Source organism: Suncus etruscus, chromosome 14 (genome assembly GCF_024139225.1).
Source record: "Suncus etruscus isolate mSunEtr1 chromosome 14, mSunEtr1.pri.cur, whole genome shotgun sequence".
Lineage (NCBI taxonomy): Eukaryota > Metazoa > Chordata > Mammalia > Eulipotyphla > Soricidae > Suncus > Suncus etruscus.
Genome location: NC_064861.1, coordinates 40,558,707 through 40,702,885, shown reverse-complemented (window position 1 = coordinate 40,702,885; position 144,179 = coordinate 40,558,707). Strand labels below are relative to the sequence as shown.

General features: G+C 37.8%; 2 protein-coding genes, 1 non-coding gene and 1 pseudogene across 5 annotated transcripts in view; all 4 read left to right on the top strand.

Annotated features, from left to right (window-relative positions):
• ITFG1 (integrin alpha FG-GAP repeat containing 1) overlaps positions 1-17,252 on the top strand; it is a 231,289-nt gene extending 214,037 nt beyond the window's left edge. Inside the window, exons 15-18 of the mRNA XM_049786249.1 lie at positions 6,026-6,150; positions 7,645-7,727; positions 10,769-10,886; positions 16,856-17,252. Coding sequence (XP_049642206.1) covers positions 6,026-6,150; positions 7,645-7,727; positions 10,769-10,886; positions 16,856-16,915 — 386 coding nt within the window. The 3' untranslated portion in view covers positions 16,916-17,252. The remainder of the gene's footprint in view (positions 1-6,025; positions 6,151-7,644; positions 7,728-10,768; positions 10,887-16,855) is intronic.
• Positions 17,253-19,767: 2,515 nt separating this feature from the next.
• On the top strand, positions 19,768-20,406 carry LOC126028398 (protein archease-like; annotated as a pseudogene).
• A 21,419-nt stretch (positions 20,407-41,825) lies between these two features.
• On the top strand, positions 41,826-41,932 carry LOC126029082 (U6 spliceosomal RNA). Its single transcript, XR_007502738.1, has one exon. It is a non-coding gene; the product is annotated as a U6 spliceosomal RNA (small nuclear RNA).
• A 5,621-nt stretch (positions 41,933-47,553) lies between these two features.
• NETO2 (neuropilin and tolloid like 2) lies at positions 47,554-121,048 on the top strand. 3 transcript variants are annotated; one of them, XM_049786251.1, is made up of 9 exons: positions 47,554-47,687; positions 55,582-55,638; positions 59,961-60,104; positions 61,116-61,364; positions 65,026-65,049; positions 65,154-65,281; positions 89,032-89,260; positions 117,359-117,472; positions 118,928-121,048. In XM_049786251.1, the coding sequence occupies exons 1-9, from the start codon at positions 47,654-47,656 to the stop codon at positions 119,506-119,508; spliced, it is 1,560 nt and encodes a 519-aa protein (XP_049642208.1). In that variant the 5' UTR covers positions 47,554-47,653; the 3' UTR covers positions 119,509-121,048. The 3 variants fall into 3 exon arrangements, with proteins under 3 accessions (XP_049642208.1, XP_049642207.1, XP_049642209.1); XM_049786250.1 differs by having other exon boundaries at positions 65,026-65,070; XM_049786252.1 differs by lacking the exons at positions 47,554-47,687; positions 55,582-55,638 and adding an exon at positions 58,837-58,864 and having other exon boundaries at positions 65,026-65,070.
• The last annotated feature ends 23,131 nt before the right edge of the window (positions 121,049-144,179 follow it).

Genomic DNA, 144,179 nt, shown 5'->3' with positions numbered 1-144,179 from the left:
GAATTTATGTGTAGTCTTTTTATTGAATTTAGGGTAGTAAATTGTAATATAACCTATTGTATAATTACATTAATCAGTTGCATGGTATAATTATCTCTTAGAAAATAAGAACAGACCAATATTTTAAATTACTACTATTTATTAAACTGTGTGAACTGTTTTGGAACACAATTGTGATGCAACAATGACAAAATAACATAGAGGCATTTGAATCTGGTAGCTAGGATATCTTATTGTTTTCACAATGACCTTTATTATAACTTCTTAAAAATTATTACTTATAACTGATACTTTAATTGAAATTAAATCATTATATTTATGTAATATAAATTAATATCACTGGAGGAGGGATAAATTTAGGGCTTAGCATTGTTTAGGGCTTAGTTTTGGTTGGGTGCCAGTGCTCAGGAGACCATATATGGTGCTAGGAATTGAACTGGGGTTTGCTGCACTCAAGGCAAACACTTTAAACCCAATAACTCTCTGTTCTTTTTTTTTTTTTTTTTTGGTTTTTGGGTCACACCTGGCAGTGCTCAGGGGTTATTCCTGGCTCCAGGCTCAGAAATTGCTCCTGGCAGGCACAGGGGACCATATGGGGCGCCGGGATTCGAACCGATGACCTCCTGCATGAAAGGCAAACGCCTTACCTCCATGCTATCTCTCCGGCCCCTAACTCTCTGTTCTTAATGTCTTTTTCTGTTTGTTTTTGACAGTACTCAGAGAGTCACATAGGGTATTCCTAATTCTGTGCTTAGGGATAACTCCTGGCAGGGTTCAGGGGATTATATGGGATTCCAGAAATCAAATACAGGCATGGCTGCATGCAAGATAAGTGCCTTAACTGCTGTACTATTTCTCTGGTCCCTGATTGCATTTTTGTTATTTGGGGGGCACACCTGGCAATTCTCATGGTTTGCTCCTGGCTCTGCACTCAGGGATCTTTCCTGACAGGCTTGGGCCAGGGATCAAAACTGATTTGGCTACATGCAAGGCAAATTCTCTACCCACAGTACTCTCTCTTGAGTCCCTTAATGTCATATTTTTAATTAAGATGAATCTCGTGTCTGACACATTTGGAAGGCAATTAAATCCATTAAGTTAAGTTCTTAATAGGATTTGTTCTCGGCCAGAAAAATGCAGAAGTTAATAGAAATAGTCCAACATCTCAGGCTTCATATATATATTATAGTCTAGCAGGATACTGAGACAATAAATATAATCAGTAAATTACTTAATAATGTGTAGGTGAGAAGTACTGTGGTATTGGAAGATATAAAGAAGATAAGGGTATGGGAGTTTTTAATATAGCGTCCAGAGTGGATCTCTGACAGTGTAATTTGAACAAAGATTTGGAGAAGATAAAGGTTTAGAAATATTGTTTTCTTATGAAATATATACCAGTCAAGAAGATAGTGAAGTAGCAAGTTTCTTGGAGAAAGAATGAAATTGGGAAGTTAAAAAGTAGAAGATAAAACCTGACTTAAATAAAGAATAAAGAGTATAAGCTTGGTAGAATAAGTTTGTGTGTGTGTGTGTGTGTGTGTGTGTGTAAGTTAACCAGTAATTATAGAAAAACAATAGTTAAATGGAGAAAAATAATGAAATATGTTTTATTTAATTTAGGGAAGAGATGATAGTGATATGGGACTGGATATATAGAACAGGCATTAAGGCACTTGCTTTGTATTCTGCTGGGCCCAGTTTTATCCTCGCACCCTTATGGTTCCCCTGAGCATTTACAATAACAGAGTGATCTCTGAATACAGCGGAATAGCTCCTGAGCACTGCTGATGTTGACCCAGATAATCTACCCACCCCAACAAAGATGATAGTAGCACTGGAAGCAAAATAAATGTGTGTTGTGATACTTGATTTCTTAGGGACTGATAAACAAGGAAATACTGTTAATTACCCTAAGAAAATAGAAAATGGATTTGCCATTATCTTGGAGCAGTGCAAGAAGGAAAAGTAGAGCTATGTCTGAATGTATTTTATTTGTAACAACTTTAAGTGTGTAAGTAGAGATGATGAACATAGAGCTGGAATTAAGAGCCTAGATTGAGATTTCAGAGCTGGATTTAAGAATCTAGATTTCAGGGATTATCTCTCTAAACCAGAACTCTGAATTTGGGCAAGTTTATATTTTAGGACTATCCCATGTGAACTTGATTATATTTAATTTTTAGATTCATTTGGAGCTAATTATAAACATCAAGAAGAAAATCTCAAAGCAATTTTTGTGCAAATTTCCATTAATGACATATATTTTATTTCTATGTTTCTATGTACTACAGTATATAATGATTCTTTTGAGGCAAATGGGACTTTATATTGGTGAAATTATAAAATAATTTAAAATGCATTTAATCAGATAAGACCTTAGGGATCAGCAAAGATAACTAATTGTAATTTCTACAAAGAAATTTAAACACTCAGGTTCACATCTTTAGGAACTTGAATAAACAGAGCAAACTATACTCAAAAATTGAAGAGATGGGGAAATAATGAAGATTGCAGGGGCCAGAGAGATAGCACAGCAGTAAGGTGTTTGCCTTGCATGCAGAAGGACGGTGGTTTGAATCCCGGCATCCCATATTGTCCCCCGAGCCTGCCTGGGGCGATTTCTGAGCACTGCTGGGTATGAACCAAAAAACAAAAATGAAGATTGCAGGAGTAATGAATAGAGGAGTAAAACAGTAATCACACAAAACCAACAGTTGGTCCTTTGATGAGATCAAGAGAATTTTGCCACTCCTCTAGTTAAACGGAACAAGAAATTTTTAAAATTAAGATGAACATGTTGGGGCCGGGCGGTGGCGCTAGAGATAAGGTGCCTGCCTTGCCCACGCTAGCCTAGGACGGACTGCGGTTCGATCCCCCGGCGTCCCATATGGTCCCCCAAGCCAGGAGCGACTTCTGAGTGCATAGCCAGGAGTAACCCCTGAGCGTCACTGTGTGTGGCCCAAAAACCAAAAAAAAAAAAAAAAAAAAAAAAAGAAGATGAACATGTTTAAACCAGTCCAGTTCCACAGACTCACTCTTTTCTCAAATGAGATATAAAGCAAGCTGTGAAAAATTATGGGTATACCAGACACACAACATATAGTTGGCCATCTTGGGAGGAGAGAGCAGGCCAAGTCCCCACCCTTCCAAAGCCACGCCTACTTCATCCATAACCAGATTCACCATTTTACCAATGGCTCTATCTCATTATCCCTCCATGATTCCAGTCAGGGACACCAATCTGATCAAACTTAGGTACACCATTTTGGGGGAGCTCAACAGAGCTTTTTGGAGCAAGTGCAAGCACTCTATCCTTGTATCTTCCTTATTCCAAGAAGCCTAGCAACTGTAACCACAACCCTAAAAGCCTCAGTATTAGTAATAGTGCTTTGAATTTCTGGACAACTTCATTTGTTTGATGCTGTCGTCCCTATAGGAACACACCAGTTTAGCAGAATGAACTAACAAGAACTTACTAAACCTTCTGCTATTGTATTAATGACTTCATTGAAGATAACAAACATTTTCACAAATGTGCTTGCTTACTGTACTTTTTTTTCTTTCTATTATTTTTTAATAACTTTACTCTTTTTTTTTGTTTTGTTTTGTTTTTGAGCCACACCCGGCGGTGCTCAGGGGTTACTCCTGGCTGTCTGCTCAGAAATAGCTCCAGGCAGGCACGGGGGACCATATGGGACACCGGGATTCGAACCAACCACCTTAGGTCCTGGATCCGCTGCTTGCAAGGCAAACGCCGCTGTGCTATCTCTCCGGGCCCTTTAATAACTTTACTCTTATCTGGAAACAAATGTGATGCATTTTCTTTAAACAAAATAAAAATATCTTGAAACAAAAAAGTTTTAAATAGTCATTATATATGAAAATAAGTGTTAGACATAATATTGATACATTATTCCCAATCTTAAAGATTTTAATTTGGGGGGGGGGCCACACCCAGTGATGCTCAGGGGTTACTTTTGGCTATGTGCTCAGAAATCGTTCCTGGCTTGGGCGACTAAATGGGGTGCCCAGGGATTGAACCGCAGTCCATCCTACGTTAGCGCATAGCAAGGCAAATGCCCTGCCACTTGACCACTACTCTGGTCCCAATCTTAAAGATTTTAAGAGAATATTATAAATAATTACATAAAGTATTTCATATGAATTTTTTTAATTCTGAATACACATAAAAATACCAAAATTTACTATAAAATATTATATAAATAACTACAAACCTCCCAACAAAGAAAAGTTAAGAACAGAACCAAAAGATAGTTTCATAAAGATTAACAAAACAGAGTCTGAAGTACGGTGGGTAAAGCACTTGTCTTGTACATGGCCAACCTGGTTTGACGACCAGCATTACATATGGTCTCCCTGAGCCTGCCAAGCAGAATTTGGAGTAATTCTGCTACAATCCAGGGAATATCTAGGTCTACCAGAAGTTAAAAGAAAAAAGACTCCAGGAAACAAGATGCCTTTCATAACTCTAATGAGCAGTAAAACCAAGCATCAAATCCACAGCTGAGCATCTTGAAAAGTCTTTCAACCACAATGCTTTTCCAGGAAAGATGCAGACACTGGAAGGCTGTTCATATTTAAATATAGCTGCTGTCTGGAAAGCAGAAACCAGGAAGGCAGGAGCTCTAGAGCTAGCTCAAAAGGGCCTCCATCCTAAAGAGCTCCTAAGGTGAAGTGATGGCTCAAAACACTATTAGCCCAGTCCCTTCTTGAAACTCCCTTACTTACTAAAGCCAGCTCAGCCAACAACTCTTAGGAACCTTGAAGATAGTTCTGCCTTGTTACTCCTCCCTCGCCACCATTCATGTTTCTCTGCATCAGCTTTTCAGGGAGAACATTGACTCGAGGCCCTTAAATATCTAAGCTCTAAAGATGAGAAAAAATGACTTAATTTTTTTCAAGGTTGCCTATCTTTTCATAGATAAAGTGACAAGCAAATGTGATCTATCAATCAAGTCAGCTTTCTAGGCAATATAAAACCAAATAGACTGATTTGTATAACAGAAGATTAAAATTTTGAGCCAAACAGGGAAGAAACTTTTTAAAAATTAGGAACCTGAGAGAGTACAATGAAGAGGATGCTTACCTTGCATCTGGCTGAGCCAACAGTCCCATACCTGAGCCCAAAAGGCATGATGATCCCTGAGTACAGTCAGGAGTAAACCCAGATCACACCAGCTGTGGCACAAAACAGAAACAGAATTTTATGAAATGTTTAAGTCTTAATCTCACTCAACCAACATCAAAAGTAAATTCTTAATTTTAGTAAAATTACTAAAATCCAGAATAAAAGATAATATCAATTACCAAGATGAAAAGAAAGCTATGCAAATTGCAAGGTAGCACAAGATAAAAGAATCTTTCTTTGGCTATTAAGAAAATGTAGGGGAAGGGGAAAAAAAAAAAGAAAGTGTAAATAGGGGCCAGAGTGATAGCACAGTTGGTAGAACGATTACCTTGCTTGCAGCCAACCCGGTTTCGATTCCTGAGCATCCCATATGGTCCCCGAGGCTTGCCAGTCCCTTAATTATTAATTAAGCACAGAGCCAAGAGTAACCCCTGAGCCCTGCTGGATGTCCCTCCCAAAAAAATGCAAATAAAATTTGCAGTCAGATAACACTTTACAGCCTTTCAAAAGGCTATGAAGCAAAGAGAAAACAATCAATAAAATGTATTAGGTGTGGAAAAATTGCAGCCCTCTTACAATGAAGGAATGCTGATTTCAATTTATCTACAGAGTAGACATAGCAGTAAGAAAAAATGACTAGTATTTCCTTTTACCTGGAAGGGGAGGGTTAAAAACAGGAGTATGTGTAAATGAATATGGACTTTAATTAGAATTGTATTATGGTAAGGCATAACAACTTTTAATATTAATTTAGTGAACGTTTAGCCTCATATTTATACCTTTGAGAAATTTTTGCATTCATCATTTTAATATTTAATAAAAACAATGTTTTTAAAACTGTCTTTCTCTCTTCTTTTTTTAAACTAAATTTAGCTGGACAACTCAGCCAGTCAGCACATTTAGCTCTCCAGCTACCATACAATGTACTTGGTTTAGGTCGAAGTGCAAATTTTCTTGATCATCTTTATGTTGGCATTCCCCGTCCATCTGGAGAGAAGGTGAGTAAAAATTTATTTTGTTAATGCCAGTGCAATAGTATAGCAGGTATTGCATTTGCTTTGCATACAGTTGACCCGGGCTTAATCCTCAGCATCCCATATGATCCCCAGAGCAATGCCAGGATAATTCCTAAATTAAGATTCAAGAGTAATCCCTGAGTCTGCTGGGTATGGCCCTAAATATTTTTTTGTTTATGATTATTTTAATATGTATTGGTCATTCATTTGAATTTTAATTTAAGAAGTTCAGACATTTCTATTTCCTTTAAGGGATTAAAATAAATGAATTGGGGCCGGAGAGATAGCATGGAGGTAAGGTGTTTGCCTTTCATGCAGGAGATCATCGGTTCAAATCCCGGCATCCCATATGGTCCCCCGTGCCTGCCAAGAGCAATTTCTGAGCCTGGAGCCAGGAATAACCCCAGAGCACTGCCGGGTGTGAACCAAAAACCACACACAAAATAAATAAATAAATAAATAAATAAATAAATAAATAAATAAATAAATAAATAAATAAATAAATAAATGGATTGAGCTGTCTTTGCCTGATGCAAACCACACCACTATAGGAAGATAAATTTTTTTTTTTTTTTTTTTTTGGTTTTTGGGCCACACCCTGTGACGCTCAGGGGTTACTCCTGGCTATGCACTCAGAAGTTGCTCCTGGCTTCTTGGGGGACCATATGGGACGCCGGGGGATCGAACCGAGGTCCGTCCTAGCTAGCGCAGGCAAGGCAGACACCTTACCTCCAGCGCCACCGCCCGGCCCCAGGAAGATAAATTTTTACCATCTTTGCCATAAACTTCACAATTTTTATTCCTCTTCCCTACTTCTCTTCCTGATCATTTTTATCAACTAAAGTTTAAGGCCATTGTCCCTCTAAAAATTCAAGTTAAACTTGAATTTTAGTTCCAAGTAGCATTTGAACATTATTGCTTTGGACAGTTCCTGCCATAAAAGAATATTCAATAAGAGTGGTGGAGCAGTAGATGAGACATTTGCATTGTATGTGGCCAACCTGGATTCAATCCCTTGTACTTAAGCATAAAGCCAGAAGTAAACCCTAATCACGGTTGGATATGATCCAAAAGCAAAACAAAACAAAAAGAATACTCAGTAACTACTTGTTGAGTTAATGAATACGAGACAGTAAAAAATAGTTATTACCTGAATAAAATCTTTAAAATGTTCAAGTAAGACACAAGAAGTTATTTGGGATTTATATATATTGCTTATTTCATATCTGGGATTTTAAAGAGTACGTGAGAATTTTCCTTATTTCTTTAGGATAGCAATGTTTTAATGTGGGAGATAAACAGATAGTTCAAATGTAAAAAGCACATGCCTTCTGCAAGGTACTTAGTTCTTTAAGTTAATATGAACCACATGTGTGGTACTAAGATTAACTGGAAGTAACCACAGTTCCTTCTGATCATTACTGGAAGTAGACCCTTCTCAAAAATAATGTTAAATTTTCTGCTTTCTTTTTTTAGTCTATACGAAAACAAGAATGGACAGCAATCATTCCCAATTCCCAGCTAATTGTCATTCCATATCCTCATAGTGTTCCTCGAAGGTAATGTACTTGCTTTAATTTATTTTGATAAAATCATATACTGTTACATCTATTTAAAACTCTTATTCCTGCAATTTTCATATGTACACAAATTCCTGAGTTTTTTTCCATGAGAAGTAAATTCTGCTAGGAAATCAACAGATTGAGTAATTAGGGATTTATACATATTCTGCTTAAATAAACTTGTTACCAGTGAGGATGAAACATATCAAAAATACTGGGAATAATCTGTGTTGGAGGAGATGTGGTAAGAAAGGAACTCTCATCCACTGCTGGTAGGAACGCTGCCTACAGGAAACAGTATAGAGGGTTTTTAGTAAACTCAAAATTGAGCTGCCATACAACCCAGCAATTCCTCTTTTGGATATCTATCCCAAGGACAATAAAATATTCATCCAAAAGGAGGTATGCACACTGCTATTAATTGCAGCACTCAGTACAATAGCTAACAGTCAACTTAGACATCCAAAAACAGAAGAGTGCATCATAAAGATATGGTACATAAACACAATTGAATACTACATAGCTGTAAAGAATGGTGCAGTCATACAATTTGCTGCAACATGATGGAACTGGAAGGTTAATTACTACATTAAGTAAAGTCAGCCAGAAGAAGATAAATACAAAATGATATCACTTATATGCGGTATTTAGAATAACTTCCTGAAGAAATGAGCATTGTCTCAAACACCCTTACCCCAGAGTATAGTTAGGAGAAGGAAAGAAACTGAGTGGAGGAGAAATAAAAATATGAAAGGATGGGGGTGCCAAGTGGTCTCAGGTGTGTTGTTAGAGTTAAAAAAAGACAAAACTTGGGGCCAGATTGGTGGCGCAAACACTAGGGCATTTGCCTTGCATGTGCTAACCTAAGACTGACCGCAGTTCTACCCCCCTGGCGTCCCATATGGTCCCCCAAGCCAGGAGTGATATCTGAGCGCATAGCCAGGAGCATCACCAGGTGTAGCCTAAAAGCAATAAGGGGGGGGGGGGCGCAAAACTAAATTTTCAAGCCAAAGTCAGTAGTAATGGAATCAAGAAACCCAAACTTTAAATCTAAACTTAAAATGGGCCTGTTATACTGGCAGGGTGGGCATGCACTCTTGGAACATTGATGAAGGGAGTTGAACACTGGTGGGTGGCATTGGCCCTGATTCATTATATGTCTGAACCCCAAATATGAAGGACTTTATACATCACAATGGGTTCAATAAAATAAAATTTTTTAAAAATTCTGAAGTTTCGAGATATCTAATTCTAACTAAGCATTGATATTTTTGATAAATACTTAAAAAAAGTCCCACAGTTCCTAGGTACAAATTTTAGAGTCAAATAGACCAAGCCTAGAAACTCAAATCAGTTGCTGAAATATAATCTTAAACATTTCATCTCTGCAATACTTACATAATATGATGAGAATGAAAAATGTTCAACATTATGCCTAGTACACTAGTATACAGTAAGCTGTAGATATTTTCAACTTTATTGAATATATATTTCTTTCAAAATATGATTTTAGCCCTAAATTCATCATTGTTCATTTTTTCATAAACTACTAGATTCTTTTTCCAAAAGTCAACAATAAAGATATTCACTGACATTTAAATTTCATTGGAAAGAACTAACTTGTTCTTGTGGCTTGTCTGATTTCAATATAAAAATAATCACTGGAAAATTATATAATGTACCTGGAAATATTAGCATGGTCCTGATTGATACATTTTTTCCTCAAAATATAAGCTGTTTCTTTATTAAATTTTAGATGAATATATTCATTTGTTTATAGGAACCAGCTCATTTAACCTCATGAATTTATTTTATGCATCTTTTTTTAACTCTGCAACTAAGTTATATTAGAAGTTATATTAATTTTTATTTTATTATTTTATTAGTATATAATTTATTATATATTTTACTTATATTCTAAGTTTTGTTAGAATTCATCATATTGGGAATATTAATACCATTAATAAATACCATAGGCATTGGCAAGTACCATTAGTTAGGATTTTTTTGCCCTTTAGAATCAGTGACCAGCACACCACTAAATACAGTTTAAAGTAAATTTATGGGCTTTGGGACCAAACTACTTAATAGAGAAAACTTGATCAAGTGCATAAAATAAAGTAATTTCAGACATATAATTAATATTGTTCTTTCTACATGGAAACTAACTTAGAAACGTACCACAGGTAGGAAAGTATATAAATTATGGCATTTCTATGGTACAATACAATAGTATAGAACAATCTCTCCAAGTAAGCTGGTAAGCAAATATAAAATATCATACATTATACATAATCTAATGAGAAAAGGTGATATGGTAACTGAATTCTTTTGTTGAAAATATTTCCATCATTTTATTAATGAATTGACTGAACACTTATAGGTCCATTCAATCAACACTTAATGAAGTGGCCTATGCTGTTTCTAGTCAATGCATTGGAGTATGCATTAGAATAGATATAGTAAGTGATTACTTCTTTAAAAGTTATCTGTATATTTGTTTATTAATATAAAGAATTTCTCAGGAAGGCTATGTAAGAAATTAATAGCAATAGATAACTGCTTCTGAGTAAGATTCTTTGTAAAGCCATTGCAGCCAGTAATTTTGCTAAACTTCGAAATTATTGGGTTTGTTTTTTTGAGTTGGTTTTTTGTTTTGTTTTGGGGGAGGTTTCTTGCAGGGGATTGGTTTCTGGATCTCACCTGACAGCACTTGGGTGACTCCTGGCTCTGCACTCAATAATTACACAGAGTCAGCTTAGCCCGCAAATCAACAGGTGTGACCCTACCAAAGAAATAAAAATATATCTAGATATCTCTCAGAGGATCAAAGATAAACATGAAATTTTCTTATTTAAGTTCTATAATTAAATCTGAACTCCATAAAATCATCAATATTCTTAGCCCTATAAAGTTAATCATTTTGTTTTATTTATAATTAATAAATAGATGAGTAAATAAATTATTGTGTTTATTGGTCTCAGTAGAATTTTGTAAGTTAAAATAAGTAATTTTCATTCTCCTGTTTTTATTTACAGCTGGAGTGCCAAACTTTATCTTACACCAAGTAACATTGTTCTGCTTACGGCTATCGCTCTCATCGGTGTCTGTGTTTTCATCTTGGCAATAATTGGCATTTTACATTGGCAGGAAAAGGTTTGTTAATTTCAAAGAAACATTAAATTTTATTAATTTATAGTAGTATAATTGCTCTTAGAAGTACTATATTTTAAGTTTTTTATATGACTGAAATTTATTAAGTTCTATTTATTAGTTAGAAAGAATACACGGCCACAAAGCCAAGTGGAGCAGCTGCTCTTCTGGGGTCTCTAGGAGACAGTTTTTTGGGGGCCTTCCTGGCCCTCTCAGGAGAGCTTCAGGAGACAAGTGAAGAGGAACACAAAAAGCCAATAGGTACCCTCAGTTTCTCCCAGTCGCCAATTTCAGAGCAGGGCCAACCCCTTCTGCCTGCATTCACAGACAAGGAGTCACCTCTCTGCCTGGTGCCCTTAGTAGCCGGTTTTCACTCACTCACTCACTCACTCAGTCTTTCTTTGCTTTATGGCCTGAGCGGTTCCAGGAGACAGCTTTTGGGGCCCTTTCTGGCTCTCTCAGGAGAGTTTCAAGAGACAAGAGAAGAGAAAGACACAAACCGACAGGTCCCCTCAGTTTCTCCCAGTCTCCAATCTCACAGCAGGGCCAACCCCTTCCACCTACATTCACAGACAAAGGAGTCACCTCTCTCTTAAGTTCTATTCATAATGTTGTATAATTAATGATAGTTTTTTACAATCATCTCTCAACAAATTATAGAAAGATTTTTTTATCTCAAAATCACCAGAAAAATACGTAGAAAAATTTAATTAGAAAATTTTATAACATTCTGAAAAGTAATCATTTTATAAATGTCCCGTTTTCCTTACTACTTTACTACTGATAGAGCTGCGGACACTTTTCTAGGAATAACAGCTATCTCTTTATTTAAAAAAAAATAGCACAGAAAAGTTAGCTGATTTTTTTTTTTTGGCCAGTGTTCAAATGGAAGTAAGAGCTTTAATCTTTTGTACATACTGAATATTTTTTGCACTAAACTGCACTAATATCTCTTTGATATGATGCCCTAACCAAAAAAAAAAAAATACAAAAGCATAGCTTTTTATGTCTGAAAAGAAAAAAAGTGAATGTCACATAAACTTACTAATTTAGACATAAGCTTAAAAAGAAATTTTATACACACAACCCAAAGCATAACTAGCTAGTTCCCCAAAGGCCTACTGTTTGTGTCACAGAAGTATTTTCTTTCTTTACACTTATTCTCTTTAGAATTTTGATGCCTATAATTACCCTTTTTTTTTTTAAACTAAAATTTACTTTGCCTTCTCTCTTTCCAGATTAGGGAGGTCAAAAGTATGACTACTGTGTGGGCGGTGGCAGCCACATTGTGGGCAGAGGCCCATTTTTGGCTCTAGAAAGATCAGTCTCCACTACCAATACCAGAAACCCAACAGCCAGCTTTTCAGTTGGGCCCCACTAGAGGATGATGCTAAAATTTAAACTGTGTGTTCATAGTGGCTGAAACTCTGTCCCTGCTTTCTCTGCAGACTATCTCCTGGTTTTACACAGTGTAAAGCTGTGTAGTGGATTAGTCCCTGATGCAATGAGAATCCTCCTAAGGGGAAGACATAGAGTAAAATGGCTTATTTGACCTGGCCTACATATCAAAGGGCAGGGCTAAGAATTAGGGAAACTAAAGGTGGAATGAACCTTTAAAATCAAGCCTGCCTCTTTGGCCATTAGGGGAGATATCATAATTTTTACCACTATATCATAAAGTTTACCACCACCCCAACTACTCCAGAACTCTTCTACAGAGTGGAAGGGAAAACTGGTTGGCAGAAGAATAAACTTCCGTGCAGTGGAAGAAACCAGAAATCTTGAGAGTGAGTAAACTCACAGAGCAGCTCAGGGCGCCTGCCCTCTTAACCCCTTCACCTCCAAGAGCCAAACAATTCTCCAGGTTACAGGAATAGAGGGAAACTGCCTTCATTCCACGACTTGCCTCTGGAAAAAGTTGTCAGGTATTGCCTAGGGTTATGAGTAAACCATCCTATCATTACTACTTTTTGCAATGTACATCTTTCCCCTTCTAAATATATTCAGAATGGTTTGATCCCAAAGTAGTGATCACAAAATAAATGTACCAGGATTAGTTACCAAGCTGGTGCCACCAGCACAAGATGATGCTCCACACACTACTGAGAGTTGAAAGCCTTGCTGGAATGAGATATCTACTCATTACCCACTACTTAGTTTCTAACCACATAAGGCAGAAAAGTCCCAGTCCTAACTGTCCTTATTTTTCTTTTAATGACAGCAAAAAACTGCGCAAGTCTCTCATCTGTTACTTCAATGTATTTACTCCCTTCTTTGTTCTAGAAGTAGCAAGTTTGGCTATTAGGTAGAGAACTATGCTTAAGAGCATGAAGTACAGAAGCATAAACATTTTCCCAGTCTCCCAAACTACTAGAAGTGAGGTTAAAACCCTTCCCAAACTGTCTGAGCCCCTAGAGCTATCCCAGTATTATGGTAGTGTCAAGATGTTGAAAGGAGCTGGTATAATCATGCGATAGTCATATAATTAGTTGCAGATATAATCTGCAGTTGCAGAGCCTTGTCCCTTTTCTGGGTAGCTATAAGAATACAGAAACGAAACTCAAAACCTGTTGGTTAATGTTTCTAGTAACTTTCCCAAAAACATGTTTAAGTAGACTGCCAAACTATCCCCTATCTTAATTAAAAATTAAATCTCTCATGCATTTTTGTCATAAATCAAATATGTATATGAATGAACAAAAATAGGAAGATAAAAGGATATTTGACTATCATTTAAGTAAAATCACTATTAAATTCACAATATTACAATAAAAGAAAACGTTAATTTTTGATAAATTCTCGTAATTCTGAAAAAAATCACCTTGACATATCAAAAAATAGAATTATGCAATATTAATGATGCAACTTAAGAGATAAGGTTAAAGGTGGTGATACATACTTTTATGAGGAGTATAAAAAACAATCTAGAGGCCAGAGAGATAGTATGGTGTAATACCTGAACTTAGTCCAGGGGGTTGATAGCCCCATACCACCTTATAAACACAAAAACACGTAATCTCTCTCTTATGAAGGAAGAGAAATTAGTTTTGTTAATTTCTCAGAATAGCTGAGTAGAATATAAACACCATAAACGTAGCATGTGAATAAAAAAGAACTAGTGATTGACGTTTTAAATAAAAATATTTATTTGAGTATGTGTATTTTCTTGCCCTGTGGCACAATGTTTCTCCTACATCTTTGAACACATGATCTGCCCTCGGTAACTTCCTTTCTGTAACAATGAGACATGCCCAGTTCTCATCTATATCTTCCTCACATTAAGCTATTTTCCTCACATTTCAGCTTTTGCCATAATATCTCTATGTAAATCACTTTTCCATGTCTCTTTTGATTTTCGGCACTTTTGTGGCAGGTATGGTTTATTTATAAAGCATAAATATCAATACTATTGAAAATATCCTACTACCTAAATTATTTTTTACTTTATTTAAAGACCATATGTTACATATAGTTTCTCATTTATTCCAAGACCAATCCTACCACCAATGTAAAATTTCCTCCACCACTGTACCTTGATTCCCACCCATTCTTAAGCCTGCTTCGTTGGCTTAACTTAAATAATATGTCTTATATTGCGTGTTTATAGGTAAGTAGAAATGAAATCATTTTTTAAGATAGTAATAAGAAAATTTGTGAAAATAAAGTATCTTTCGACGAGGTCATTAAGTCATTGCCAGAAGAAATTTGTTGTTACTTGATTTTCTGTTGTTTTGTTTTTAATCATTATGTGGTTTAAATCCTCCTTGTCTAAATTGGAGTGTTTCTATTGAGATGACAGTAAAAAAAAAAATGTAAATATCATGTGGGCACCTGGTCTAGGAACTCCAAGCCCTGTGGCTGATTTTTAAACTTTTGTGGATCATGGTGTTGGCTGCCTGGACTTCCAGAAGTCTGAGATCTCTGGAGAGCTTCATGTTTGAGTTGTGTAGCTGAGCCCTTAGCAAAGTGGCAGTGAGTGCAGCTAGCATGGCTTCAGCAAGATGAGACTTGGCTCACCCTCTCCTCCTGAGAATGCTGTGTACCCACTATTTTTCAAGGCTTAGTATACATCTCTTTTGAGATGTGAGTGAATTTGTAGAGCTAGCCAAATGCAGACATGGCAACTACATTTGTGGGACAAGGTTTTGGCTTTCAAGACTTCTGGAAGTAAGAGAAGGCAGGATAGGGTGAGGGAGGGTACCCACATTCAGTCTTTAAAAAGTCTTGAAGATATCAGCCCAAATACCAGACTGTTGGCTTGGCATCTCTGCAGAGCTCCAGAGTTGAGTAGTGAATCTGGGCAATTAGCAAAGTGGTGGGTGGTTGGTACAGTTGGCATGGCTTTGGCATTGGAGGGAGTTGGCTCACCCTCTCCTCCCAAGATTGCCAATTTCAGCTGCACAACTGGTGTATCCCATGGTTTTGTCTCCGCTTTTTTTTTAAACCCAAACCAATTTTTATTTCTTTTTAAAGCTTTGTTTCTTTTTAACTCAGTAGATTTAATCAATTGCACTCTTGATTCTGTCTTCACACAAATCTGCTGTGTAAATCTGATGCCTTAATTTAAAAAAAAAAAGTGCTGCTGTATTCATTTCTGCCAGTTAAATTAATTTAGTTCAGCCCCTGTTATATCCTGCCTGATTTCCTTCTTTCATTCTTCAGTCCTTTGCACTCCATATTTACATTACTGCCAGATTACTCAGTAAATTTAGCCTTAATCAGGTCACTTCTTTGTTCTAAATTTTCTAGTAACTGCCCACTTCCTAAAATGAATACTCTTTGGCCTAGATGTGATAGTACAGTTTCATGTCACGCCATGATGTACCTTTCAAACTTTGTTTCTTACCAGTGGCTTTCACATATTTTTAGACCAGACTTTGTAATTATAATTTTTCCTACTAGACTTTTTTGTAATTTTGTCCTTTATATCCACAGCTTTCGATGAATTTCCCTTATCTGACTTTCTCTAAAGTCTCTTTTCAAGTCTTTTCCCTTTTTTTCACAGCAGTGCAAAAGTAACTCTCTTAAAATACCGGCAATGTTCTTTACCTTTTATTCTGGAGTTTTTGAGGATTTCGCTTTTTCTTCCTAAACATTGTTCCATGAAAACAATATGCAAATCTGAGGGTTTTATTAATATCAAAATTTGGGGGTCAAAAAACAAAAGAACCTAAGTTCTGGTCTACAGAACTTATCTTAACATGGTGGAGGAGTAAGGAAAAGGGAAGATTTGGGTCATTCTGATGGAGGGTGTAACTTAGAAAATTATATTCATGACACCTATCATTTACAGTATTATAAATATGGTCCCTAAAGTAAAAGGAAAGGAGAGAGGGAGGGGAAGGGGGGAGAGAGGGAGGAAGTGAAGGAGAGAGGGAGGGAGGGAAGGAGGGAGGGAGGGAGGAATAGACAAAAAGAGACAAAAATTGGTAGATTGTAAATTGGGAGATAATACAATAATTAAGGTACTTGCCTTTTATGCATCCTGGTTTGAATTCTGGCGTGGCATTTGGTCCCTAGAGCACAAAGCAAGGATTAAGTTCTGAGCATCACTAGATGTGGCCCAGAAACCAACAAAAAAATAATTTAAGTATAGCACTTTGCTTAGAGTAGGAGGGTCAATAAATATGTGTTAAATCAATATACTGATTCAAAAATCATTTTTAAATATAATTCATATAGGTTTGTTTATCAGTGTTGAGTCAGAAAAATGCAATATAGATTCCATTACTGTAGAATCTAGTATTGACTTCTATTTTCAAATAAATGATTATAAAATAAGTACTTAAGGAATATTTATTTCAATTAAATTAATAAATTATTAACTGTAAACTATAAATATAAAGTACTTAATGGCTTTAACTAAGATCTACCTGCTGAGAGCTTTTTAAAACTACTGATTTGTATTTCAAAAATGAGTATTTCCTGAATTTTCTTACATTTATAAACTAATATCTAAAATTCTTTTTCAGAAAGCAGATGATAGAGAAAAACGACAAGAAGCCCACCGATTTCATTTTGATGCTATGTGACTTGCCTTTAAAATTATATAATGGAACAGTGTCTTCACTTGATTAACTGAAATACTAAATTTTGGCTTAAAAGAAAATAGGGATAATGAATATTATTTATAAATGATGCATCCCTGGAAAATAATTATTGGAAGTATTGAAATAAATATGGTCTGAATATGTCACAAGGTCTTTTTTTAAGTACTTTGTATATAATAATTTGATTTCTTTATTCAGTTACGCTGTGCTTCTTTTTTTCCATAAAGTGGAATGTGTTGCATGTACTTTGGTGTTTACGTATTTAATAGCTTACAAGAATAATGCTGAGAAATCATGTAAATAAAAATATTTAAATGAAGAGACTTCTCTGTGTTTCACTTGAATTAGTCTTGCTATTTATGCTAATGATACAAATTAAACTTTTTAATATGTCATAGATAAAGTTAACCATTTATCATCCAAGCAAGGTCAGACATCTCACTAATGGTTTACAATACAGTAATTGGGTAATCTGGCTTCAAATTTCATCAGACAGACTTGCCTTATACTCCTGTTCTAGCACTTACAAGCTGCTTGAACTGGCTAATTGCATAACTTCCATAAACTTAATTTTCATGTTTACATATAGGGGACTTATAATACTATTTGAGTTAACCAGTAAATAGGATAATATATATAAAATATTTAACTTGGTGCCTAGAACAGAGTATTGAATAAATGATGACTATCATTACTATTCTTAGGTAGTTTTTACATGATTCTACACTAGTTATCAAAATTTATGTATTCTATAGAATTGTGTTCATATACTTTTATGATATGAACATATTTTTTCATATCCTTTTAAGATTTTTAAGGGAAAATCTAAACATAAACTAAATTTGTGGTGGTTCATACCCTTTTTTTATGTTTTTATTATTTTTTTTTGGTTTTTAGTTTTTAGTTTTTGGATCACACCCAGCAGCGCTCGGGTTACTCCTGGCCCTACGCTCAGAAATCGCTCCTGGCAGACTCGGGACCATATGGGATGCCGGGATTTGAAGCACTGACCTTCTGCATGCAAGGCAAACACCTTACCTCCATGTTATCTCTCTGGCCCTATTACATGCTATTTTAACTAAAAATTAAAATATCTGTGACCAGAGCCATAGTACAATAGGTAGGGCATTTGTCTTCCACATGGTTTATCCAGATTTAATTCCCAGCATCCCATATGTTTTTCCCAAGTTTGCTGGGTATAATTCCTAAGTGCAGAACCAGGAGTAACCACTGAGCACCAAAATATGTGCCCTCCAAAAAATTACAATATCTAAGAATTAATGTGCCCTAAAAGTTTCCATTCAAATGATTTGATCCTTATCATATAGTCATGAACAGCATTTAATTTCTTGAAAAGAAACTCACTGAATATGCATCTAGAAATGCAAATCTTTAATCAAATTTTTATTCTCAAACATTATAGGAGTCTCCATTACATTCAGACTTCAGTGCAAATATCTGTGAACTTCTGCTCACCAAAAAGTTCTAATCCCAGCATCCCATATGGTCCCCTGTGCCTGCCAGCGGCGATTTCTGAGCATAGAGCCAGGAGTAACACCTGAGCGTTGCCGGATGTGACCCCCCAAAAATAGCTCCTGGCTTGGGGGACCATATGGGTCACCGGGGGATTGAACTGTGGTCTGTCCTAGGTCAGCCGCGCACAAGGCAAACACCCCATCACTGCACCACCACTCCAGCCCCAACAGTGGAAGTATTTTTAAATAGTCAAGATGGTGCGATAGGGATAATTCAAAGGGCTACAGTAAATCATTCAGGTGCCTGAGATCAATCTCTAGCACTGTGGTTTCCCCCTGAGACGTGTTGAGAGGGATGCAGAGCAACACAGTAGGTGTAGCCTCTGTGGTCTCTAACCCCCACCCAAAAATCAAATGAAATGAAATAAAATGAAATATAAATAGCACTGGGAACTTCACTAAAAAAAAAGCAACTAAATTCATGAAAGACTATTCAACATTGTAAGTCTTAATAGAAAAAGATATTTTAAAATTGTGTTTCTATTTCTCAATTTCCTGGAAGAGCTTGAAAAAAATTGCCAGTTCAATTACCTTAAAGGTTTGAAAGTATTCACTAGTTATCCATCTGAGCCTGGGCTTTTGTTTTTGGGAAGCCTTTCGATTACCATTTCAAATCTCCTCAATCATAATAGGTATTTTCAGATGTTCCAGATCAACTTGGTTCAAGTTTGGGAGGCAATAGGACTCCCAAAATAGATTCATTCCTTCCAGGTTCTCTTGCTTGTGTCATAAAGCTTCTCAAAATAATCTTTGATTACCCTTTGAATTTCTGTATTGTCTGTAGTGACATCTCCTTTTTCATCTATGATTATGTGTATTAATTTTCTCCCTTTTTTCTGAGTATTATTAATGATTTATTGATCTTGTTTATTTTTTTCAAAGAATCAACTATTGCTTTTATTGATATTTTGATTTGGGGAGAGTCAAGCTCATTAATTTTTGAGATTTAAGATTTTAAGATTTATTATTTCCTTCCTATTTTTGGCTAATTTTGTGGATCATTTTCCAATTTTTTTAAGCTGTGCCATAAAACAACTCAATTTAGTCAAAGCCATTTATCACAAATTTATGGCAAATATTAAAAATACTCAAGGGGGATAAACCAAAAACCATTTCTCTAAAATCTGGTACAAGACAAGGTTGCCACTTCTATTCAATATAGTACAGGCAGTGCTTGCCTGCCATTGAAATAAGGCAAGAAAAATATAACAAAGCCATCCAAATAAAAAAGAAGTCAATCTCTCATTGTTTGTAGATAACATGATACTGTAATTAGAAAATCCTGGTGTTCCTTAGTGCAATCATGGCACAGGAAGTGGACTATGTTCGAGATTATAATTTGAATGAAGAGCAAAAGGCGATTAAGGCCAAGAATCCTCCAGTCAATCGGAAATATGAATATTTGGATCATACAGCAGATGTCCAGTTACATGCCTGGAGAGACACCTTGGAGAAAGCATCTGAGTAGTGTGCAATGGCCATGTTTGGGTACATGACAGATACTGGGGCTGTGGATCCTCTCCAGACAGTAGAACTTGAAACCGAAGGAGATGACTTACAACCTCTTCTCTTTCACTTTTTGAATGAATGGGTTTATAATTTCAGTGCTGATAAATTCTTCATACCCCGGGAAGTGAAAGTGGTTCATATCGATCAAAAAATTTCAAATTGCCATCAATCGGGTAGGGAGAAGAATTTTCATTATTGAAGCATCCTCAGGGAACTAAAGTAAAGGTAATAACATACTCAACAATGCAGGTCTACAATGAAGAAAAACCAAAAGATTTCATCATCATTGACATTTTGATGCCAAAGAAGAAAACATCAAATAGACTCGATGAAGATTACTTTGTCTCCTTAATAGAAGATACTATAATATCAATCCTACTGTATCAGCTGATATGTGGAAATTTTCTAAATGGACATTTTTATATTTAAAGCATGACTCTTAGAAGTGAAAAAAAAGAACAGTTTGTGTTATTCAAATATTCAAATGTTTAAAAATTCTTTACATGGAGGGGCCAGAGAGAAAGCATGGAGGTAAGGTGTTTGCCTTGCATGCAGAAGTCGGTGGTTGGCATCCTGTATGGTCCCCTGAGCCTGCCAGGAGCGATTTCTGAGCATAGAGCCAGAAGTAACCCCTGAGCACTGCTGTGTGTGACCCTCCCAAAAAATATCTTTACATGGCAAGTATGATTCTGCATGTGCTAATTCTCAGATGTGGCAACATTTCACCTTTTCAGTGGAATTCAAGCCCCACAACCTGCTCTCCAGAGGGATCCCACCTAAGAGGAGTCCAGGAAGCTGCATAGCCTTTGAGTTCACCTTACCTACAATTTGAAAGAAAAAGAATAGTTTGAGAAATTGTACACCCAGGACTTCACTTTTTTTACACAATGGTACATGTTTTTTAGATTTGTTTTTGGTTTTGTTTTTTGTTTACTCCTGGCTCTGCACTCAGAAATTGCTCTTGGCAGGCTGGGGAGACCATATGGGATGCCAGGAATTGAGTCCCGGTCCTTCCCAGGTTGGCAGCTTGCAACGCAAACACCTTACTGCTGTGCTATCACTCTGGCACCAATACATATGTTTTTAATAGGGACATAAAAAATAGGTTGTGTATTGTATTCTATGTGTAGTGCTGGGTATCAAACTCAAGGCTTCACGTGTGCATGGCAGTGTTCTGCCACTGAACAATATCCCAAACCCCAACTTGTGCTTAAATTGTGTAGGACAGGGTTACAAAAGGCACTATATTCCAGTTAATTTTTTGTTGTTCTTTCTTGTGGGGCACACCTGGGGTTTCTCAGGAGTTACTCCTTTCTCTGTGCTCAGAAACCACTCCTGGCAGACTCAGCGGACCATATGGGATGCTGTGAATTGAACCCGAGTCTATCCCAGGTTGGCTGAGTACAAGGCAAATGCCCTACTGCTGTTTTATCACTCCAACCCCTCCACTTAATTTTCTTAGAAGAAATAATTGTGTTTAAACAACTGAAGATTTTTCTAGGAAAAATATCCTGAGTTTTGCCATCTCACTGAGAACAGTCTGTTTTTCCATAAATTTAGTAATTTTACAAATGGGCCCTTTCAGGGCCAGATAGTATATGGGTAAAGTACTTGCCTTACACAGGGCCAACCCAGGTTTCAGTACCTAATACCTCAGACCTTTACCTTGCCAGGAGCACAACTGAGTGTGGGCCAAAAGCAAAAAAGGAAAGTAAAGAAAAAAACTGTTTCCTCTTCCCTTGCCTTTTGCTGCCCACTGGCCACATTTTGTATACACTTAATTGCCATGCGGTCAGGGTATGACATTTTCTGCTGGTTGTGGTGTGCTAGAGATCATGAACATGTCCTATGGATCACAAACAGCAGTGCCACCTGGGATGATCTGGGGTCAAACTCAATTGACCTCAACCTGCTGAGCATCCCAGACCTGTGATTTTAATTATTTTCATTAATCAATACCATAAACACTGACACTATTGTAACTGTGCTACCTGAACTAAGATAAATAATAAAATTTCTTTCCATTGATCAAAAAAAAAAGAAAGAAAATTCTGTCTACAACAAAGCTTCTAGAAACAATAGACTTGTGTAGTAAAGTGGTAATGAAAACCAGTTACTCAAAAAGCAAGCTACAAAATTAATATGCAAAAATTTGGCTTTTCTATATGCAAATAATTAAAAAGAAGATAACTATATTAAAAATTCCATTTACAGGGGCTGGAGAGATAGCAAAACAGTTAGGCGTTTGCCTTGCATGTGGAAGGTCACTGGTTCGAATCCCAGCATCCCATGTGGTCCCCAGAGCCTACCTGAGATGATTTCTGAGTGTAGAGCCAGGAATAACCTGAGGATTGCCGGGTGTGACCCAAAAAAAATTCCATTTACAATTTTTCTTCATTAAATCAAGTACCTTGTAGACAATTTAACTAGAGGTGAAAGATCTATGCCCAAAAACTTACAAAACAGAGCTTCAAGAAAGAAAAGAGGACACTAGGAAGTAGAAACATATACCCTCCTCATGGATCAGGAGGATTAACATAATGAAAATGTCAATACTTCCCAAAGCACTGTACAAATTTAATGCAATCCCATAATAATACTGGATAAAACACTCTTGAAATTCATTTGTAACAACAAAATCCACAAATAGCTAAAGCAAACAAATGAAAAATTATGGATAGAATCACTTTTCCCAACTTTAAACTGTACTATAAATCAGTAGTCATTAAAACAGCATGGTATTGAATAAAGATAGACCCTCATATCAATGGAAGAGAGTTGAATATTGAGAGCTGGATACAAAGGTTTACAACCAATTAATCTATAATAAAGGAGCAAAAAATACAACGTGTAACATGGAAAGCCTGTTCAGTGATGAAAATTGGTCAACTGCATGCAAAACAAGTGAACGGACATCATCCAGAATCATCATTTCCCTGACGAGCCTGCCTCATTGATCCTAGACAATTCTGTTCAGGGACACCAATATGACCACACTTCAAGTATATGAGCTTTTGGGTTGATTTCACTGGGCTTTTTGGCTCAAGCGTGGACACCCTCACCCCATATTTTCCTTTCTATAGGAAACCTGGCAGCTATAACTATGCCCACAAACTCTGTCACCATGTTTAAACCAAATCAGCTTTATAAGACTCACTCTTTTCTCAAGCAATATGTAAACCTAGCTGTGAAAGATTATTGTTACAATGGCCAAAAAAGCAGAAAACTGACCATCTTGGAAGGAGAGAGTGGGCCAAGCCACCACCCTGCTGAAATCATGCCTGCTGCCTCTATCAGCCACAATCACCATTTCCAAGATGGCCCTGCCTCATAACTGACTCTGTACGATTTCCTTTGGGAACAGTAATCTGACTACACTTCAAGGACTCTGGTTTGGGGATGATATTACAAGGGATTCTTGGTGTGAGTATGCCCCCTCTTTATCCTACTTCCAGGAGGCCAGGCAGATGAGTGTGTGTCCCTAAAAGTTACAGAATCAATAATAGTGTGTAGAATTTTTAAACAACTTCATTAGTTTTATGCTGTTATTCCTAAAGGAACACCCTAATTTAATAGGATAGATAGCTAACAAAAAGAGTTTACTAAACTTTCTGCAATTGTATTAATGACTTCATTGTAGATACAATAATTTTCCCAAATATACTTGCTACTGTATTTTTTCTTTATTCTTTCCATTTTTCTTCTCTTCCATTTTATTTTTTTCTTTCTATTTTTTGATAACTTTGATATCACTTATCTGGAAACAAATGTATTACAATCAACTATGTCATTTATTTGATGCATTTTTAAAATAAATTGAAAAAAGAAAAAGTAAACTCAGACCTCTATTTAATGCCATGCACAAAATGAATAAAGACCTTGATATAAGACCTGAAACCATAGGTACAGAGATCAAAATGTAGACAGAACACTCCATGACATTGAAGCTAAAAGCATCTTCAATGATGAAACATCACTGGCCAAGCAAGTGGAAGCAGAAATAAACAAATGGGACTAAATTAAAATGAGAAGCTTCTGCACCTCTTTGGAAAAAGTGACTAAGATATATTGATTGCCCACTAAAAGGGAGAATCTATTCATCCAACACTGGTCAGATAAGGGGTTAATATCTAAGACATACAAGGCACTAATAGAACTTAACAAGAAAAAAAATCTAACCACATCATCTGGAAATGTGGAGAAGAAATAAACAGATATTTCCTCAAAGAAGAAATACAGATGGCCAAAATGCATATAAAAATGCTCCACATCACTAATCATCAGGAGATGCGAAACAAAACAGAAAAATATCTTCTCACACCAGAGACTAACATACATCACAAGAAACAAGAATAACCAATGCTGGCATGTGGATGTGGGGAGAAAGGGACTCTCATTCACTGCTGGTGGAAATGTAGATTGATTCAACCTTTTTGAAAAATTATATGATATTTCTCCATATTGAGGTTCCATATGATTCAGCAATACCACTCCTAGAGATATACCTTAGGAGCCCAAAAATACCATGCAAAATACCTCTGCACTTGTATGTTCATTACAACAATACTTACAATAGCCAGAATCTAGAAACAACCTAAGTGCCTGAGAATAGATGAGTGGCTAAAGAAACTGTGATACATCTACACATTGGCATCCTATGCAGCTGGTAAGAGAAATGAAATCAAGAGATTTTCTTATACATGAATTATACATTCATATTTATTATTATTGAGATTATTGAGTGAAATGAGTCAGAGAGAGAGAAACAGGCATAGAATAATCTCACTTTATTGTGGTATATAAGAATAATAAAAGTTAATATGGTAATAGTATCCAAAAACAACAGAGATGAGGGTCAGAACAATTCCATGGTAGGAAGCTTACCACAAATAGTGGATCAGTGTATTTAGACTAGAGAAGGGACCACAATGACATTAAAAGTTGGAACTGTTCACGCTAGACAAAAATGAGATGCTTAAAGGGGATAAAGTGATATGCATGATACATACCATTTCATTAACAGTAAGGAAAACCACAGTGCCAAAATGGGGACTAAAGGGGAGGGAGGGAGGGAGGGAGGGAGGGAGGGAGGGAGGGAGGGAGGGAAGGAGGGAGAGACTGATAGACAGACAGACAGACAGACAGACAGACAGACAGACAGACAGACAGACGAGAGAGAGTTAAAATATCTGCCAAGAGACAGCAAGGGAAGACTTGGAGTAAAACTGAGACATTTGGGGTCAGAGAGATAGCATGGAGGTAAGGCATTTGCCTTGCATGCAGAAGGACGATAGTTCAAATCTCGGCATCCCATATGGTCCCCCGAGTATGCCAGGAGCGATTTCTGAGCATAGAACCAGGAGTAACCCCTGAGCACTGCCAGGTGTGACCCAAAAACCAAACCAAAACAAAACAAAAACAAAAACAAAAAAAAAACTGAGGCATTGGTGCCAGGAAACACGCACTGGTGAATAGTGGTATACATTATATAATTGAAACTCAATTATGAAAAGTATTATAACCATAGTACTTTAATGAATTAGTTATTTAAAAAGATATAGATACTTAAAACCCTAAAAAGGAACAGAGAGATAGCAAAAAATAAAATATGATTAGAAGCTTGCTGTGCAGGTAGCCAACCCAAGATTGATCTCTGACACTAAGTATGGTCCAAGAATACCTCAAAGAAGTCAAACATGAAAACAGTGAGATATAGCTCAAAATCTGCATACTCAAAATACTGGAGTGATATGCTACATAAATATTACAGTAGCAGAAACAAACAGAAAAAAAACTTGAATATTTTTGTATATAACAAGAATGAGGAATAACAAGAATTCTTTTATGGGGGCCTGGAAGGTGGCGCTATAGGTAAGGTGTCTGCCTTGCAAGCGCTAGCGTAGGACAGACCGCAGTTCGATCCCCCGGTGTCCCATATGGTCCCCCCAAGCCAGGGGCGATTTCTGAGTGCATAGCCAGGAGTAACCCCTGAGCGTCAAACGGGTGTGGCCCAAAAACCAAAAAATAAATAAATAAGAATTCTTTTATGGAAATGGGAAGCTATTTAACCATACTTAGAGTGAACAGAGGCTATTCTTTAAATAACATAATCAGTGATGTGTGCCAATCTCTATGGTGTGAGGTGGTACCTCATAGTTGTTTTGATTTGCATCTCCCTGATGATTAGTGATGTGCTTTTTGCCATTTGTATTTCTTCTTTATCAAAGTGTCTGTCCTTCCTTCTCCCCATTTTTTGATGGGATTAGATGTTTTTTCTTGTAAAGTTCTATCAGTGCCTTGTATATTTTGGATATTAGCCCCTTATCCGATGGGTATTGGGTGCATAGTTTCTCCCACTCAGTGGGTGGCTCTTGTATCCTGGGCACTATGTCCTTTGAAGTGCAGAAGCTTCTCAGCTTAATATATTCCCATCTATTAATCTCTGTTTGGAGCAGTGTTGGCAGGGATATGGAGAGAAAGAAATTCTTATCCACTGCTGGTGGGAGCGCCATCTAGTCCAACCTTTATGGAAAGCGATATGGAGATTCCTCCAAAAACTGGAAATTGAGCTCCCATACGATCCAGCTATACCACTCCTAGGAATACACCCTAGGAACACAAAAATACAATACAAAAATCCCCTCCTTACACCTATATTCATTGCAGCACTATTTACTATAGCAAGTCTCTGGAAACAACCAAGATGCCCTTCAACAGATGAACAGCTAAAGAAACTGTGGTACATGACTGAAACCCAAACACAATCATGTATGTAATCAAGGTGTTTAAATAAAATAAATAAACTGTGGTACGTATACACAATGGAATATTATGCAGCCGTCAGGAGAGATGAAGTCATGAAATTGTCCTATACATTGATGTAGATGTAATCTATTATGCTGAATGAAATAAGTCAGAGAGAGAAAGATGCAGAATGGTCTCACTCATCTATGAGTTTTAAGAAAAATGAAAGACATTCTTGCAATAATTTTCAGAGACAAAAGAGAGGAGGGTTGGAAGTTCCAGCTCACCTCATGAAGCTTACCACAAAGAGTGATGAGTTTAGTTAGAGAAATAATTACATTGAGAACTATCCTAACAATGAGAATGTATGAGGGAAATTAAAAGCCTGTCTAGAGTACAGGCAGGGGTGGGTGGGGAGGAGGGAGATTTGGGACATTGTTGATGGGGGGGGTGTTCTTTACATGACTGAAACCTGACCACAATCATGTTTGTAATCAAGGTGTTTAAATAAAATATTTTTTTAAAAAAAGGCTCAAAGCTGAGGTCTCTCCAAGAGCACAGTCCAGGAGTTCAGGGAAGATTCTAATAAAGAATTCCCTGTAGGAGAGAAAAAAGAAAAGAAAAGAAAGAAAATGTATTACTAAACAGAAAACATTGCATCTAATGATCTGAATGTCTATAAATTAATATAGCACAAATCATGCCACATCTTTGTGCAAGTCATGCCACATCTTAATGAGAAACATTAAAGAATCTACCACAAAAATGAATACTATGTCTGTGTACAGGACAACTAAATATTGTAAAGATCAAATCTTCCTAATTCCATTCAAAATTCCAGTGGTCTTTGTTACTGCTGCTAAACTTGATAAACTATTTCTAAAATGTATAGAAATACAATGGTTAAATACAATCAAGACTTTGGAAAAACCAAGTATTCTATCAGATATTTAAATATAAATACAATAATGAAGTTAAGGATATAATTTCTGCAGTATCTGTAGTAATATTCCACTTTTTATTACTAGTTCAGTTTCTTAAGGTTCTCTCCTTTTCTTGTGAGTTTTGCTAGTAGTTTGTCAATCTTGTTTATTTTTCCAAAGAAATAACTCTTGCTTTCATTAATATTTTGATTATTTTTTGGATTTCCAATTCGTTAATTTCTGTTCTAAGTTTATTTTTTCTCTACCTATTTTTGGTTCATTTTGTTGAAAACTTTCTAATTTCATAAGCTGTGCAGTTAAGTTCTTTATGTAGATCCATTTTTCCTTCAAGATAAGCTTTCAAAGCTAAAAATTTTCCTCAGTACAACTTTGCTGTGTCCCACAAAATCTGTTAATTTGTGTCTGTTCTAATTTATTTTCCAGAAATCTTTTTATTTCATCTAAGACCCACTGGTTGTTCAGTAATGAATTATTTAATTTCCAGGTGTTAAAGTTTTTTCTTTGTGCTTGTTTGATATTAACTTCTAATTTCAGTGCATTATGATTTGAGAAGGTACTGCATATAATTTCTAGCATCTTTATTTTATGAAGATATGTTGTATGGGCTAGCATGTGGTCTATTCTGTAGAATGACTCATGTGCATTAGAAAAGAATGTGTATCCAGTTATCTGGAATGGGAAACCTTAAATATATCTACTAAACTACTCTCTTCCATTTCCCCCTTCAGACACAGTACATTCTTGTTGGGTTTCAGCCTTGTTGACCTATCAAATGACAGGGCAGTGTTGAGGTCTCCCACTACTATTAGGTTGCTATTGATATCTTCTTTCAGATTTGTCACAATTGTTTTAAATATTTTCCTAGTTCCTTATTGGGTGTATTATGTTTAGGAACATGATTTCTTCCTATTGTACATATCCCTTGATTATTATGAAATGTACATCTTTGTCTCTTATAACTTTTTAAATCTAAAGTATGTGTCACCTGATATGACACAATATGACCATTCAGCTTTTTAAGGGAGTTGTTTGATTGGATAATTGTCCTCCAACCTTTGATTTTGAGTCTATGTTTTGACTATTCCAATGTGTTTCTTCTAGACAGCAGAATGATGGATTCAGGGTTTTGATCCTTTTTGCCATTCTGTGTCTCATAACTGGTGCATTTAGTTCATTAACATTGAAAGAGATACCTGTCATCAGATTTAGTGACATCTTTCTGTAGAACTTTGGTGTATTTGTTGGTTTTTCTTGTCTTAAAATAGATCTTTCAGTTCATGTTTCGAGGCTGTTTTTGAGTCTGTAAAGTTTCTGCGCTGTTGTTTATCTGTGAAGCTGTGTATCCTTTCTTCAAAGCTAAATGTGGGGCCGAGAGATAGCACAGTGGTAAGGCATTTGCCTTAGACACAGAAGGATGGTGGTTCGAATCCCGGCATCCCATATGGTCCCCTGAGCCTGCCAGGAGCGATTTCTGAGCATAGAGCCAGGAGTAACCCCTGAGTGCTGCCGGGTGTGAACCAAAAACCAAAACAAAACAAAACAAAAAGCTAAATGTAAGTCTGGCAAGGTGAAGTACTCCTAGTGAAGCACTCACTGCATTTAGTTTTGTCACTATATTCCACCACTGCCTTCATGCCTAGAGTGTTTCTTTTGACAGATCTGCTGTAGGATTGTGAATAGGATGTGTGTTGGGTGATTTTCTTAGCATCTCTTTTAGCTGGTACTCTTCAGGCATGCAGGATTTTGTTGCATGCATTCTTTAGCTCTGAGTTCTTGTGCACTGATGTCTGTAACTGTAGATACTTCATGAAGATTTTCTTCCTGGTTCTCTGGGACTCTAGTGATCCTAATGTTGTTTCTGTTGTGTTTATCATAGACCTCTATTTTCATCCCTTCACATTCTTTGGGGATTTTTTTCCATTGTCTGATCATTTGTTTTAAGGCTCTTTTCCAATCTTTTCTGCTATATGGAGTTGTTATGTATCTCATCTTTCAGTTCATTGAATCTGTCCTCAACAGCTGTTACTGTTGGAGAGGCTTTCCAGTGAGGTTTTTATTTCACCTACCAAGTTTTTTAGTCCTTTTATTTTAGTTTGGAGTTTTCTCATTTATACTTTCATATCTTGATTCTGATTTATGGTTTATTCAGTTCGTCCCATGCTTTCTTTGAGTTCTTTGACCATCCTCCATATTAGTTCTCTAAAATCCTTGACTGAGAGCTAAATAATTTGTTGGTACTTTTAAGGTCATCAGAAATGCCATCTACATTATCTCAGCTTGGTAGAGGCCTGCATTGTTTCCCGACTGTCATGCTTGTAGTATGGTGTTTTCTATGGGTTGTGCTGAAGTTGATTAATTAGAGGAAGTGTTCCAGCCTTAGAGCAGAGCAGTTGCACTCCTCTGGCTCCATCCTTTGGGGTAGGGTCTGTTAATCTGAGCTGACTTGCTTCTCTTTTCTGGAAAGGAAGGGGGCTATGCTTTTTAAATTGAAGGTCAACTGGGTGCCTGAGTGCCCAGAGAAAGCTGGTGGTTTGTGGAAGGGTCCACTCACCAGCTTTCATGTGCATGTTGCTCTCAGAGAGCAGACTCAGCTGAAGGGCAGAATCAGTTTTCCTGTATTGTCAGTATCTTGCATATCTTATTTATTAGCCCCTTATATTATGGTATTGTGGGAATAGTTTCTCCCATTCTGTGGGTGACCTTTCTACTTTAGTCACTATTTCCTTTAAAGTTCAGAAGCTTCTCAGTCTAATGTAATCCTGTTTATTTCTCTCTGCTTCCAGAGACAGGACAGTGGTGTTTCCTCCTTGAAGATGCCTTCAATTTTAATGTCATGGAATGTTTTGCCTATATTTATTCTGTATACCTTATAGTTTTGGGTCTGATAACAAGATCTTTAATTCAGTTGGAGTTGACATATCTGGTGTTAGATAGAGGTCTGTGCTTGCTTCTTTGCATGTGGCTAACCAGTTGTCCATACAATTGTTGAAGAGGCTTTTCTTGCTCTATCTTGCACATTTCTCCTTTTATCAAAGATTAATTGATTGTATTTCTGATGGTTATTCTCTGAATATTCAAGTTCACTTCATTGATCTAAGGGTCTGTTTTTATTCCAGTAATATGCTGTTTTAGTGACTATTGCTTTTAGTACGATTTAAAATTGGGGAAAGTAATGCTTCTCATCTTCTTTTTTCTGGGGTTTAATTTAGTGATTCTTGGATATTTATTGGTCTAGATAAATTTTAGAAGTGTTTGATCAAATTTTTTTAAGAATGTCATGGGTATACTTAGAGGGATTATATTAAATCTGTACAATACATTGGGGAGTATTGCCATTTTAATTATGTTAATCCTCCCAATCCATGACCATGGTATATGTCTCCATTTTTCTTGTGTCCTTTTATTTCTTGAAGCAATGTTTTATAGTTTTCTTTGTATAGGCCCTTTACTTCTTTAGTTAAGCCTCCAAGATATTTAAATTTCTGTGGTGCTAGTGTGAATGGGATCATTTATTAATGTCAATATTTTTCTCTGTCATTATTTGTGTATTAAAAAACCAATGATTTTTTCGCATTAATTTTGTAGCCTGCCACTTTGCTCTCTTAATCTATTCTTTTTATGAAGTTTTTGGTAGAGTCTTTACTTATTTTATAAGTATAGTATCATGTCACCTGCAGTGAGAGTTTGACTTCTTTCTTTTCTATCTTGATACCCTTGATATATTTTTCTTGCCTAATTGCTATTGCAAGTACTTCCAGTACTATATTTAATGGGAATGACTAGAGGGTAACAGGCATGGATTTGGCCAAATCTTAGGGAAAGACTTTCATTTTTTTCTTATTGAGCATAGTATTTACCATGGACTTGTGATGAATGGCCTAGACTATATTGAGAAAAGTTCTTTCCATTCCCATCTTGTTGAGAGTTTTTCTCATAAATGACAGTTGGAACTTAACTAATGTTTTCTCAGCATCTATTGATATAATTATATGGCTTTTAATTTTCCTTTTGCTGATGTGATGCATTACATTGATTGACTTGAGTTAAACATCAACCAACCTTGCATCTCCAAATGAAACCTACTTGGTCATGGTGTATGACTTTCTTGATGAGATGTAGGATCCCATTTGCTAGGATTTTCTTGAGGATCTTTGCATCTTTGTTCATCAGGGATATTGGTCAATAGTTTGTGTGTGTGTGTGTGTGTGTGTGTGTGTGTGTGTGTGTTCTTTCTCATTTTGGTATCAGGGTGACATTAGTTTCATAAACACTGTTTGGGAGGGTTTTAGTTTCTTCACTGTCTAAAAGAGCCTAAAAATTATAGGCAGAATGTCCTTTGGAAGGTTTGAAAGCATTCATTAGAAAATTCATCTGGGCCTGGGCTTTTGTTTTTGGGAATACTTTTGATTAACATTTTAATTTTATAATAATGATGGGTCTGTTCAGGTATGCTAGATTTTGGCTTAACTCATAAAGTTATATGAGTCCAAAAATCTATCCATTTCTTTTAGGTTCTCCTATTTTGTGGCACATAGTTTCTCAAAGTAGTCTCTGAATTTTACCCTTTGAATTTTTATAGTATCTGTAATAATCTACATGTTTTCATTTCTGATTCAGTTTATTAAGTTTCTCTTTGTTTTGTTGTGAGTTAACTAGTGGTTATAGATCTTGTGTTTCTTCCCCAAGAATCAACTCTTGTTTCACTGATCTTTTTGATTGTTTTTTGGATTTCCTATTCATTGATTTTTGCTTTAAATTTATTGTTTTCTTCTCTCTTCTTATTTTTGGTGTTCATTATATTGAACACTTTCCAGTTTTGTAAGCTGTGACAATAAGCTATTTATGTAAGCCCATATTCCTTCCTGATAGATGCTTGCAAAGCTATAATATTTTTCTTAGTATAGCTTTTTCTGTGTCCCACACATTCTGATAATTTGTGTCCCACAGATTCTGGTAATTTCTTGATGGATGCTTGCAAAGCTATAAATTTACCTCTTAGTACAGCATGTGCTGTGTCCCACATATTGTGATAATTTGTGTCTTCATTGTCGTTTTTCCCAGGAATATTTTTATTTCCTCTTTTATTTCATCTCTGACTCACTGTTTGGTAGTGAGCTGTTTAATTTCCACGTGTTAAATTTTATTCCTCCATGTGCCTATTATTCACTTCTAATTTCAGTGCATCATGATCTGAGAAGGTAGTATGTACAAATTCTGTCATCTTTATGTTATGTAGCTATGTTTGTGGACTAGAATGTTTTTCTATTTTTGAGAATGACACGTGTTTTGGAAAAGAATGTGTGTCCAGTTTTCAGAGGTTGAGAGCCCGTTATATATAATATATAATAATAATATACATTAGGCCACTTTCTTCCATTGCTCTTTCCCAGTGCTAGTATATTATTGTTATCTTTCAGTCTGGTTGACCTATCAAATGATCAGATGGCAGTGTTGAAGTCTCCCACTATTATCGTGTTGTTATTGATATCTTCCGTCAAGTTTGTCAGCGGTAGTTTTAAATATTTTTCTGGTCCCTCATTAGTTGAATATATGTTTAGGAATGTTAACTTTACCTGTTGTACATGTTCCTTAATTATTACGAAATGTCCACCCTTGTCCTAAAGTCTTTGTTATCTGAAATTAGTATGGCCACTCAAGCCTTTTTAAGGGAGTTTTTTGTTTGGATAATTGTCCTTCAATCTTTAAGTTTGAGTCTGTGTTTGTTCTGGCTATTCAGATGTATTTCTTGTAGGCAGCATAACATTGGATTCATATTTTTGATCCATTTTGACACTCTGTGTCACCTAACTGGTGCATATAGTCCATTAATGTTGATAGTGATAACTGTCATCAGATTTAGTGTCATCTTTATGTAAGACTTTGATGTCTCTGTTGGTCTCTCTTGCCTGAAAGTAGATGTTTCAATTCATTTTTAAGGTTGAATGTAATTTTCCTTTTTAATATTGCTGCTTTCAGTATTTCATCCCTATCTATGGAGTTCATCACTGTGAATAGGAGTTGCCTTGGTGTGCTTTTCTTTTGATCTCTCTTGCTGGTATTCTTTGGACATATAGAATTTGGTTATACACTCTTTAGATCTGAGAATTTCTCTGCAATGATGTTCTTGATTGTTGATACTTCAGGGTTCTTTTTAATGTGTCTCTGGGACTCCAAATGTTGTTTATGTTATGTTTTTCAAAAACTTTGATTTTTATTTCTTCACATTTTTTGAGGATTTTTTATGGATGGAACTAGAAAGGTTTTATGTTAAATGAAGTAAGTCAGATGGATAAATACAGAACTTATATGTGGTATTTAGAATAACAGGAAAAATAAACACAATGGTCTAAACGGTAGTTTTCTTGAACACCTCTAGCCCCCAAATATAGCAATGAGAAGGGAAGTAACTGAATGAAAGTAGAGAAACACAAAATCTTATATTCTCCTCTAAACTTCAAAAAGACCTGTAGCAGGGAACCTCTGGTCAGGCAGGCATCAAGACCAACCTCCTACCCCAACGAACCAGTACCCAGCACCCAAGTGAAGAGACACCCACCCAAACCCACACCTCATTCCCAGCAAGAAGATACAACCAACACTCCTACTGACTCATGTTATATGGCTCTCCTTATAATCTCTCCCTAACGTGGACTGTGGCTTGATACCGGACTTAGGTCCAAAAGGATTCCCACTGCAAGAACTCTACCCAAGACTTCCCTGCAGCAGATCTTTGCTAAATGTCAAGAAGCCCAGAGTGTAAGATGAAAAGACGCCCGGGAACTCACACCCCGCAAGAATATCTCAAAAGACAATGGGGAAGCCTATACTTTCATTAAAAGTATAAAACCTATATAACACTACCTCTTAACCTGTCTTTCCCAAAACACAAGGTAATCTTCTGCATCACTTTGCTCCTTTAATTACTTCTTTTACTTAATTTTTTTTAAATCTTTTTTCTTTATATATATATAAACATATATATTTTTGTCCTATTTCTGTTTTCTTTTCTTTCCACCCCCAAATGCACCAGCAATATAATGTAGCACCACTTCTTCCTGCAAAGGCATACTAAAAAAGGGGGGAAATTTCATGTATATAAACAAGCTCTTATCCACTAGGGATAGGAACTCTTTTTTATAACACAGGGGCATCTCTCACCTTGATCACATGTCATGTGGACCCAACATAGACCCCAGGGAATTAGACACCGACCGTCCAACCTTGACACCTAGATCCCAGACATAGAAACGACACAGTTCTCCACAACAGCTTCAGAAACCAAATCCCTTCCGGGGCACCCTTAAGACTGCTCTGACACCAACATGTGCCAGTTCTAAAATGATATCCTGAGAACAATAAAATGGGAACAACTTGATCTAAGAGCAGGTTGTCCTATCTCACCAGCCAACAATAAGAGAAAATCAGAAGACTTGTCACCCCTGATCTGTGCAAAAGCCAAGATCGCTATCTACAGATGACTGGTCATTACAACCATGACTGGACAGTACGAATCCTGGAACCAACAACAAAGCTCTAGCCGACGTTTTGGTCTACGATCTGTATAACAAACAAGATCTCTAATGCCAGAGATCTGACTGAGACGATCGCAACTGAACGGGTCTTCTGGAAACATAATGAAAGACTATATCCCTGGCTCCATCCCAGAAGCAGTGCAATGACCATGACCACCAAATACAGAAGACGGATTAAAACGACATGGAAGGAACAGAACTCCTAGAACCACAAAGAAAGGCTTCATCATCACCACTCCTTAACCTGTGCAGCTACCAAGATCTCTAGATACAGAGGTCTGATTTTATCACCCATGACGAAACAGAAGTCTTTCATACACCACAAAAGCACCAAGGGGAGAGTAAATGAACAGACAAGGAGTCTACAGTCAATCCCATGACACTATATTTCAAGGGTGGAGAGACCCTGTACCTCCTAGGCCAAGGGAATTCCCTCTCTAATGCCCCCAATATTTTCTATGCCTATGCAGGAAAAAAACAGGGGGGGACACAAAATAATATTTTTATCTATTTATTTATTTTTCATCTTTGTTTTTATCTTTTTTGACATATTTGTTTTGGTGCAAATATTGAAGTTGATGTCCCCAATCTTATTTTATGTTATTTTCTCTTTCTCTTTCTTTTTTGCGCTCTGGCATGGCTTTATTTCAGGACCAAGACTATTAAGTGGAGCTTGCCTTAGTGCTGTAGTGCTCACTGGATATTTTATTAGATAATTCTTTTTGTATTGTTGTGGTATTTCAATTCCTTTTTCCTGTCCTCTCTCAAATGAGGTTGAGAGCCTCTAGAAGGACTACACCCATTTTTGGCTTATTTGATTTTTACCCCACTTTATTTTTTTTCTTTCTTCAAACAAAACCACATAACTTGAACTATCTAGTTCCACCTCTCAAACAGAGGGGGAAATTAGGGAGGGTACCGGACCAACCAGATATATGATCACTAAGTAGTAAGCTAGACACAGAGAGGACCACTTATTCTAGCAGCCCGGGGGGTAAAGGTGGGGGATATGGGATGCAGGATGGGAACAGGGGGTGGAGGGAGGACAATTTTTGTGATGGGAATTCCCCTGATTCAATGTTAATATGTACCTAAAATACTACTGTGCAAGATATGTAAGCCAATATGGTCAAAATATTTTTACTTCCATAAGCACCAGTAGTATCATGTGACATTGTTCCTTTTTGCATAGGCACATTAAAATGAAGAAACATTATGTACAGAAAGTTCTTATTACAGATAGAAACTCAAAAATTTTATATTTCAGGGGAGCCTTTCACCCTGAACATTTGTCCTAGTGGCTTGATTTAGGCATCAGTAGATTGGATTTTGGCTGTTTACCCCTGAACATTAGCTCCCCTCTTTGGAAGTGGCACCGTTTTCCACACCAGCACCAGAAATCAAACTTCTACCGGAAAAGGCCCTAATGCTGCCTAGTTAACGACTTGTTCCAGAGTGGATTTATATGACACTCTGATGACTTGGAAACAGCAACAGGGCAGGTTTCGCTGCATTGTCACCTAATGGTAAGATAAAACCAGAAGATGCTCCATTACTCCCTGACTTTGATATAGGATCTGTGCAAAAATTACAGAAACATGACTCAAGATTGAGGAGAACTTTTACTGGGACCATGAAGAAAGACTTTGGGGATACAAGTTAGTATTTCCAGGTCCTTATTTGGTCTTATGGCAGGATGCTTCATGGGTAGTGTCTCCCTCTCTTTAGATTAAAGTTGTTTTTTTTTTGTTTGTTTTGTTTTGGTTTTTTGTTTTTGTTTTTGGGCCACACCCAGTGCTGCTCAGGGGTTACTCCTGGCTGTCTGCTCAGAAATACCTCCTGGCAGGCACGGGGGACCATATGGGACACCGGGATTCGAACCAACCACCTTTGGTCCTGGATTGGCTGCTTGCAAGGCAAACACCGCTATGCTATCTCTCCGGGCCCCAGACTAAAGTTTTTTTTTTCTATTTTTACTAACTTTTGCTATGCTTATGCAAAAAACTGCCACATCCATTTTTCCTTTTTTTTTAAATAGATGTTCCTGCCTTTTTTCATAGAATCTTGGGATACAGGTAAATCTTTGTTTTACCTCACATTTCTCCTTTTTTAAAAATAAAATTAAGAAAAAAAAAAAAAGAAAAATGAGGGTTGGGGCCAAGTAGTCTTGGGTCCATTGGTGGAGAAAAAAAAAAAAAAACAGAACTAAGTATTCAAGCCAAAGTCAACAACAATAGAATAAGGAGATCTAAACTTTAATAATATAAAATGAAATATGCCTGTTATGTTGGATGCCATGGGGCAAAGGGTGGTAGTATAGGTGTACTCTGGGAACATTGGTAGATACAGGTCAAAACTGGTGATGGGACTAATATTGATTCACTGTATAACTGAAATTCAACTATAAAGGACTTTGTAGATCACAATGGTTTAATAAAATAAAACAACTAAATATATTGTATTTGCTACAAAAAAGATTTTTATTCTTTAATGTTTTTCAAATTGTACCAACAAATCAGCATTCATTTTAACTCAATACAAATGTGTATTATCTAAAAACCTATGGTTTTAACTTTAAAAGAACACATATCAGTTAGGGCATACAGGGGTCTCCCATTCAATCTTCAACACTGTATATGGTCCTCTGAGTACTACTGGTAGTGAGCCTTAGCACAGTGCCAGTCCAAAATTATCTCTCAAAGAAATAAAAAGATACCATATGCTTAGCTATATTCAGAGAAATTTTATTTCAGACATTTCTTAGCTTTAATAATCAAACAAAAAATTTAATGACTAGGGGCTGGGATGATAGCACAACAGGTAAGGTTGCACATGGCCGACCCTTGTTTGATCTGCAGGATTCCATATGAGCCCAAAGCCTACCATGAGTAGTTTCTTAGAGCAGAGCCAGGAGTAACCCCTGAGCGTGCCAGCTATAGACTAAAAAGAAAGCAAAACAAAAATAATTGAATGACCAGAAATTTTCCTGGAATCTAATTATTATAGACAATATTTCTTAATAGCTTCCTGATTTGGAACTAGGCCAAGTGAAACAAAACAAAAAGGAGACAAGTTAGGTTGCTGAAAGAGCATCTTTTCTTCAACAACATTAACACAGTAATAATTTTGGCTTATGTGTTTATCTAGTACCAATAATTTCGAATATGATTATTGCACTTCTGAACGGGGTTACAGTTTCCAGGCTTTCCTAGAAGATGGGAAATATAGGGAAGGGTGCCCATACTTGCTAAAAAAAAATATTACGAAGCTTCAGCAGGCAACACGGAGATGACATGGCTCCATGTGGTAGGCTTTTTGGTCAAGCTTAGGGGAAAATGAAACCTAGCTGCCCCCCACAGCCTTCTGTCTCCTTCCTCCCAGTCTCCAAGATTACCCCTGGCTGCCTGCTCAGGGTCCCAGCAAGTGGGTTCCAGCGAGGAGCCCCCAGACTTCCCTGTTCCTGTAGGGGTGGGGAGGAGACTTGCAAACTTCCGGCTTCCAGCAATTGGGAAGCAAACGCTTCTTGGGTAGCCGGAAGCTTCAGCAGGCAACACAGGGATGACATGACTCCATGTGGTAGGCTTTTTAGCTAAGTTTAGGGAAAGATGTAGCCTCAGCTGCCCCCCACAGCCTTTTCTCAAACCGCGTGGGGGCTTTTGCCCCCACACAAAAAAATTATATAAATTTGTAAGATATATCATTTAATCCACTTTTATTATACAGTACAGATAGTTAAATAGGATATCATAGGGGTTCATCTATGTTTAATATATACAGAATGTCTATGTTGTATTATTTCCTCCCCCCATTGGCTTGCCACCCTACAGGCTCATTTCTAGTCCTTTACTCTCAACCTCACTGTCTGTCACCCCATATGTAACCAATTTTACCCTCAGCTCTTCGCTCTTTATGAAGCAGATTATTACCCTCTCTCAAGCTAACTGCCAGCCAGCTCCCAAAATGAAAAAACGGACTCTCTACCTGAGAAGAAACCAAAACTCTGTTCCTATCAATCTATTATCAATGGACTCCTATCTTCCAACTCCTTTCACTGGGTAACTATACTTGCTACCATAACCAGTTTCTAAGACGCACCCAGTGAAAGGCATTTCCTGATATTAGGTGCTGTGAATTGTTTATAGACTCTAGATGGCCAAATCACAGGCCAAAGTGGTGTCCCAGAAACAACACCCTCCTCCTTGACTTTTTCTAAAACATAAAATGGACACGTGTATCTCCTTTAACATCTATAACTCTTTTCTGAATATCCTCTTATATAGTGACAATTTTGCCCACTGATTTTTTTATTTGTTTGTTTGCTTTTTTCCCATTGAGATCTGTTTTATAAGCAATGCTGTTAGAAGAGTACCTCTGTATAAAATTCATGTTTGAACCAAGATACGGGGAATTTTGGACTTGATCCGTCTGCCCCCAGATGCACCAACAATATCTTGTGGCATTGTTTATCTTTCACATAGGCACATTAAAATGGTAAAATAATTCATATGCAAACAAAATATTATCTAATAGAGATGGAAACACAAATTTGGTAATGCAGTTAGGTCTTATAACTGGAACATTGACATAATAATTTAGCTTAGGCCTCAGAAGAATGGGCATTGCCAATACACCCCTGAACAATGGATACCATCTATAGAATTAACTACAATTGTCTAACATTACCAGGATGCGAACCACTACCAGGGAAGACTTACCACTGCTCTAGCATTGACTTACTCCAAAGTGTGCTCTCAACACCCAGATGACTCAGCAACAACCTGCTTGCAGGGCAGATCGCTCTGAATCTAATGGTGTGCTGAAACTAGAAGATGCTCCACATCAGCCTGACTTCGATGAAAGAAATACATAGAATCCAGAATCTTTAAATATAGGAACTTGATACTAACAACAGCTAAAGTGTGAAAAAGTTTTCACCAGGAACACAGAGAATGACTTGGGTTGAACAGACTGGTATGCCTGGAGCCCAGAGTCTGTTTTATGTCAATAAACTTCTGGGGTGAGGCTTTCTTTTTTTGCAGGGGGGGGGGTGTCACACCTGGCAGCGCTCAAAGGTTACTCCTGGCTCCATGCTCAGAAATCGCTCCTGGCAGGTTCGGGAGACCATATGGGATGCCGGGATTCAAACCACCGTCCTTCTGCAGGTAAGGCAAATGCCTTGCCTCCATGCTATCTCTCCAGCCCCTAGACCTTCTTGTAATCAGGCCAAGGATTTTTTTCCCGTTTTCCCCATATTTTTCTGGACCTATGCAAACAATGGTGATTGCCACTGTCACACCTTTACTATTGTATTTTTTTCTTTAACACTTATCCTTTAAGAAAGAACAAACAGTTTACTGAACTTAAAAACAAGTAACTAGTAGAATGTCTATCTCGAATACAGGCAGGAGATGGGAAGAGGGGAATAGGGTGTTGGGAGGGGAGAATGTTACTCTGGTGAAGGGGGATGTTCTGTTTGTGACTGTAAACCAAATATAAACATGTTTGTAATCATGGTGTTTAAATAAATAAAAAAATACAGTTTGATTTAAAAAAGAATATCAGCCCAACAACCAGTGTACCTGAAGTGGTCAGATCAGCATCCTTGCAGGGAATCATATAGGGTCAGTGTTAAGGCAGGCCATCGGGGAAAAGGTGATTTGGGGTGATGGAGTTGGCAAGTGTGGCTTCAGCAGGAGGATGGATGGGGCATCCATTCAGTTGGCAGGATGGAGCTTGGCTACCCTCTCCTTCTGAGATGGCGAGCTTTATGCGACATGGGCCAGAGTAGCCATAATCTTTTATGGCTTGGTTTACATCTCATTCAAGAAGAGTGAGTCTATGAAACTTGTCTGGTTCAAACTTGGCAACTACGTTTATGGGCATGGTTACAGTTGCCAGGCTTTCCTGGAAGAAGGAAGATACAATGAAGGGTGCTTATATTTGCTCCAAAAACAGCGCTGGTGATATCAGCCCAACAACTTTGTGGCTAAAGTGTAATCAGATCAGCATCCCCATAGGAAATCGTAGAAGGTCAGTAATGAGGCAAGCCATTGTAGAAATGGTGATTCTTGGTGATGTAGGCAGCAATTGGTAAGGTGTGGGCTTGGCCCACTCTCTCCTCTTGACATGGCCAGTTTTGTGTTGCATGGGCTGGGACACCCATCATTTTTCACAGCTCAGTTTACATGTTGTTGGAGAAAAGAGCCAGTCAATGGGTCTGGCCTAGTTTTGTGAGAATCAAAACCCCCTGGGCCCAAGACTAAGATGACCCCAAACCACAGTAAAGTAGTTCTTCTTGAGACAGGTTAAAAGTTAAGGTACTTTTCCACTCTGAGCTAAGGAAGAGGGAGTTAACTCAGAAATAAAACCATAGAATGTACCCTCTAAAGGAATGCAGGAATGTCAAGACCTTCCCTCTTTTGCTAAGATAGAGGAACTAGGTGGGTCCCGAATGCTCCACCTAATAAGGTCCCCTGGACAACCAAAGTTGAGTAGAGATCAGTTGAAATATCAATGCTAAGAAATGATGTCACTTATGCACAAATGGAAATGGGTCAATCACGTATGCTGTGAAAATTGAACTGCATTAACCAATGAAAAGCTTTTGCTGTTAAAGCTTGTGAATTCTGTGCTTGCTACAGCAGCACATATACTAAAATTGGAACGATACAGAAAAGATTAGCATGGCCCCTGCGCAAGGATGACATGCAAATTCGTGAAACATTCCATATTAAAAAAAAATAAAGACAAAAAAAATAAAAGCTTGTGAATTCTATGTAAATTGCTTGAAGATTTGTATTGGGGTCCTTATCAAGACTCCACTGGTTGGATGAAACTTGGATCTTGACTAGTCAAATAAACTCCTATTTGCACCTTGCATTATTGGAGGTGGTCTTTGACTCTCAGTGCTAATTCGGGTGTCAACCCTTCAGTTTTTGAACACGGCAATCATGTTTGTGGATATCACCAGAGATATCTTGATCTTGGAACTATAGCCTCCAGAACTCTGAGAAAATATATTTCTGTTGTTTAAGCTACCTAGTCTGTGGTAAACTCCCAAAACAAATGCCCAAATGGACTGAACAAAATGCATTAAAAATAATCTTGAAAGTTTATCTTTTCTTCCCTAAAACTCTCAGCTGCTTAACACTGAAGTTTTCATACACTGAGATCTTATGATTTCTTCACTAAATTTTACCAGCATTGTAACCATATCTGTGCATTCTAAGAAAAATAGGGTGAGTCCCAATTTTCTATCTCCTATAAATATATATTATGTACATCAGATTGGTTATATATAAATTCTTCTGGTCCTTTAGATTTAACTCAGTATTCATCTGCTTGACAAATACCACAGATTTTCTCATAGTTCCCTGGCGGTTGGAAGTCTCAAATCAAGACTCAGCCAATATGGCTGTGGTGAGATTCTTTCGGTTATAGCAGAATTCTGCCTTCTAGTTATTTTCTCATATGGCATTTCCATCATGCTTTGCTCTCCTAAAAGATAGGACTCTACTGTTGACTTTAACTTTAGAGGCTATAATTCCATTGGATAGATTAAGACTTCAAAATATGAATTTCCAGAGAAGCAAACAATTAGTTCTTAAGAAGTGTTTATACCTTGCCATCCTTATTAGATGATTTAATAAAAGGTTAGCACTTCTAAACACTGGTAAGGGAAACAACAAAAAACCTGTTTGTGAAACAAACATTTGTGAGATAACATGCTACATATAAAAAAATAATTCATTCTGAGATTAAGTCAATGGCACATATCAAATACTTTAGATGACAATCAGAGAAAGCCATGCTTATGCTATAGGAATGTTCTGTGAGGTTTGGAAAAGCTATTCCTATGTGGAGAACATTAAGCAGGATACAATGAAAGGGGAGTCCTCAGTCACTTGGGAACTGAGCAGTAAACCAGGAACACACTAGGTACTACTGTGTTACTTTAATTATTTAAATACAGATTTCCTCAAATACACAAACTGCTTTATTTTCTATTTAAGCATATGGCCACATAATGATCTCAGTTATGATTTGTGCTTGACCAAAATCCTTGAAAAATAAAGTGAAAATTACAGTGTAAACAGTATTACTGTTTCTTTTAGAAAAAGGCACAACTGGTTAGCCACTTGCAAAAAAGTGAACTCAGACCCCCATCTAACACCATGCACAATGATCAAATCCAAATGAATTAAAGACCTTGATATCAGGCCTGACGCCATAAGGTATATAGAACAACACATAGGTAAAACACTTCATGACATTGAGATTAAAGGCATCTTCAGGTAGGAAACAGTACTCTCCAAACAAGTAGAAACAGAAGGGAATATATTAAGCTGAGAAGCTTCTACACCTCAAAGGAAATAGTGCCCAGGATACAAGAGCCACCAACTGAATGGGAAAAACTATTTACCCAAAACCCATCAGATAAGGGTCTAATATCCAAAATATACAAGGCACTGACAGAACTTTACAAGGAATAAACATCTAACCCCATCAAAAATTGGGGAGAAGAAATGGGCACTTTGTCAAAAAAGAAATACAAATGGCCAAAAGGCACTGAGCAGACAGCCAGGAGTAATCCCTGAGCACCGCCGGGTGTGGCCCCCAAAAAAAAAAAATGCTCCACATCACTAATCATCAGGGAGATGCAAATCAAAACAACTATGAGGTACCATCTCATGCCACAGAGATTGGTGCACATCACAAAGAATGAGAACAAGCAGCGCTGATGGGGATGTGGGGAGAAAGGAACTCTTAATCACTGCTGGTAGGAATGCCGTCTAGTCCAGCCTTTATGGAAAACAATATGGAGATTCCTCAAAAACTGGAAATTGATCTCCTATTATGATCCAGCTATACCACTTCTAGGGATATACCCAAGGAACACAAAAATACAGTTCAAAAATCCCTTCCTCACACCTATATTCATTGCAGTGCTATTTACAGTAGCCAGACCCTGGAAACAACCAAGATGCCTTTCAACAGATGAATGGATAAAAAAAAAAAACTGTGGTACATATATACAATGGAATATTATGCAGCCATCAGGAGAGCTGAAGTCATGAAATTTTCCTATACATAGATGTACATGGAATCTATTATGCTGAGCAAAATAAGTCAGAGAGAAAGATGCAGAATGGTCTCACTCATCTGTGGGTTTTAAGAAAAATGAAAGAAACTCTTGTAATTATTATCAGAGACAAAAGAGAGGAGGGCTGGAAGTTCCAGCTCATGACATGAAGCTCACCACAAAGAGTGATGAGTTTAGTTAGAAAAATAACTACACTGAGAACTATCATAACAAAGTGAATGAATGAGGGAAGTAGGAAGCCTATCTAGAGTACAGGCGGGGGTGGAGTGGGGAGGAGGGATATTTGGGACATTGATGATGGGATATTGCACTGGTGATGGGGGTGTTCTTTACATGACTGAAATCCAACCACAATCATGTTTATAATCAAGGTGTTTAAATAAAATATTATTTAAAAAAACATTCCCATTCTATTCCATGAAAATCTCTTTAGCCACATTGATTTGGGGGGGGTTGGTTTTTGGGCCACACCTGGTGACACTCAGGGGTTATTCCTGGCTCTGTGCTCAGAAATTGCTCCTGGCTGGCTCAGGGGACCATATAGGATACAGGAATTAAACTGGGGTCGGTCCCAGGTTGGCCACTTACAAGGCAAATGCCCTACCTCTGTGCTATCTCCTGCCCCTCTTTAGCCACATTGTATGGAGAAAGGACAGTTTAAGTTTCATTAAAATGATACAAGCGGTAAGATTTGGTACGTTAAAAAAGAAAAGTTTTGGGCTTGGATGGATAGCACAGCGGTGTTTGCCTTGCAAGCAGCCGATCCAGGACCAAAGGTGGTTGGTTCGAATCCCGGTGTCCCGTGCCTGCCAGGAGCTATTTCTGAGCAGACAGCCAGGAGTAACCCCTGAGCACGGCCGGGTGTGGCCCAAACACCAAAAAAAAAAAAAAAGTTTGGGGCCGGAGCAGTGGCACAAGCAGTAGGGCATTACTTTGCACACGGCTAACTTAGGGCAGATTGTGGTTCCATCCCCGGTGTCCCATATTTTCCCCAAGCCAGGAGCAACTTCTGAGCACATAACCAAGAGTAACCCCTGAGAGTCACCGGGTGTGGCCCCCAAAAAGTTTTATATACATACGCATATATAAATACATGTATGTGTACAAATATATATTAATGAGTATGACCTCATATCTTCAACCAATTGCAAACTTCTTAGAACTCTGTTACTACACCATTAAAAATGGTGCCTCTGGTCTTGAATTAAACACAAACTTCTCTGGCTAGAACTCAAGCAAGAACCTCCATTAACTAATTCATGCTTACCATATTCATATTCAAAACACACTTGCTTCAAACACAATTCTCACCCTGCTTCTGGCTTGATGTAAAACTTCTTTCGCGTGAACAGTGGCAAGTCCTCAGCCTTTCCTTGTATATTGTCTTCCTCAAGCATTCCCTAATAATATCTATGCCTTATGAACTTACTATGTTCCAAAAGCTGAGGACACCTTTTCTTCCATCCTCCGACCAATTACTGTCTGTGGTTTAGATTTAATACTGCAATACTTCCAAAATGACATTTCATTATATATTTAATGTTTTAATTTTATTTCAGACAGTGTGGTTTATAATACTAACTAGGGTTTCTTGCATAAATCATTGGCCTTTATTAATTTATGAGAAACTCTTAATTTGTTGCTTACTAGTTGATTTTTAGATGTAATTTCGATCTAACTGTGCACGATTTGTCTTTAGAAACCCCAAAAGACACATTATTTAGACCTCCTATACAACCCACTGTAAGGGACTTAAATGCTTTAATAGTAATTGGTTTTCGGTGCTTTCGGTTGTAAACCGTGTAAAAGGTTTGTGCCTTTCTTGAATGGGACAGAGGAGAGCTTTCTATTTCCTGGAAGGTTTTTCTCTGTTGCTTATCACTGCGTGTTACGACTTAAGAGAAGAAATTGTAAAGTTCCACTACGTGCCAAATCCAAGCATAAATATTCTGTCATGGCAGGACCTCAGTCACGGATGGTTTGCTAGCAACAATCACTGTTTCTTGCACCGTCAACACCCATCTATTCATTCATAAAATTTAGTCCTGCCCTCGAGCAGAGTCTATTTTAAGGGGGGGGGGCGTGGAGACGGAGAGAAAGGGCAAGGGAAAAGGGAGACGACTAAATAAGCAACTGAGCAAAGTCATTTCAGAAGGTGAAGAATTATCGTGGAGAAAACCCAAAGGAGGCAATTAGTACCTAGATGCCACAATAGTTTTTTTTTTTTTTTTTTTTTTTTTTTTAATATTCGGAGATGTTTGCCAGAGGAGTCTGGCACCGGCATTTGAATGATACAGCGGCTGAGAGGGAAGCCCGGGGCTTTCCTGGCTTCGGTGAAAAGCTTGCTTCTCAAGCTTGTGTGCCCCTGGCCCAAAAACATTCAACTTTCCGGCGTCGTTTTCTCCACTCGCCACCAGCAAGCATCTCCAGCAGGACCGGTGGTGGGTGGGTGCCCGAGGATGCTCTTAGATGCCTGGCTGAATGAAGTGTGTGGTCCGGCTCAGTGCTCATTACTGAGGTTTTTAGTAAGGAGCCGGTGAGGTGAAGAAAAAGACCCTGGACCTCAAGGCAGCCTGCCCGCGCGGGGCAGGTGATTGGGCGGGCTTCCTTCAGGTGGGCCGGAATTTTGACCTTGACTCGAGGTCCTAAGAGTCCGGAGCGGGGCGGAGGCTGGGGCTGGGCTTCGCCGGAGAGGACGGCGGAAACCCGGCGCGAGCTGCGGACCAGCCGGGGCTGGGCGAGCGGACCCCGCGGAGGCCTCGAGAGAGCGGCTGGACAGTCCGGCCGTGCATCCGGGTGTCCTGGGCAGGGGCCGGATTCGGCTGGTTCTGGGCGCCTGAGAGACCAACGGCCGCTGGCCGAGGGCGCCGCCCTCCCCAGGGGCGAGCGGCGGGGCGGGTGCGAGGGGCAGCGGGCGGCGGCGATGGCAGTGGTGCGGGGGGCGGGCACATGCGCGCAGGCGGCGCGGCCGGCACGCGGCGCTCTCGCGCTCCCCGCTTAAATGAGCCGAGGCTCCCCGCGCCCGCCACTCGCGTGGGGCCGGCGCCGCCGAGTCGCTCGCTCCTGGAGCCTTGAGCCTTGAGCGCGCCGCCGCCGCTCCGGGGTGGTCGATGGACACGGAGCGCCGCGGGGCTGGAGTCGGCGCACGTCGGGGGGCGCGGGAGGCGCGGGAGCCCGCCGGGGGGCCTCGGCATGGCGGGCCGCGGGATCGGAGGAGCCCTGCCCCGCCCGTGATGGGGGCGACGCGGGGCTGCTGCCGCGCCGGGCCGTGAGCATCGCCCGCCCGCCCGCCTGCCTCGCCGCCGCCGCCGCCGCCGCCTTGGCCGCTACGGAGCGCCGGGCCTCCCGGGAACATGGCCCTGGAGCAGCTGTGCTCGGCTCTCAAAGGTAAGCGCTTGCCCGCGGCCGCGGACGGCGCCCCCTGCGGGCCGAGGCCGGCGTGTCCTGGTCTTTGCGACGCCGCGCGCCCGTCGCGCCTTTGTCTGCTGCTGCTGCTGGGTTGAGTGCGGAGCTCGATCGCGCGCGCCCCGGGCCAGCTAGAGGCTCTTCTCTCGCACCCCGGCCGCTTCTCCTCGGACCCTCCGTGTGTGCAGCTTTCTCGGGGAGCAGAGGAGGGGACCCCCCCGGAAGGCCTTCGGCGGCCCGCTCAACCCCTTGAGCCTTGCTGGCTCGCCCCGGCGCTTCTCCCGGCAGTTCTTGGCGTCCTTTGGCAAAGTTGTGGCATTTCTTTAAGTGGCGCCCAGGCCGGTCTCGCCTAGCAAACTCATTCCTCGACCAAGTCGTTCCGTGCCAAACCCTAAAAGCCTCCGGCCGAGGCCTCGAGGGAAGGTTTCGAAAAGCCAGAGCTGGCAAGAACGGCCTGCCCCCCGGCCCAGCCGGGTCCCACCTGCTGCCGTCGTCGCCGGGAGGCTGCGGCACCACTGCGGGCACCCGGGCTCCGAGACCCGGTTCGGCCCGGGCACTATCGCTGGACCTTAGAATGACCCGCAGCCGGTGGCTGGCTCTTTCTGATTTATGGTGCTGGCATAAGAGCATGCTGCTTCTCTTCTCTACTGTACAAAGCTCTGACACGCTATAGCTATTTTGCATTGCCCAGATGCTATTTCAGATAAAAAATACTTTTTTTTCTGGACAGAGGTGATTATTTGTATTGTGATGCAAAGTTGTTTCTGAAACTCGGACTAGAATAAACAGCCCCACCAATTCGTAAAGAGGGTTTCTTTTGACTGCTACTGATTGGAAGTGAAAATTGAGTGGCAGTCTATTTTTCATTTGATGAAATGCTCTTTTTCATAGTGGAGGATGATCCATGACATCTTTTCGTAGCTTGCTTTCCGTACAGGGACAACAAAAGATGTTTTTCCCCCACTCTATTTGAACACTTTTGTTTTCTAGAAAAGTCAGCCTACTTTTGGTTTTAATTGGATACTACCCTCCAGTTCTTTCTTAATTCAAAATTGAGATTTCGAAATAAGGTCTTAAAATATTTAACTTGTCAACTGTATTACATGTCATTTGTAGGAGTGGTAGCTGGTGAATATTTCTGTCATCCCTTAAATTCTTAATGATTCCCTCATTGTATTGAAATCTAAAACTCAGATTAATTTTGTGGGGTTTTTTTTTTTCCGGTCTGTAGTTCCTGATTTAGATATCCATTCCTTTGAAAATAAGGTTCTTTCCAAATCAACCCTATGCATGTGAGATTTCCAATATTACCCTATACCCGAATTTTCTTCCTTTTCTAATTCTTAGGACTATCTACACAATCATTGACAGTCAGTCAATGCAAGTAACCTTTACTGGAGAGAATTCACACAGATCTGTTGTATAGCTTTTCCTACAGAACTTGGGGAAATTGAGCTGAATAGAACAGAATTTCAGTGCCTCTCTAATGGTGAAGGAATTTGCAGCTTCTCTCTTCTCCTTTGATAGGTACATACTGCCCTCTTTGGCCGTTGTGGTGAAGTATTCTATATTACACCTTTCGGGGAAGATTTCTGTGATGATGGCAGAACTACAATGAAAACAATGTAGTATTTGGCTTTTTTTTCCTTCTTAATGTTACCCACCCTACAATATATATACATGGGAGTACTCTTGAAGTTCAAGCTAAAATAAAATTGGAGCATTTCTAAGAGAGGAAGCACTTAGTAGCTGTTTTAAGTCTTGAAATTTTTGTGTATGTGTTTGTAAATAAGGGGAATTGGTCTGGAAAGGATTTAACAAAAGCTGAAAAGGAAATCTGGGAACTAGGCAAAAGTAAAGAAAGGGAGACTTTTCATAGCACAGCCCTCCATATAGCTCTCTTTTTTTTTGTAACCAAATGCTTGAAAGAAGAGATTTTTTTGTAAATTTTAGTTATCTTTTTAAAGTGGCCTTAAAGAATGAACAGTGTCCTGTAAGTATCCTATAAGATGAATTGCTTTAAATTATGGGAGGTGTTTTTTTTATTGCGAGCAGTTATTTAATATTAGCATGATTGTAGATAGGTATACCAAAAGCCTTCTTGTAGTATTATGGTCAGTTTTTCTACTAAAACAAATCTGCCATAATGAGTGTGATTTGTATAAGATGTGATTTTGTTCGACTTTAAGCAGTCAGAACAAAAAGATACTCTACGAGGCATTTAAGACCTTTAATATGTTGTTGAAACTGAATGACAATTGTAAATTATTATTCAGGTTCTGTGAGATCTGATTTAAACAGTCCCAGGAAAATACTACATGATGGACTGGAGAAATAGTCTAGAGTTAAGGAAATTACCTTGCAAATACCACGTAAACCCTAGTAGCACAAGCAGCTCTCTGACCTCCACCAGAAGTGATCCCTGAACACAGAGTCAGCTGTATGCCCTGGTCATCTCCAGGTATGGCCCAATACACCCCCAGGATTATAAGCTTATTTTTTTAGTCTCTTTGGGGGGCAGGGGCTGGGCCACTGTCAGCTATGTTCATGAATCACTCCTGGTTTTATTGTGGATATCCATGTATTGTGGGGAGGGATATATGTAGTGCCCAGCACTTGTGATTTAACCTTGGTTAGCCATGTGCAAAGCAAGCACTTTTTTCCCCATTTTTATTCTTTTTTTTTTTTTTTTTTTTTTTTTTTTTGGTTTTTTTGGGCCACACCCGGTGACGCTCAGGGGTTACTCCTGGCTATGCGCTCAGAAGTCGCTCCTGGCTTGGGGGACCATATGGGACGCCGGGGGATCGAACCGCGGTCCGTCTCCTAGGCTAGCGCAGGTAAGGCTTACCTTACCTCCAGCGCCACCGCCCGGCCCCCATTTTTATTCTTTATGCACAATTTTCTCAAGCGAATCCTGTTCTACTTATAGATGTATAAATCATAACTAAATTGATGGTATAACTGTATAAATATCCCTGAATGCCTGTATCTTAAAAAGCTAGGGCCAGGGAGATAATGTACAGCAGATAAGGCACTTACCTGCATGCAATCAGTCTGGTGCTATGCTACCACTTCTGTGTCATCTGCTCCTCCCCCGTGTCCTCACCCAGCCTGCCAAGAGTGATTCCTGAGCATAGAAAGTCAACTATCAAAATATCATTAAAAATGTAGCACTGAGAAAAAGTATACCTTTCATATAGTATAGTTTTAAAGCACAGTCTTGTTAAAAATTAACTTTTTGACCTTTTTCTTTCAAGAGTTGCAAAAGGAAAAATAAAGGAAAGATTTAAATAATGATAGTTGAAAAGTTTTGTTAAATAATACTGTTATTACCACAGATGCTCAAATAGTATACAGTTTATGTACATTTTAAAATAAAACTCAGCCAAACAGGGTTTTCTCCTCTCTACTGCCCCTTTCCCCATAATTTCTTTTCTTGTGTGGATTGGTATCTCCTCTGGTTTTTCCCTCCTCTTCTCTCTCTCCTTTCCCCTACTTCCCTACTTTCTTCTTCCCCCCTCACTTCATCAGTCTCTTCCTATCTTTCCTTAAATAAAACCATTACCACACACACACATACCCAAACTTTTTTTTTACTGCATACATATGCATGACAAAATAAGTTCAAGTCTAAGTCACTTTCAGTCCAATTTTTGTCCATATTATTTTTTAAACCAGGTTCTGCCCTGAGTTATTACCATTGAGCATCACCTCCTTTCACTTTCAAACTTTTGCTCCTGCAGCATAATTATTGAAGTATTTTTAAAATGTGACCCTGAGGCACTTTGGATTTCTTTTTTTAGAAGAGTACTCCTCAGAGGCATTCTAATTTTGTCATATCTAAACTTTCCTTACAGCAGAACTCCCTCAGAGGAATCCTTATGAGGGAATATTTAAAAACAGAATAGAGGGGGTTCTGAGAGATAGTAATGCAGGTAAGCTACTGGCTTTTATACAGGATCAGGGAAGAGTTTGATCCCTGGTACCCCATATGGAACTCTGAGCACCTCTAGTGTAGCCCAAAAAACAAACTAAAATAAAAAACAGACATAAATAAAAGAAAAATGTTGCTTTGACTAGTGTGGTGGGAGGCCAGGAGACAAGTAGGAATGGGAGCTAACCGTGTCACTCACTCAACAGTGGTGCCTGAAAAACTGTCACTCAGTAGCATGCTTACTATCTTGCTTTGCAGAATTATAGGGTGCTGTAAAGGGAAAGCTCAAATGTTTTCAACAAAATGACATTAGTACATGTTAGTTTAAATATTTCTGGTGTGCAATATTTAGAAATTAGAGCATCCGTGTGTAAGAAGATATCATATATTCTAAAAATGTCCCTCCCCTCATCATATTGAAATGTGTTGGTCATTGCTAAGTGAAGAAGACTCCTGAATCATTATAGCATACAAAACAGCCATCTCAGGAGCATTTGACTAATAAGAATTGAACTCCCATTCTGTAGAAAGAGAAAACATTTCTTACACATTTACTCTTGTAAAAGGGATCTAAGCAGTATAATTAGCATATGTAGGAAGTAGTGATCCAAAAGTTAATAAGACTCTTACCTTTCTGAATCGAAGAAAAGAATTGAATTTGATTAAATTTATTGGTTCCTTTAGAACAGCATTCATCAAAAACAAGGTACTGCAACTACTACCTCATAGTATGTTTAATCTGATGGCACTTCATTCTTTCTTTCACTATAGAAAACCAGTAAGGAGCATGGAGACCAGTTAGGTGATTGTAACATTCTGGCACTTCAGTCTATGAAGGTAAATTGAGCCAGCTTGAGAAAAAGATTGTGGCTGGGTATCTGAAACAAAAACAAAAACCAGTAAATTCACTTTTTGCCTTCACTTGATTTACAGGCAAATAATAAATAATAAATAAATAAATAAATAAAAGTTGCCTTATATGTGTGGCTACTATTAATAAGTATGTGTACTCTGTGTTGTAGCTGTAAAGAACCTTTACTCAAGATCAGGTTTAGTCACTTGAGTGCTTTTGTGTACCTCGAAATCTCGGTAATAACTGAGTGAATTAGACAAGTCTTCTCTTTTCAGAGAGAGCTTAAGAGATAATAAGCAAGAAAGTACTGAGTAATACATTAAATACTATTTATATGATCAAATGGGATGAAGGAGAAAAAGGCTGCATTTCTTTAAAATTTGGGAGACCTCACTAAGACTTGAACAGCTAGAGGAACTAGTAGGCTGCGAGTAGTCCCTAAGATAAGAATGAGCTTAGTCAGATTTTGTTGAAATAATGAGAAAGCAACCTGGGGAGCAGTAGATTTTATGGGAAGGTCAAATCAAGTGCCAGAAAAATAGAATTAACTTAAATCAATCAAGAACATGGATTTATTCTGAATTCAGTGGCATTCTATTGGAGGCTTTTTATAAAAGACTATAATGTAATCTGATTTCCGTTTTAAAAGGATCACTAGGTGCTGTGTACAGAATACACTATAGATACAATATAGGATACTCTGACAAAAATAACTAATTTTTTCCAAATATCCATTTTACCCTTTGGCAATTCTCTGAATTAAACTCACGACCACACAAAATGAATATTAGATTTCTCAGTGTGTACAACTTTGGGGAAATGGGATTGTTTTTTTTATTAAAATCTTCATTTTGAGATCATTGTAGATTCTAGGCAAGTATTTTTAAAAGCAAGAGGATGCCCTGCATTATTTCTTCCTTCTTGTATGCTTTGATGAAGGCACAGTAGCTATAACAGGAATAATAATTTTCCAAGTAATTCTCCCCTGACATGGATAAGTTTTAATTTTAAGGTGAAATTTAAATTGTTAATATCCCTTTAAAGTAGAAAATCTCTTATAACTTTATTTTCAATATGATCCAAATTTCATAGATAATTCATAAAGCTGAATATATATGGGCAATTGTAAATTCTTCCCAGCATAGTTGCCATTGTTTTATTGTTTCTCTGGTTTAACATATTTTCTTATTTACCTGTCTGCCTGACTTACTCACTAATGAAGGAAGATACATGGATCACAAAACTTGACCATTTGTTTATAATGTATATTTATGTTGTAGGAGATAATTTTTATAACAATGTAGTAGTTAAAAATGAATATTATTTTCTGGATTGTCAGATATCTATTATTATCATAGGTTTTATTTTAGATAAGTCTTCTTTTACCTTATTATTTCTAATTTGGTCCCTATTCCACTCCACATGCTAACTATGCTTTATTAATCAGAATTCACTAACAACTCTTATAGAGAGGACTCATGCTTCCTTGGTGTTTTTGTTTGTTTTGTCTAAGATATTTTTCCCCTCTGATTCCTAGACTGATAATATAACTAGATTATCCAAAATCAGTCTAGGATCCAATTAGATCCAATTTTTTCTGAACTTTCCTTCATTCCTCTAACCTGCAGCAGAATAAATGATTTCATTATTTATTATATATTAAACTCCTTTTTTACACAAACAATCATAGATTGTCTTTGACCATAGACCAACTGCTTGAAGACACCAGTTTGTTTTAGTATCTATTGTTTATTTAGCAGGGGACTGGCACATAAAAAGTGGTAAGGCCATAGAGATAGTATAATGGGAAAGGTACATACCTTGCAGGTGGCTGGCCTAAATTCAATTCTTGGCTCACCATATATTCCCTAAGCCTGCCAGGAATGACCACTGAGCATTGAGACAGAAGCAAGGAATAAGTCCTGAGCACAGTTAGGTGTGGCCCAGCAACAACAACAACAACAACAAAAAGTGCTTGTGTGATTTATCTCATTTAATCTTCACAACAATCTTATGTTGTTGATGGTATTAATATGACAGTCCCTTTTTACAGATAAGTAAAGCAGTTGAAAAAGCCCAGAGATGGTACCTGACAAGCACGGAACCCCAATGCATTTAGGTGCATTTTACTCCTAAAATCAATGCCTAACTGTTTTGCTTGATTCCCCCCCCCCCCCCCGACATCACTATCCTTTTGCGAGCTCCCTGGGGATATTCTGTAAGTAAATGTGGACCAAATAAATAATAGAAGTCCTACTTTATTTAGGAGTTTGTGGTAGTTTGGTTTAATTTCCATTAAGAGAAGAAAGACAAGATCTAACACATTATCTAAAAATTCAATGCTGGTCGAACATTGGATCTTAGAAGTGTTCAATGTGCAAATAAATTAATTTTTAAAAATATACTAGTTTTTGTAATATAGGACATACAACATAGTACTACACAACTATAAAATGCAATGTATTAATGTCTAGGAGACTGCTGGCCTCTTCTCTCTTTATTATGAATTTTTCAGAAGTCAGATAGTGTCCACTATTATAACATGTGTAAACCTTTTTAGATAGAGTATAGTATATACAGAAATAAGAATAGAATAAGCAAAGTTGGATAAAGGTGGTTTTTTTATGTCTTCGTAAGTTGAAAAGTGTAAGTGCCATATACTTGTATAAGTGCTTATATAATTGTGTGCAATATAATTAGGCCATTTCTTGGATTGTTTTAACTTTCAAATAGTAAATGACACCATAACATTTAATCAGTGAACATGTTGAGAGTGAATATAAGAAGTAGTGATTTAGTTTATCTATTTTTTTTTTTTTTTGGTTTTTGGGCCACACCCGTTTGACGCTCAGGGGTTACTCCTGGCTATGCGCTCAGAAATCGCCCCTGGCTTGGGGGGACCATATGGGACGCCGGGGGATCGAACCGTGGTCCTTCCTTGGCTAGCGCTTGCAAGGCAGACACCTTACCTCCAGCGCCACCTACCCGGCCCCTAGTTTATCTATTTTTGTCAAATGATTTTGCCTATAGATAGTAAAATATAATATAGATTCCATTTAACCTCTTTTTTCTATTCTTTCTTTCTCTAGTGTTGTTAATAACAATACTTGTAGTGGAAGGGATTGCTGTGGCCCAAAAGACCCAAGGTAAAGTATTTAAAATCAGTATTTACTACATGTTCAAAATAGTAGAATGACGATTTTGCAAAATTTTCAACTTTGAAGTACTGTTTTCATAGGCTCTGAGTGTTCAATGATCTAAAACTTTCTATCAGTCCCCAATTTAATTAAATTCAACTGCATTTGCCAGCATAAAATTTTTTCCTGATAATATCTAAAAATTGACATCACTAGTTCCTAATAAACTATAAATTATATCCCAGAATCAGTGAGTTTCTGTTTTATTATTAAAGGGGGAAAAAAATCACCTCTTTCAATGTGGTAAAATGAAAATCCTTTTTCATGTCCTATGAACCTTTATTGATGATCCTTTATGAAAGATTTTTAGTTTTCTAATTTCAAAAAATTAGTTTTGAACCAAATTTCCTTTTTTGGGGGGTGTCTTGGGCCACACCCGGAAGCACTCAGGGGTTATTTCTGGCACTGTGTTCAGAAATTGTTTCTCGCAGGCTCAGGGGATCATATAGGATGCTAGGAATTAGAACCCAAGTTTGTACAGAATCAGCCACGTGCAAGGCAAATGCTCTACCACTGTGCTATCCACTCTGGCCCCTGAACCAAATTTTCATATGAGAGTTAACCCAATTTTTCATAGAATCTTTATTTATTTTTTGTTTTCATCCATTTATACATTCAAGTTACAAAAATCAAAACATTCTGTTTTATACTTTTTTTTTTTTTTTTGGTTTTTGGTTTTTGGGTCACACCCAGTGGTGCACAGGGGCCACTCCTGGCTTTGCACTCAGAAATTACTCCTGGCAGGCTCAGGGGACTTTATGGGATGCCTGGATTCAAACTGCCATTCGATCTGAATCGGCTGCATGCAAGGCAAACGCCCTACCACTGTACTATCTCTCGGGCCCCAAAACATTCTTTTATAAAAGAAAGTTATAGGGGAAGGAGTAATAGGACAGCAGGACGGCATTTGACTTGTATGTGATGACCTGAGACAGACTCAGATTCAATTTCACGGGGCCAGAGAGATAGCATGTAAGTAAGGTGTTTGCCTTGCATGTAGAAGGACGGTGGTTCGAATCCCGGCATCCCATATGGTCCCCCGAACCTGCCAGGAGTTATTTCTGAGCATAGAGCCAGGAGTAACCCCTGAGCGCTGCTGGGTGTGACCCAAAAGCCAATAATAATAATAAATAATAAAAAGACATTGAAGTAATTCCCAGAGATGAGAGCTGGAAGGACCAACTCAAGATATAAAGCTCACCACAAAGAGTGGTGAGTGCAGTTAGAGGAATAACTATGCTGAGAACTGTCATAACAAAGTCAGTGAATGAGGGATGTAAAAAGCCTGTCTCGAATACAGGCAGGGGTTAGGGGAGGGAGGTGATGGGGGCATTGGTGATGGGAAGGTTAAACTGGTGAAGGGGGTGTTCTTTTTATGATTGAAATCCAACTACAATCATGTTTTTAATCGCGATGTTTCAAAATAAAGATATTAAAAAATAAAAGAAATTTTAAAAAAAGTTGCATTTCAGTCATATATTGTTCTAATATCCATCCCTTCGTCAGTGTTCATTTTTCTCCACTAATTCAAAACATTCTTAAGAGTAGGTAAATTCAGCCTATCATAGTTTTATTACATTAGTATTCAGGATTACATTAAGTCATTCAACTTTTTTCTTCTTCATTTAATGTTTTTTAATTCTCTTTTCTCTTCTGTTTGAGGTTTTTGAGGTTGTTTATTTTGGGACCACACCTGGCAGTGCTCAGGATTCTTGGCTATGCATTTAAGGATAACTCCTTTAGGCACTCAGGATGCTAGGGATCAAACCCGAGTCAGGAGCATGCAAGGCCAGCACCCTACCTACTTACTGTACTCTTACTGGCCTGTATTTTGTTTTTAAGGAACTGCCTTTTTTTTTTTTTTTGCTATTTTGTTTTCTTTTTTGGGGCACACTTGGCGATACTCAGATGTTAATCCTAACTCTGCACTCAAGAATTACTCCAGGTGGTACTCAGGCAACCATATGGGATACTAAGATTTAACTGGAGTGACCAACTGCAAGGCAAGTGCACTCCAGCTCCTGTCTTAAGGAATTTCTAATTTTTTTCTCCTTATTCCTATTAGGAATTAGAAAACTTTCTTAGAACTGGGAGTGGGGTTTTACTGTCTATGTTCAAGAGCCAGGAGCACAGGGGAAAGGAGTGCTTCCAATGATACTCAGCCTGGCAATGCAGGCCAGTCCACTTAGTACTGCAGCCCACAGAGATGGGGTTGGCTGTACAGACCCTATGATGCCTGGCAGTGTTCATGGGCCACCAAATCTTGGGGAGCCATGTAGTGTAGTGCTGAAGGTCAAACCTAGGCAAGACTGGAACTCTAACCCATTTCCTTTTCTCTAATTAGGAAGACCTCTTAGGTAAAGCACTAAACAGTTACTTTGTAAGCTTTACAATCTCTGAGTAGCTACTGCTTTAATTGTTAAAATATGAAAGCCGCAATAGACAGCATACACTTGAATAAGTATATTACATTCTTGTAAAGATATAGTTGTAGAAGTTCAGAGGTTTCAGATCGTGGTGCTAACTTTTCTACTCTAATTTTTCTATTGATTTTAGGGGCTCTTTTCCCCCCTGATTATTCTTTTAACTATCTTTGGGCAGGTGTATGGGTTTTGTGCTAAACCTGGTAGTGCTTATGAGTTACTGCTATCAGTAACTTAGTATTTATCCTAGCAGAGCAGAGAATACCATACTCAGTGCCAAAGATGGAACTACGGTCAGCCCCATGCAAGATCCCCATATTATTGCTCCTGCTTCGAAAGTTTCTTTGTTCTTATTTTATAGGTATACTCTTTTTTGAGGGGGAGCTACATTCAGCTGTGTTCATGGCTTACTCCTGACTCTAATCAGAAATCACTCCGGGTGGGATTTGGGGGCCATATTCAGTGCTGGAATCGAACCCAGGTTGACTGCATGCAAGGCAAACACCTCACTCAGTGTCCTATGTTGCCAGCCTTGAGATTATGATTTTTTTTCAGAGACTATTAAATACATTATGTTTGGTAGTAACACTTTTTAAAAATATTCTCCTTGCGTAATAATTTTCTCAGTTTATTTTTGTTTTTTTGTTCTGTTTTTCCATAACAGGTTTCCTCAAATGTCTGGTGATCCTTAATTGTCTACTCATATTTTTGAAAGAAGCACTAATATCTGATCACTAACTGCACTAGTATAGGTATATCTTGTTTACTGTAATCCTCACTGTTTAGTGGTCCAGCATTGGGGGACCTATGAGTTACATAATTAGGTGTTTTTTCTTTGGATTAATTAGATTCTTCAGAGAAGACTTGCATCTCCAGTTTAAATGCTCTTCATCTTGGGGCTGGAGTGACAGTACTTTGTCTTGCACAAATGCTTGGGATTGATTCTTAGCATTTCATATGATACCCTGAATCATCTACCAGAAGTGATCCTGAGTCAAAAGCCATGAGTAATCCTTGAGTGCTTCCAGATATGGCCCAAAAACCAAAAATAAATAAATAATGAAAAACAAAAGCTCTACATCTGACCAAGAATCCTTTATCTTGAGCAGTTTAATGGGAAAAAGAATGGAATTATCAGCATTACTCAATTCTCTGTTTTATGGCTGGTTATTTTAACCTCAGCTCTGCCTAATGATGCTTTATCCAATAACTTTGTTTAATCATGTCTACAAAAATTTTTTTTTTTAGTTTTCTGATGGGGTAAGAAAGAAGCAACTACATAGATTTGTAGAATAGAGGAAGGACTTGGTATCCAACTGATTCTAATTTTAACCAGCCTTCATGTTTTTGAAAGGCCCTGTTTCTCCACCACCACCATCACTTTCATTCCCACTTACAGAGATTCTTAGTACTATTGTTTGTCACTAATATATCTACCTCTTTATTTTATAAATGTATGCCCTAAAATAAATCTACTGATGTTAAATGAAATTTAAGGGGAGAGCATCAGAGTTAAGTCAATTAAATTAACTAAAATCCCTTTATAGTCTTGATTATAAACTGTCTTGATTTTTTTAGTTAAACTTTTTAAAATTTGATGGCCACATCCAGCCCTGTTCCAGACTCATTGTAACCCAGTATTATAAACTTAACCTTTTGCATCAAAGTCTTCCAGCAAGTACCGCAAGTAATGTTTTTATTTTAACTTAAACTTGTGCTCTATTTGAAAATGATTCTCACAAAATTACCTATGGGTCACATGGGGGGAGGAGGGTAGAGAATGTTGTAGAAAAGAGAATACCATTCTGATTGCCATAATTTATTTTTAAAATGTTATGTGTCTCTAAGATGGACAGAATTTTGGAATGAAGCACAGTTCTCCATCTGATTGTGGTGGCATCTGGGTTCGAACTAGCAACGGAGGTCATTTTGCTTCACCAAATTATCCTGACTCATATCCACCAAACAAGGAGTGTATTTATACTTTGGAAGGTATTTGACTAATTTTTGTCTTTTATTAAATGAGTTTTTATTTTATTATAAAACTAAGAATACTGGTAAATGCTATGTTTGAACAACATTTAAATATGTATTTTAATTATGTTCCAATGATATATATACATATTTCTGAATAGTTAACAAAAAATAAATTAAAATTTTATAGGAATTTTTTATCTAAAATATAATTCAGCTAGTTTAACTAAAATATAATTCACTTTTCTAGTAATAACTTAAACACTTTGACCTCTCTTATACTCTTTCTGTAGATTTGTGCACATAGTTGCTTTATATATTTTTGCTTTTAAAAATTAATGGTATATGATGTCTATTTAATGGGCTTCTCAACACTGGTTTTTTGGAGGCCATGCCTGCAGTGCTCAGGGCTTACTCCTGACTTTGTACTCAGGGATCATTCCCTGATCCCTGGGTGGGGAAAGATATGGGGTGTTTGGAATTGAACTTGAGCCAGCTGCATGTAAGGCATATTCTCTACCTGCTGTACTATTGTTCTGCCCCCTCAACTCTTTATATGTGATCAAGTTAGAAACATTTTGCAGGAAGTGGGGCCTTCCAGGCTGCATATAGGAAGGAGCCCCACCCATGATCCTTGGCTTATCCAACTAACTGTCTGTTTCGTCCAAGATCCCAAAGATGTGATGCTGCCCATCATCATATCTTGGGAATACCCAGGTCACACTGAGGTTCTCTAAGGACCACATGCTGCTGGAAAACGAACCTATGCTAGACTTGTACCCTAACTACTATCTTCTGACCCCCAGTTAAGAATATTTGACTAACTACTGAATACCATATGCTAAAAAGGTTACAATATTCCTCTAGAATAGCATTTTTAACTTTTATATGTAGCAATTCTAATTTATATGTACAACTTAATTATAACAATTATAAAGTATTAGAGTATTTGCTTTTCTTTTATCCTTTAACATCAGTACATTAATTTTTTTTTCTCATTTATGTTGCCCTGATGTGTTTTACTCCTAGCCGCTCCACGTCAAAGAATAGAGTTGACCTTTGATGACCATTATTATATAGAACCATCGTTTGAATGTCGGTTTGATCACTTGGAAGTTAGAGATGGACCATTTGGTTTCTCTCCACTTATAAATCGCTATTGTGGTGTGAAAAGCCCTCCATTAATTAGATCAACAGGGAGATTCATGTGGATAAAGTTTAGTTCTGATGAAGAACTGGAAGGACTGGGTTTTCGAGCAAAATACTCATTTATTCCAGGTAAGATATTAACTTTACAGTAGTTAGGTCTCACTATTGTCTTAGAATCTTAAGAGTAGAAAAGGTATTTTAAGTTAGCAAGAAAACATCATATTTAAAGAAAACCAATCCATGAACAAATTAAAACATAAAACTAGGAAATAAAATAACCTGTAAATTTTACAGCAGCAAGTCAGATAGTATTTCTCTCTCTCTCTCTCTCTCTCTCTCTCTCTCTCTCTCTCTCTCTCTCTCTCTCTCTCTCTCTCTCTCCTCTCTCTCGGTTTTTTTTTTCTGTTGTTTGCTTTGTCTTGTTTTGGAGCCACATCTGGCAGGAGCTACTCGCAGCACATCAGCACATTGTTTTAGGGTTGCCAGAGATCAAATCCAGGCCACCCATAACCAGGAAATTTAATATACTAAGCATTACTTAGTTGTGGCCCTGTTGGCATGCAGTATAGCTAGGCCTGGTAAACATCTGCAATCAGAACCTGAGTAATGAGAAAACTTCAACAGTCCTGCTCAGCCACACCAAGTGATCCCCTGACTCAGTAAACCATGGTTGGGGGTACCACCACTTATAAAAATTCAACAAACTATTATTTTTTAATCCTTATCAATATAATTTGGATTTTTTTGTCTCATTGGGCACATCAACTACTCATTGAACTAAATAGACTCTAGAAAAAAATTTTGAGCAATTGAAAGAGTACTACTTTGCACTAGGAGGCAACCTATTGCCTCCTTCTTTTGCCACCTATTAATTAGCTTAACTGGCTATTAAAATAGTAGAATGTGACTGAGAGTTACTGTTGGTGAAAAGGGAATACCTTCTGCATTGAAGGTTCTTCTGTTTCATGCCATGATTTGATAACTTACTTCTTTTTGTGCTGAATATTTCATTGTAATGACAATCCACTGTTTATTCACTCTATTGATTACCTGTTGATAATCAAACAGTTGTTTTCAGGTTATTTCAGTTATAAATAATCTGCTGTAAACCTGAAAACAAAATTTTAATGTGAAATAAAAAATTTGTTTTTGGTTTTTGGGTCACACCCGGCAGTGCTCAGGGGTTACTCCTGGCTTTATGCTCAGAAATTGCCCCTGGCAGGCATAGGGGACCATATGGGATGCTGGGATTTGAACCGCCATCCTTCTGCATGAGAGGCAAACACCTTACCTCCATGCTATCTCTCTGGCCCTGTGAAATAAAAATTTAACTCACTAGGGTAAATACCAAGGTGCACTTGATGAATCATATTAAAAACATTCTTGAATTTTTTGCTTGAATAGTGGTGATGCTTTTTCTATATTGCCAATGTTCTTCATGCCACTGTATTGTCTGCAGCAAATGCTGAGTGTATAAGACAACTCAAGCTCAGATCTGGAAAACGAAGCACCACTGGTTTAACCCAATTTTCCCCAAATAACTAATGATAAATATTAAGTTATGCATATTTTCCTAAAGATCAAAACATAATAAGAAGGTATCTACAAGAATGCGTTAAGTTGCAAAAAAAAAAAAAGTGATAAAACAAATTGAAAGTTCACATCAGGTACATTTTAAATGCCAAACTGTGAGCAAAGAGTAATTGCAGGTTTAGCCATAGAATCTTTTTTTTTTTTTTTTTTGGTTTTTGGGCCACACCCGTTTGACGCTCAGGGGTTACTCCTGGCTATGCGCTCAGAAGTCGCTCCTGGCTTGGGGGACCATATGGGACACCGGGGGATCGAACCGCGGTCCGTCCAAGGCTAGCGCAGGCAAGGCAGACACCTTACCTTTAGCGCCACTGCCCGGCCCCGCCATAGAATCTTTAGTACTCATTTCAGCGGCAGATATACTAAAATAGCCTTAGAATCTTTAATTATCCTGAATAATTTTTTCTTAGTTAATAATTAATAATTATTTCATTCAGTTTATTTATTTACATCAAGTTTTATTAAAATTATGGTCTTTAACTCCAAAATGGTCTTCAAATTACATATTAAAAAATTGGGGAGAGTTTGATAATACATTTTAGCGACTAAATAAATATTTTAACTAAAATCTAACCTTGCTAAAAGGAAGCAGTTCTTTTGCAAAGAAATGTCAGATAAACTTAAATATTAAATAAATAGTCTTGGAATAAAAATCTATGGGAATTCTGACAAATTAGAATTTCTAAATATGTAGTTAAGAATATTACCATTATTGCATTAATAGTCCACATTATTTCAGTTATTTCCAGGAAATGGCAAGCAGTCAGTTGTGAAAGTCTCTACATGGGTCTAGCACCATGAATACTATTCTATTTATGGGTAACGCACATCCTTGCTTGCAGCTTACCCTGGGTCCAACTTCAGGCAGCCCATGTGGCCCCTGAATATAGAGCCAGAAATAAGCCCTAAGTGCCAATTTGTATGGTCCAACACAAACACACACACACACACACACACACACACACACACACACACACACACACCATAAGCATAAAAGAGCTTCTATCTCAATCTCAACAAATGCTCCAGCACAGAAAACTTTACTTTAAAAATACTAATTTTCTCCAAGACCCAAAAAGAGCGATCCCTGAGCATATCACAGGTGACTCAAAAACAAAAATTAACTTATCATTTTTTAGAATAGATTCTTTTAGATTTATCAACTCTTAGATAAAATATCTTTTAATAACAAGACTTTAACTAGAAATGATTGATATATCATATATATTCTATATATATATATATATATATAGAGAGAGAGAGAGAGAGAGAGAGAGAGAGAAAGACAAATGACAGCATAATAAAAATTATCTACAGTTGCAGTTAGCTCTGATTTTTCATTATGGGACCATTTCATCTTAAAAAGGAGTATTACATTATTCTCCTGACATAACTATCATGAGCATAATATGAAACTATGTAGGAAGTCTAGTATAAAAAAAGTCAGGAATTTATTAAATCTTTAACAACTCACTAAAATTTATATTTTAGCTATGTCATATAATGTTTTCATGATACATAATAGAATAAATACTATTTTGTGGATGAATGAATCTTTATAATAAGGTTGCCTAATTTGTTTTTATATTAATACTCAAATCATTAACATTCATCTATTTGCTTTCAAGTAATACAAACTTATTTGTGGAGATCCAATTCATGTAAAAAGATTTTAGCTGGGAATGTAGCCAGTATTAGAGCATTTATCATGCATATATGAGGTTCTGGATGCACACACACAGAAAAGATTTTGTAAAATAGTGATATATCTTTGAAACTCATATATTCTATCAGGTTTTTATTTTAAAAAAGTTAAGTACGTGTTGAACTTATTTTAAGATAAATTTTTTCTAATTCTCTGTTAGTTAGCTATTAAGCAGATATCCTTTATAAAATGTTCATTGTTCCAGGCATGGTAGGAAAATACAGTATACGTCAGCAGAGTAGCATAAGGCTAACTTAAAAAGTTAAAATTTTTAAAAACTTGGGCCAGAGAGATAGCATGGAGGTAGGGCGCTTGTCTTGCATTCAGAAGGACAGTGATTCGAATCCCAGCATCCCATATGGTCCCCCGAGCCTGCCAGGAGCGATTTCTGAGCCATGAGGAACCCCTGAGTGCTGCCGGGTGTGACCCAAAAACAAAACAAACAAACAAAATTTGAAAACTTTATCTAAAATACTTTTTTTTTCTTTGTTTCAGATCCAGACTTTACTTATCTAGGAGGTATTTTAAATCCCATCCCAGGTTTAGTATATTACCTCTTTTTCCTTATGGTATTTTGGATCAGTCTTATTTTCCTTTGAACTTCATCCATTTATTCTTTCTAGATTGCCAGTTTGAACTCTCAGGAGCTGATGGAATAGTGCGTTCTAGTCAGGTGGAACAAGAAGAAAAAACCAAACCAGGTCAAGCAGTTGATTGCATATGGACAATTAAAGCTACTCCAAAAGCTAAGGTATCATCTATTGAGTTGTTACATTGAAGAACACAATTGTTTGATTGTGTACATATTTTTATGTATAATGTTGGTTTGTACATGTATTTATAAATTATTCACACAAAATTGAAACTTTTAAAAATGATTTTATTCCAGTCACATTTGTGGGAATTTTTTATTTTAGTCACAATGAGATATCAGCATTGTTACAGTTTAAAAGGTAATTTAATAAATTTCAGGAATTTTGTATATTAAGGGTTTAATTTTAAGAATTTTTAAGGTCTTGGGGCCAGAGCAATAGTATAGCAGGTAGGACATTTACCTTGCATGCTATGTCCTGGATTTGATCCCTAGTGTTGTCTTACTAGGGGAGGGAATACCCACACCTAGCACACAAATGGTCCTCCAAGCCTGCCCTAAGAGCCACTGACTATGGCTCAAAAGCAAAAAAGATTTGTTAAAGTTCATGCTTTCTAATTGGAGAGAGCAAATATTTATCAATCTGATCTTAGATATATAGACACCATCTTTTCTGTCCCTACCTGCTTTTTTTTGGTTTAATTTTGATGGCAAAGCTCCTAAGTTGTGGGACCCACGTGGCATTTTAGTATTACTTTGCTATCAAGGGCAGAAATTCAGTGCTAGGACCCAAAATGTGGAGCTACATGGGCCCTATCATGACCTGAGCCATACAAAACAGTTCTGGGAGGAAGGTAGTTCTAGGGCTACTCCAGTAATGCTCAGAAAAGCATGTGGTACCAGGGATCAAAACAAGGTTGGGAACATTAAGGGAAGTGCCTTAACCTTTATTTACTATTTCTCCAGCCCAGGATATTTTTAAATGACTCTGAGCAATTGAGAATGATTTGTAATTGCTTTTGCTTTAAATGTTCACTTCTATAAATATCAGGAATTAATAGGTTACTTAATGTGTATGAATTAATAGGGTAGAGAAGTGAGGGGGGAGAGTAAAAGAAAAAAGCATTTAATGAATTATGAAGATAAAATTCTCAAGTATGGTAATATAATTTAGTTACTTTTTTAAAAATTTTGTTTGTTTGGAGTCACACCTGGTGATATTCAGGGGTTTCTCCTGGTTGAGATCAGAGATCACGCCTGGAATTTTTCAGGGGACTGTATAATATACCGAGGATCCAACCCTTGTCAGCTGCATGCAAGGCAAGTATTCTATCCACTGTACTCTCTCTGGCTCATAATTGACAGTTTAGATTAAAACTTCTTATATTTTTTCTCTCTAAACCCCTTTCATCCAAGGACTTTTTACATGATCCCGTATATTAAAATATTAAAAAAATAATAAATTTAATATTAAAATATTAAAAATAGGTATACAAATTAAGCATTTACTGATAATAAATTGTTAGTTCCGAACTCGATCCAACCCCCAAAGACAGGTGAGGCGAGCCAGTAATGCAAAAACAAGGGAGCTTATTCAGTTACCAGCATGTTGGACCACACCTCTCATAGATGGCGAACCCCAGATGGGACCTTACAAGCCCTATTATATAGCTGCTGGGCTTCAAGCTAGGGCTGAAACTATTGGTTCTTAATACATATTGGGTCAGCCAGGTTTAAACTGGTTGGCTGAAGTAATAGAGGAGGGGATAAGGCACCCACTAGGTGCCCATGACCTTGGCAGGCAGTTACATAAGGTTTATTGTCCACAGGCCCCTGACTATTGCTAGTCTATCTAACTGTCCAGGTACATGCCCTCGAAGTTCCTGGAACTGGCTGTTCTGGCCTAGTCCCTTCTGCCACATATTTGAGGCCTGTCATGGCAGTCTTCATGTCTAAAGCAAAGCATGGTTACAGAAGTGAAACAGTAGCAGTTAATTCTAAACTTACATTCCCTTCTAACATTCCCCCCTTTTTCTTGTACTTGTGGTTAATCCTGACCATACTTAAATGGTTGTTTCACCTAGAGGCTGGTACTACTGCCTTAAGACCAGCAGTTGTACTATATTGATTCTGTCTTTAACAAAATCACTAACTTGTTCATTATGCAGGGTCTCACTGTCAGGATCAGAACAAGCATGATGGGGGTATAGCTATCAGAACAAGCATGAGCAGGGGTCCCAAAAGGGAGGAGAGGAGGGTAGTTAACCATGGGGAAGCATTGAACCATGACCTGAACCATGACTCCTGCTGTTCATGCTCTCACTTTCTCTTAGCTAGCCCTTCCCTAACCATTGCTAATGACTCCTTGACTACTCCCAAAGGATATACATAGAAAGAGCATTCCTTGCCTAAAGAGGCACAGAGCCCTTCCTGCTGCAGAAAAACAAGGTCTCCCTTCCTGTTATGCACGACCACCTCTGTTAAGGAGTCCAGAGAGTGCTCTGGACATATACACAGTCAACAATCTTGGGCCGTTCCCGGGGAAGTCTGATCCTAGGCTCTCTTCTACTTAGTGCTTGATAGTGGGGCTTACACTGGCACGTTAAGGCAATGTTCAATTGCTGACTATCTAGCTCCTTCTCATTTGCCTTAACTGATGCTTCCATAGTAGGAAGTAAGTCTGGACACATTCTTTTAAAGATCCTATTTGGGCCAAGACAATTCTGCTTAACAGCAATTGAAAAACTGTATGTGACCTTCATCAGGGTATGGCTCCCTCTGTAATTTGATCTTCCGGCTTGTGTGCTGCCAGCTTGCTTTCCTGACACATTCCCATACCCTGCAGAGAAAGCTCACCTCTCCTCCACATTTCCGGGGGTTCCCTCTGGACAAGTATAAAATGAGAATACTCTCAGGACAACTTTGCTATCCCAGTACCCGCATCCATGGGGTGGTACCCATTTTATTTTTCTTAACACTTACACCTTAGTAGCAGGAGATCTTGTGGAGCATAATCAGAAACCCAAACAAATCACATAAGTCAAAGTTTAGGGGAGGGATCCCCAGGGTGACAATTAAACCAACAAACCCTCAATCCACAGTCTGGATAAGAGTCCCAAGGATAGTCCACAAGCAAATTGGTTGTTCATTCTTGCTGGTCATTCCATAGTTACAGCCATCTGCAGGAGCTGTTCAGAATTATCGGCATTTGGGGCTGGAGCAATAGCACAGCCATAAGGCATTTGCCTTGCACATGGCCAACTAGGAGAGACCCCTGTTCGAATCCTGGCATCCCATATGGTCCCTGAGCCTGCCAGGAGTGACTTCTGAGCATAGAGCCAGGAGTAACCCCTGAGTGCCACCGGGTGTGACCCAAAAATTAAAAAAAAAAATTATCTGCATTGGGTCATGGTCTTAGGAGCTCAGTCATCTGAATCTTCGCAGGTACTATTGACTCTCCACTATGAGGATAAAGGAGGTTCCTGCATCCTCTTTAATCTTGCAATTTAAATAGCTATTGGTGTAGAAATAACAACATAGGGCCCTAGAGTTCAGTGGCCCAGAGAGATGGGCTGTGAATGTAGGTCATTGCCTTTCCTGCTCTGGGTCTCAGAATATGCTTCTCACACCTGGTGCTACCTGGTGAAGCCAAAGTCTTTCCCAACCTCTTGGGTTAGACAGATAGTATACTTTCCAATTGATGTCAAAGGTCTTAGGTAGTTAAGTTTCCATGGCTCTTCTTGCCCTTATCCTTTGGAAGCTTTAACATTTTTGCTAGGGATTCCACCACCTTAGAAGTCATTAAAGGGGAGTGTGGGTCCATCTTCTGTAACTTTTTCAAGCTGGCAAAGGACTAAAGGCTGTATGTATAAGAAGGCGAAATCTCATGCTACTTTAGTTCTTAATGAGGCAATTGACTGGTTTGGTTCTGCAGTTATCAACATCTGAAAAAGATCAGATTAATTAGACAGGAGACTATTACCTGAATAAAACCCAATCAGACCCTGGAGCAGTAAACAGTTCTCTTCTCTGTCCTTGGAAGGACAGAGCTTCCTTTGGAATGATAACACAGAAGTTAAACAACAGAAATAAAGCATCATAGAATTATACTTGTTTCCTGAGCCTTTAGGTATCTGTGTTAGGTCAGTCTTCCTCAGGATTACAGTGTTACAGTGTTGACTGGAGAGAAAGCCCAGGACTCCCACTGGGTTTAGTGACTGTAAATAAAATACAACTCTGAGTTACTTTTCCTACTGTACTCTTTAGCCAGACTAGTGATCGCATGTACAACTTTCAATTCCTTATAACCAGTCTATTACAATCAGTATGTACACTTTCATGTATGTTACCTAAGAGAAGCAGGCTTTAAGTTAATCCCACTAGAAAGTATTTAATTCAATCTGCCACAGAAAAATCAATTTTTCTTTCCACCTTCACACTGAACCTTGCCAGATGGTTGAATAAACTTGACTTGTTTCTTTACATAAACCCAACAAGACTAAAGAAATCTCCATTTGGGGCACTCTATTTACAGAAAATTTCTGGTGATTGGTCAAGGACAGAGCAGGTAGTTTACCAATAAAGGAATTAATACTTTACCTGTCACTTCAGAGTTACTCAGGCTTGGCCGATGTAAAGATGTGAAGGTCAAGTTTAACACGATAAGCTGGAAGGTAGCCTTGGGTTTCTCATCTTCTGTAGGAGTATCCTGGTAGGAGGGGGGTCTGACCCATCCCTCTTCAGGGATACGGGCAGTCAGTGCAGATTCAGACATTCCTAGATGATTTCCAGTTTCCCTAGGCCAATCTCCCTCTATGGTCTCCTTGAGATCGAAGAGTATTTGTAACAGTACTGATCATGCTTGTTACTTAATCTCAACCCCTTTCGATTCTGTTTCCCTGAAAGAGGACTCTGGAGGGGGGGGGGTCCCCTAACTTACTTTTAAGATTTCCTGTCTGGATGAGGAGTGATTCCCACTATAGAGAGGAAAACTTCCTGCCTGTATTTATGCAAACCAACATAATGCCATGAAACAACAAAAATACTGAAGGTGGGCCAAAGTGATAGCACAGCAGTATGGAGTTTTGCAACTGACCCAGGATAGATGTGGGTTAGATCCCTGGCCTCCCATATGTTCCCCTGAGTCAGGAGTGATTTCTGAGCACAGAGCCAGGAGTAACCCCTGAGTGCTGCTGAGGATGGCCAAAACAAAACAAAACAAAACAAACAAACAAAAAAAAGGGCTAGGAAAAGAGAAAAGGCAATGTTACAGAACACAATTTACAAAACACACAGAACAACAATTGCATACAATTCCATTTGGAAAACTTTGGTTTCCTATCATTTCTATAGGCCTAATATTCTAAGAGCACTTTAACATCTATGCTCCTTTTCCATAGAATTCTCTGTACAAAAACATCACTTCTAATTTAGAGACATACTAATAACTCAATTTGACCATGTAAATATTTTTCTTTAATATACATACCTCAAACATCCTGAACATTTCTTTTTTTTGATTTGTTTTGTTTTTTTGTTTGTTTTTGGGCCACACCCTGTGAAGCTCAGGGGTTACTCCTGGCTATGCGCTCAGAAGTTGCTCCTGGCTTGGGGGATCATATGGGACACCAGGGGATCGAACCACGGTCCATCCTAGGCTAGTGCTGGCAAGGCAGACAGACACCTTACCTCTAGCACCACCATGCCGGCCCCTTCTGCACATTTCTTTACATTCATTCTATCATTCCAATTTGTAACCAACTGGTCACACTTTCACAGAATTCACTCTCTTTGCCCCAACATCCATAAATTTATTATCTTTCTGCATAAAACACAGACCTATGCTTCTTTTCATAATCTTTTTTCATCCTCCAACTGGGTGGTCCAGCCACTCTGGCTGCCACTGGCAACCAGCTGGAAGCACCAGACAGGGCCTTTTAGGCTCTATGCTCCAGCCTCTTTCTGTGCCTTTTTCTATATCCTCCTAAACCAGGGCAGGCCAGCTTCCCAGTTAGCAAGCTAGAAATCAGCAATGCAGCTCTAGGAGGGAAACTTGAAAATGCCCTGTGTCAATTTCTAACCTTTAAATCAGTTCTATAGATTTTCCCCATCTTTCAGATATTGATAATAAAGTACCATTACATTTAGAAAGAAGCCTTTACTAAATTTACCATGAACTATTGAGATTTTCACACTTAAAGCTACTGAGTTATCTTAACAATATCATGCAACCACAAAATTAACAATATTGTTTAACCACAATAATTTGTAACATTTTCTACCCAATTCTTCATTTTCAGAAACCTCTAAAGTTAGAGGAAGTTCTTCCAGTTGAAATTTTAGCATATAGATAATAAACTCCCTAGGTTATATAGGGGAAAGGGGCAAGCAAATTACTTAATCACTGATAGGGTCAATTTCTCTAGCTCACTTGGTTTGGGTTTTCAAATAGCCATTTTTGTCTTTTCTGATAGTCTGTAACAAAGACTCAATAAATGTCCAAAGCAGAGGAAATTCCTGAGGTGTGAGTGATAAAACAGAAAGTATAACATTAGGCTCACTTAGCCTCTTCTCTGGAGGATTTTAACTCCTTCAGACCTGAGTTTCCAAAGTCTCAATGTCCAATGTCTTTTTTTGTTGTTGCTGTTATTTGGTTTTGGGGGTTGTTTTTTTTTTTTGGGGGGGGGGTCACACTCGGCAGCACTCAGGGGTTACTCCTGGCTCTACGCTCAGAAATTGCTCCTGGCAGGCTCAGGGGACCATATAGGATGCCAGGATTTAAACCACTGTCCTCCTGCTTGCAAGGCAAATGCCCTATCTCCATGCTGTCTCTTCAGCCCCATCAATGTCCAATGTCTTAATACTTTCTACCACTCATAGCACCCCTTCTATTGTTTCATCAGCAAAATTGGTCTTCTCTGCCATCTCCCAAACTTGGAAGGTTCTAGGCTGGCCCCTCCACCCTTGGCCCTTGTCAGCTGCCTGTTCCATCCAGCCCAGACAGCCTGCTTTCACGCAGGCCCTCTCACTGCCTGTGTTCCCATGGAAAGATTCACAGACATGCAGTGTGTATAGAAAGAGGAGAAGTTGTGAAGACTCATACTTTGATCTTGGTGTGTGTGTAGTGGCAGTAGAAGTGGTGCCTGTGCTTGGCAGCTCTTCTGCCTGTACCCTGGGCTCGCTCAGCACTTCAACTCACACCCACCTTCTACTTGCCATACACATATAGATAATCTCTATTGATCTTCCTCTACCCATGCCATCTAAGAATGACAGGAAAGCAGCTTAAGATTGGTCAAAAAGACCAGACTTTCTCCAGGACAAATTTAAGTCCTGATGACCACTTGAGAATTGTCTGGTGTTCACACCCCTCCCCATTGTTCCCTAGCCTATGTCTAGGAGAGCAATTAATACCAGATCTGTAAATCAAACTATATAAGGACACACACTAGGCACATAACAAAACGCACATTTTTCTGAACTCAAATCAAATTCCACCAATCCCAGGGGTAGTATTCTCTAAAATTTCTCTAAGAAAGTGGTAGAAAGAAAACACAGCATGTCTGACACAAAGACAGACACAGAGTGTGCTCCGACAAAAAGACACGTGTACAGAAGAAGATAGATACAGATCAGCTGAGAAAACTAACCTCTCCTGGATTCCAAGCTGGGCCTCTGGGTCCTATACTATGATAGTTCTCAACCAACAAGGTATCTTGGACTACCAGATGGACCCCAACTACAAAGAATTGGGATGTCTCTCAAATTCTGGCTGGTGACCTCCAGCACATCTGCAGGGTTTTTTCCCAGCATTTTACAAGGCCTTTAAAATTACACTGCCATTGGGACAGTGGATAGGGTGTTTCTCTTGCATGCAGCTGACCCAGGTTTGATCCCTGGCATCCCATATGGTCCCCTGAGCTTTCCAAGAGTAATTTCTGATCTTAGAGCCAGGAGTAACCTTAGAGTGCCACTATGTGTGGCCCAACTCCCAAAATAAATAAAATTACATTATCATGATCATCATGGCTTTTTACCAAAATTTGCTGGAGTTTTTCTCCCTATTGTCCTCCCAGATGAGCTCCCAAATGTTAACTTTGGACTCTAGATCTGACCAACAAAGATTGGGCGAGATGAGTCAGTAAAGCAAAAGCAAGGGAGTTTATTCAGTTACCAGCATGCTGGGGCCACACCTCTCCCAGGTGGTGACCCCCAGATGGGACTTGCAATCCCTTTTATCAGGCTGCTGGGACTTCAAGCAAGGGATAAAACTATTGGTTCTTAGTACATATTGGGTCAGCCAGGTTTAAACTGGTTGGCTGATGTAGAGGGGGGCTCAGGCACCCACTGGGTGCCTACAACCTTGGCATGTAGTTACATAAGAGTTTTCACTTGCAGGTCCCGGGTATTGCTAGTTTATCTATCTGCCCTGGTACATGCTCTCAAAGTTCTTAGAACTGGCTGTTCTGGCCTAGTTCCTTCTGCCACATATCTGAAGCCTGTCTTGGTAGTCATTATGGTTACAGAAGCAAAACAACAGCAATTCTGAACTTATATTTCTTTCTAACAAAACCATAAATTTATTTCAAAACAAAATGTTCACAAAGTCCATATCCAGTTATACAACCTTACATGGAATCTCAACCCACAGTTTAAAATCACCTTTTCTCAGCTGAGGGCCACATTGAGGGCCACCTATGGGCCTAGGAAATTCTAAAGGTAAAAATAGTGTAAGTAAACATGAGAGCAAGTCACAAGACTAGAGCTAAGCTGTAGTACTAGGGTGGTGGCCACAGAAACAAGGTTGGTATTGAGCCATGGTTGAAAAACAATGGTTTGAAATATCTGAAAACCTGTTACAAAATGCCTAGAATTACTGAATAAAGTGTAAAATCATCAAAATAGTACAACTAAGTGCTAAAGAGAAAATGAGGCAGTCTTTTCTAAAATATATCACTTAAAATATAATTAGGAACCAGCAACCAAAAGATAACTTTAGAAACCATATGTTTATAAATGTAATGATAGGTAGAGGCTGGATAGATTGTACAGCAGATACAACACTTATACATGGCCAGCCCAGGTTTGATTCAGGTACCCCATTTCATCCAAATTCCACCAGGGTGATCCTTGAATGAAGAGCAGGGAGTAAGCTTAAACTATGGGGATTGGGTAAACATGTGGGGGGGGGGGGTGGGATGGAGGAGGTATGTATATAAAATTGGTTATAAAAATTTGTCAACTCGGGGCTGGCAAGGTGGCGCTAGAGGTAAGGTGTCTGCCTTGCAAGCGCTAGCCAAGGAAGGACCGCGGTTCAATCCCCTGGTGTCCCATATGGTCCCCCCAAGCCAGGGGCAATTTCTTTTTCTTTTTTTTTTTTTTTATTGTGACTGAAGTTCATTTACACAGAATTATTTATGATACATAGTGACAATGAATGAAGGGCATTCCCACCACCAATGTTATCCTTCCTCCACTCTTGTTCCCAGCATGTCTCCCACATCTCCCTCCTTTACCCCCCAGATTCCTACTGCTAATGGTCGCCACCTTACAGCTTGTTATAGGTTGGGTATCTATTCTGTTTGGTGTTCCAGTCTGGTCATTTTTTTTTTTATTTACACTACATGTTCATATGACTGGTCCTGGTATCATTCTTTTCCCCCCTCAATTTATGAGGCTGAATGATTCAAATTATGCTATTCTGTTGGAGGTAAAAAGGTTAAGGAAAAGAGGAGAAAAATTTGGTATCAACTACTAAAAAAAAAAAAAATCACCGAATAATATCCACAAAAGTGGAAAAGAAAGAAAAAAGTGGAAGAAAAAGATGAAGGAAAATAATATAAAAAAAATAACAAACAAAAAATAAAACAAAACACCAGAAAAAGTGCTGCAGTGGCAGGGTTTGTATTACCCCACCTTTTTTTGTTTTTGTTTTTGTTTTTTGTTTTTTGTATAGGCACAGCAAGTATTGGGGAAGGAAGGAAATTCCCGTGGCCTAAGAGATTCAGGGTTTCTCCATTCTTGAAGCATATTGTCATGGGAACAACCACTGGCTCCATATCTTCTCATTGCCTTATCCCAGGGTTTTTTGGTTTTTTTTTTTTTTTTGTATGTGTGTGTGTGTGGTGTCAGGAACCTTTCTTCTCTGTTGTGGATGAGAAAATAAGGCCACTATAGCAAGCAATCTTGGTATTTGCGCAGGGCCTAGGACAGGGCATAGGATAGAGTCTTTAAGGTTCTAGAGGTACTATTCCACCATTGTTGGTGTGTTCAGTTTTCTGTATCATGTGCTCCATGTTTTTGCTCATTCCCTAAGCTGAAGTCTAGGAAATTATGGTTCCAATGGTTCTGCTAAGTCTCTGTTGTCAGAATTGGGCCACTGTACTAAGAAGTCTTGATTTTTGTAAAAGACCTGGGCTATAGCCTAGGGTAGGGTTTTCCTTAATGGTCTCAAGGTATGTTCTGTTCAGTCACAGTTGTCAAAGTCAGTTTTCTGTAGTAGTGCTCTTATTTTTCATAGCTCAAAAAACGATACTTCTTCTGATTTCCACTTAGTGTTAGGTGATGTGATAGGACCTCCTAGTCTTAGGTCAAGTTTTCATTTCCTTGCTGTCCTCGTTATTAACACTGGCACAAGTATATCTCCCAATGCAGCTTAGTTCCTGGTGTTGTTGCAAGGGTTTGTTTCAGTTCTACGTCTGGGATCTGTGATTTGAGAATGAACTAACACTGTCCAATCTCGTGGAGACTGAGTTGTATCCACATGAGATAAATCCAGGATGGGAGGCCCCTTGTATAAAAAGTGTGAGTTCTTATCCTAGAAGATAAGATCTATGTCTGAGTCCATGATCTTCCCTTATTTACTGTGCCTATACAAAAACGTATGATGTCCTTTTGTATTGCTGGTGCTATTCCAGGTAAGGATGACAGACCACACGTACAGTATCTGTGGTGTGGTCTGTGCTTTTATCCCAGGCAAGACATTTTCTTGGTTTTTGACGAAGCAGCACCAAAACTGGTGAGGGTAGAGATAATATGTATATATAAAAAATAGATTATATAGATAAAATTGAGATATATAAAAAAAAGGAAATTGAGAAAAAAGGGAGAAAAGATATTTGAAAGAAGAAAGTGATTGGGGAGGCTATGTGTATGTTTAGGAATACATATCTTAAGATACATTTTTAAAAAGGTATTAAGCTGATGTAGGCAATATAGGCCTCCCAATTAGATCTTCTGACATATTCTTGTGGGGAACGAAAGCCAAGGTACTTTTTCGTATCACAGACTTTGGTCTCTAGAGTTTAATATATGATTTGTGGCATTTCAGAGTCCTATAGTGTCCTTAAGCTAGGGGTTTTGCTGCAGCTGAATCCGGTATTATGCAACCGTCCATGATTTGAAGAGGGTGAGAGGGGGGTCACAAGCTTGAGTCAGGAGGCTTATTGGTTGTGGTTTCTTGCTGAGACACAAGATGAGGGATCAAGAGGGTGTCTTTCATTGAGGAGCTGGATGGTGGTCTGTTGGGAAGGAGGTCGGTCTTGGTGCCTAACGAGTTAAAAACTGAGGGTAAATAGGGTTAAATAAAGGGGGAGATAACAAATTCGCGTTGGGATATGGGGGGGGAGGGTAGAAAGGGTGTGGAAAGGCAATATAGAAGAAGGGCTCTATACATTGTATAGATAAAATGTTTAAGGCTAAGGTTCTGTAGTCAGATAGGACAACTGTATAGAAAGCAACATTTACTTAGACACTGACATCATAGATCTATTTGAGTGCTATCCTCCATACATAGTATATTCCATTTCCTTAAATACAAATAGTTAAGATGCGCCCGCGCGCTTTTGAAAAAGGTTGAGATAAATCTGCTTTGGCTAGCTGTCCGGGGGTTCTTTGGCTAGCTGTCCAGCCCAGTGCCCACCACATGCCAGTGCAAGGGACCAAACTCCTGGCATGCAGCTTCTCCAGGCCCAGCTCTCTTAAAGAATCCCCGGACTGCCAGTCAGTCCTGGGGCCCAGACTCCCCCACGCCAGAGGGTCTTCATGGTTTGATCTGGTAACCTGGGCCTTGGGGGATGTGATGGGGTGGAGCAAAACTCCGCCCCTATCCATTCATTCCCAAGCCAGGGGCAATTTCTGAGCACTTAGCCAGGAGTAACCCTTGAGCATCAAACGGGTGTGGCCCGAAAAACCAAAAAAAAAAATTTGTCAACTCATATGCTGTGTTTCTTCTGGAAATTCTGGTTTTTCAGGCATAAACAGGTAACAATTATTAAAAAAAAAAGTCAAGAAACTCTTGCTTATGGGTCCAGAAAGATACCTCATTGTGCAGGAGTGCTCAATGTGCATACAGGAGCTCAGTATTAGATACCTACCACCACATTATACCTCATGAACAAAACCAGAGTAATTTCTGAGCACTGCCCAGGTGTATCCTAAAAAGATCGGAGGATGAAACTTTGACTTAGAGTACCAACTTTGCAAGTGAAGACAACAGAGTTTGATTTCTTGGTGTCATTGCATGCAAGGAAAGCAGTTTTTATCATTCTTTTATTTGTGCCTGACAGCTCCCTGGTCTGGGATGCTCAGCACCACAAGCAATTTCTTTTTGTACCACAACTAGATAGATGTGTAAGCAACACAACTAGGAAGTACAGCTCCAAGTGAGCACTTGAGTAAACACAGCCAGAGTGTGTGTGTACACCATGATGAAAAAGCATTGCAACTGCTGGGAAACAGAAACTGTTCCAAAGAAGTTATGTGACCTTTATAATCTGATGTACAAACAACTCCCTGTGAGCACGACTAAATGTAAGAACCACAGCTAAATGTATGAGCACCTCTCTAGGCAGTATATAATCTCCTGGCCATTGTAGTAACTGTAGTCGAACAAAGAGGGGAAGGAAAAAGTATAAGAAAGGAGAAAATAAATGTTTTAAAGAAGGCAAATAGAAATTAGCATTAAAAAATGATAGCACAAAGGCCTGAAGTATATGCTTGGAATTGCATGGTCCCGCAGCAGATGTAACTGAAGTCCCTAACAATGCTGACCTACTAATAAGTATATAATTAATTTATATGGATAATTTTTAAAATATGTCTGTTTATATAGTTGTATATATAATTTCCATAATTTAGAAAACCTGAGTATATTAAATATTTTGGGGGAGGAAACTTTAGGCCATACTCATTGATGCTCAGAGGTTTGTCAGAGATTACTCCTGGCTCTGTTCTCAGGAATTATTCCTGTCAGTGTTGGGGGACCATATTATATACTGGAAATTGAATCTTGGTCTTTTGTGTGTGACCAAACGTTCTACCTGTAGTTCTTGTTTTTTTTTCCAGCCTCTGTATATTCTTGACTTATGCTTATGCTATTAACAGAATAGCAATTAAATATGTAAAGCAGATATTTAGTAGACCTAAGGAAAGAAATTGACAGCAATAAAAGTTAGAGGCCTTTAATACCTTGCTTTCAGCTATGGGTAAATTATCCAGGCAGAAAATTTGGAAAACAACATTTACTCTTAAATGACATGCTGTAATTGGTGAGCTGAGACAAATGTGGAAATTCCATCTTGAGCCCAGAGAATATATGTTCTTCTCAGGTCAACCTATAACATCTCTAGAAAATATTATATTGATAGAACAAAAATAAATCTCAGTTTACAAAGATTGAAAGCATATTAATCATCTTTTCTAGTTATAGTAGTATGACCACTAGCCATAGTGGCTTTTCTAGTCTAATGGTAGGTAACTAAAAATCAGTCACAATTTTAAAATAGGAAAAAATGACAACAAAATAACAAAAAAATATGAACATTTGTTGTCAGAAAGATAATAAGACCTGACTTTGATTTTTTTATGTTCAGATAGAACCTGAGCTTGTTATGAGGAGCCCTGAGTGCAGAGTAGGGTATGGTCCCAAACAACAAAAACTAAATATTCACAAATAAGTGAAAATTTTTTAAATGCTTTTATAACCAGTGATTCTAATGAGAAACCAAATAGCACTTTGAAGCAAATGAAAATTTGATTCAATCATGCCAAAACTAATAGAATGTAGCAGAAATTTTCATAGCTATAAATACCTAGAGTAAAAAAATACAATCTCAAGTAATCTAAGCATTCCTTGAAGAACTTGAGAAAATACAGTCCCAGATCAGTAGAAGGAAATAAATGAAAACAATCAAAGCAAAACTACAACATATTGAAATGACAATAGAAAAGATCAGTGAGGGCCCGGAGAGATAGCACAGTGGCGTTTGCCTTGCAAGCAGCCGATCCAGGACCAACCGGTGTCCCATATGGTCCCCCGTGCCTGCCAGGAGCTATTTCTGAGCAGACAGCCAGGAGTAACCCCTGAGCACTGCCGGGTGTGACCCAAAAACCAAAAAAAAAAAAAAAAAAAAAAAAAAGAAAAGATCAGTGAAGCTAAGTGGTGACTGTTTTGAAAGATGAAATTGGCTAACATATCTAGAGTGACCAGGAAATAAGAACTCAAATCAGAAATGAAAGAAGAGGCACTGATACCAAAGAATTACAAAGAAACTATTATGAATCATTAAGTGCCAACAAACTGGATGTCCTATAAGAAATGGATAACTTCCTAGGATTATACCAAACCTACCAACATTGGATCCTAAGTTCTGAAACAGACTGATTAGGAAATAAAATTTATAGTAAAAAAAATAATGAAGACCAGATTTGGAGAACTTTAATAGTGCCTTCTAGCAAGCATTCAAAGAATGAAAACCAATCCTTCTTAATGTTTTCCCCAAAATACCAGCTGGAACATGTTCAGATTTCATTATATAAAGCCAACATTCTCCAGATACCAAAATCAGAAAAGATACCAACAAGAAAACGTTATAAACTGATATCCCTAAGAACATGGATAACAGGAATTTGCAACAAAATGCTGGCAAATCAGATGCAGCAAAATATCAATAAAGATCATCATATACCACAATAAATGAGATTTACTCTAGGGATTGCAAGGATGTTTCATTCACAAATCACAGAACTGGTTCTCAAACTTTATTTGACCTACTGCCATATTTTAGAAAAAGACATTACTCGGTGCCTTCTCCTGAAACCTACATTCTTTAAGTGAAGTAAATACCCTTACAAATATACTCAGGTTACTAGAATGTCCCAGTGACCCACCAGGGTGCTGTATCACTCACTCTGGGAAAGTTGCAAACTGGATAAAAACTGGAGAAACAGTGGGTAGGGCGGTTGTCTTGCATGCTGCAGATCCATCCACATCATCCCCTATGCCCCATATGATCCCTCTGCATCTGTTTGACCTCCCCAAAGTGGCAATTGTAGGTTTTCTCAGTGACATTCAACACTGGATGACTGTTCTTTCATGTTTTCTGCATTCTTTTCTATTAGTGTACAGGAACACTCTTGGTCCTGCCCAATAATCCTACAAACACAACTGGAATAGTGGGATTGGACCACGAAAAAACACTTTCTATTTTGAAAAGAAAATGTTGGGTGGGTACTCCTGTGGCATCAGTGCAGAGAACACAAATACAGGTGTACAGCACTATGTGAGGGTTTTCACTAATAAATTCCCTGGAGAAAGTCTCACCTCTAGAAAATCTGTTTATCTCTATGGAACAAAGATCTGCAGAGGGCCTGGCGGTGGCGCTAAAGGTAAGGTGCCTGCCTTGTCTGTGCTAGCCTTGGACAGACCGCGGTTCGATCCCCCGGTGTCCCATATGGTCCCCCAAGCCAGGAGCAACTTCTGAGCACATAGCCAGGAGTAACCCCTGAGCGTTACCAGTGTGGCCCAAAAACCAAAAAAAAAAAAAAAGATCTGCAGAAAACTTCAGAAATAGGGGCCAGAGACATGGCATGGAGGTAAGGCATTTGCCTTGCATGCAGAAGGACGGTGTTTTGAATTCCAGCATCCCATATGGTCTCCTGAGCCTGCCAGGGGGCGATTTCTGAGCATAGAGCCAGGAATAACCCCTGAGTGCTGCCAGGTGTGACCCCCTCCCCAAAAAAAGAAAACTTCAGAAGTGAAGTGGAGAAGCACAGACTGAAAAAGTGCCACCAACAAATCTGCAAGCAAGTGCTGGACACAAAACAGCAACCAAAGGGACTGATGACAATGAACTTAAAGAGAATAGATTTTATACCAGCACTGTGTGATGCTATAGCAAGTAAGGTGCTTTGCCTTGCATATGATCTACTTAGATTCAATCCCTGGTGTTCCAGTTGGGAGCAGCCATTCCCACAAAAGAACTGGCTGTTTCCAGAGGCCACACTAGTTAGCAGACACCCCAGAGGTAAATCCTTCCCTGTAGGTCATAATACAGTTTAGCTGTCCCTAGACTATTGGCAAATGCAGTATTATTCCCTCAGTTACAAAGATTAGTTTGCTAAATGATTATTGGGTATGCATGCATGCAATCTCCCATCATTGTCAAAGTGAGATGTATAATGATCAGCTGCCAGGCACCAAAAAGTGAAACTCTGGGTAAGACAATAGGTTTGCAGACTTTGATGCAGAATTACCCGTTATATAGATACAGAGCACTAGAGCTAAAATCACCTGCTGTATATAGGTATACACAAATCAAAAACACAGGCATCTGTTCAATCTTTTCTAAAATATTTTTACTAAACATCATGAATTACAAAGTTGTTCATAATACAGTTCCAGCTATTTAATGTTCAACACCTCCCATTACCACTGACCTTTCCTCCATCACTGCCCCTTATTTTCTATCGAACCCCCCTACCTTTTCCCTTTGCCATTATGACATATAACTCTCATAATGGTGTTACTAAAGGCATTGAGAATTTTTTGAGCTGTTTGATCTGGTTGAGCCTTCTATGCTACTGTTTTTGCTCATTTAGCTTAGTGGGGTTCTACACAACTTTCCCACCTAATTTTCAGTGCTCCTACTGGGCTCTTAATGCTGTGAAATTTGGAGGTGTCTAGGAGCTGTATAACTAGGACAACTGAGCAGCTTGGTGCCTCTTTGAGATTAGTGGTAGAGCTGTGAAGCTAGGCTTCAAGCTATGCTTGAAGACTGTGTGTGAAGTAGAGGAGGGAATTGAGTGGGGCACTGGTTCTTTTGGCAGGGCAGGGACCTGGCTTGCCCCATTCCAATATCACAAGATCTCAACCCAGACTCCAGGCTTACCTGGGCCAATTCAACTATGATGAGCTTAATCTCATCTATTTATTCTTTTTTTTGTTTTGTTTTGAGCCACACCAGGGATTGAGCAGGGATTACATCTGGTTCTGTTCTCAAGGATTACTCCTGGCTCTTAGATCTAGAGGATTGAATTCAACCCTCGCAGTGGTCCTCAAACTATGGCCCGCGGGCCACATATTGTATTTGTATCTGTTTTGTTTCTTCATTGCAAAATAAGATATATGCAGTGTGCATAAGAATTCGTTCATAAGTTTTGTTTTTACTATAGTCAGACCCTCCAGTGGTCTGAGGGACAGTGAACTGGCCCCCTGTTTAAAAAGTTTGAGGACCCCTGCTAGTAAAGTATGGGAATTCAATCTTCTAGAATATGGGATTTAGAGGATTGAACTTAGGTCGACTATCTGCAAGGCAAGCACCCTGACTACTGTACTATAGCCCCTATAGCTATTCATTCTTACAGGCATTTAATTCCCTTACAAAGCATCCTTGTCTGCCAGAAATCAGTCAACTCACAGGCATTAGCCGATACTGTAAACAGAAACACCAGGTCTCTACTTAGATCACCTGGATCTTTGCATCCTGTCCTTAACTCCCATGAAGCATCAAGTATAATGAAATTACTATTAAAATGAAGAAATTTGAGGCCGGTGAGGTGGCGCTAGAGGTAAGGTGTCTGCCTTGCAAGCGCTAGCTAAGGAAGGACCATGGTTCGATCCCCCCATGTCCCATATGGTCCCCCCAAGCCAGGAGCAATTTCTGAAAACTTAGGCAGGAGTAACCTCTGAGCATCAAACGGGTGTGGCTCAAAAACAAAAAAAAAAAAAGAAGGAATTTGACTACTTTAGTTGATGGTGATTACAGCCCAGGAAAGTTCTTAAGGAAAATCAGAAATTTAACCAACCTTCCTCATCGCGGTTCGATCCCCCGGTGTCCCATATGGTCCCCCAAGCCAGGAGCAGTTTCTGAGCGCATAGCCAGGAGTAACCCATGAGCATTACAGGGTGTGGCCCAAGAACCAAAAGAAAAACTGTAGAAAGTTCCAGCTTTTGGAAAATTAACTGTTAAATAACAATTAACCAGAGAGCTCATAAATAGGACAGATTGGTTACTGCCGGAGGAAAGTAGTAAATTCTTAAATGGTAACGGTGTAGTGACAAATTTTGTTAACTGTTGTAAGATGTATCTTAAAGTTCTGCATCACAGGAAGGTTTGTATTTGGTTTTGGGTTTGGGTCCACACTCAGCATTGCTTATGGTACTATACCTGTATCTATACTCAAGAGTGATCCCTGTTAGTGCTTGGGGGACTGTAGGCATGCACAGATTAAATCAGGGTTGGCTTCTTGCAAGGCAAGTGCTTTAATCCTTGTACTATTTAATCCTTGTACAGACCTCAAATGAGGCTTTTGAATGTATAGGTCATGAACTAGATTTACATCGTTTTCTAGTATGGATTTAAATAATGTACAGATAAACTAATGTTATTTATACCTTAATTTAAAGTTATATTTCACAGACCAGAAAGGTATGGAACTACTGGAACTTACACTTATCCTGCAGGAGGTCCAGTTCCATCTCTGGTACCAAATGATCATTTGAGCACTAAACCAGGAATAGTAGTTCCTGGGCACTCCCAGGTTTGTGCTTAAAACTAAAAAAAAAAAAAAAATCACATATAAATTATATAATGAATATGTTTTTGCAAAACCAGTTTTATTTTTATCTATTATCAAAGAACAGGTGGTGTTTAAAATCATTTAAAGCTGTATATCCTCCAGGAAAACATTTGCAGTATTTTAAGTTGAAAACTCAACACTACGCTAATGATAATGCAAATAAAACTTACCTGTTTTGAAATGTATATTATATATATATATATATCAGTTCATTTAGCAGTGTTAAACTAAATTTTTTTTAAATTTATATATTCATAATAGAAAAGTATACTATATCAATTTAAACACCAAACCTACTTTAGTAGATTTCAGTAAACTGTTCCTATATTATATTAAAAGACAAGAAATAAAATTTCAAAATAATTCTAGAATGAAAAGATGAGGAGCCAGAAAGATATGGGCATCTCTTGTCTTATAGGCAGTGTATTTATCTTTCACTCAGCTGCTGACTTGTGTACAATCCCCAGTTCTCTTTATTGTGCCCTGAGACCTCCAGGAGTGATCCCTGAGCCAGGAATAAACCTTGAGCACTGCTAGGTGTAGCCCAAAAAGTAAAATAAAAAATAATTCAGGATTCATTACCAAATTAAAGGACCTTTATAGCAGCAGTAATCAAGACATTTGCTAATAAAGACAGACACATAGATAATGAAACCACAGTGTACCCTGAAATAGTTTCATATAAATGTGATTAATAACTTGTCACAAGTATATCAAAGCAATTTAGTGAGGAAAGGATAAGTTGTACTGAGTATGGCCATCCATATGCAAGTAGGGGAAATAATCTTAGCTGAAATCTATACTTTATACAAAATTTTACTCAAATTTCATTTTAGACAAATATAAAATCATAACAATTTAAATTGAAAATATAAAAGTTTAAAAATTTGTGACTTTGGTTTAGGTACAAGGTTTCTTTAATTTTTTTAAATTTTATTTTATTTTAGGCACTGTAACTTTCAGTTAATATAGACATAAACATTACAGTGCTATAGCATCTACCACAGTGCAGCTCACACCATTGTCTGAATGTCCTTATCTTGCTCCCATATGCTCCTACTAAAAAAACCAGCTCTCAGTTTCTGGTGCCTATAGGCATTTGTTGATTCTTTACTGTGTTTCTTATCCCACATATGAGAGCATACATTTGTCTGCCCTTCTGACTACCTTCACTCAGCATAATACTCTCCAAGTCCATCCACGTAGCAGCAGATTGCGTGATTTCATCTTTTTCTGATGACTGAGTAGAATTCCACTGTGTACTAGAGTTTTTTTGCCCTGTAATCTGTTTGAATTGATTCCAGATTTTAGCTGTTGTGGGAAATGCAGCAAATAATATACAAGTGCAAACAGAGGTCTTTTCTAACTAGAGATTTTGGTCCCTTGTGCAGATGCCAAGAAGTAGAATTGCTTAATCATATGGAACATCAGCTACTTTGTTTGTTTGTTTGTTTTGAGAAGTGCTTGTATTGTTTTCCTAAACAGTTGAATCAGTTGACATTCTAGAACACCAGTAGTGAATAAAGGTCTCTTTTTCTCCATATCCACACCAATGCTGATTTTTTTGTTTTGTTTTGGGATGTGTCAGTCTCACTGGCATGAAATATCTATCTCATGGTGGTTTTGATATGCGTTTCCCTGATGATAAGTGATGCAAAGCATTGTTTCATATATTTTTAGTGTTAGTGGTTTTGGGGCCACACCTGGTGCTTATTACTCCTGGCTCTGCTCAAAGATCACCTCTGGTAATGTTCAGAGAATCATATGGGATGCCAGGAATCAAACCTGGGTTGGCTGCATACAAAGGAAGCTCCTACCCATGATTCTATTGCTCCAGCCCTTTTCCTCTATGCCTTTTGACCAGCTATATCTCTTTTTTGAGGTAAATACAAAGTTCTTAAGCATTAAAGAAAAATTCATAAAAGAAAAATATATAAATTGCACTTCAGCAAAACTATAACTTTTAAGACTTGTGGTGGGATTGATTTTCAAATATTGTATTCCTGAGTCTTTGCTATAAGTAAACTTGTAAGTTGGTGCCTTAATTAACAAATTCTCTTTATTTTTTTTCATCACACTATTGAATAAAATGCTATCAACTGGGATTAAACATTTTTATATCACTTGAAAGAAACCTTTTTCAATTCAGAACAACATGATGATGATGATGGTGCTGGCCATCATCATGTGTTAGAAGAGTATGTCTTTTGTTTAAATACTGATTTCAAGCTATGATTTATAAATAAACCAATACAAAATATTTGAACTGATTCTTCTTTAGAGAAAACTTAGTCATTAATACCAAATTGCAGTGAGATAGTACTATAGTTATTTTTGGAAAATTTGTCGTAGAAAATATAAAAAGATGTCAGTGAACTATGTAAAAAAAAAATCGGAAAATCTGGGCCTGGAGTAATGGCACAGTGCTGGGGCATTTGCCTTGCATGCATCTGACCTGGATGGACCTGGATTTAATCCCCAGCATCCCATATGGTCTCCCAAGCTTGTGCTCAAGAATCCCTCCTGACAGATTTGAGAATCATATGTACTGCCAGGATTTGAATGCAGACCAGTCATATGCAAGGCAAGCACTCTACACATTGTACTATTACTACAGCCAAACATGAAAATATTTTCAGACTCAAACTCAGGAATAGGGTGTCTAGGAATAGGAGCATAAGACACGTCAGCTGTATCTTTATTTGACAATATTAAATGGAATTGAATGTTTTAATATCTTACTCTACTAAAATGATAAATTATTCTATTTTCCCTTTTATTATGTATTTTTGTTTACAATGTTATTAATAATGGTTTCTCATGGACATAATTCTAGAACCATACCCATCACCAGTCTCCTTTCCCCAAGAAATAAGCAATATGGTTGGAAGATATGCTGATTGAAATAAGTCAGGAAAAGGAGACAGATACAGAATTTTATATGTCAAACATAAAGATACACAATGGAACTGGAACAGTAGTACATTTGCCTTGCATGCGGCCGACCTGGATTTGATCCCCAGCATCCCACATGGTCCCCCAAGCCTGCCAGGAGTAACTTCTGAGCACAGAGCCAATAGTAACTCCTGAGTACCGCCAGGTGTGGCCCAAAAAACTAAATAAATAAATAAATATACACAGTGAGATAGAAACAATGATTTTGTACAAAATTTAGCAACTACCTTGAATACTGAATGTCAGGTAATAAAAATAAATTAGTTTTAAAAGTTAAACCAATTGACATGAAGATTAGATCAGAGGCCAGAGAGATAGTAGAGGAGATAAAGGACTTGCCTTACATGTGGCCAACCCAGATTCAGTCCCAGCATCCAATATCCCTGAACACCACTAGGTATGGTCCCAAAGCCCAAAGAAGAAAAATAAAAGAGGGAAATGCAAAAGAAGTAAATTAGATCAGACATTTTTAATTATTATACTAAAGATAAAAAGATAGTTTTATATAGAAAGTCTAAAGGTAAAAATGGTAAAGGCTACCTCTACACTTGAATACTCAAACTGGGATGTTCAAATGGATGCTGTTCAAGAAAAATATGCTTACAGATTTCATATATTTTATACATGCACATACCAAATAAATAATTTAAAGGATATGGAAGTTGTATTTCAATCTATTGTCGGTGGCTATTTTGCTCTTATAGTGGCTTTCTGAAAATGTCATTCTTTTGGAGTCTTCCATGTTTTTACTAATACCATTCCTGAGTGAAATAGGTGAGATGAAAGACAAATATTATGTGTATTTAGAGAAAAACCATAAAACTAAATATAATAAAAATAAATTATTGGACTATAAGTCATTTAGTGGTTTACTAAAAGGGAAGGAGACGAGGGAACTTCCACTTGTGAAATGGACAGAATTTGTGTTCAACTTAATAAAACTTGGTTTTTGTTGATTTTCAGTTGAAAAACGTATTGATATTTAGTAATGTACATCTGAAACTTAAGTTACACTGTTATTTTACTTCAAAAAATTAATAGCATTTCTTTTTTTATGAATTATAAACTACTTGAGAATATGAAGAGTTAGAATGGTTCTTTTATTATAATAATGTGTAGGAAAGCAATAGAGTCAATTAAGTTAAACTTCCTAATACCCTACCTACCACTGGAGTGTGAACTGGACTAATCTACTCCAAAAAAAAAAAAGAGACCTTCACTCAGGTGACTGTTTTCTACTCACTGGTTCACGGAAAAGGGGAAGGAAAAAGGCCAAGTTCCTCACCATCAAAGTAAAATCACCCCAACTTGCTGGTATACAAGACAAATATTTTTTAACAAGCAGTCTTTTAATGTTATAAGTAACAGTCGTGCAATTTGAAATAAAAAAGTCTGTTCTGCTCCTTTCAGTGTTTTAGATTCTATTATTAGAATTGACAAAAATTAATTGGAATTAGCTATTAAAAGTTTAGATACAGTTGTGTTCTCAATAAAGTAGCTTTTGTATATGACTTGTCTTTAAACTTTTTGTGATAATTGAATCACAGTGGATTACAAAATTACAAAGATATTTTTGGTTGAGTCTCAGATGTAAATCGTTCCAACAAGAATTTCCACTATCCTTCACCATGTATCCAGTTTACCTCCTGTCCCTCATCCTGTCTTTGTGGCAGGCACTTCCCACTCCCTCATAGCCCTAGTGTTCTCTTCCCTGATTTATGCTCATCTTACCCTGACCTAGTGGCAAGCTTCTACTCAAGACCAGCTCTCCTCCTATTCTTTTTATTGTCTACTGTCATTGGGCATAAGATATTCCCCTATGAAGTTTCTTTATATCCCACATAGGAGGAGATCATTGTGTGTTCCTTTCCCTGTGACTGATTTCACTCAACATGATGTTCCCAAGATCCATTGTTGCTTGCCTTTAAACTTTTGATATAATCTTTAGAGAGCATTCTTTGTAGTCTGAGAACAGCAGCAATATGTTCCTTTTCATTAAAAAAAAAAAAAAGCTGTGATAATAGAAATAGAAAGTTTGAATTAGTGGTTTTATTCCTTTTTTAAAAGCAGTGCTTTTCTTTGTTTTAATATTACAGATTTATCTGAGATTCCTAGATTACCAAATGGAGCATTCAAATGAATGCAAAAGAAACTTTGTTGCTGTCTATGATGGAAGCAGTTCTATTGAAAATTTGAAAGCCAAGTTTTGTAGCACTGTAGCCAATGATGTGATGCTTACAACAGGAATTGGCGTGATAAGAATGTGGGCAGATGAAGGCAGTCGGCTTAGCAGGTTTAGAATGCTCTTTACATCCTTTGTGGAGCGTAAGTAAATCTTTTTTATCCTTTTTATTTGGGGAAGGTGAGTATGCTCGCCATAAGTAAGTCTTATAGCATTGATATCTTAATGATTTTCATTTATTCAGAATATATTCTTGGTCTTGCCTTTTGATAAATCTGCAAGTTACAGAAAACGCAACAGTAGCTAAGTGTGAGTCCCTTATTATCGAAGAATTACTGGCAATAGTGAAAATACAATTCAAGTTTGTACATATGTTGCAGTAAACAGTTTAATGTATCTAAGCAAGCACATGAAAGGAGTACATAAAGGAAACCACATACCGTATTTATTCAAGTATTACGCACACCCATGTATAGCACGCACCCCTATTTTTTTTTATTAAAAATCGGTATAGAATTTTGTTTCACACCAAGCACTGTAATTGATAAAAAAATTTATTGAACACGTGCGGCCATGATAAAAATCATTTATTGACAACGTAAACTGGTATAAACACAATACCGAAATAAAATTACCAGTAACTATTTTATTTAAAATGCTTCCAAGTCAGATTCATCATCAGATACACGAAAGAGTTGTTCCCATTCTTCTCGAGTTAATTTTTCATCACTGTCCCAGTTGGCAGGAACATCTGTTTCTTCAGTTTCTTTGCTTTCTTCTGAGTCTGAATTCCACAGCAGGTCTTCTGTGTCGTGCATTTTCTTGCTGATGCCTGTCTTCAAAAAACTCTTGATGATCATTTCTTTTGGTATGTCTTCCCATGATGTTTTAACCCAGGATGTCACAAGAGATAGGCCAGGTTTCTTGAGTTTTTTTTTTTTCTTTGCCTCGTGGCTACAGCCCAGAAAAAGCACAGTGTGAACTCACAATTCGCCTGCGCCCTCATTGACCTGGCTGCCACGGCCACCCCACCCCAGCCCTCGTTTATAATGTGCACCCAAACTTTGATTTCTTTTTTTGGTAGAAAATTCTGCGCATTATACTCGAATAAATATGGTATTTTCGAAATTAAATATAGTTAACAGTATCGTCTTTGTGAAATTCATTAATTAACCAAATGTTTTTATTTTATGTTTAAGCTTATGAAAGTTTTAAAAATGTAGAGAGCCAGAGAGATAGCTCAGAGGAATGTAGCTTATTGGAGCCCAGACATAATCCCAGCACTATGTGATCCTCTTAAGTATCACCATTAGCAATTGTTTAAGTTGGTCCCTTATTGTGTGCATATATGATTAGGAGTGTGATTTCTTCCTGATATACATATCCCTTTATTATTATTTAGAAATGACTTTCTCAGTCTCTTTTTAAGTCTGAAATCTGTGTCGTCTGATTTTTAGTATGGCCACCCCAGCCTTTTTAAGTGAGTTGTTTGCTTGCAAGATTATCCTCCAACCTTTGACTTTGAATCTATTGTTCTGACTATTCTGATAATGTTTCTTGCAAGCAGCAAAATATTGGATTCAATTTTCTGATCTAATTTGCCACTCTGTGTCCCTTCAATGGTGCATTTAGTCCATTGGCATTGAGACAGATTACTGTATGGGATTTTGTGTCATCTTTTTGTAGGAGCTTGATGTGTTTATGGGGTCTACCTTGCTTTGAAGCAGACCCTTCAGTTCTTCTTTTAAGGTTGGTTTTTAAGTCTATTAAATTTCTGAGCTGTTGATTATTTGTGAAGTTGTTGTGTCCATTCTTTACGTCTGAATGGGTCTAGCTTTGTAAATTATTTTTGGAGAGGCATTCATTTCCTTGGGTTATTTTAGTATATCCCACCACTGCCTTTGGGCCTGGAGAGTTGCTTGTAATAAATCTGCTGTATATCATAAGGATGCTTCTTTGTATGAAATTTTCCTTTTTGATTTTGCTGCATTCAGTATTCTATATCTGCAGTTTTCATTATTATGACTAGGATGTGCCTTAGAGTGCTATTATTTGGATTTCTTTTAGCTGCTACTCTTTGGGTATCCAGGGTGTGAATGTATGCACTCTTTAGCTCTGAATCGTATTAGCAATGATGCCCTTGACTGTTGATGTTTTTGTGGGGCATTTTTTCCTGGGTCTCTGGGACCCCAGTAATTCTTATGCTGTTTCTGTTAAATTTTACCAGAGTTTTACTGTCATATGTTCACTTATTTTGAGGATTTTTTTTTCTTCTGTTTATTTAATTGAAGGCTTTTTTTCAACCTCTTCTGTTGTTGGAAATGTCATAGAGTTCATCTTCCAGCTCACTGATTCTGTCTCCCACAGCTGTTACTTTGCTGGTGAAGCCTTCCAGTGAAATTTACATTTTGCCTACCAAGGTTTTCAAGTTTACTATTTCTGTTTGAGGTTTTCTTATTTCTAATTTTTCATATCTTCTTGCATCTTGTGGATTTTCATTCTATGGTTTCTATGAATTTTTTGTATATCTCAAAATTCCTTCTCTAATGCTATAGGGTGCTGGTAATAGTTGTGTCTTCAAAACTACTATCTTTATTCACTAAACATGGAATAGATGCCATCACTAATAACAGATCAGATATGAAATAAAAAGGGTAAACAATAAAGAATAACTTGGATATAGGGAATTATTTTAAAAGTTTATATAGTCATAACCTTCACATAGACATAAAAGGCTTAAGAACAGAAAAAATTGCTTGGCCTCTTTGAAAAAGGAAAGTGGGGGCCGGAGAGATAGCACAGCAGCGTTTACCTTGCAAGCAGCCAACCCAGAACCTAAGGTGGTTGGTTCGAATCCCGGTGTCCCATATGGTCCCCCGTGCCTGCCAGGAGCTATTTCTGAGCGAATAGCCAGGAGTAACCCCTGAGCACCACCGAGTGTGCCCGAGAGAGAGAGAGAGAGAGAGAGAAAGAGAGAGAGAGAGAGAGAGAGACAGAGAGAGAGACAGAGAGAGACAGAGAGAGAGAGAGAGACAGAGAGAAGTGGATTTATATATTCAGAGGGCTTTCCAGATTAGCTAAAGAGAAATCTAAGAAATGTAGTAAAGCAAAGTAAAATAAAGTAAATAAATATATAAAAGTCAAGAGATGTCTAAGAAATATTGGGGAAAATGGAATTTTTTTGTTTAGGTTTTTCTCCAGATAACTTTGCTGGTTTCTGGGGGCAGAAGTCAAGTTTTACTGAATTTGAATTTACAAGGATACATAGATCTACTTGCTGCTAGAGCTGAACAACATGTCGTTTGTAAAGGGGATTTCACACAATACTTTATTTTCAATGTCCTTGTAAAAGTTATAGAATTAGGATTAGATCCTTAAAGACTACAGCTAGAACAAAATTCTAATAAATACTAATAGTTACTATTTACTTAAAAAAAAAAAAGAAGAAGAAAGGGGCCGAAGAGATAGCATGGAGGTATTGTGTTTGCCTTGCATGCAGAAGGTCAGTGGTTCGAATCCCGGTGTCCCATATGGTCCCTCGAGCCTGCCAGGAGCGATTTCTGAGCATAGAGCCAGGAGTAACCCCTGAGGGTTGCCGGGTGTGACCCAAAAACAAAACAAAACAAAACAACCAAGCAAAAAAAAAAGAAAAATTTATCCTAAAATTCTTGAATGCTCATGAGACCACAAATAGCTAAAAATCTTGAAAAAGGAAAAATTGGGGGATAGAGGGATATTACAGCAAATCTTTCACACTGCTGACCCAGGTTCAATCACTGGCAACACAGGTGGTTATCCAGGTATTGCCAGGGGTCATTCCTGAGCACAGAGCCAGGAGTAATATCTAAGCATCAGCAAGTGTGACACACACACACACACACACACACACACACACAAAAAACAGTACAAAGTTGGAGAATTTGATCTTCTTGATTTCAATATTTATTATAAAGCATAATAAAAACTGCTGGTACGTGAATAAGAACACACATAGACCAATAAATAGATCAAAAATAAACATCAAATCTATGGTCAATTTATTTTATAATTTTTAATGGTATCAACACATATCAGTGAAGGAAAGACAGGATATTTTTTTTCAACAAATAGTGGTGGTAAGACAATTTTCATGTGCAAAAGAATGAAGTTGGGCCCTTGTCTCACATTATATTAATAATTAACTCAAGACACAAGTGTGATGTTTAGCAGGTAGGATGTTTACCTTGCAGACAGCCAACCTAGCATCAATCCCCAGCACCTAAAACCTACCAGGAAAGATTGCTGAGCATAGAGACAGAAGTAAGTCCTGAGCAGTCAGATGTGATCCCCAAATAAAATATTAACTCAGAGATCAAAAATCATACCGAGTCTTGATATTTTCTTTGGCAATAATTACATGAATATGACACCAAAAGAAATAAAAGAAATTGGGCAGCACCAAAATAAAAACATTTAAGGAAAGGAAAGGAAAGAAAATCTACAGAAAGAGGAAAAGTACATGCTAATCATATATCTGTTAAGAGATGAACATTATCCGGAATATATAAACAACTTCTATGACAACAAAAAATACAACTAAATTTAAAAATGAACAAATTACTTGAACAAACATTTCTTCAATTAGCTAAACTAATGATTAGTGGGCATATCAACTGGTTCGAATGTTTTGGAAAAAATATGGATATTTTTCAAAAACTAAGATTCAGACTTCCATAAGACCCAGCAATTCACTTCTTTGTATATACCTCAAGGGCCCAAAAACTCTATTCCAAAAGACATTTGTACTCCTGTGTTCATGTACTCAAGGGACTAAATAGGATGCTGGGGATCAAATCCAGGTTAGCTAGGTACAAAGGAAAAAGCCCTACCCACTGTACGATTGCTTTGGCCACTCAGAGCTTCTTTTAACTATGTACCAAGAAATTATTTCTGACAGTGCTTTGAATTAAACATGCTTGTATGCATGAAAGCCCCTTCCTTGCTATACTTTCTCTCTGACTCTGATCATCTATTTATATTCTTTTGAGAATTATAAATTCAAATCTTCTATTTGTATTTCATTGTCATTTATTTTCAAGTTGCATGAGTTCTTTCTATATCTTGGACCTTATTATTTTAGAATAATGTACAAATATCTTACACCACTCAATAGGCTTTTAATTTTGTTTATATTTACTTTTGCTACAGAAGTTTTTCAATTTACTGTAGCCTTAACTGCTTATCATTATTATTTTTTTTCTTTTGTTGTGTCTCAAATCCTATACAACACCTTTTATGTTATTATCACAGAATTTTTCACTTATCAACATTTTTGTAATTATGGCTTTTAGTTATATATCTATTTTATTTTTTAAAAAAAAATTTGTTTCTCTTTTTGGGGGTCACATTTTGCAGTGCTCAGGTGTTGCTCTGCACTCAGAAATCACCCCTGGCAGGCTTGGGGGGGACCATATAGGATGCCAGGAATCAAAACACCATCAGTCCTGAGTTGACCGCATGCAAGGCAAATGCTGTGTTTGTATATTGAGTTGGAGAGTAATACAGCTTCATATTTTTGCATGTGGCTGTCCAGTTTTTCTAACAGTTTTTAGAAGAGATTTTCTTCTTTATATAATTTTAGATTCTTTGTTGTAAGTAATAACATGTAAATTAGTTTCTGGGCCTTAAATTTTATTTACTTATATTTGTGTATATTTCTATTTAATATTACATAGATTTAATTACAGTCATTTTGAGTATATTTTGAAGTGACAAAATATGAGCCTACATTTGTTTTGTTTTTTCTTGGATTGTCACAGCTCTTTGATGTCGTTTATGATTCTATTTAAGCCTTAATGGTTTTTATTCCATTTCCTTTTTGAAAAAGTCACTGGAATTTTTTAATTGGAATTCCATTAAATCAGTAATTGCTTTTGGCAGAATAGACATTAGAGCTGTTTTAACTCTTCCCTCCACAAACATTGGATTTCTTCTATCAGTTAAAGTCTTATCCTATGTCTCTTGACAATAATTTTCATTGTCAAGCTAATAGTTTTCATTATGTAAGTCTTTCATCCTCTGTGATGTGTTCCTAGGTATTTGTTTAGCTGCTGTTAACTGTATTGCTTTCTCAATTTCTTATCATTTATTGTGGGTATTTGGAATGCAGTAGCTCTTTGAATATTGATTTTTGAATCTAACCACTTTATTGTACTCATTCTCTCTGACAAATTTTTAATAGAATTTCAAGTGTTTTTTATAGATACTATATTACTTGAAAATAATGAAAAATTTCTTCTTTTTAGTTTCTCACCATTTTCAGTTTCTCAAAGTTATAATAATTGCTGTTTCTCTATTATACTGAGTCAGGTCTTTGCCTTATGAAAAAATTTGATCATAACTAGAAGTTGGATCTTCTGAAGTGTTTTCTCTGTATCACTGATATTGCTATAATTTTTGGGTTTTTACTGATATATAATGTATTACATTTGTATTTATTGAATTATTCCTTGCATGGAATAAACCTACTGCAAATAGTGAGATTTTAGATGCTGCTTTCCAAGTTGGATCCTTTTGGCCCAGAGTGATAGCACATCAAGAACACTTGCCTTGAACATGCTGACTTGAATTAAATCCCTGGCACTCAGTATGGTTCCCCCTTCTCTCCATGAGTGATTCCTAAATGCAGAGTCAGAAGTAAATACTGATTCCTTTGGTTTATTTTTCCAGGCCTATTTGCCACAGCTAGGACTTGCAGTGCTATATTGAATAAAAGCAGAAAAAGTGAATATCTTTTCCTTGTGCCCAATCTCAGGGGAGGCTTTTTAGTTTTTCACTGTTAAGTATATACGGCTGCAGGTTGTTGTAAGTGGCTATGACAACTTGAGAAAGTTTTTCTCACTCTCTATTTTGTTGAAGTCTTTTGGGTTTTGTTGTTGTTGTTGTTATTATTATTGTTTTGGTTTTGGGGCCACACCCGGTGATGCTCAGGGGTTACTTTGGCTATGTGCTCAGAAATCGCTCCTGGCTTGGGGGACTATATGGGACGCCGGAATTCAGATCACCATCCATCCTGGATCGGCTGCATGCAAGGCAAACACCCTACCATTGTGCTATTGCTCTGCCCGGCCTAGGAAGTTTTTTTAAATCGTGAATGGTTTTGGATTTTTTTCCAAAGCTTTTTCTGCATCAGTATGATTATATAATTTTTCTTTTTGTTCTTTTTTGGGGGGGTCATACCCGGCAACATTCAGGGGTTACTCCTGGCTCTATGCTCAGAAATTGGGAGACTCCGGGGACCATATGGGATGCCGGGATTTGAACTACTGTTCTTCTGCATGCAGGGCAAACGCCTTACCTCCATGCTATCTCTCTGGCCCCAATATGATTATATAATTTATTGACTTTTGTTGATAGTGTATATTACATTAATCGATTTATGTATGTTTAACCATACATAAACATACATACATCTTGTGTCTCTGGTATGAATTTCATTTGATTATGATGTATGATCTTTTGATATGTTGTTGAATTCTGTTAAGATTCTGTGAAGATTTTTGTATCAGAGTTCATCTGTGAAATTGGTCTTATTTACTCTTTCAGTAATATATTGCTTTTTATATTAGTATAATGACTTCATAGAAGCTATTAAGAAGGATTCATGTTTTTTTCAACATTTTGGAAGAGCTTGAGAATTATAGGTAAAATTATAGGTAAAATTATAGGTAAAAAAGATTTGATAGAGCTTACTATTGGACCCATCTAGACCAGGCTTTGGTTTTGAGGGCGAAGATTTTTTTTTTTTTTTGGTTTTTTGGGCCACACCCGTTTGACGCTCAGGGGTTACTCCTGACTATGTGCTCAGAAATCGCCCCTGGCTTGGGGGGATCATATGGGACGCCGGGGGATCGAACCGCGGTCCGTTCCTTGGCTAGCGCTTGTAAGGCAGACACCTTACCTCTGCGCCACCTTCCCGGCCCCGAGGGCGAAGATTTTTAATTACTGTTTCAATTTTCTTGTTTATCATGGATCTACTCCAGTTTTCTACTTCCTCCTTATTTCATTTTTAAGATCATAACTTAGGAATTTATCTGTGTATCAAGATCCTCTAGTTTTACAGCATAGGGTTTGCAATAACCTCGTATAATCATTTGCATTTATGAAAGATCTGTTGTCATTCTCCCCTTTTTTATAATTTTATTTATTTCTATTTTTATTCATGAATCTAGCTAACTGAGGCAGAAGCCTCATACCCCAATCCCAAGGGACTTGGGAGCACAGGTCTAGAAGCAAACACTGTTTTTGTTTTTGTTTGGTTTTGGGCCACACCCGGCGGTGCTCAGGGGTTACTCCTGGCTCTCTGCTCAGAAATAGCTCCTGGCAGGCACGGGGGACCATATGGGACACCGGGATTCGAACCAACCACCTTTGGTCCTGGATCAGCTGCTTGCAAGGCAAACGCCGCTGTGCTATCTCTCCAAGCCCTAGAAGCAAACACTGACTCAGGAAATAATCCACACAAAGTTGAAGGGAATAAAACAGGTACTGGAAACATTTACCGCAAGCTTTCAACTCACTAGCAAAAGATGCAGGCAGGCAGATAGACTAGTTGTGAAAATCAAAACTGCAAGCACCTTCTCTCTGTGACCTGAGGTTTTTATTGGGAGGAGAAGGACTGCCCCATGGGTGGAGAACAGGTAGGGGTAAAGGACCAATCTAGAGGTACTTCCAATCCATTAGTGACAAGCACAAGCAAAGAAGAGTTATCCTGAATAGAGTGAAATATGGTGACTTCAACAACTCCTCCTTCTTAATTTTACAGAAAATGCAGAAAATATGAGGTAAAACAAAGTAATTCCTGTTCCAAGGTTTTATGCAAAAGGTGCAAGCCCCTATCTAAAAGATAAAAAAAAAAGGTGCCACTTTTTTGCTTAAGCACAGCAAAAGTTTGGGAAATAGAAAAATACTATGGCCTAAAAACAGCATTCTGTCATAAGACCAAATACAGGCTCCAGGCAGACTAATTTTTTCTAACACCAAGGTATTCTATCATAGTTGTTGCAGTCAGACTTCAGTATAAGAGTACTTGGATTTTGCATCTTCTGTTGAAGTCAGGAAGTGCATCACCAAGAGTCTCCTGGTTTCATCTCACCGTTAGGTAGCATGGCAATAAAATCCACTCTGAAATCAGCAAGTCATTGCTGATTTCCAAGTCATCTTCAAGGTGGCATAGGAGCCCAACCTGGAGCAAGTTGATGCCAATGCAGCACTAGGGTCTTTCCTGGTAGAAGATCGATTCTAGCTGATGTTGCAGAAATAGAGTTGGTTCCAAAGATGGGACCCAAGGTACAGGGGTGAATGGCCAATATCTAAGTAACTGAAGCCTAAGTCAAGTCGCTATGACAAATGTTCAGTGTAGAAGTCCCCCCTGCAACATTAAAATTTCAGAGATCCTATTCCTATTAGACAGGAACTTCTCTCTATACCTAAGATGTTCCTATTTATTGTGTCTATGCAAAAAAGAACAATGCCACAGAATACTACTGGTGCATATGAGGTAATAACAGCTAAGTACTCACTTTGGCAGCACATATACTAAAATAATAACAAGCTAAACAGTCCATTTAACCTGGTTCTAGCAGAAACACAAAACCCACAAGATATATATCTACTAGAATTTTCTACTAAACGAACAAGGAGGAAAAAAAACTACATGTACATAAGGAAGTACAATAAAGAATAATACATATTAAGAAAATACACCTAAAGAAATATATGTATCGCCCGTAAATTTTTTTAAATAATCCAAAGGGAATAGAATCTGGAGCACAGTTTCAGCCAGCAACATGGTCTCATGGCATGCTGAAAAGTGGCATACAGCAGTCACAGATCAGAATATGTCCTAGAGTTGAGGCCTCAAAAGCCAAATCCAGTTGCGAGCAGCAGTCCACAGTGAAGGGAGGTGGAAGGGATGGGGATTGGGATAATATTCAGGTTCCTGAGGGTAAAAGGGTTAAATTGGAAGTAATAACAAATCAGGGTGAGAGAATGAAAGGAAATGATAGAAAAGGATTGAAGTGGTAAGTGGTGTGGGAAGAGAAGAAGGGCTATATACAACAGAGGAAAGGACTATATACAACATAGACATTATGTACAATACAGATGGACATTAGACAAACAGAGGTGTGTGATAGAACCCTCTGGCCCCAAGAGAAGAAAATTGGAGATAGGTTTGGAAGCAGACGCTAATGCAGGAAAAAAATCCACGACACAGTGAAGAGAGTAAAAAGGTTCAGGAAACTCCAACACGCACGCCTTCCATTCCTATGAAGCAAATAGCTCAGTGAAAGAAAGCCAAAAAATACAAGAGCATTTTTTTGAGACCCAGGATTTATTTTTTAATTTTTATTTTTATTATATTGGCTTACATATCTTTCACAGTAGTATTTTAGGTAGATATTAACATTGAATCAGTGGAATACCCATCACCAAATTTGTCCTCCCCCATCCCCGTTCCCTTCCTGCAACTATATCCCCCACCATCACCCTCTGGGCTGCTAGAGTAGGTGGTCCCCTCCTTGTCTAGCTTACTATTAGTGATTATATATCTGTTTGGTCCTGGTACCCTCCCTTGTTTCCCCCTCTATTTGAGAGGTGGAGCTCGATAATTCGAGTTATGTGGTTTTGTTTGAAGGAAAGAAAAAGCAATAGAATGGAGTAAGAAATAATAAAAAAATAAAATAAAATAAAAATAAATAAATAAAATAAGCTGAAAATGGCGGAGTCCTTCTAGAGGCTTTCAACCTCAGTTTGAGTGAGGACATGAAAAAAGGTAATTGAAACACCACATCAATACAGAAAGAAACATCAAATTAAATATCCAGTGAGCACTACAGCAATAAAGACAAGCACCACACAGTAGTCTCAGTTCTGAAATCAAACCATGCCGGAGTACAAAAAGAAAGAGAAAGATAAAATAAAATAAAATTGGAGACATCAACTTCAATATCTACACCAAAATAAGGACTTCAAAAGAAAATAGATCAATAAATTTATATGTGGAAAAATGATTATTTTGTGCTTTTTTTTTCTTTTTCTCTCTGCATAGTCATAGTATATATTGGGGATATTATAGAGGGAATTCCCTTGGCCTAGGAGATACAGGGTTTCTCCACCCCTGAAGTATACTGTCATGGGATTAACTATAGACTCCTTGCATGATCATTTACTCTCCCCTCGGTGCTTTTTTGGTTTATAGAAGACTTCTACTTCATCATGGATGATTAAATCTGACCTCTGTATCTGGAGATCTTGGTGTCTGTACAGCTCAAGGAATGGAGCTTATGTTGAAGTCTTCCTTTGTGGTTCTAGCAGTTCTGCGTCTTCGGTGTCGTTTTAATCCATCTTGTTTGTTGTTTTTTTTTTTTGTTTTGTTTTGTTTTGTTTCTTTGGTTTTTTGGGCCACATCCAGTGATGCTCAGGAGTTACTCCTGGCTGTCTGCTCAGGAATAGCTCCTAGCAGGCATGGGGGACCATATGGGACACCGGGATTCGAACCAACCATCTTAGGTCCTGGATCAGCTGCTTGCAAGGCAAACACCACTGTGCTATTTCTCCGGGCCCTTAATCTATCTTCTGTAGTTGGTGAGACCCAGGATTTTTATTAGGAAAAACTAGGCCACACCCTGGGGTGAATAATAGGGAAGGAACTGGATCTTTATTAGGAAATGCCAAACCACACCCTGGGGTGGAGAATAGAGAAGGACCTGGTTAATCCAACAGAATTGGCCACAGACCAGGTGTCCTCAAACTTTTTAAACAGGGGACCAGTTCACTGTCCCTCAGACCATTGGAGGGTCTGACTATAGTAAAAACAAAACTTATGAACGAATTCTTATGCACACTGCATATATCTTATTTTGCAACGAAGAAACAAAACAGATACAATTACAAGATGTGGTTCACGGGCCATAGTTTGAGGACCACTGCCATAGACAGATGCAGAAGATCAATCATTAGGTTTCTGTTGTCAAACTGACCAGATGGAACAGGTCAAAGTACTAAAAAATATAAAGCCAGCAGGTTAGATGGAAAAGTTTTCTAGTTCCAAGAAAAATCACAATTGATGAGGGTAAACTTGACTAAAAAGAACTTGATAGGTTAGATTGTGCACAGGACATTCTCAAAACAATCATATTTTCTAAATCTAGAGTACTAATATGGTAATGAGCACTGAAAAGGAATCTACACCATGAAGTATCATAGTATGAGCCTTGAGCATCCAGGTTCCTTTTCTAATGGGGAAAATGAGAACAAAGGCATGATATGGTTGTAAACTAGCTTGAATTGAAAATAAATTGCAAAGACATACTCAATGAATGAGCACTGCAGCAAAAGTCTATGGCATGCAGGTGCCTTTTCAAAAGATATCTGTACAGAAACATTAGATCGTATTAGCAAGCATAATCAAATAGAAAATGAATAGTTTAGAACAGGGGTCTCAAACTCGCGGCCCGTGGGCCGCTTGCGGCCCTCCTAACAACATTTTGTGGCCTGCGGCCGGCCTTCAAATATCGCAGTATTCACGATTATTCGCATTAGTAAGAAAAAATCGCATTAAACAGTCGCATACCCCAAGCAGTTCCATTTGGAGTATGCAGATGTTTAATGTGACTTTTTGCGATTTTTTTTCTTACTAATGCGATTTTTATTGCGAATATTCGGTAAGCAAAATCTCTTATGCGGCCCTGCCTCACCCCGACTTTGCCTCCTGTGGCCCCCAGGTAAATTGAGTTTGAGACCCCTGGTTTAGAATATTAAGGCATTATGGGCACTGTATTAGAAGCCTAACATAATAGAGCACTGTAGTGCGAGACTAGGGTGTTCAACCTATTCAAAGGATCACTGTGAACAAAAACATTAAAAAGTTAATATAAACATTATTAAAATTAAGACACTAAACTTTCTTATAGTGAGCACTGTAGTGAGAGTCCATGGCTTCCAAATGCATTCTGCAACTGTTTTGGTGGGTAAAAGCATTAGAACATTAATATAGACATCCATAAAGAGCACATATTTGAACACCTGCTTAATCTAAGCAGCTGTATCCATTGCTGCAGGTCTCTTTGGATTATAAAAAGAATATAAGATACTGGAGATTTGACAGGTGAGATTTCTGAAACTTCTTTATCAAATTTAAACCAATGTCGTCTTGCTGCATTGTTATCACAGGCCATACAATGGCCTTTTCTTATTTCACCATAATGGTTTGAAATAGAGATTAAGTTGTATTCTTCAGGGATGTTTCTAGAATCCATAGCATACTGTGACAAGTCAAGGTTTTCTAAAGTGAAGTCCATGTAGAACTGTAGTTTTTCATCTGCTTGCCGTCATAGGAAAAACATTTCAGCTTTATTAGAAGACCAGGTGGGGGCCCGGAGAGATAGCACAGCGGCGTTTGCCTTGCAAGCAGCCTATCCAGGACCAAAGGTGGTTGGTTTGAATCCCGGTGTCCCATATGGTCCCCCGTGCCTGCCAGGAGCTATTTCTGAGCAGACAGCCAGGAGTAACCCCTGAGCACTGCCGGGTGTGGCCCAAAAACCAAAAAAAAAAAAAAAAAAAGACCAGGTGGCAGTTCCCAAATTTCTGTCCTTTTTAACAAATCCTGGTCTGTATGGAGCGGAGCAATAGCGCAGAGGTAGAGCATTTGCCTTGCAAGTGGCTGACTCAGGACAGACGGTGGTTCCCAGCATCCCAGATGGTCCCCCAGTCAGGAGCAATTTCTGAGCGCATAGCCAGGAGTAACCCCTGAGTGTCAGTCACCAGGTGTGGCCCAAAAACAAACGATAAAAGAATCCTGCTCTGTTTTGCACTCAATGCAATAAAACCTGTTGTCTACAGTTCTTCTTTGAAAAATAATTTAGGATAATTTTGCAGCATGTATTTATCTGTTGATGTTAAAGGCAAAGATAAGTGCATAAAACTTGCAAATGTCTACGTTTCTTTGTGGCAGGTGAGTCATTGGACTGTGGAGCTGAACTGGCCTTGGAAAAGTATAACAAAAATAGATTCATAAGCTATTTGTCTTTCTGCCAAGCTTGTTATGCAGCTTCTATGTCAACAGGATTATCATTATTTTCCTTTTTATGTCTTTTCTTCCTATCAGCTTTGTTCAGGTCTTTATGGAAATTATTCATTAGAAATAACAGTTTATGTGGATCTTGTTTACTGTGTCCTGAAAACTGGTCATATAGCTTCCCATGGTTATCATAAAGTCTTTTGTGTTGATATGCCTGTGTTTTCATATTTTTCATGTTTTTACCAAATTCTTCTGCCACTTTGCCTTTATGTCCCAATTAATTTGAACTGTTAATATTCTCTTTGTCATGGTTCTAATTAAAATAATCACTCAAATTTGGAATATTACAAAGGCATTGTAACATTGAATTCTTGTAACAAGTGTTTCCTAGATTATAAAGTCTAGTGAGAACCAGATCAGTTCCCTCATCTATAGAATCGAAGTTTTGGAACTGATCATTTTTAGAACTGATCCCGGTATTCTTTGCCTCAGTATGAGTTAGCTTATTGTCCCTGTTACCTCTTAAGGTCACTGTTGGCTTCCTAATCTCATCCTCTCAAGTAGTCTGTTGGTTCTGGGGGAGGCAGCAGCGTTTGGTTTGGAGAGTTCCTTATCATGCACCAGTGTCTGAATTTCATTGCTTGTGGGAATCCTGCTTCTGACTAGGTATGGTGAGACCCAGAATTGACAGGATTAACATCTGTGGAAACATAAACATATCTTTTCCCACTAATGAGATTACCAGCAACCCATTCATTATCAATTTTTACCCAAATAAGTGAATTGATTATTTTTTTGTATCTAGGCATCCTTTTTAAAGTGTCTTTCTACAGCTCTGTAGGGCTCTCCTTGGGGTAAAATTAAGAAATTTAGTAATAATAGTGATAAGGATAAACAGACCAACAGAGGCATGTCTCTTTCTTGTATTTTGTTTTATTTTGTTTTGTTTTGGGGAACACTCGGCAATGCCCAGGGGTTACTCCTGACTCTACACTCAGAAATCAGTCCTGGCAGGCTTGGGGGACCATATGGGTTGCCGGGACTCAAACTACTGTCCTTCTGCATGCAAGGCAAATGCCCTACCTCCATGCTATCTCTCCAGCCCCTTGTATTCTAATAATTGATATTTTGTGGGTTTTGTGAGCTCTTTCAACTATGCCATGCAATGATTAGATGAAATTTCAGTGATGTGTTTAATTGTCATTATTTTTTAAAATGATTACAAATGTTTACTGATGTTGTCAGAGCCATTGGATTTATGGATTAGGGAATTCCCATGACAGTAAAACATTGTAGCAAGAAGGTACAAGTGGCCTTAGCTCTTTTGGGAGTCATAGAGACTGCCCCATATAAAAAGAGAATAAGTATCCACGGCCACATGGAGATAGTTTCTTCAGAAAGAAAATAGTTAACATGTGTAATATCCATTTGCCATAATTCATTTATCTGCAAACCTTAGGATTGGCCCTAGCTACATGTTTTCTTATATGCAAAGGTGAACAAACGGTACATTTATCAACAATATGCCTGGCTTGCCTCCATAGAATGTGATAGTTCATGTGAAATTAATGGGTGTTTATATAAAGTGCTGCATGTTCTTCTGCAGGTGACTTAAATAGCCATTTTATTTCCTTGAGCCATCAGCCTGGGGAGACCATATGACATCTTATGAAATGAAATATAATGAAAATTGACTTGGAATGCTTGTAATTGCTGAAGCAAATCCTGAACCACCTAGTTATGGGCATTTAAAGAGGCAGTGACAATCCCAGAAAAAAAGGCCAATCATGTATGCTGAGTCATTCACCACATTACATGGGCCTGAAACAAGGAAGAGATGATGAATTAAAGTGGCCAGTTCCACTTGTTGAGTGCACTTGTAATTTGTAGACACTGTTGTGGTCAGTGAGAGACCATTGATGCCACCTTTTCCTGACAATGATCTGTCAATGTAAACACAGGGTGTCAGGTATGGAGGACAAGTGGATTATTGAAGAGATTACAAAATTCATCCTTCTGAAAAATACCGGGCCTTTCCAGCAGGATGAGAGGATATATCATCTGAAAACTCTGATAAGGTTCTTTAAAGTGGCTCAGTGAGAGGTAATATGCATTCTAATTCCTTTTTTGGAATTGACAGCATGATAGTTTCAGGATCAAAACCTAACGAAGAAATCACTGAGCCTTGATTTGATGATAAGAGCAACCATCAACTTTTAAGTAGAGCACAAATGTTTGAGGTTGTTTGTTGTGTAAATAAACCCATCCTAATGGCCCTGACAACTGAGTGATAGTATGTGTTTTGGGTAGAGGAGTTGCAAAAAAATTAATAGCCACATTTTATCTCCATGCATGAACCTGGAAAGATAGCATTTTTGAAGCCAGTTTATGAAGAAATCCAATTCCTTTTGGAAATTTTGAGTTAAACACCTATTTAAATCTGAATTTCCTTCCAGGATGCTAAATAAATTGCTGAGTTCAGGGTTTGTAATTTCCAGGGAAGGAGGGAGGGATCCAATTTATGTCACCTAGGAGCTTTTGAAAGTCATTGAGAGCTCTTAGATTTTCCTGAAAAACAGAAATCCTCTGAGAGTATACTGATATACACTCTAAAATGTAACCCAAATATTGAAATAGGGCAAAATCTGAATTATTTTCTTGTGGCTATTTTTAAACTGGCAGGTGGCAAGCAAGTGATAACATATTCATATAAACATTGTGATTTTCTGTCCATGTAGCAGGCAAGCAAGCTATTCATACAGTGAATAATATAAGCATGGGGAAACTTTGCATGAACAAAACCACTTCAAAAAAATATTGACACATTGTGGTGAGTTCATCATGCCCTGAGGTTTAGTCCATTAAAACCACAGTATGGGAGTTCTTTTGTTGAGAGAAGGAACTGAAAAGATGAAATATTTTCTGTCTTTGGGGTGAATAGAAATGTTATTAGAACCATCTTTTAAGTCAACTACTATCAAAGGCCAGTCTTTTGAAGTTCTTACTGGTGACGTTTAAATAGACATTCTTTGGGAGTTAAATTGAGGTCTGATTGTTCCAAAGTTCCCAAAACAGAAAGAAATACCTTATACCCCCTATGCAGGGAGTACAGGAGAAGATGGTACATTGATAATTCTCAGGAAATAATTAATCCACACAGATAGAGGAAATCGCAGACAAGAAAATTTTCACTGCAAGCTGTTCACCCACAAGCCAGTTGCTCCAACAAACAAAACAAGTCAAGATGACAGCCCCAATTCAGCTCTCCTCCTTCAATGTATTCAATTCCAAAATTCACACTCCTCCCCTGGGGGGGAATACCAAGTGATTGAGATACAGTAACAAATGAGAAACGAATGGGGATCACTTCAAAAGGCATTAATTTACTTAATATTTCCTCCTTTTTTAATTCTCTAAAAAAAATAATAGAAATTGAGCTATTGACCCTGAAAAGACAAGGGAACAAATACCAAATGAATAGCAATAATTTGCATAGGTGCATCAAAAAGAAAAATGTAAAGAAAAAAACTCTAGGCAAAACAACAGGTGTTCCTACCCTAAAACATGAGTCAAGAAACCAATTATAAGCTTCATAATAATTTATATTCCCCATTGTACATTATGTAAAGTTCTCATAAAAATCTTCCTTGTAGACCAAACAAAGTCAGAGTTCATGGATCTGGGAGATCCATGAAGCAATTGGAGAATTGCATGGAAACCCACAATTAGAAAACTCGGGAAGAAAGGAACTTACATCCTTAGATGTAAATCAGTCCACCCAGCAGGCAAGATGAAGTTTATCATAAGCTCACATTCAGATGGCACATGAGTCAAATATAAGAGCACAGGTTTGAGCCCAACCCTGGAATGGTAGTTGTACCCTGCATGTTAGTGGGGAAAAGTTGCAGAATCCACCAATGGACACTTGAGATTTTTGGCACAGAAGAAAAAGATTTTCAGGCTCTTCATTCTTTTTTTTTTAATAACTTGCTTTCTATATATAAGAATCTATCATTTCCAGATGAACAGAAATAATTGTGATACTCAAGCTGCTTACCTTTATTAAGCCCTCGGTTCCTGAAAAAAAAAAAAACAACCTGTTTATGCCAGGTATTAACTTGTAATGGCACCAAGCTGGTATTATTGTCATTTTTTCAGGGCAGGGAATATCCAGGGCACAGCTCCCTGAAGTATCAGGCTCTGGGCCTGGAGAGATAGCACAGCGGTGTTTGCCTTGCAAGCAGCCAATCCAGGACCTAAGGTGGTTGGTTCGAGTCCCGGTGTCCCATATGGTCCCCCGTGCCTGCCAGGAGCTATTTCTGAGCAGAGAGCCAGGAGTAACCCCTGAGCACCGCCGGGTGTGACCAAAAAAAAAAAAAAAAAAAGAAGTATCAGGCTCTAATGAGTTTATGGTTTTCAGCTCTCTTGGCCCAGACTGGAAAGCTGAAGGGTTGACAAAAAGGTTCCTTGATTTTAGTGGGGCCTGGAATCAGAACCTGACTCAGTTTCCCAAGACTGGATGATTAGGTCTTGGCCTTGAGTGGGCAGATCTGGGAGGAATTGTGCAGTCTGTGAAAATTTCCCAGTTTGCCACAATTAAAGCCTCTTACCTGAACTTGGACTGGATTTGACCTCTTCCCAGTTACTTGAGACCTGATAAGAAGAGAAACAATCTCTGGCTCAATGGAATCCTTTGTCTTTACTTTTTTAATAGTATCTTTATTTAATCACCTTGATTACAAACATGATTGTAGTTGGGTTTCAGTCATAAAAGAGCATCCCCCCCCATTACCACTGTAACATTCCCATAACCAATGTCCCCAATCTCCCCGCCTTCCGCGCCTGTATTTGAGACAGGCATTCTACTTCTCTTACTCATTGAAATTGTTTTATTAGTGTAATTCAGTGGTTGGCAAGCCACACGCGGCTGTTTACACTTTTAATGTGGCTCTTCTTTTAATGTCAGCCGCTCCAGGAGTCAGGACTCTGCTCCTAGCCTCTGTCATTGCCCGCCCTGTGTGCAGCTCTGTAGTGGGCTCTAAGGGTGTAAGATGATACCTAGTATCAATCCCTAAACAAAGGTGTTCCCCCTACGTCATCCTTTCTTAAACCTCCTTCTTTGATATGTAAAAGCCCACTGAATATGTACTTTTGTCTCTCTCTCTCTTGACTTGAAGCCTCCTGGTATTGGGAATTGGTTTTAATAAAGAAAGAGGTGTTCTAGCTTTTTGGGCTTGAGGCAGAGAGTACAAGGTAAAAAGGCCATGGACTCCATGATCATCCTTTCCTAGCTAGCTTGGCTTATTATTTCTTTCCTGCTACCCTGCTTCTTCAGACCAGGTTGGGTGGGATTTAGAAATACAGTGCCTGCAAGTGATCTTAAAATACATATTTTATTTTGCACAAGAGTGGGCATATCCATGAAGGAATTCTCAACCCAGAGTTTTCTTTTCCGAGGATTCTCATGTTCAGAGTACTCATGATTAAAGTTGTGAGCTAATGCCCTTAGATGCTGTTTTTCATATCGATTATGACTTTCTCCATAATATAAGTGCCAATCAGAAATTTTTTGCAAGAGTGGAAACATTTCAATATCTCCTTCTCAGCTATCCTAGAATCAGATTCTTTTTTGAACATATCCATCTTATGTCTCACTGTAAAAACTACTTGTGAAACTCCCCTGCAGAGAAATATTAAGTTCATAGAGAAAATGAACAATGTCTGCCAAATACACAAGCTTAGCTACCCATTCCTTGTCCAACTGGGGCTGTACAAAGTCAGAGTTCTGCCCTCACAGGAACTGCACTACTTCTTCCCTCTTGCCAACAGGGCAAGAGAGCACCCTTCCCCTGAACAGCCACTTCACTTCTTCATGGAGAAGATGCTAGTAGTGGGCATCCATACTCTCACCCAGGGTGGTGAATAGCCTGGATTTTATCACAATTGTGAATTTCACAAATTATCTTTACTGTGTCATCTGTCACAGAGTTTAGTTCAGCAGGGAGTTTTTTTGAATCCAGTCTATCATACAATGAGTGGATACAATATACGAGTGTTCAACTTCTGTTTCTTGTGACTACACAAAAACACTTAGCCATGCATAGTGCATCATCTGTACATACATCAACACATCAGATTATTATTCTGAATAAAATGAGTCAGAAGGAGAGGTGTAGACACAGAATAATCATTTGTGGCATATAAGAATAATAAATGGCAATATGGTAATAATATCTAAAAAAAAAATAGGGATGAGGGACAGGAGGACTAGTCCATGATAGAAAGCTTGCCATAAAAAGTGGTGAGTTCAGTTAGAATAGAGAAGGGTATATATATTATGACATTGGTAGTTGGAACTTATCACTCTGGACAAGAACTGGATGCTGAAAATGGATAAGTGACATACATGGTACCCTTTAATTAATATTGCAAACCATGGTGTCATAAAGGAAATTTTGCAAACCTCTGTGTCATAAAGGAAAAGAGAGATAGAAAAAAGCAAAATGCCTGCCCCTGACATAGGCAGAGGAGGGTGAAGGGAAAGGAAACAAGGGACATTGGTGGTGGGAAAAGTGCACTGGTGAAGGGTAGTGTACATTCTATGATTGAAATGCAAGTATGAACAATTTTGTAACAAATATGCTTAAATAAAAAATATTTTTAAAATGTTTCAGGCACTCTAATAATTTCTTTATGATATGATATCATATGCCTTTAACAAAGTGCCATTTCTGTTTTTGTGTGTATTTTAGTTTGGTTTCTTGCAGCACACACTAAAGTGTCAATAGATTTTTTTTTCAGTGAAATCACTACTTTTCTCTGGAACACTGTTCCTACTTTTAAAGATTGTTAAAAGTTTTTTTCTCTTTTACCTGTTTCATCTCCATATTGTAGGGTTTCAATTTTTCAGCACATTTTGGTTACCAAGAGGAAACGCTTTGCTTCCTTATTATCAGAAATCAAAGCATTTTTCCCCGAGAAGGGTGTTCACTATCCAGAGTTAACAAACAGTGGATTCAAAAACTGTATTTCATGGTGGATGTTACTTCACCTCTAAATCAGCTTAATCATAAACTAGAGGGGAAAGGAAACCATTTTTTCGATGTTAGAAGAAGTTATTTCGTTTGAAAATAAATTATTTTTTGCTCAAGATTTTAACAGAGAAACTTTGATTCACTTTCCAAACCTGTTGAAACATTGCCAAGAAAATAATTCTGATATTGACATTACCTATTTTAAAATAGCACTTTTAAATATGAGGGAAGCTTTTCTCAAGAGGTTTCAGGATTTCAGAAACAGCAGAGCGATGTTGGCCTTTGTTAAAAAAAAAAAAAAAAAAAAAAAACCTGGAATGCCACTGTAAGGAAATTAAATTTTTCTCTCTTTAAAACCAACATTGGCAACTTTGAAATGCAATTGCTGGGTTTAAAAAAAAAAAAAACAAAAACAAACAAAAAAAAAAAAAAACAAAGAACTGTGGAGCTTGACATTTGAATGTCTGTGCTAATTTAGAACGATTGGAGAAACACAAATGTGAGCTTAGTTCACAGCACAAGTGGTCTGCTTTGAAAGACCTGGAGAAGGAAGATATGTTGATTTTTAACACCTGAAATAGTATTCCTGACTCATATAATCAACTAAAAAAGCTAGCGTTTGCTGTTCTTTCCTTGTTCGGGTCTACATATTTATACGAACAATCATTTTTAAGCATGAATCTTATCAAGAGTAAATTGAGAAGTCGTCTCATCGATGAGAACCTGAAATCGTGCCTAAAATTAAAAACAACATACAAACCTGACTTACTCAAACTATCCAAGGAAATGCAAGGCCAATGTTCACATTACTGTTTGTGACTTTGTCAGTCATTGTCAGGATGTAATTTTCTCTACATTGTAAGGCAAATTTTATAGAATTTAATGTTATCAATAAATAATATTGTTCTAAAGTTTTTGTTTTATTGTATTATTTGTATCCTCCCGACCTATGTGGATATAGCATGCAGAATAGTCTCAATAAAACCTTATTGAAACTAAAAACAGTGTACCATCCTATGTATTTTCGGTTTTAAAAATGTGGCTCTCAGGGTCGGAGAGAGAGCATGGGGCGTTTGCCTTTCATGCAGAAGGATGGTGGTTTGAATCCCGGCATCCCATATGGTCCCCTGTGCCTGCCAGGGGCAATTTCTGAGCATAGAGCCAGGAGTAACCTCTGAGCACTGCCGGGTGTGACCCCCCCACCAAAAAAATGTGGCTCTCAAAATAAATTTTAATCATGGTTTTGGCGAGATTTGGCTCAGTTGAAAAAAAAAAGTTGCCCACCACTGGTGTAGTTATTTCTCTGACTGCAGTCACCACTTTTTGTGGTGAGCTTCATATCATGAGCCGTTCTTCCAGCCCTCATCTCTATTGTCTCTGGGCATTACAGTAATGTCTTTTATTTTTCTTGAAACCCATAGATGAGTGAAACTATTCTGTGTCTATCTCTCTCTGGCTTATTTCACTCAACACAATAGATTCTATGTACATCCATGTATAGGAAAATTTCATGACTTCATCTCTCCTGACGGCTGCATAATATTTCATTGTGTATATGTACAATTTGTTTAGCTATTCTGTTGAAGGAAATCTTGATTGTTTCCAGAGTCTGGCTATTGTAAATAGCACTGCAATGACTATAGATGTGAGGAAGGGATTTTTGTATTGTATTTTTGTTTTCCATGGGTATATCCCTAGGAGTGATATAGCTGGTCATATGCGAGCTCAATTTTCAGTTTTTTGAAGAATCTTCATATTGTTTTCCATAAAGGCTGGACTAGAGGGCATTGCCACCAGCAGTGAATGAGAGTTTTTTTCACTCCACAGCCCCACCAGCACTAATATAAATAAGTTACTATCACTTATCCTTCAAATTTGAATGATAAACTGGCTGGATAGAGTATTCTTGATGAGTTGTTCATTTCAGTAATGATTTTCTTTTTACTATACCCTACCTTTTTTCTGGCTCATGGAGTCTCTTTTGATAGATCTGCTATGAATCTTACGAACTTTATATGTGATTCGTTTTATGAGTTTGCTGCTTTTTAATATTCTGTCTGTCTTTGGCTTTTGTCCTTTTGTCAGTATATCTTGAAGGTGTTCTTTTTTGTGTTTGTTTTTGTTGGAATAGTTTGAGATTCTTGAATCTGAATCCCAGTAGCACTTATCTCTGGGAATTCTTATTTGTGATTTTTTTGTTGTTGTTGTTATCAAATTTTTCTCCTGCTCTTTAGGGACTTTGGGGACTCCAGTGATATCACCTACCATGTTTATTTCTATTACTTTTTATTATTGTTTTCTATTTTATTCTCTCACTCTTCTGTTTTGTTTTATTTATTTTGACCACATCTGGCTATTCTCAGGGGTTATTCCTGGCTCTGTATTAGAAGTTACTCTGGTAGTGCTTAGGGAACAATATAGCATGCCAGGGATCAAACCCAGGTCAGCTGTGTGCAAGGAAACCTGGTTACTATCACTTAGCCCCTCTTACACTTTCTTGTGCCTGATGAGTATCAGCGTATCAATTCCTTGCCTTCATTAAATACCCTTCTATATGGTGTCAGTATTTGTGAGTCTGCAGAGCTGGTTGGTACTGGAATAGCCTATGTGCTTATTATTTTCACTCATTAAACTTGGTAGGCTTTTATGCAGCTTTCACATTGAATTTGCTGAGGGTGAATCTTTATAGATGACCTTTCCCCCATCTCTGCTCCCACCAATCTGAGGGATTAAATTAGAATTTGCCCATTTCTTTCCTTGCTAGTTTTAAACACCATGGTTACAAAGTTGTTAGTAATATAGTTGGGTTTTTTTTTTAAAGATACAAAGTTGTTTGTGATTGATTTTAAGCCATACAATGTACAACACCTTTCACCAGTGCAGTTTCCACCTTCAATTTCCCCACTTTCCCTCACACCTTCCTCCCTGTCTACCTCTAAGGCAAATGTTGTTGTTTTCCTTTTCCTCATTCTTCTCCTTGTCCTCCTACTCTTCCTTCTTTCTCTTTTGCCCTCCCTTTTAGACACTACAATATGCAATAGTATTGCTGAGGGTATCACATTATCTCCTTTCAGCACCCAGTTCTTGTGCATATTGATTTTTGTAGCCTGCTGCTTTACTTTACAATTCCATTGTTTCTAGTAACAGTTTTATAGTCTTGTGGATTTTCTAAATAGAATATGCTATCTGCAAAGAGAGAGCTTGACTTCTTCCTTTCCCATCTGGATGATCTTGATATCTTTTTCTTACCTGATTAATAGGGCAAGTACTTCCAGTACCATATTCAATAGAAGTGATAAGAGGGGGCAACATTGTCTTCTGTCAGACCTTAGAGGAAAGACTTTCAATTTTTCCCCATTGATTATAATGTTTTCTATGTGTTGTTATAAATGGCTTTCACAATATTGATTAAAGTTATTTAAATTCTCATCTTGTTGAAAGTTTGCATCATGAACCTTGTCAAATGCTTCCTTTGCATCTGTTGATAAGATCATATGGTTTTTATGTTTCCTTTTATTGATATAGTGTATTATATTTATTGACACATGTAAATTAAACCATCCTTTTTATCTCCGGAATGAATCCTACTTGGCCATGGTATATGACCTTCTTGATGAGTTGTTGGATTCTATTTGCTGGTATTTTGTTGAGGATCTTTGCATCCAGATTTTTATTATCCTTTATCCTACTTTGGTACTTGCAAATTGGTTGACATGTAAAACATGTATTTGGCAGAAATAACATTGTTAATATAAGCTCTGGACTGGAACCTTTAGACATCAGGAATTGAAGAAAACCAACTTCCCAGATTCCAACTCATGACCAATCTTATCTGTAAACCTTTTCTAAAGGAAAAGTGTCAGTCTATGTTGTCAACTTTTTCTTCACAGATAATTAGGTTAAATAAACCCTTAATAAAATTAATTCACTCAGGGGTCACAGCAATACTACAGCACATAAGGTATGCCTTGCATACAACCAGCTCAGTATCCCATTTGGTAAAACCTGCCAGTAATGAATCCTGAGTTCAAAACAAGGAATAACCTCTGAGTGCCTCCATTTGTGACCCAAAAATCAAAAAAAAAAATTTCAATTTTGAATTATCTTTTTTTTTAAATGATCTTTTTAGTGTATAGCTACTGACATTTTCTCTAAATAACATGTTCTTCATTGTTCTTCATTTTCTAATGTGTTTTTCTAAATTATGTTTTCCCTTTTTATCCCTTTTTGTTTCTTGTGTTGTATATTGTTTTAATAATCAAGAAGCATGCATAATTTGTGGTTCTGGAGCTCTTTAGCAGGTAGCAAACACATCTATTTGTGGCTGTAGGGATGGTGGCTTCCTGAGAATGCATACTTAGTTGTAGTGTTTGCACATGTGTTCACTAGGGGAACACTCACTTTGTATTTGATCCACTTCTTTGAAGAATGCCGTGGGTATCCTTAGAGGGATTGCATTAAATCTGTACAATGCTTTGGGGAGTATTGTCATTTTAGTGATGTTAATTCTCCCAATCCAGGAGCAGTGTAGAATATTAACCTTTTGATGTATGTAGACAAAGAAATTGGTGTGTATACATATAATGAAATACTATTCACTCTGTGAAAAGTTGAAGCTTTGAAATTTTTGGCAACTTGGATGAAATTAGAGATTATCATGCTAAGTGAAAGTAAGGAAATTAAAGATAAATATTATATTATCTTGTTTATACATGGACTATAAGGAAAGAAAGAAAAAGGTTTCAAAAACTTCCAATCCAAACAACTCCTGACACATGTTCAGTAGAATTGGGAAATGTGGGGGCTGGAGCAATGCTGCAGTGGTAGGGCATTTGCCTTTCATGCGACTGACCCATGACAAACCTCAGTTTAATCCCCCGGCATCCCATATGATCCCCTGAGCCAGGAGTGATTTCTGGATGCATAATCAGGAGTAACCCCTGAGCATCACCGGGTGTGACCCAAAAACAAAAGACAAAACCAACTCAAAAAAATAATTGGGAACTGTGAGGTAGCTAGAAGAAAGGATGGAAAAGGGCCCATCGAATAATATTGAGGGGTCCATGCGACACTGACAGAATGACTGGTATGATAGTTCTGCAATCGCAAAACAACCTTCGTAGTATTGTAAACTGTGATACCTCAATTGAAAAAAGTCAAAAAATTTTAGAAGCCTAGTTTACAGACTATTTAAAAGTATATAAAGCCATATCATGCCAAATCATTATGATTAACCAAAGATTACTCAAACTTCACTGAATGTTGCTTCCTATGGTAGTCAACCTTAACGAAAAATTCATTGTCTAATAGCAAAAATGTAATGAAATTTTTCTGTTGGCCTACATTTGTCAATTTAAATTTTGGGGGAAATTAGTAATATCTATTTTCCCAGTTCATTTTCAGAGTCAGTTGAGAAAATAAGTGAAGAGAATGGGAGTCAGGCAGCTTGCCAGTTTCATTGTTGAAAATGCATTTGAAAGGACAAAGACAATTCATTTGTACTCAGGACCATTCTGTACTCAGTAGTAACTCCTTATGGTATGATCCCTAAGTGGTGCAAGAACTTTAAACTGGGATTGGCAGTATACAAAGCAAACACTTTTCCTATTTTTCTTTTTGGATGGCAGCAACATCTGGTAGTGCTCTGGTCCTACTACAGGCTCTGTGCTCAGGGATCCCTTCTGGGAGGGCTTGAAGGATCATTTTGAATGCCAGGAATCAAACCCTGGTTGGCTGGGTGCAAGGCAAACACCCACCTGCTATAATACCCCTCTGACCCCAAACAAGGCAAACAGTTTAATCCCTGTACTATCTCTGGCCATATAACTATGATTTTAAAGAGGCTTATTATATTCAGTTAAATATGATAGAAGAAAAGTCACTGTTTTATGCCCTTTGATGTCAGGCAATTTCACTTAGCAAATGGCGTGGATCAGAATTTTATTCATAGTTTTAAGACTGAGCAGTATTCCATAATATGTGTATATTATGTCATGGTTAGCCAGTTAACTATATCATTAAACACGTGAGTTCTCTGAAATATTTGGATACCTTTTGATTATTAAGAATAGTGTACTCCTGCCATTAGCATACAAATATCTGTTATAGTTTATGCTTTCAATTCTTTTGTAAAAGTACCTAGAAAGATTATGGCTGGATTATATAGTAACTGCATATATGTTTCAGGTTTTGTCATAAAGCTGCTGCATCATTTTACATTCTTTTTTTTTTTAATTTTTTAATTTGTTTTGGTTTTTGGTTTTTGGCAGTGCTCAGGGGTTACTCCTGGCTCTATGCTCAGAAATCACCCCTGGCAGGCACGGGGGACCATATGGGATGCCGGGATTCGAACCACCAACCTTCTGCATGAAAGGCAAATGCTTTACCTCCATGCTATCTCTCTGGCCCCCCTCATTTTACATTCTTAGAGGCAATGCAAGGGTTTCAATGTCTCTGCATCTTTCCAACATTTATTTTAATGTTGTAAAACAATTACTTTGCTATCAACATTATTTTATAGAAGATAAAGATATAAAGATATTCATATTTTTTCTTCCATCCCCCGATATATTCATATTTAAGTCATACATTAAAAGTTGTCTTCTGGGGCTAGAGAGTTAAGGTGCTTAACCTTATGTTGTGCCAACTTCAGGTCTAGTCCCTGGCACCTTATATAATGCACTGAGTACCTCCAGGACTAAGCCCTGAGTACCTCTGAGTATGGCCCAAAAGCAAAAGAAGTAAAATAATTAAAAATGGTTCTTAGATGGCAGCCAGAGTGATAGCACAGTGGTTGGGCATTTGCCTTGCACACAGCAGACCCAGGACATCCCGTCTATATGGTCCCCTGAGCCTGCCAGGAGTGATTTCTGAATACAGAGCCATGAGCAACCTCTGAGTGCCACCAGGTGTGGCCCAAAAACAAACAAACAAACAAAAATGGTTCTTAGGTGGCCAATATAAGTACATGTAGCTGATATATTCCACCATCAGATAATGCTGGCCTTTCTATGTGAGGTATGGAGTATATTGATGGCAGGGCTTTGAAATTAGATACTGATTTTATAAAAGTAACCTTAAAACAAATCAAGATTGTTTCATAATTTATGCTTTTTACCCTTTATAATCAAGTTTCTTGTTTCCTGTAGCTCCCTGCACAGGCAGCACTTTCTTTTGCCATAGCAACATGTGCATCAATAATTCTCTAGTGTGCAATGGTGTCCAAAATTGTGCATATCCTTGGGATGAAAATCATTGTAAAGGTGAGTCAATTAGCAGAGGCTGTTTTTGAGAGAAGAGTGATTATTGTCTTATGTTAAGAAAGACTTGAAATGTCCTTTTCTTATGCTTTTTATAACATTACTGTACTTTCAATAATGGGGACATATTATAAATGTTCTTTGAAAGAACATGTATTTAAATGTATCTTAGACATTTGAGATGTGTCAGAAGCAAAGAATTCTGATTATAACAAGTGTTTGGGGTTTTTTTTAAGTAAGTAATTAAATTAGTCAGAAGATCATTGTACATTTCTTGCCCTTACTTTTTTTTTAATTTTATTTGATCCTTTTTAGTTTATTGAACCGCCTTGAGTTTCAGTCACATAGTGATCAAGCACCAATATTTTCACCAGTGTTCCTAGTTTTCCTCCCAATCCCAGCCTATTTTATTGTTATTGAAGTTTATTCTTTGTCTTATAAAAAATACTTAAATCTTGAAATAAGAGTACTGTTGGGCTTTATTTATTATATGTATCTTCTATTTAATAAAAATCAGCTGATAAATTAAATTTTACGGTGTAAAAGGAGACTCATGTAAAACCCATTTTTCATTTCATAAAATATCCTGTGCTAACTTTTATTATTTCTCTGAAAATAAGTGTGGATTCTAATAATAACTGAATATTTATAAGCTGGATTCTAATAATAACTGAGTGTTTATATGCTGATTTTCAGAACCCTGGTACTAAAGCTTATCTAATTTATTCTCTTAACAAATCAGTAAATATTTTATAATGAATTTTAATGTTATCTGATATTACTATCTTAAGAACTTGATGTTCTTATTTAAACTCAACAATCGTAGTGCTTTGCATATGGGAGATGTGGATTCAGTACTAAGCCTGGTTCTCAAAACACATCCTAAAGTGACCCCAAGTACTAAACTGCGAGTAGCCCTCCTGCCACATGTTGGGTGTGATCCCAAACAAAAAATACAATAAAACACTAGACTATTAGTCTGATCATTTTGGGTTTTTTTTTTTTTTGCTTTTGTTCATCCACAGGAATATTGTAGATTATTTAATCCTATAATTGATTGTATTATAGTGATCAAATCTACTATAGCTATAACAGAAAACTAAATTTTATAGAACAAGATTTTTGATAGAACTAAATATATTTATATATGTTCTTTGTCTGTGTTCCTATCTTCTATATTCCTTATCAAAATATATTTATGTTCTTTTTCTATGGTCCTAATCAAAATGAATTTGAAAATTATAAGAAAAACAAGTTTATTTCTCTATGACCTAGCTATATTATGATAGATTAAATTGGCAAAAAAAATCATACTAAAATTGCTTTAGATGCTTTAAAATTATTTTAAGTTGCTTTATCATGGCATATCTACTGTAAAAGTATCTGCTTTACCTAAAAGTATCCGTTTCTGAAAAGAGTTACTAGTGAATTTTGAACCTTTCTTTTCTTTTTCTACAGAAAAGAAAAAAGCAGGGCTATTTGAACAAATTACTAAAACTCATGGAACAATTATTGGCATTACATCAGGGATTGTCTTGGTCCTTCTCATTATTTCTATTTTAGTACAAGTGAAACAGCCTCGGAAAAAGGTCATGGCTTGCAAAACTGCTTTTAATAAATCTGGATTTCAAGAAGTGTTTGATCCTCCTCATTATGAATTATTTTCACTAAGGGACAAAGAGATTTCTGCAGACCTGGCTGACTTGTCAGAAGAACTGGACAGTTATCAGAAGATGCGGCGCTCCTCCACTGCCTCCCGGTGCATTCATGACCATCACTGTGGATCACAAGCATCCAATGTCAAACAAAGCAGAACCAATCTCAGTTCCATGGAACTTCCTTTCCGAAATGATTTTGCACAACCACAGCCAATGAAAACATTTAATAGCACCTTCAAGAAAAGTAGCTATACTTTCAAACAGGCACATGAGTGTCCTGAACAGGCCCTAGAAGACAGAGTAATGGAAGAGATTCCTTGTGAAATATATGTCAGGGGGAGAGAAGATTCTGCACAAGCATCCATATCCATTGACTTTTAATCTTCTACTAAAGGTGACATTAATTATTAAAATATGTATGTTTGCAGTCTACAGAATGTCCAAACTGTTTTTGTCAACCACTAATCCTTTTCTCTTATCAAAACTAGGAAGACTTTCATTTACCATTAACCTATTGTAATTACAGGTGAAGTTTTTATTAGCTCAGGCAGCTGATAATCTATTAAACCAACCAAGGAATTTTATTCAGTGAAAAAAAGTTATCTATTGCTTGGTGTCATAAACAAAGCACCAATTAAATAGAATTTGAAAAGAGAGGAAATGTATTGTTGAACCAGGGTCAGGCTGCCAGTTAGTGTTAGCAACAAAAATACTGCTCTTGATTGATAGTAGCTCTTTTACTATTTTGATCCATAAAAAGCCGAAGTTTTTCTTTACATTCCTTTTTTGCTTTTCTCTGAATTTGTGTAATAAACCAAACTGCAGTTTTACCAGTTCAGTTTCTTTCATAAAGGTAGTAGTTATGATACCACACATAACATTTATTCTAGAATTTGCCAAACTATAGTTATTGTGATAAGTGCTAATTAGTTATATTTTTTCCATATGTTTCTCCTTGATTAATTTTTGTACTGCTGCCTTTTAGTGATTAGATTCTTAGTTTTTATTTTTTTTGTGAGAAGTATATTTGATTTCTCACTCTAGGTCATATTGTGATGTTATGCTATAAAAATCTCACAAACCTGGGAAGTGTGCACCATTGCCATTTAGAATATAAAACCTGAAAAAGGTTAAAATGTTCAGAAATCCTTTAAAGTTTTCCGAATTTGGTCGCATTGAGTGATGATCCATTCATTTTTTTAAGCAAAGAATAATTCATTTTAGAGGGAAACCTATAATTATATTAATTTCCAATGTTTTTATTACCAGATCTATTTTGTATTAATTTTATTTTAAAATGACAGTTCCATTTGTATTGGTTTACTTTATGACATACAATAACCATGATCTTATGAGAGTGTAAGGAAAATTTCTAGAAAATACTGTATGACTTTTAGATTGCTTTTACTTGAGTCAATGCAATTTTTTAGTTCTTAACAAGAATAACAATTTCCAGTTTTTTCAGACTTCACTTTTGACCTTTTTTTATGGCATATAAAATAATAACATGACATAAACAAACTCATTGTGTTTTTTTTTTAGACTTTGGATATTATTTGATACTGTACAAACCTTATTAATCCTGCATGACATTTCTTTTTATATTTACATCAGCAGCATTGTATACAAGTATGCTGTGATGGAACACTATAATTTATTGTAAAGACTGTGGTGATGTGTACATAATCTCTTTATTCCCTTTCATTACAGTATTTAAAGTTTATGATATATTTTTACTGTGTAATATTTATTGTCCTCAATCACTACTAAAATCTTATTAATACACATTGCTACATCGTCCTTCAATCATGTTATTTATGGCACAAAGTTTTTGAATCTTAGATAAATAAGGAAAAGAAACTACCCAGATTTTTAACTTATACAGATTTAACATTAAAAGAGACATTTCTCAAAAATAAAAGAGATTCATTCTTATTTTCTATATTTTTGGAAGTTCTCAATGAAAAGAGAAGTTAAAGCTTCACTAGATTTCACTTTTTACTTTCAAGTTCACATATTTACATTTTTCTCAAAATAACAATAATTGTTACCCTATTGTTGCCATACTCCCGTAAAATACATTTCCAGTATCATATTTTTCATAGTATATAATATCAGAATATTAGAAAAATCTACAAATAGTACACTCATAATTTAATTTAGCATTAATTTCCTATTTAAAAAATTGCAACTTGGAAGTAAAAAGACTTAATGAATGTAGAAGTTAATGAGCTAATAAACCAGAGCCAGATTAGATGGCTAAATTATTTCAATAGCTATATTAAACTGGTATTTTAGGATTTATATCAGCCAGCAGTTGAGCAACATTGCAAATGCATTTATAATTAATCACCTCATTTTTATAATAAAGAAAAAATATAAAGATATTTGTTGTAAAAACAGTTGTTATCTGTCCATTATTAGCATCTCAAATATTGCAAAAAACTTATAAAAAATTATGCTTAACTATATTATCAATATCTACTTTTATGTATTTTTTATTTTGGAATTTGTACCATTTTATTTTAAAATGGCATGAAGTGGACTGAAAAATACACCCTTTAAAGAAGGCATTTAACACTAAAACAGCACAAAAGTTCATGGTTGCTGGCAACTCAGCAAGTAAAACTTCGATGACAAAACTTGGGTCCTAAATTTTGTGGCTACAAATATAAATAGTTTCCTTTTTTTATATTTATCTCCAGAAGCTAATTTTGAATCCTCAAAAATGTTTATGTTATGTAAAATATATCATAATCACAAATTTTAGCCCAATGAAGTTTCATTTTATTAGTTGTTTTTTTTTTTTTTTTCAGGCCCATGGAGTGCACAAGTGCTACTCCCAACTTAGGAATTTGTGATTAGGAAGTGATTACAGATCATTCCCAGCAGTGTTAGGGTTACTATGCAGTGCGAGGGATTGAAACCAGGCCTCCAACATGAGATTCATATGCTTAGCCTATTGTGCTCTCTCTCCAGCCCTTGAAGGCTCATTTGTTAGCTTGTTTTTATTTATTTTATTTTGAACCAACCCCAGTGGTGATCAGGGGTTACTCTTGGCTCTGTGCTGAGAAATTACTCCTGGCAGGCTAGGGAGACCATAGGGATCAAACCCAGGTTGACTGCATGCAAGGCAAATGCATGCATTTGCATGTGCTTTCTCTGTGCTTTCTCTTCAGCCCGCTGAAGCCTGCTGTGCTTTCTCTTCAGCCCCTGAAAGCTCATTTTGATGTAATTCAAGATATTAGTTCTTTCCAATCACTCTACTACTGAGATACAACTAAATTTAGATCAACATTAGCCATATGAATATGAAGTCTCATATTTTTATTCAGACATTTAGCAAGATACTACAGAAAGAAAAGAATGAAACTTGTAAAGTTTAGGCATTAGTCCTGGCATAATTGTTGTATGACTAGAATCATCATCTTTAAATTATTATCTTTAAATCAATGAAAATGTAGTATTCAAAAAAAAGAAAGAAAATGTAGTATTCAATGTGAAACATAGAATAGAATACACAGGTTGGGAGGGTGGGTTTACTCATTTCATAGCACTTAGTGCATAGCACTAAATTCACCTCTTTTATATATGTTTATTCCATCTGGAATGTAGTTGATGCTGAATTTTAGTGCAGTGTATCAAAAATACCCATAGATTATAGGAAAATACTAATCCTTACCTTATATCTAAAGTATATTGAAACGAAGTGTGCGGCACCTTTTGTGAAAGGATTTGCTCAACCTAAAGATTTAACATAAAGGATGTGTTTCACATCACAAGAGATTTTGAAGATTCTTTAATTTTTGAATTGTTACAACTCTACTGTCAGTGTCTGCCATGTTTCATTAATTATAAATAATATGCTTCCAGACATTTTTATGGTTCTGTTCTCATCTCATAAGAAATTGCTTTCAGGGGGCCGGCAAGGTGGTGCTAGAGGTAAGGTGTCTGCCTTGCAAGCGCTAGCCAAGGAAGGATCGGGGTTCAATTCCCCGGTGTACTATATGGTCCCCCCAAGCCAGGGGCAATTTCTGAGCGCTTAGCCAGGAGTAACCCCTGAGCATCAAACGGGTGTGGCCTGAAAACCAAAAAAAAAAAAAAAAAAAAGAAAGAAAGAAAGAAAAAATTGCTTTCAGGACCAGAATGATAGCACAGCGGTAAGGTGTTTGCCTTGTAAGTAGCCAATACAGGACAGACCTTAGTTTGAATCCCAGCGTCCCATTTGGTCCCCTGAGCCTGCCAGGAGCGACTTCTGAGCATAGAGCCAGGAGTAAAACCTGGCATCACCAGGTATGACCCAAAAAAAAATCACTTTAAAAAAAAAAAGAAGAAGATGGTTTCTTCTTTCCAAAATGTGCCAACTGATGGGATGAAATGGGAAAAGTTACTTGTGATCCCAGGAATAATTATAAGTGGTAGAAAATTGATCTCACATAATGTCTATTATGTTTTTCATGTTATTTTATTTCAAAAACTAAAAAGAAATATTTGCCTTGACTCAGACTTATTGAATTAATTTTGTTCTTTTATAACCCAAGAAAATTAGTTCAACTTTATTAAGAAAAAGACTGAACCCAGAAATGAGAAATGAGTACCCACTGCTCTGAACTGACCTGTTTTTATGCTGTATCCCTGTTTTAGCTGACTATTAGTTTAAAAGTCAAGCTTTTCTAAATCGCAGCTGGGATATTACTTATCAACTTTTCAACTGATTTAAAATGTAATTTATTCTATTATAATTTTAAAACATAACATTTTAATGTTCACTCCATTATCTGTGTAACACTTGGTTATTTTGTAATTTTATTGACCCTTATAAACTCTGTAAAACAATGACTGTGATTTTTTTTTTTTTTGCAATTAAAACTACACTTTTATTGAAAGGAAAGAATCAGACGACAACAAAAATAAAAAAATTTCAAGACAAGAGATTTAAATTTAGAACAACCTAGTATTCTTGATATTCATCATCTCCTTCAGAATTATCTGCTCCAATCTCTTCGTAATCCTTCTCAAAGACAGCCATGTCCTCACGGGCCTCACGGAATTCTCCCCCCTCCATGCCCTCATAGACATATCAGTGAACAAAGGCATGCTTAGTACACATCAGATACTGTGAGTCCTTAATAATACATAATGTTAACAAAGTATAGGCTCGTGTGCTATACACAAAAGAGCATCAGTGCTTTTGTTTTGTGATCTTTTAAATATAAAAGAAACAAACATTTGAGTGCTATATCTCAAGTTAGGAGAATGACTTGAGTTCTGAGCCATTATAAATGACAAATTGACCTCAGATACCTTTTCTAGCTCTCTGAAAATTATTTTCCCACTGTTTTACATGTCTCTTTTAATGACATTTCAAATTTTTGTTTTCTTTAGTGATTTTATCAAATATTTATGTAATTGGTTTAATGACTACAAAAACCTCAAATCAATATATGCTTAGTATATTCTGTCTTGAGTACATTTTTATGAAAGACAATGGATATTTTTTGAGCAGTGAACTTCCAGGCCATATAAGAATTCTCATGTACTTAATCCTAGGTGTAATATACTACAATGAACTTGACCCTTGAACTGCAACTAACAATCTATATTTTAATTTCTTCACTTGCCTCAATTTCCAAACTGTCAAAATGAGAAAAAATCCTCTTTCTTTCTAGAGTGAAGTTATTTCCTACTCAATAGCTTTCAAATAAAACTATCATAGTTGTAGAAAAAAATAAAAGTATTACACTTGAAATCATTTTGTTCTCAATTATTTGGGGGGGGTTATTTGGGCGACTTTAAAAAATATTTACTTATTTTTATTATGAGACAACATCCAGTGAAGCTGAAGGATTTCTCCTGGCTCTGTTATTAGGAATCACTGTTGATAAATTCAGGGGGACCATATGGGATCCTGGGAATTGAACCCAGATCAACTGCATGCAAGGCAAGTACATTACCTTCTGTATTATCTCTTCCACCCTCAAAGTGAAAATAGATTTTTAGAATATGAATTTACTCTTAGGTCTGTTTATCTAATTGCTGAAGAGGTAATAAGAAAAGAGTTTTCTTTAATTTAACAGACTGTCAGAAGCCATTTTTCTTTTGAGAGGTAAATGGCACCTGTCCAGTCGTAACTTGTGGAGAGTATGAGGTATACTCAAGAAAGCAAAGAGGGGCCGGGAAGGTGGCGCTAGAGGTAAGGTGTCTACCTTACAAGCGCTAGCCAAGGAACGGACCGCGGTTCGATCCCCCGGCGTCCCATATGGTCCCCCCAAGCCAGGGGCGATTTCTGAGCACATAGCCAGGAGTAACCCCTGAGCGTCAAATGGGTGTGGCCCAAAAACCAAAAAAAAAAAAAAAAAAAGAAAGCAAAGAAAAACTAAAACTCCTGAGTTTTGTCAGGGAAAAAATTATCCTTCTGTCTATACAATTAGTTATAGAGCAATCTTTCTGTTATTTAGAACTATGTAACAGTTTCTAATCTGAAAGTGCTTGTGCCTTCCAAGCTTTATCATACTTTTAATATCTGGTACCAGAAGGTCAATGAGTCAGCGCATAATTATAATGTTAGTTGCTTATCGCTGTTAGGAATTTTCATCATAAATCCAAGTATTAAGGATAGGGGACCAGCACATTGCAGTGCTAATTGTGAGGTGAACGGGAGTCCAGTTCTCAACACAGATGAACCACAAAAAAGACTCCATTCCATGGTCATGCATTTCTTTTACAACAAGTTCTAGCACAACTCAAAAAACAGGACACTGCCAAGGTCACAATGGAAACAATACAAAACATCACCAGGCTTAGTGACAGAAGATGGTAGTTCTGAAGACCTGACAAGGAGCAGAAACCTATTTAGTCTCTAATAAAATCTTTAGAGAGGGAATATTGAGGATGTACAAAAAACTCAAAGAAACCATGGAACAAAATGAATGAACAGCCAAAAAACTCCAGAGGATATGAGAAAACTGAAAAATAGAAATAATAGGACTGAAAACTTGGTAGACAAAATGAAAAACTTATTAGAAGGCCTCAACAGTAGAGTAACAGCAGTGGACAGAATCAGTGAGCTTGAGGATGAGTTGCATAACACCTTCATACAATAGAAGATATTGGAAAAGAGCTATAAACAGGATTGAAAATATTCTCAAAATAATTGAACAGACAACAATAGAATTCTGATAAATTCAATACAAACAACAAAAGAAATCTCCCATGAATAATCAATAGTCAAGATCATTGCTGAGAAGTTTCCAGAGATGAAGAGTGCATGCAGCCTCATCCTGGATTTATAAAGTGTACCAGCTAACAGAGATCCAAAGAAAAGCAACCCAAGATACATCCTACTCACAATGATGAAAATCAAAGATCAAGATAGAATACTGATAGTAGCATGATCCAAAAGGAAGTTACATACAAAGAAGCATCCTTAAGATTTACAGCTTACTTATCACAAGCATCAAATCCAAAGCTAATGGTAAGATATGCTGAAAAACTCAACGAAATGAATGCCTCTCCAAGAATACTTCACCTAGCCAGACTTTCATTCAGGTTTGTAGAATTCACAGCTTAAAGGATAAACAACAGCTCAGAAAATGTACAGGCCCAAAACCAACCTTAAAATAACTGAAGTGGGCCGGGCGGTGGCGCTAGAGGTAAGGTGCCTGCCTTGCCTGCCCTAGCCTTGGATGGATCGCGGTTCAATCCCCCGGTGTCCCATATGGTCCCCCAAGCCAGGAGCGACTTCTGAGCGCATAGCCAGGAGTAACTCCTGAGCGTCACCGGGTGTGACCCAAACCCCCCCCCCAAAATAAATAAATAAAAAGAACTGAAGTAAGATGGCATGGAGGTAGAGTGTTTGTCTTGTATGCAGAAGGATGGTGGTTTGAGTCCTGGCATCCCATATGGTCCCGCAAGCCTGTCAGGAGCGATTTCTGAGCACATAGCCAGGAGTAATCCCTGAGCACTGCCAGGTGTGGCCCAAAAACAAACAAACAAACAAAAAAACAAATTAAAAAACTTAAAAGAACAGTAAGGCAAACAAACAGACAAACTCCTACAAAAAGATGACACAAACTCCTATGAAATAATTTTCCTCAACATCAATTGAGGACATGCACCAAGTAAGAGACACAAAGTGGCAAAAAGGTTCAGAAATTAAATCCATTGTTTTTCTGCCTGCAAGAAACACATCTGAATAGTCAGAGCAAGCAGACTCACCTTTCTTCTCAGATCATGATGCACTGAAAATAGAAGTGAATTACAGACATCGAAAAATAACTTTAACACCTGGAAATTAAACCACTCACTACTAAAAAATCAGTGGGTCAGAGAGGAAATCTAAAGATTTTTGGAAACTTAATGAGAATAAAGACATGAATTATCAGAATTCATGGGACATAGCAAAAACAGTATTAACAGGAAAATGCGTAGCTTGGCAAGGATTCATCAGAATGGAAGAAAGGACCTGCATAAAGAACTTAATGACACAGCTTAAAAAATTGGAAAAGGGGCCTGTGAGGTGCCGCTAGAGGTAAGGTGCCTGCCTTGAAAGCACTAGCCAAGGAAGGACCGCAGTTCGATCCCCCGGCATCCCATATGGTCCCCCCAAGCCAGAGGCAATTTCTGAGCTCTTAGCCAGGAGTAACAGGTGTGGCCCAAAAAAAAACAAAAAAAAAAATTGGAAAAGGACCAACAAAAGGAAGCAAAAATAAGCAGAAGGCACTCTCAACAAGATGGAAATTGAAAGAACTTATAAGATATTATACTTATGAAGAAAAACAAAGCCTTTAAGATCTGGCACAAACAATATACACATCTCGCCACTTCTGTTCAACATAGTACTAGAAGTACTTGCTATAGGAATTAGGCAAGAAAAGATATCAAGGGCATCCAGATAGAAAAGGAAGATCAAGCCTTTGCTGTTTGCAGATGACATATTATATTCTGAAAATTCTAAAGGCATAAAACTTATAGAAAATGGGGGCCAGAGAAATAGTGTAGATGTAGGACATTTGCGCTGCATGCAGAAGGACGGTGGTTCAAATCCCGGCATCCCATATAGTCCCCCAGGCCTGCCAGGAGTGATTTCTGAACATAGAGCCAGGAGTAACCCCCGAGGGCTGCCAGGCATGACCCAAAAACCAAAACCAAAACAAAACAAAAACTTCTAGAAAAAAATAGGTTTGTATAGTAAAGTGGCAGGCTACAAAATTAATATACAAAAATTCATGGCTTTTCCACATACAAATAATGAAAGAAAAGAGTCATAAAATAACATCCAAACTTTTTTTTTTTTTGGTTTTGGGGTCACACCCGGCAGTGCTCAGGGGTTACTCCTGGCTCTAGACTCAGAAATCACCCCTGGCAGGCACAGGGGGCCATATGGTATGCCGGGATTCGAACCGCCATCCTTCTGCATGAAAGGCAAACGCCTAACCTCCATGCTATCTCTCCGGCTCCACATCCAAACTTTTACCTCAGAAAATAAGTACCTTGGAGTGATCTTAATTAATGAGGTGAAGGACCTATACAAAGGAAACTACAAAGCACTGCTTCAAGAAATAAAAGAGGTCACAAAGAAATTCACTGTTCATGGACTGAGGATTAACATCATTAAAATGGCAATATTCTCCAATATATTGTACAGATTTAATGCAATCCTTAGAAAAATACCCAAGACAGTTTGGATTAAACACTCTTGAAATCCTTTTAAAATAAATATCCACTAATGTTAAAGCAATCTTGGCAAAAAGAAGATGGGAAGAATTACTTTCTTGAACTTTAAACTGTACTAAAAAGCAGTAGTCATCAAAACAGCTTAGTATTTGGATAAAGACAGATTAATGGAATATTGAATTGATTTGAATATTCTGAGACATACAGATATGTGATCAATTAATTTTTATAAAGGTGCAAGAAATATAAAATGGAGCAAGGAAAGCTTCTTCAACAAGTGATGTTAGAATAACCAGTCAACTACATGTAAAAAAGTGAACTCAAACTTATTAATACCATGCACAAAAGTCAAATCAAAATGGATTGAAGACCTTGATATTAGACCGGAAACCATAAGTACATAGAGGAAAACATAAGCAAAACACTCCATGACGTTGAGACTAAAGGCATCTTCAAGGTGGAAAAAGCACTAGCCAAGAAAGTGAAAGCAAGCTATATATATGGACTACATTAAAAAGAAGCTCTGTACTCAAAACAGTGACAAAAACTACCCACGGAATAGGAGAAACTGTTCACCCAATACTCGTCTGATAAGGAGTTAATATTTAAGATATACAAAGCACTGGTATAACTTAGTGGAAAAATCTAACCCCATTCTAAAATGGTGAGAAGAAATGAAAAGATATTTTCTGAAAGAATAAATATAGATGGCCAAAAGGCACATAAAAAATTATCCACATAACTAATCATCAAGGATTTGCATAAAAATGATATATCACACCACAGAGACTGGAACAGATCACAAAGAACAAGAACAACCAATGCTAGCATGGATGTGGAGAGAAAGGGACTCTCACTCACTGCTGGTGGGAATGCATTCTAATTCAGTCTGTCTGGGAAAACTATTGATATTCCTCCATATTGAACTTCCATCTGATCCAGCAATAACACTTAAGGATATGTCCTAAGAGTCAAAAACACCATGCAGAAAAGCCCTCTTCATTCCTGTGTTTGTCATAACACTATTTACAATAGTGAGAATCTGGAAATAACCCAAGTGCCCAAGAACAGATGAGTGGCTAAAAAAATCTGGTACATCTACACAATGGAATACTATGCAGCTCTTAGGAAAAATATAGTCATGAAATTTGTTTATATGAATGGATATGGAGAGTATTATGCTGAGTAAAATAAGTCAGAGGAAGAGGGATAAGCATAGAATAATCTCACTCATTTGCAAGATATAAGAAAAATGAAAGATAGTATAGTATGGATAATATATCCAGAGCCAAAAGGGATGAAGATAGGCAGACCAGCCTATGGTAGGAAGCTTACCACAAAGAGCGGTGAGTATAGTTACAGCAGAAAAGGGTCCACTCTGACAATGATAGCTAAAACTGATCACTCTCGACAAGATTGGATGCTGAACGCCCATAAAATGGAATGTATGGTACTCTTTCACTAACAATAGTGTGAATCACAATGTCTAAAAGGAAAAAGGGGAGGGAAAGAAATAAAATGTCTACCCAGAGATGGGGGACAGGTAGTGGTGGTGGGAGAGAAACTGAAGACATTGGTGGTGGGAAATGTACACTAGTGAAGGTTAGCGTACATCGTATGGCTGAAATTCAGTCGTGAAAAATTTTGTAACCACAGTGCTTAAATAAAGTAATTACAAAAAATCAAATGCCTAGTCATAGTTTTGGCACATAAGTAAGTGCTCAATAAAAGTACCGTTTTTAAATATAAGTACTAAAATCATGCTTTTCAATTCACTTATTCTTTCATTGATGGTTATTCTATTAGTTTCCAGAAAGTATTCAACCAATAAATATTAGTCATACATAGTGTATTCTTTCTTTCTATGTTCTTGGGTTATTTTCTCATATATATATATACATATGTACATATATAATTTATATATAAAGCCTCAGAAGACAATTTAGCTCCAAAAAAGTGGGCAAGTAACTGAAGTTGTTGTTACTGACTCAAATATATAGCCATTGTCTTTTTTTTTTTTTTTTTTTTTTTTTTTTGGTTTTTGGTTTTTGGGCCACACCCGGCAGTGCTCAGGGGTTACTCCTGGCTGTCTGCTCAGAAATAGCTCCTGGCAGGCAATGGGGACCATATGGGACACCGGGATTTGGGATTCGAACCAACCACCTTTGGTCCTGGATCGGCTGCTTGCAAGGCAAACACCGCTGTGCTATCTCTCTGGGCCCTTTTTTTTTTTTTTTTTAGCCATTGTCTTTTATGTTTATAATTTAAGGCAATCTTACTTCCTCTCATTTGGGGGGTGGGGTCATTTGACGCCTATTCCTCCTTGATATTTTGGTTCATACTGATCAGTATTTGGGGGCCCATGCAGTGCTGTGAATGAACCCATGGCTCTTTTATACAGATTGTGCTAAGTCTATTGTACTATCTCCCCAGTCATTGGTTTTAAAAAGGAAAAAACGGGTAATAAAGTTGAGATAAAGAGCCTCAAATGACTCCCTGTGTCTTCTATCATGATAGAAATTTCTGTGTCTTCTATCATCCCTACACTTGAGCTGGAACTAGTAGCCTACTAAATAGAATATGACAAAAGTACAATGTGTTACTTCTGCTATTACATTACAGGAAGCACTTTTCTCAGTGCTTTCATGCCTTCCTCTTCCGATGAAAGCCAGTTGCCATATTTTAATATGATATATGCTAAATCCAGAAGACCAAAAGGCAATTTTCAACCACCAGTTTATATAGCACACAGGTCCTTTATCTACAGACCTCCAAAGAATTGAATCCTAGGGCAAAAGTGGATTAAGAAGGGGATCCTTCTAGGGATATATCCTAGAAACACAAAAATAAAAATCCCTTCCTCACACCTATATTCATTGCAGTGATATTTATTATAGCCAGACTCTGGAAACAATCAAGATGCCTTTCAACTGAAGAATGGCAAAAGAAACTGTGGTACATATACACAATGGAATATTATGCAGCCGTCAGGAGAGATGAAGTCATGAAATTTTCCTATACATGGATGTACATGGAATCTACATGTACATGTACGTGTAGTGAAATAAGTCAGAGAGAGATAGACACAGAATAGTCTCACTCATCTATAGGTTTTAAGAAAAAATAAATAAATTAATTTTATAAGGCCCAGAGACAATAGAGTTAAGGTCTGGAAGGGCCAGAAGAACCAACTCACAATTTGAAGCTCACCACAAAGAGTGGTGAACGCTGTTAGGGAAATAACTATACTAACAACTAGAATGACAATAACAACTAGAATGTTAAAGAATTAGAGAAGTAGAATGCCTGTCACAAATACAGGCTGGGGTGGGGGAGGAGGGGGGCATTAGGGGGAATGTTGCACTGGTGAAGTAGGGTAGTCTGTTTATGACTGAAACCCAACTACAAACATACTTGCAATCATGGTGCTTAAATAAAGATTTATATATAAAAAGGGGGGATCCACTGTAGCCTTATCAAGATTAATTGTAGCTTGTGAGAAAACTTAAGTTACTTCTATTCATGTTCCTGACAGTACCAAAATGTTATTTCAAACTTCTAAAGTTGCAATAAGTGGTAATGCAAACATAAAATGCAAAACAAGAAAAGGACAATGATGTATCTGATCTCCATTCCAGAGTTAAAAGTAGATGGTGGGCTATCATAACTGGCAAAGGTATAGTTCTGTGGATTTGGTAGTGGGTTTGTGGGTTTGTTTTTTGCAGGGAATTGCAGGGAATCAAACATAGGACTTCATACATGGGAAGCATATTTTGTTTTCAAAAACATCAAAGCAATCAGAACAAAATCTAGAACTTGGTCATATAGAATAAATACAGATTTTCCTTTTAGGTAGTCTTGTTAGAAAACAAACTAAATTATCAAGTATAGCAAAAGGTAATTCTGTCATTGAAATTACAATTAAGTCTATTGCTTGAATCTTTTATGTAACTCATCAACTCTTGGTGAAATTATCAAAACTGAAGAAAACATTTCAAGTTATATATTATAATACCATAATTTAGCCAATATTAATATTTTCAATCACGATAAATATTCATTTCCTAAACTGAATGGTTCATTACTACTCTATCATTCTACTTTAAAATTGATTATTGAGGACAACATAACCTCCCCGACACCAAAAAACAAGAAGGAGACTATCACTGAAGGAAAAAAAAAAAAAATTTCATGTCCAGGGTTTATCCTGTAGCCAAAATGGGAAGTATAGCCAGATTTTTCTCTTTTGATGAAACTAGATTTGTTGCTGGTGTTCTTGAGCCCCAGGCGAGTTCCAAACCAAGACCAGGGAAAAGATGGTTCGAGATGGGATGGGAAGACAATAGACAGGTGCGTGGAGTCACAAATCTAAACCCTCTAGGAACAATTTTGGAGAGATACAAAAATTGGGACAGGGAACAGAGCTCCAGGGTAAGGGCTGTTGAACTGCAGTGATTCTTTCATACTGGGAGTCTTGGTGTTGGTCTATGATGGTTGTGTCAGCACTGACATGGTATCTTATGGAGTCAAGTCATGGGTGAAGGACAAGGTCAAAAGTCCTTTAGCTTAAGCTATAAGACAGTGAATATTAAGACATATGGCATTACTATGAAGTGGCCAGGGTTTCTTCCATTTCAGGTGCTTCATCTTCTGTAACTTCTTTAAGCTGACAAAACAACTATGGATTCAACCTGCATAATTGATGAATTCTCATGCTGCCTTATTTTTAAATATAGGCAATTAATTGGTTTGGGTTTGAAGTTGTAACATCTAATAAAGATCAGATCAATTAGATAAATGAATGTTATTTAAAAAGATCAGGCCCTACAGTAGTAAAGGGTCTTCTCTATTCTTGGGGGGACAGAGCAGTTTGAAGAAACTCTCTCTGAGATGGAACACAGAAGTTAAAGGAACAGAAGAAAACAAAGCAGCATAGAACACTATACCTGTTCCCTGAGCATTTAAGCATTTGTGTGAAGTTATGCTGTCAGTCATCTGGATAAGCTAACACTGGATAGGGATGCCAGGAGAAGTGGCCTAGGATTCCAACTAGATTCAATAATAGCATATAAACCATGGCCCCCTTTACTCCACTGTCTGTAAAATAGTGCAAGTTGAAAGCTGCAGGAAAGAATAGTTTTTCTCGCCACCTTCACTTTAAATATTGCCAAATGACTTAATAAATCAGTTCTATAGATTTCCAATGGCTTTTGGATATTGACAGTAAAGTATTTGGAAAACATTCACTAAGATTACCAGAACCATTAAGAATCTCACTTATAGGTAAAGCTATCTTAAGGTTAACATTAAATTGGATACATGGTGACAAAATTGATGTGAAGTTAAGTTACATAGTAATATTATGCATTTTCCCTAACTGGGCAGACTAATTAAGAATGTAGTCTAGGGGCTGGAGAGATAGCATGGAGTTTTTGCCTTTCATGCAGAAGGATAGTGGTTCAAATCCTGGCATCCCATATGGTCCCTAGAGCCTGCCAGGAGCGATTTCTGAGCATAGAGCCAGGAGCACTGCCGGGTGTGACCCAAAAACCAAAATAATAATAATAATAATTAATAATAATAATGTAGTCTAGAAAAGCTAATTAGAATAATTTTCAAAATTTTAAACCACTAGAATTAAGACTTTTTTTTGTGGGAGCATTTAATTTACTAAGTTTGAGTTTTAAAATGACCCAGGTTGGGGCCAGAGAGGTGGCACTAGAGGTAAGATATCTGCCTTGTGCGCTACCCTAGGACAGACCCCAGTTAGATCCCCCAGCATCCCAAGCCAAGGGCGATTTCTGAGCACATAGCCAGGAGTAACCCCCTGAGCATCAAACGAGTGTGGCACAAACAAACAAACAAAATGACCCAAACAAAATGGTTTGTTGTTTTTTTTCTTTCCGTTTGTTATCAATAACTGACTGTTGGGATTCTCTGATAAGTGTTTTCTTTGTCTTTAGTGTGGGCTTGGATTACCTTTATATTGCTCTGACAACCTGAAGAGAACTTTCATTGTTGGGAAAATCTGGGACACAGACAAACCTCACATGGTTTCCTGAAGATCCTGCCATAATAGAGATATTGCATTTAAGAGATATTGCAATTAAGAGATATTGTAAGTGGAAATGGTATAGGAAAAGAAGAGTTTTCTAATCCCAATAATTCAGGGCCTATTCTTTGTATTCTTTTTTCTTTCTTTTTGGCTTTTGGGTCACTCCCTGCAGTACTCAGAAGTTACTCCTGGCTCTGCACTCAGAAATCACTCCTGGCAGGCATTGGGACCATATGGAGTGCTAGGATTCGAACCACCTTCCTCAATCTACCTGTCCTCAATCTGATCGGCTGTGTACAAGACAAACGCCCTACCCTGAGCTATCTCTCTGGCGCCTTGGGGCCTATTCTTATCCTCCAGTAATCAGGCACTTCCTCTTTATGAAGGGGGTGAAGTCAGCCTCCAGTTGATTGTGGTAATAATGATGGGGTGGAAAATCTGAGAGGATGGGGAGGAAGGGGTGGAGAGTTAGAGACACCTGAAGTCTTCCTTATGTTCAAGGGTGAGAGATGCCATACTTATGGTATTTAAACTTGCAGTCCTTTTGCCATTGATACCCTTTATTGCAGCAGGCAGATGCTAGCTTGAGCCTTATGTGGTCCCCTCTCCGTTACCAGTGTGGTTACATCCTTTTGCAATAATCTTTAATGCTGCAAGTAAAACATGGCTGAAAATGATCTTTATCAGGCCTAGTCTTGTTCCCAAAGGTGGTAGCCATGGCTGCTGCCTGTAGAGAAAGACCCTACCATAATTAGTGATCTAACTATCCAATCCAGGGGTGTTGGGGGGAATAATGGGCAGAGAGTGGTTGCCTTGTGGCAGGATAGAAATATGTCACCTGAGAGGGAAGGTGAGGTATCAGAAACACCTATGTTTTTATGGTCCAGGCTGAATTTAAAAGTGAGGCAGGAATTTAGGGAGGATCTATCAGGGAGGAAGGGAAATCATAACAAGGAACTGAAGGATATAAAATTAAATCTCAGGTTTTAGTGGCAGGAGAGATAGCACAGGCATTTGCCTGTAGGGCGTTTGCCTTACCAGCAGATGGATGATGGTTGGAATCCCGGTATCCCATATGGTCCCCTGAGCCTGCCAGGGACGATTTTTGAACAGAGAGCCAGGAGTAACCCTGAGCATTGCTGGTGTGACCCAAAACTAAAAAAAAAAAAATAAAAAAGAAAGAAAGAAACCTCAGGTTTTAAAGCCAGGAAACTGGTGAGACACACGTCTGGAAGCTAAAGTTGATCTAGAAAATAACACACATACACACACACACGCATAACAAACACACACAAACACACATGGAGAAACTGGATTCAGGAATTCTGACAGGTATGCCTTCAGCCTCTAAGAAGCAGCAAGCTTCTTAGGAATTCAGGAAATGCAAGAGAGCATGAAGGAACAGATCACACCAGGAGGTGGGATTAGGTGGTCTATACACCAATCCAAGGTGCTACATTCCTAAAGATGTTTCCAACAAATGAGTAACAAAGTGTATACTGAGTAGGATGGGATCCAATTAATCCCACAGAAGGGGAGGGATCAAAGTTTGCAAGAATATATTGGAGTGCAGAAATGGTGGCAAAAAAGTGGAAAGAAAAAATGATTATTTTGTGCTTTTTTTTTTTTTCTTTTTCCCCCTGCATAGGCACAGTAACTATTGGGAATATTATAGAGGGAATTCCCTTGGTTTAGGAGATACAGGATTTCTCCACCCCTGAAGTATACTGTCATGGAATTAACTATAGGTGCTTTTGTGGTGTATGGAAGACATCTGCTTCATCATGGATGGTAAAATCGGACCTCTGTATCTAGAGATCTTGGTGTCTGTACAGCTCAAGGAATGGAGCTTCTGATGAAGTCTTTCTTTGTGGTTCTAGCAGTTCTGCTTCTTCAGTGTCGTTTTAATCCATCTTCTGTAGTTGGTGGTCTTGGTCATTATGTTGCTCCTAGGATGGATCCTGGGATAGAGTCTTTCGTTATGTTTCTGGAAGACCCGTTCAGTTGCAATTGTCTCAGTCAGAGACACAAAATAATCATTTTTCCACATATATATTTATTGATTGATCGATTTTTATTGACGTCTTTATTTTGGTGTATTGAAGTTGATGTCTCCAATTTTATTTTATTTTATTTTTCTTTCTTTCTCTTTCTCTTTCTCTTTGCACTCCGGCATGGTTTGATTTCAGAACCGAGACTATTGTGTGGTGCTTGTCTTTATTGCTGTAGTGCTCACTGGATATTTAATTTAATATTTCTTTCTGTATTGTTGTGGTGTTTCAATTACCTTTTTTATGTCCTCGCTCAAACTGAGGCTGAAAGCCTCAAGAAGGACTCCTCCCATTTTCAGCTTATTGATTTTTTTAATTTTTTCATATTTTTACCCCATTCTATTTCTTTTCTTTCCTTCAAACAAAACCATATAACTCGAATTATCTAACTCCACCTCTCAAATAGAGGGGGAAACAAGGGAGGGCACCAGGACCAAACAGATATATGATCACTAATAGTAAGCTAGACAAAGAGGGGACCACCTACTCTAGCAGCCTGGAGGGTCATGGTGGGGGATATGGGTTGCAGGAAGGGAACGAGGATGGGGGAGGACAAATTTGATTATGGGTATCCCCTGATTCAATGTAAATACGTACCTAAAATACTACTGTGAAAGATATGTAAGCCAATATGATCAAAATAAAAATTAAAAAAAAAATGTGGAAAGGAAGGACTTTCTTGTCCTGAATTTGGGTGTGGGCTGCTAAAAATTGTACATGGACAGATGTCCCTTTCAAAAATCTTTTCCAGCTCTAGACACAGGATAATTTCCCAGGCCATCTGCCAAAATGGTTTTACCTGTGTGGAGATGTAAGTTGCAGTCCATAAAAAAAAGAAAAAAGAAAAAAAAAGTTTCAGTTCTCAGTACCAGAGGACCTCGCACAAACTATCTAGTACAGGGGTCTCAAACTCAATTGACCTGGGGGCCACAGGAGGCAAAGTCGGGGTGAGGCAGGACCTCATAAGGGATTTCACAAAAAAAAAAGTCCTCAAACGTCATTATTAATAGTTTTAATTATTTCTTCTGAACATGAATAGAACATTGAGTGAAGATCATGAGCAGTTCTTCTGAACATGGCATCTTTTGCCTATTCCTTGCTGCCAGAGACTTGACAGCGCTTCTTCTCACAAATCTGAACCACATTTGGCTTTAGAGAGGAAGCAGTTGAGACCCTCAGTATGGCTTGAAGATGATCATCATTAAGTCTTTGTACTTTGATTTATTGAAGTTCAATGTGGAGAATAACTTTTAACACAAATATGTGCTCCCAAAAAGGCACATGGTGCACTTGAACATTCGGGAAAGCTCAGGGAAGCTGGGAGGCAATTCTCTCAAAAATTGCCCATGCAGGGCCAGGCGGTGGCGCTAAAGGTAAGGTGCCTGCCTTACCTGCGCTAGCCTAGGACGGACCGCGGTTCGATCCCCCGGCGTCCCATATGGTCCCCCAAGCCAGGAGCGACTTCTGAGTGCATAGCCAGGAGTAACCCCTGAGTGTCACCGGGTGTGGCCCAAAAACAAAGAACAAACAAAAATTGCCCATGCATGTCTAATTTTTCCACTAATCTCCCTGAACTTGGCTTTGAGATCAGAGTTGCATTGCAGGTCAATGAGCTCCATTTGAAGCACAGGAGGGGCATCTTGCACATCAAAGGAAAAGAAGTCCACAAAAATTTGCAAAGTGGCTCTGTGCTTTTTGAAGTCTGCAAATCTGTGATCAAATTCCTTCTCTAGCTTAAAAATATCATCAACATATTTCTCACCACTGAATGGTATGCCTGCATCCACAAGTTCCTTGCATGCTGGGAAATGGCAAAGGTTTGTCTGAGAGAGCTGGGATTTCCATAGCACAAGTTTTGTGGAGAATGCTCTGACATTGTCATAGGCAGCCCTGATAAGCTGCCCCGGGTCTTGTAACATCTTGTTTAGTACATTCAGTTTATGTGTGATGTCAACAAGAAAAGCTAAGTCCATGAGCCATTTGTGATCACTCAACTCAGAAATAGCATTCCCATCCTTCTCCATGAAGGCTTTCACTTTGTTTCTCAATTCAAAAAATCATTTCAGGACACTTCACCTGCTGAGTCAATGTACCTCAGTGAAATAGAGCACATCTCCATATTCTGACTCCATTTCCTCTAAAAAAGCACAAAACTTCCTGTGCTTTAAGCCCCTCGATCTGACTAGGTTGATGCATTTCACAACAACAGACATCACATTGTCACACGGCAGGCATTTACTGCAAAGGGCCTGCAGATGGATAATGCAGTGAAGAGCAATGGCTTCTCTACATCCTCCTCTTCAAGTTTTTTTTTTTTAAGAAGTGCCACCAGTCCATTTTTCCTCCCTGTCATCGATGGCACTCCATTGGTTATTATTCCAACAAACCTCTTCCATGGCAAACCTGCATTCTCAATGGCATCACACAGATGCCGAAATATCTCATTAGCGGTGGTCTGGCCATGTATTGGAATTATTGTGAGCGGCTCCTCTGTCAGTTCAAAATTGCAATCAACACCACAGACATAAATTGTGAGCTGCACAGTGTTTGTTCTATCTGTGCCCTCATCAAGAGCAACTGAGTATGCATCAAAACATTTGGCTTTCTCACACAGTTGATGATAAATGTCATTTGACATGTTAGAAATGCGCTCTGCCACAGTGTTGGCAGAAAGACTGATTTTGCTAAACTGACCTTTCTGTTCCAGACAGATAATACTTGCAACCTGTAACATGCATTTTTTAACAAACTCTTTTTCTGTGAATGGTTTCCCTGCCTTAGCAATCATCTCACTAACCATGTAACTAGCTTTGACTGATGCAATATTCTCTTTGGTTGCTTTCTTGAAGAAATCTTGTTGCCTCATTAGAGTTGCTTTAAGACTGGCAACCTGCTTGGCTCTCTCATTTCCTTGATATTTTGCACATTCCTCAGCATGTTTAGTTGAATAATGGCGTTTCAAGTTGTATTCCTTGTGCACTGCAACTTTCCCTGAGCAAATAAGACATGTGGGGATGCCCCTGTGCTCAACAAAGAAATACTGCGTCTCCCACTTTTCCCTAAATTGTGCTCGTCATCAATCTTTCTCTTCACTGCAGGCTTTGATGAAGTCATGATGAAGGTATGACAAAATCTAATTCTGTAATAAACTTCTCTCCCTTCTCTCCCTTAGGCCTCCGATAATGCAAGGGACAGCAGGCAGGAACAGCGGAAATAAAGTCTGTCTGCACTAGGTGCAAAGTATTCACGATTATTCGCTTACTGAATATTCACAATAAAAAATCACATTAGTAAGAAAAAAATCGCAAAAATTTGCATTAAACATTTGCATACCCTGAACGGAACTACTCGGAGTATGCGCATGTTTAATGCGATTTTTTGTTACTAATGCGATTTTTATTGTATTTGGTAAGCAAATAATTGCGAATACTGTGATATTTGAAGGCCGGCCGCGGACCACAAAATGTTATACGGAGGGCCACAAACAGCCCGCGGGCCGCGAGTTTGAAACCCCTGATCTAGTACAACTTCTTCCCTAGTGGGGAAAATTGCCATGATGTTCTAAGAGACTAAACATAGGGATAGGAGAGGTTAAAGGAGGATAAGGGAAAGGGTCGATGAAATTTGGGCGGCCCATTGTGCAAGGACATTAAGTAAGGAGGTCTTCCAGATCAAAGTGGGATGCTCACCACCTGTATGGTCAGTTGGGACCGAGATGTGGGGTGGCCCTTTCAGCTTCACTGAGGATAGCTTCAGTCCTAAGCTTTTAGTTTTTAGTTCTCCTCATTCCTCGTTCTCATGACTTTCTCTCACAATGAAGCAGTAAGTTCCAAAGCATGTGCATCTAATGTCAGGAAGAACAGAGCATCCAGAAAGGAGAAGAGTGTAGAAATCATCACCTTCACTTTTCTCTTTTTATTGAATGAAACAGATCAGGAAAAGAGCAACTAAAAGATCAGGAGGCTGCCAACAAGATGATATCTGTTGAGGGACCAATGGCCCAGTTTCCCCCTGGTAAAAAACATAGGAAACTCAGCTGTCCAGACCAGACAGCACTAATCCCTATGTTTCTCCTGCCCTTTTGTGTCCTAGATGTTGCCAGTGTTCTTAAGCCCCAGACAAGTTCTGGGCCAAGCTCAAGGAAACAATGACTCTGGGTGGTGTGGGAAGACAGATGATGAGTGCAGAGTCACAAATCTAAACACTCCAGAGGACTTCAGGGCTACGGCTCATTTATTTTAATAGCAGCAGGATATTTATACATGTGCACAGCCAATCAGGTTCAAAGTATTGCCCACATGCGGGAAGTTTAAACAAAGGGAAGTAAAGGTTGTTTCTGGTCATAATACTGTCAGCTAATGTCTGTGGATGTATAGTGCTTGGTGGCTTAGGGAAAAGCAGAGAATGGGCTCTTATTTCAGAAGGACAGCTATGTTGTTCTGATAAAACTCATCTTCTCTATCTGGGGGTGACCTCTCTTACATGGTTGCCTGTTGAGGCTTCTTTTAGGGGCCTACCGAGAGTTGGTTTTATGGAGGCTTTCACTGATCTCCCATGGTAAGAGTCTTACCAAGCCCACCTACATAGATTTCCTAGAAGAGACTGCTATTTTATTTTGTTTAGCTTTGCTTTAGACAAAATGATCAGAAGATCAGATCAGGAAAGGTTTAGTTGTTGTTTTTTTTTTCTTGAAATTGTATTCACAGCAGCAGGCAGCCATCGCTACTTGCCATAAAGACAAAATGGCATTCTTTAATTGTAAATTTGTATCATTCTCCTTTGAATTTGAAGTTGTCAACATTGTTTTGCCCTGTGAGGATAATTGTCTTAATTCTTTTGAGATAATTCTGTCATATGTTAACCTCCAAAAATACAATCTACCTGTTATTTTGGAAGCTCCATCTGTTCTCTTATCTCTAGTAGTGGCATCAAGTGGACCTTTGATCTTTCCATTCACCATTTTTTTCAACAGAGTTACAATCTCAGCAGAGCTCAGGAAATGCCAGCAGGCAATGTTGAAAATAGGAAAACATGGACACTGAGGACCAAACTATAAACAACAAAAAATCAACCTAGATGGTAGTAGTCTGAGAGACGCATAAAGAAACTGCCTCTATCAAAAGCCAGTTGAAAGAATATTCCAGGAAAAGCTATTTTAAGGTGGCATTCTCATCTTTCCACCCTGCAAAGGTAGCTTGCCTCTCTTGCCTTCATCAGGAGGGGAAAGAAAGTGATTGCATGCTGTTTCTAATTGCAGGTTTATATAAACCTGCAATTTGAGAACATTGATTTACTGAACTGCAATCTACATTTTAACACAGACCTGCATTTAGGCAGCATGCCAAATCTGTAAGTTTGGAATTTAATTACTGCATCGTGGTAACAGCTTTTCTAGAAATAAATAAGAGAAGAAAAAGATATATATATAGATAGATATAGAGATATATTTGATTTATTATTATTATTATTATTATTATTTGGTTTTTGGGCCACACCCGGCTGTGCTCAGGGGTTACTCCTGGCTGTCTGCTCAGAAATAGCTCCTGGCAGGCACGAGGGACCATATGGGACACTGGGATTCGAACCAACCACCTTAGGTCCTGGATCGGCTGATTGCAAGGCAAACGCCGCTGTGCTATCTCTCCGGGCCCGAAAAAAGTTTTTTTTTTAAATCCCATTCACAATTGTGCCTCAGAAAATCAAGTATCTCAGAATTAAAGAGGTGAAAGACCTATACAAAGAAAACTATAAAGATCTACTTCAAAATTAAAAGAGGATACAAGGAAATGGAAACACATCCCCTGCTCATGTTAATTGGGAGATTAACATCATTAAAATGACAATAGCTCCTTAAGCATTGTACATATTTAATAAAGTCCCTATAATAATATAATAATATTATACTATATAAAGTATAATAGTATAATAATCCATAAAATACTCATGATATTTTTCATAGAAATAGATTCAACACTCCTGAACTTCATGTGAAATAATAAGCCTTCATGAATAACTAAAACAATCCTTGGGAAAAGAAGATGAGAGGACTCACTTTCCCTAACATCAAACTATACTGTAAATAGATAGTCATTAGAATGGCATTATACTGGAATAAACTCAGTGAAATAGACTTGAATATCCTGAGACAGATCCCTGGGTATATAATATGTTGCTTTTGATTAAGAAGCAATAAATATGAAATGAATCAAGGAAAGACTTTTCAATGAGTAGTGCTGAGGAAACTAGTGAGCTATGTGCAAGAAAATGAAGTTAGGGCCAGAGACTTAGCACAGCAGTAGGGCATTTGCCTTGCATGCAGCAGGTCCAGAACAGATGGTGGTTCAAATCCCGGCATTCCATATGGTCCCTCGTGCCTACAAGGAGTGATTTCTGAGCACAAAGCCAGGAGTAACCCTTGTGAGTCATAGGTGTGACCAAAAACAAACAAACAAACAAACAAACAAACAAAAAGAAAATGAAGTCAGATCACTTTCTACCATCATCACAAAGGTCAAATCAAAATAGATTGAAGACCATGACATTAGACCTAAAACCTTAAGAGGAAAGCATAGGCAGAACTCTCCACGACATTGAGGTTAAAGGCATCTTCAAGGATGAAACACCCCTGACCAAGCAAGTAGAAGCAAAGATAAACAAAAAGTTTTGCACCTTAAACGAAATAATGACTAGGATACAAAAACCTTGATATAATTATTCACCTAATATCTGTCAGATAAGGGATTAATATCTAAGTTATGTAAGGCATGGTAGCTTAATATCTAAAGTACATAACAATTTAACAAAAAAAATCTGAGCCAAAGAGAGAGCATGGAGGTAAGGCGTTTGCCTTGCATGCATAAGGATGGTGGTTCGAATCCTGGCATCCCATATGGTCCCCGAGCCTGCCAAGAGCAATTGATTCCTGGCATCCTATATGGTCCCCGAGCCTGCCAGGAGCAATTTCTGAGTGTAGAGCCAGAAGTAACTATTGAGCACTGCTGGATGTGACCCAAAAACCAAAAGGAAAAAAAAAGAAAAGAAAAAAGGGCTCGGAGAGTTAGCACAGCGGCGTTTGCCTTTCAAGCAGCCGATCCAGGACCAAAGGTGGTTGGTTTGAATCCCGGTGTCCCATATGGTCCCCTGTGCCTGCCAGGAACTGTTTCTGAGCAGACAGCCAGGAGTAACCCCTGAGCATGGCTGGGTGTGGCCCAAAAACAAAAAACAAAACAAAAAAAAGAAACCAAGAAAAATCCAACCTCATCAAAAAATGG

Bases quoted from the DNA above. Each gene is read 5' to 3' on its own strand.
- NETO2 (XM_049786250.1), top strand. From the start codon at position 47,654: ATGGCCCTGGAGCAGCTGTGCTCGGCTCTCAAAG. The intron at 47,688-55,581 runs GTAAGCGCTTGC...TTCTTTCTCTAG, and splicing joins GCTGTGCTCGGCTCTCAAAG to TGTTGTTAATAACAATACTT. The intron at 89,261-117,358 runs GTAAGTAAATCT...TGTTTCCTGTAG, and splicing joins CTTTACATCCTTTGTGGAGC to CTCCCTGCACAGGCAGCACT.